General features: G+C 44.9%; 2 protein-coding genes and 1 long non-coding RNA gene across 6 annotated transcripts in view; 1 reads left to right on the forward strand and 2 right to left on the reverse strand.

Annotated features, from left to right (window-relative positions):
• Positions 1-516, reverse strand: part of nkx3.3 (NK3 homeobox 3) — a 2,565-nt gene extending 2,049 nt beyond the window's left edge. Inside the window, exon 1 of the mRNA XM_041209323.1 lies at positions 126-516. Coding sequence (XP_041065257.1) covers positions 126-516 — 391 coding nt within the window. The remainder of the gene's footprint in view (positions 1-125) is intronic.
• A 40,717-nt stretch (positions 517-41,233) lies between these two features.
• nkx2.3 (NK2 homeobox 3) lies at positions 41,234-55,283 on the reverse strand. 3 transcript variants are annotated; one of them, XM_041210319.1, is made up of 5 exons: positions 54,970-55,283; positions 48,610-48,668; positions 46,995-47,405; positions 44,992-45,622; positions 41,234-41,395 (listed from the first exon to the last, which is right to left on the reverse strand). In XM_041210319.1, exons 3-5 carry the CDS (start codon positions 47,317-47,319, stop codon positions 41,392-41,394), a joined length of 960 nt encoding a protein of 319 aa, XP_041066253.1. In that variant the 5' UTR covers positions 47,320-47,405; positions 48,610-48,668; positions 54,970-55,283; the 3' UTR covers positions 41,234-41,391. The 3 variants fall into 3 exon arrangements, with proteins under 3 accessions (XP_041066253.1, XP_041066255.1, XP_041066254.1); XM_041210321.1 differs by lacking the exon at positions 48,610-48,668 and having other exon boundaries at positions 55,094-55,283; XM_041210320.1 differs by lacking the exon at positions 48,610-48,668.
• Positions 55,284-55,439: 156 nt separating this feature from the next.
• On the forward strand, positions 55,440-88,775 carry LOC121290106. Of its 2 annotated transcripts, XR_005945705.1 has the most exons (6): positions 55,440-55,519; positions 67,586-67,700; positions 85,224-85,397; positions 85,593-85,666; positions 87,229-87,281; positions 88,602-88,775. It is a non-coding gene; the product is annotated as an uncharacterized LOC121290106 (long non-coding RNA). The 2 variants fall into 2 exon arrangements; XR_005945706.1 differs by lacking the exon at positions 85,224-85,397.
• Positions 88,776-137,265: the final 48,490 nt, after the last annotated feature.

A 137,265-nucleotide genomic window follows, 5' to 3' on the forward strand; every position in this document is an offset into this window, starting at 1 on the left:
TGATACAATCAACCCTTAGTCATTTGTAGGGCAAAAAATGATTCGTTTTCGGATTTTTTTTAAGCCATAGGTTTTTCCATTGTTTAAATAGATCCCCCCCCCCCTCTTCAAGAGATGTGGCTTACCTTTATCGAATTTTTCTGCGCTATTCTCCCAGCTGTTCGCCTCTCTCGACTCCTCATTGAGAGACTCCACATCCAGCCGCCCCCTTTCATTATTCTCGGCCTGCCGGTCACCGTTCAAAACTTCAGGCGCTGGCTGCCGGCTCTCGTCTCGCCCCGGGCCGCTGTTTAGTGCCTCCCCTTGGTCCTCCTGGTCGATCCGGATGACGATCAGCGGAGTCCGTCTCTCCCCCGCCAGAGCAGCCCCTGCCCTCGAATCGCAGTGCGGGTCGGAGCCAGGGGGCTGGAGTTTCACCCGCTCCTGGTGCGAATTCCGAGTCAGCCGAGCGTCATCGCCCCGGGTGAGAATATCTTGGATGGTAAATGGCGTCAGGGAGCCGCCTTGAACTGCCATCTTTTTATTAATGTGTGTGTGTGTGTGTGTGTGTGTGTGAGAGAGAGAGAGTGAGAGAGAGTGTGAGTGAGTGAAGGAGAATCAAACCCTTCTTTGCCCTCAGTCAGAGCCAGTTCCAAGATGCTCCTGCCTGGATTCCCCACAACAGCACCGAGAGCGAGTCTCCGCACATCCGCCTGGCTTTTTTTCCGTTTGGAGCAGAGTCTCTCCTGCCACAGATTTAGCTCCGGGCATTCAGTCAGGGAGGAGGGAAAAGCTCAGCAAGAAATCCGCGGAATCCTCGGCTGGAGGCGGCCGAGGGATCACGTTTTCTGCCACTTTATTTACATTGTTTATTGACAGATGGCGCCGGGTGACCCTGATTGGACCTTGTGGGGGGGGGGGGGGGGGGGTACACGTCGCCCCGCCCACCTCCCACGCGATTGGGCGATTGGCCTTTGGGAGGCGAACGATTGACAGCGGAGGGAGGCGGGGCCTTGGTCGAATCCTTCAGTTTCACAGCCCCCACCCCCCCCCCCCCCCCCCCCAACCCCCACCTAGCCCTGGTCCTCTTCATCCAGACCATTCTTGCACCCAAGGCCTGGCAAAGATTTTAATCCCTCTTTACCGACCCCTTCAAACCCCCCATGCTTTTGTCCATTTAAAAAGCGCCAATTCAGCAGCATCGATATTGCTTGTCCATTGGTAAACTTGCGTTATTATTTATTATTACTGCAGGTTTGCAAATTCCAACTATATTTATGTTCCAATATTCGTATTCTGTGTTTATACTTATTTCGAAGTCGTGGGTTGTATCACATACAATTGCTGCAAAATTGCTTTGAAAGGACATTATTCATAGCAGTTTCGATCACCAGCACTCCGTTCTGTAAGTGGTGGACTTAATATCCAAGTTGGCTGTGTTTTCACGAGTTGGTAGAATACTGAAAATCGGGGATGATTGAAATATTCCCTCGAGTTTAGCCCCCCGGTCACCTCGGCCTCAAACACCCTCTCCCATCCACAGATGACGAGTTTCGCCGAATCTTAAACAATGAACGAAAAATACTTTCATTTATATGGCGCCTTAGCAACATTTCTCAACTCGCTTCGCGTCGCTGAGCGAAGTCGCTCTCGCTAATGTCAAGCAAAAAAATAAAAATAATCGCTCTTCACCCAACTGGGTTCTTAAAATCAAGATGTTACCGAATCACAAAATAGAGAAATACACACGCCCGTCGGGCGCTTGCACATGTGACTTGGTCTCTGAATATAAGTTCCTGCCCACTGTCAATTAGCAAAGTGAACATTCAGGGCGTTGCAGAATAAGCAGAGGGTTTGTGGTATGCAACACGCAGCACGCATATCGATGAATGCTATCTCTCTCTCTGTCAGCTTTCGCCGAAGCGTGCCGCAGATAGAAGCGGGGAAGGGAAAATAAATCTCTTTACAGGGACGAATTTCGTTTAATGATGTAGTGAATGAAATCTGATTTCGATAGGTCCTGCTTTGGAGTGACGTCTTTGGGGCCCAGCCGTAACTCACTCACACCAAGAGAGATTGGAGTGTTTCACAAAAGGTCTCGAGAGGTTTACCGGAGAGTGCACTCCATCCAGTCCTGGCGGTCAAAGTGGGGCTTTGGTGCATTCTGCCTGATCTTGTCCTTTACCTGCCTCAATAAAAGTAGGTGAACTTTTGGGAAAGCATTGCCCTCGAAAACCTCAGCGAGGCCAGTTTCCTTTTAAGCTTGTAAGTTTCAACTACCCTCAGTTAAAACAATTAGAACTCCCTTAATAATTGATTTTTTTTTTTAAAAAGTGAAACGTTTTATACCGTGACCTGAGTAGGTTAATCCATAAATTCTACCCTAACCTGTAAATGCGACAGATGTGGCATTTTGAGACGTTCCTCATTGTCTCAGGGCTACTTTCTTCAATTGATCCAGAGGACACATGTAGTGCTGGGAAGAGATAACCTAGTCTCCTAGCACAACAGAATGGGGGTTGTCCTGCTGAGGGCGTTTAGTGGATTATGACTTTTGAACAAACGGCATAGTTAACCAAAAGCCAGCATTTTGTGTATCCCCGAGCTTCTTCCTGATCGTTTTCAACCTCTGTGAACTTCATTCGCCCTCACCTACAGTTCCCAATAATGAACAAGGAACGGAGCAGAGAGAGGCTTTTCCAATTCATTACCCATCAGACGCTCACCAATCACACGAAAGGAAATATTGATAACTAAAAACGATTGTCTGTAACATTTGCCTTTTGAGTATTTATTGTGTTGGCATGATTTGGCTTTGTCTCCTATCTTAACAAAGGTAAAATGCCCTTAAAATGTCATCTTCACTCGGTCCCCTCACCTCTAAGTCCCACTGCAGCGCCTTGAGCACTTACTTTAAGATAAGACTTCAGTACAGCGTTGAGGGAGTGTAGTGCTGTCAGAAATGTCATCTTTCAGTTGAGATGTTAAAACAAGACCTGTTCAGATGAACATGAAAGATCCCACGGCACTACTCAAACAAGAGCCAGGGGAGTTCTTCGGGTGAATTGGCCAATATATATCCCCAAAGCAACACCAGCAAACAGACTATCGGGACTTTTATCTCGTTACTATTAATGGGGGTAGGCTGTGAAGAAGTTGGCTGCTGTGTTTGCCTCTACAACAACAGTGACTACACATCAAAAGTAATTAATTAACTCTGAAGTGCCTTGGCACATTCTCGGAATGTGAAAATCACTGTATCAATCTCTAAAATAAATGAGTTAACACTGTTAAATAATAGATGAAGCGATACTATGCAAATATGTTAAACATTTTCTATGCTAGTATTTCTAGGCCAACCTTTGCATCTGTACTAGATTTGATCTCAAGCCCCATAAAAGGATAGGAAACACTACTAATCCTCTCAGTCTCCCAGCATGTTTAGGTTTATTAACAAGTTTTTCAACAATAACACGGCATTTCTATTTTTCTTTAATTCTCTAATTTTCTTCCTGACAGTTCCTCATGTGGCTGTTTGATGCGGTTTTTTAAATATGTCTCGTTTGGTGGAGAGTATCTGCAAACATTTGATTAAAATACCTGACAGAAACCGTACAACACGTGCTGATGCATGCTATCTTGGCTCTTCCAGTATGCAGCGCTGGTAACAAAAAAAACAAAGATAAAAGCAAAAAACTGCGGATGCTGGAAATCCAAAACAAAAATAATTTTTATTTACCTGGAAAAACTCAGCAGGTCTGACAGCATCTGCAGAGAGGAACACAGTTAACGTTTCGAGTCCTCATGACTCTTCAACAGAACTAAGTAAAAATAGAAAAGAGGTGAAATATAAGCTGGTTTAAGGAGGGGAGGGGGGGATAGAGCTGGATAGAGGGCCAGTGATGGGTGGAGATAGCCAAAAGATGTCACAGACAAAAGGACAAAGAGTTGTCGAAGGTGGTGATATTATAATCAGGGCCCTAGAATCGTGTCCGGCCCATCTCCCGCGCATCCGCCCTCACACCTTCCTCTTCCTCCCAGAAACATGATAGGGTCCCCCTTGTCCTCACTTATCACCCCACCAACATTCAAAGGATCATCCTCCGCCATTTCTGCCAACTCCAGCATGATGCCACCAACAAACACATGTTCCCTTCTCCCCCACTGGTGGCATTCCGCAGGGATCGTTCCCTCCGGGACACCCTGCTCCACTCCTCCATCACCCCCTACACCTCAACCCCCTCCTATGACGCCACCCCATGCAACCGCAGAAGGTGCAACACCTGCCCCTTCACTTCCCTTCTCCTCACCGTCCAAGGGTCCAAACAATCCTTTCAAGTGAAGCAGCATTTCACTTGCACTTCCCTCAATTTATTCTACTGCATTCGCTGCTCCCAATGCAGTTTCCTCTACATTGGAGAGACCAAACGCAGACTGGGTGACCGCTTTGTGGAACACCTTCGGTCTGTCCGCAAGCATGACCCAGACCTCCCTGTCACTTGCCATTTTAACACTCCACCCTGCTCTCATGCCCACATGTCTGTCCTTGGCTTGCTGCAATGTTCCAGTGAAGCTCAACGCAAACTGGAGGAACAGCACCTCATCTTCCAACTAGGCACTTTACAGCCTTACAGACTGAATATTGAGTTCAGCAACTTCAGATCATGAACTCTCTCCTCCATCCCCACCCCCTTTCCAATCCCCCTTTTTTCCAATAATTTATATATTTTTTTCTTTTCCCATCTATTTCCATTATTTTTAAATGTATTTCCATCCATTGTTTTATTTCTACCTTTTAGCCTATTTTGATCCCTTCCCTTCACCCCACCCCTACAAGGGCTATCTGTCCCTTGCTTGTCCTGCTTTCTACCCTTAATGATCACATTCCTTAGATAATATCACCACCTTCAACACCTCTTTGTCCTTTTGTCTATGACATCTTTTGGCTATCTCCACCTATCACTGGCCCTCTATCCAGCTCTACTTGTCCCACCCCCCTTAAACCAGTTTATATTTCACCTCTTTTCTATTTTTACTTAGTTCTATTGAAGAGTCATACGGTCTCGAAACATTAACTGTGTTCCTCTCCGCAGATGCTGCCAGACCAGCTGAGTTTTTCCAGGTATTTTTATTTTTGTTTTTAACAAAAAATACATGCTTGACAAGAATTTGCAATCAACAAACATTTCAATGAGGTGAAATGAATGCCAGCTTGTGCTTTTGAAATTTACATTAGAAATTAAAGGGTGCCTCTTTCTTGCACTACAACTGTAATGAATCGTGTATCAAACTGATTCATGTTACCTGGGCTTCTTCACAAAAAGCATTGAATTTTCTCTAGTTGATTACCTCAATGCTATACTATTTAAAAAGAAGCAAATTGAATGTTTGGCACAGATACAATTCGGCTCAGTGTTACAAGTTGGTTCATACTAAAGACCTTTGCATCAATCTGAGATTGATTTGATTGATCTCAAGCCCCATAAAAGGATAGGAAACATGATTAATCCTCCCAGTTTCCTAGCATGTTTAGGTTTATTAACAAGTTTTGCAACAATAATGCGGCACTTCTAATTTTTTTTAATTCTCAAGTTTTCTTCCTGACAGTTCTTCATGGTCTGTTTGTTGTGGGTTTTAAATATGTCTCATGTGGTGGTTTTACCTTTGCATCAAGAACACTGGTGAATGTGGCTAGGCTGTGAAATAGCCGGAGTCAGACTTTGTTCATGTGGTGTCACTTCAAGGAGGATTCACACCTCGTTGCACTACGTGGTTAGAATTGTGCTGCTGTCTTTAAAAGATAGGTGGAAATGATAATGTGCTTCAGCTAATTTGATGCCATTGTCAAACGTAGCCACAGTTATACTTGTGGAGTAATCTCTGCGCCTGTGCTGTAGCCAGCAATATCAGATCATTAAACTCACATTGTAACTGCAAACCATGTGATTTCGTTCTTCATTCTTCATCTTTTGAGGATCCCCAGAGAACTTGTCATCCCAACAAACATCATTAGCGTTACAAATTTATTTGGCATTCAGGGTTTGTTAAGCATGGCTCTGTGCCTGTGTACACATCATACAAATATATGAACGCGATAAAACCCCCTGATACATTCAGCCTCTTACACGTATACAGTGAGACCCATATTCTGTGAATTAGGAGGAACTTTTTGGCAGCAGCACATTTGTACTCTGCTGGCACTTTGTCAGTCTAAGCTAGCAGTGGTGTCAAATCAATGACTGTTTTATAACAGCATCATTAATCTATTCAGGCTGCCAAAGAACTATCACAGATAGAGAAAGAAATTGCATTTCTGTTGTACCTGGTACAATCCCAAGATGTCTCAAAGCTCTTTACAGCCAATTAAGTGCTTTTATAATATAGTCACTGTTGTAATGTAGGGAATGTAGCAGCTAATTTTGTGTATAATATAATCCCATAGGCAACAAATAAATAAATGACCAGATCAATACATCTTCTGGTGTTGATTGAGGCATAAATAATGGAAAAGATACCTTATCTTCAAAGAGCACTTTGGGATTCCTTACATCCACCCATGAAGGTAGATGGTTTAACAGTTTGTCAGAAGGATGGAGTCTCCTACAATGCAGCACACACTCAGTGCAGCACTGAAATGCCAGACTAGATTATATGCTCAAGTCCCTGGAGAGGGCTTGAAAACACAGCCTTCTTGATTCAGAGTGGACAGAATATCTTGTATCCAATTAGATGATTCTTGACTGTCAGTCAACCAGTCCTTTTGCCCCACTTCCCTTATTTTATGCCCCATGAATATTCTCCATGTCTACTCACCTAGAGATTCCAAGACAATCCAGCAGGTTTCACAACCCTATAATAATGTGGCTTCTGAGACTCTTTGATCTGAACTTTTACTGTCCATCAAGAAATATAGCCAGACACAGGGAAATGTATGCAAGCCAAGCATGAACTCAGCCAGAAGTTAACAAAAGTCTTGGGAAACTAATATTAACTGTGATTATAGAATCAGAGATTAAAGTGCATCCATCGAACCAGCAATCAAAACAGAAATGCTAGGTTCACACAATAAACTGAAGAATTTGCATTTATATTATACCTTTCATAATTTCAGCAGCAAAGTGCTCACAGATAATGAAGCATTTTTATTTGAAGTGTATAATCACTGTTACAATGAAGGAAGTGCCCAAGTCAATCTGTTTTCACCCAGGTCCCAGAAACAACAATGAGATAAACAGCCAGGTAGCTTTCACCATTGATGCTGGCTGAGGGACAAATGTTGGCTGGCTCAGTGTTCTTTAATAGTGCCATGTATTCTTTTATATCCAACCAGAGAGAGTGGACAGGACCTCAGTTTAACACCTCATCTGAAAGACAGCACCCCTGACAGTGGAGCACTCCTTCAGTACTGCACTGAAGTGCTATCCTGGATTATGCATTCATGCCTCTGGGACCTGAATTCAAAAAATTCCAACTCAGAGGCAGAAATGCTACCCATCAACCCATGGCTGACAGCAGGTCCAGTCAGTACCTAAAAAGTGAGGAGTCAAGGTGATGTTTCTTTTAGAGATGCATTAATCACAATATTGCTCATCAATAGCATCTCTCTCTCTCTTTCTCTTATAGATGGACCTACTATGTAGTCCTAGCAATTTTATGCTTTTTATTTCAACCTTCCAGCACTTTTCGCTTTTCTAATCATCTCAACAACAGTTTAGAGTTATATAGCACCTTTGATGTGATGAAATGTCCCAAGGTGCTTCACATGAGCATTATAAAGTGTGACACCGTGCCAAATAAGGATATATTAGCTCAGGTGACCAAAAGCTTGGAAAAAGAGATAGGTTTTAAGGAGCATCATAAAGGAGGAAAGCAAACTAGAGAAGTGGGGAGATGTGGGGAGGGAATTCCAGAGCTTGGGGCCTAGACCACTGAAGGCATTGTCACCAATGGGGGAGCGATTAACATTGGGGATGCACAAGAGGCCAGAATCAAAGGATGCAGGTATCTCAGAAGGTTGTGAGGCTGGAGGAGATTGCAGAGAGAGGGAGGGGCGGGGCACTGGAGAGACTTTAAAACAAGGATGAACATTTTAAAATTAAGACACTGCTTGATTAGCAGCTAATATAATTCAGCAGGCGCAGGGGTGATAGGGGAATGCACTTGCTGCGAATTAAGACACAGGCAGCAGAGTTTTGGATTACCTTAGGTTTATGGAGAGTAGAATGTGGGAGGTCAGCCTGGAATGGACTGAAATAGTTGAGACTAGACATAACCAAGGCATGAATGAGGGTTTCGGCAACAGATGAGCTGAGAGAAGGGCAAGGGTGAGTAATGTTACCGAGATGGGAATATGTGGTCTTGGTGATCTCCAATGAATGTCGGTTCACATTTTCAGATAAAGAAACCCACCTTTAAGTAAAAATGATCATAATTAAACTGGGGAGCTCTCAGGAGCTGACTCAGTGTTGAATGAGCCCTTGGAGAACACCACCATCCATCCCTGACAGCTGCTGTGAAAGTAGGGGTTTGAGCCGCAGAACAATGCACCGCCTATAACCACATTCCCTCATGACTCACAGTCAGCTCTCCTGCTTCAGAGACTCGAGCGCAAAATCACGCTGACATTCCAGTGGGGAGCGCAGAGGGCGGGCTGCATTGTCGGAGGTACCAGGGCATTAAAACGTGACTTTGTTTGCCCTCCCAAGGTCCCACGGCATTATTTTGAAGAAGATCGAGGGGGTGGGGTTGGCGGTGAAGGTTGGGTGGGGGGTGCAGAGTTCCGCAGAGCCCTGACCAATATTTATCTCTCAGCCCAGATCACTAAAGCAGATTATCTGGTCATTATCACAGTGCTGTAAGTGGAACCTTGCTGTGCTGTGTGTCTTAACATTTCAGCAGTGACCACTCAAGAAGCAACTTCATTGCAAAACATTGTCAAGGGCTTTGGGACGGTGTGAGGCGCGAATCTTATTTCTTTATTCCCCAGTGTGTGTTTAAGGATCAGACCAGCAGGATCCGAAGCGGACAATGCAGTTACATGTACGTGAACAGAAATTTCAGACACTTCTTAGAACAACTGTCTTAGGAACGTCTCTAAGGTGTTCACAATTATTTCGAAGAGTCCAGTGGAATCGATAACCCTCCCTCAACCCATTAAACTTGAATATCAAGTTCAACGCAGTCTACAGAATCTTCACTCAAATCCTGTCCGCATCCGCCCTTTCCATTTAAAAGAACGATGGTTATTTGTGGCAGAAATTCCGATTTATTTCCATTAAAAAGAAACGCGACTCTCGCATCTGGTTAACTAAGCCGCTGCTGAGCCTTGTATAGAGAGCCGAGACACAGGCCGAAGGGAGGGGTGTATTTTGAAACCAGCCCAGCTCCATTCTAGAATTTATTTTTTGGATTTCCCCAGAGCTACCTCTTGGGAACTGGGTGGTCTACTGTGCGCTTCGCGACTTTCCGCTGACATACCTCTCACCTCCTGCAAACAATTTATTGCCCGCCCGTCTAGACCCAGCACCCACCCCCACCCCAGCAGAACGTAATTTATGGCAAGTTTATTTTTTTGCAGCTCGGCTTGCCAGTTTAACGGGCTAATCACCCCTGTGACAAATTCGAAAATCTACCGTGCTGAACGTTTTATGAAGAGGCTTTTTTTTAATAAATATGTTTAGTTACAGGGCCAAAGAAACAGTCAGTCAATGCATGAAAATGCTTACACACTCCCCAGCTGAAATATAACCTCTGTCTGTCCACAGGCATCCACTCGCATTGTAAAGCGGCTTGTTACAGCGATAGGTTAGGACCAGCTAAAACTTGGCATTTAAAAGTAATTAGAAAGGCGAAGTTGCGCCTGGTACACGAATTATCCGTTGCATGGTTTATGTAGAAGGGGAACAGTTTTTAAAGAAGGTTTTGTGTAGGATTTTTCAGACTAGCAGGGAGATGACAAAATCATTTTCTCGCCTTCTCCTGTGCAACGAATATTATTCCGCCTAGGATTATTTTTTTTAATGAATCTTTTTTCCCCAGATAATTGCATTAATGACCAGGAAGTCCTATAAGAGGTTTGCCAGTGCAGGAACTCAGTTGCTATACTTGTCTTATCATAAGGTCACAGGATAGATACCGATGGTAAAATTCATTCAGCGCATCTTAGGCCGTCTCAAAAATGCATGTAACCGCTCTATGAAAAGGAAAGATTATAATATTTATAGCACATATGTCGTATATATACATTTGTGTATCTGTGGCTGAAAATATACACAAACGAGATGCGTGTGTTTATAAATGATGCCTTCATGATGTGGATCTTTATCATGACTGTGAGCATATTCATGTTTGAGTTTTACATACTAAATATATGTACCTCTGTGACTGTGCATATGAATGTCGTTATAGGGGATTCTTTATTACGATGACAATGAGTTTGTTCGCAGGGGTAAATTCGGTACATTTCAATAATAGGTGCAAAGCGATATTTTTTCTCTGTTAACAACAGTGGCGTTTCAGTGATTAAATAGGAGATACATCTTCGTCAAAACGGACACTTGAAGTTAGTGCGAACGGTCAGAATGTGCACAAGATTTATTGAAACAAAGATGTTAAAATGTGAATTAAAAAGATTGGGGGTGATTTATTCCCACACATGCATTGCACACTGTTTAACTGGAAGCGAAAGGAAACTGCAAGTCGAAATCTCTCATGTACATATAAACGGGAACTGAAGGAAAGGTCTCAAATGCAATTCAAAATAAAACCTTCGTCCTGAGTTCAATCGGTAGTCTAGCCACTGAAAGTTATAATCATATCTCAGTTGAGTAAGAAACCGCATATACCTACAAATCTGTCTGCGTGTCACCCTCTCGCCCCCAAGCTTTCTACCTGACTACATACACAGGGAGGGAGAGAGAGACAGCCTTTCTGAAGGGAAAACATAATTAGTAAAAGAAAGTTCAATCATTTCGAAGTACCTCTTAAGATTCGTTTTAGAGAGTTCGATGATACTAGGGCGAATTTTACATTCCTTCATCAAACGGCATAAGGCCTGTTTAGTGAGTCTTTTCTCATATAAGCGAACAGCCCCTAAATACACTGCAGGAGATACAAATCTCAATATTTGACATAGTCACTTCACGGAAATGCTCAGGGACGGCATGTGATTCGGATGTTTCATTGTCCCTTTGCACTTGGCAGTGAAATTAGTATTGATTTCTTTTCACATTAGACGAATAACATGCAAACAAACTGCACAAACAGAACGGTTGATATATGGGAACTGCTTTCTCTGCTAACGCAAGATATTAACAACGAAATGTGGGTAACAGCGCCCCGAGGTGTTCAAAACCGGTATAGCGGCTAAACCGAAATTGGGCGTTTAAGCACAGCCACAATACAACTACGTAGCGTTGCAGTGTTATCTACCTTCTCTTGCTATTATTTCGAAACATGCGATCCTAGCAGACAAGTCTTCAGACCCCCGCCACCACGCACCCCCCAGTTAGCATCTTACTGTTCGTGAACTTACTGGGCGGACAGGGCGCCATACCTGGAGGGAAGTTAAGTCAGTGCAACATATCTTGGTCAAATTGCCAAAGCTGACTCAAGCTTCAAACAATTTAACTCATTCTCTACTTTTCTGATTATTTGTTTCTGAGACAGTAAACGACGAATTCATGTTTGAATATCATTGTCAATGGCTTCAAAATATTAATTGGGTTCAACAAAAAATTTTAAGGTGTTTTGTTAGAGTAAATTTGGGAAGGCAAACTGCTTCCTCACAGAACATTTCACACGGAACTGCACAGAATCTATAATACACAAACGGGCACTCGGCCTGGTTTAAAATTTCACCAATTTCCGAATAATATGGACAGTGTATATATATTTTTTTCAAATTGTTAATGCTGTCAGGTTTATTTATTTATTTTTTAATTGCACCAGCTCTGCTACCTGGATCAAACTGTTGGAGTGCCCCAAGTGAACGCAACATCTGGCGATGCTGAAATTCGAGCAGCAGAAGGAAGACGTTAAGCCCTATCTAATTGATAGCTAATTGCTTTGATGGCCTCGAATTTTTTATGTCTTGTCCCCATGGCTCTCTAGCCTGCTTTGTTCAGCCTCTTCTCACTGGGCATCTGCGGTTCTTTTACTGTAAACAGCTGCACAGTGTTGGTTACCTCCAGTGTTTGGGGTGCGGAGGGGGAGGGGGTGGGGGTAGGATCTTGTTCTTGACCTCTTGCAGTGCAAGGCTTATACTACCAGACTCCTCATTTACAAGCTTTCTCTCTGACTCAAATGGCCTGGAGAGTTTTTTTTTTAAATCACTAAACCCTTTTCCACACCACATTAACAATCGGAATGTGACCTGAGCTCTGTCAAATTCTGCAGGCAGTTTCCATTTGAAGATACACATGTGTTTTAAAATAAGAGGTCAGTGAAGATCCTCCGATTGGACAAATACCATCCATAATTCTGTGCTGCTGGGCAGGCTTGGCTGCCTGTGAATGCACCTCAGTGGCTTTTTTTTTTATTCATTCATGGGATGGTGGGTGTCAGTATTTATTGCCCATCCCTAATCAGAGGCCATTTTAAGAACCAGCCACATTGCTGTGGGCCTAGAGTCGCATGTAGGCCAGACCAGATCAGGACATTCACTAAAGGGCATTAGGGAACCAGATGAGCTTTTATTACAATCAGTGATGGTTTCATGACCATCGTCAGACTTTTCATTCCAGATTTTTATTGAATTCAAATTTCATCATCTGCTGTGCTGGGACTCAAACCCAGGGCATTACCCCGAGTCTCTGGAATACTAGCCCAGTGACATACTACTCTGCCACCACCTACCCACAGTTACATCGTAGAAACTTATTTACAACCTGACTTCAAGATACCCCCCAAATCTTTTGGAAATGCTTATCCTATTTCCACTCTCTTTGCATACTGTGGAGGGACTCACTCCCATGCTGTGGATTGATCTACTGTTTTGTCTAATACCAGTCATGTTACCATTGTTACTAATGAACAACATCTTTTGTTTGCATCTTTATAAACATTTCCAAGAGTGCAAGTTCTCCCACTGGCACATTAAACCCGAAGAGGCCTACTAAAAAGTAATGTATTTGTGTACGTTAGCAGATCCACTTTACCATAATAAACAGCAGGCCGAAAGACTGAATCTTGAACTTGGTTGTGAAAGTGACTTTGCATCAATTACATTTTCTTCTGTGCACTCCTTAAGGTGAAGGACATCAGTGCTGAAGAACACTTACGAAGGGTATAGTAGTGTAGTGGCTACATTACTGGGCTGATAAGACAGAGGTCTGAGCTAATAACCTTGTTGACTGTGAGTTCTTAGGATCATGGACTAGTACAGCGTACATGGAATACAATCACCCATCCAGTCTGTGCTGAATCTTTCAAAGAACCATTCAGTTAATGACATTCTCCTGCTCTTTTCCTCATACACCTGCAATTTCACCTTCAATTATTTATCCAGTTCCCTGGTGAAAGTTATTAATGACTCTGTGCCCAACACTCTACCAGACAGTGCATTCAAAACCCTAATCACTCATTGCATTAAAAACATTTTTCCTTAGGTCCACTCCGTGTCTTATACTCACCTTAAATCATTCCCTCTTGTTATTGACCCTTCAGTCACTGGAAACAGTTTATCTTTATTTACTTTTTTTAAACCCGTCATGATGTTAAACACCTGTTTCAAATCCCCCTTTATCCTTCTCTGCTCTAAGGAGAACAAGCCCAGATCTCTCTCGTATTATCTATGTAAGTGTAATCCCTCATCCCCGAAATCATTCTGATAAATTTCTCCTGTACCCTCTGCAAATTCCTTACATCCTTTCTTTCAATGTTGTGCCAAAAATTGGATACAATACACCAGCTGGAGCCGTATTGGATGTTTTCTGTAGGATTAGCATCATTTCCTGGCTTTTCTACTCTGCTCCTCTATTTATAAAGCCCAGGATGCCGTGTGCCTTATTAACTGCTTTGTTAACCTGTCCTGCCACCTTCAATGATTGGCGCACTAACACTGCCAATTCTCTGTCTTCTTAAAAGTGCACAATTTAGCAATATCGCTCTCATCCTTTTTCCTACCAAAATCCCGTCTTTCTGCTTTGAATTTCATCTGCTGTGGGTCCACCAATCCCACCATCCTGTTTATGTCCTCTTGAAATCTATGACTATTTTTCAGTGTTTACTACACTCCCAAAACCACCATGACAGTTTGGAAATTTAAGAAGAGTTTGAAACATCTGGAAATAAAGATCTGATGTCAGTAAAAATGACCAAAAACATGAATAAAGAACGTTGTAAAAATTCAACCAGTTCACTAATGTCTCTAAGGAAGTGAAAGCTGCTGTTCTTAGCCAGTCTGGCCTATATGTTCAGTGTAGTGATACATTTCCGCTTCCACATCAGCTCTTTCTGTGCTCTCTCTTGAAAAGAAAGGACTAACAGTTAAATAACACCTTCCGTGACTCAAGGGCCAATGGCCTACTCCTGCTCCTATGTAATTTCAAACAATGCTCGGCAGTTGACAGTCAGTCATCATCACTGGTGCATCCTCCACGGCAACACATCTACCAAACAGAGTCTACTTGCCAACCAATCAGCGCTCTCTTCACATACAGTATTAATTGTTGTTTTCCCCTTATATTGGTATTCTTGCAGAAGTGTCCTGATGAGTGCAAGACAAAAAGCATCACCATATCTCTTCTTTCAGCAGTTCTTGACTTCAATGTTCTTATGTCCCTATGACCTCAGATGTCCCAATATAGTTTACAGCCAATGTAGTACTTTAGAAGCGCATTAGTTACAGTTGTGATATATGAATGGGGCAAGCAACTATTTCATAACAAGCTTCTACAAACAAAAATGAGACATCTGATCAGATAATCTGTTTTTTAAGTGATGTTGGTTGAGTGATACACACTGGAGAACTCAAATAGACACTTCCTCCTACCTTTCTCTGGACCGTGACCCCACTACTGAACATCAAGCCATTGTTTCCAGGACTGTTAATGACCTCATCTCCTCTGTAGATCTTCCTTCCACAGTTTCCAACCTGATAGTTGCCCAACCTCGGACGGCCCGCTTCTGCCTCCTACCCAAAATCCACAAACAAGACTGTCCAACAGACTGATCGTGTCAATCTATTCCTGCCCCACGGAACTCATTTCTCGCTATCTTGACTCCATTCTCTCTCCCCTTGTCCAGCCCCTTCCCACCTACATCCGTGATTCCTCTCACACCCTACATCATATCAACAATTTCCAGTTCCCTGGCCCCAACCGCCTCCTCTTCACCATGGACGTCCAATCCCCCTACACCTCCATCCCCCACCAGGATGGTCTGAGGGCTCTCCGCTTCTTCCTCGAACAGAGGCCCAAACAATCCCCATCCACCACTACTCTCCTTCATCTGGCTCAACTTGTTCTCACACTGAACAATTTCGCCTTAAACTCCTCTCACTTCCTCCAAATAAAAGGTGTGGCTATGGGTACCCACATGGGCCCCAGCTATGCCTGTCTCTTTATGGGGTAGGTGGAACATTCCTTGTTCCAGTCCTACTCCAGCTCCCTCCCACAACTCTTTCTCCGGTACATCGATTACTTTGGTGCTGCTTCATGCTCTCGTCTGGATCTGGAAAATTTTATTAATTTTGCTTCTAATTTCCACCCCTCCATAATTTTCAAATGGTTTATCTCTGACACTTCCCTTCCCTTCCTTGACCTCTCTGTCTCAATTTCTGGTGATAGACTGTCCACCAATATCTATTACAAGCCTACCGACTCCCACAGCTACCTGGACTATAGCTCCTCACACCCCGCTTCCTGTAAGGACTCCATCCCATTCTCTCAGTTCCTTCGCCTCCGTCGCATGTGTTCTGATGATGCCACTTTCCAAAACAGTTCATCTGACATGTCCTCGTTCTTCCTTAACCGAGGTTTTCCACCCACGGTCGTTGACAGGGCCCTCAACCGTGTCCGGCCCATCTCCCGCGCATCCGCCCTCTCACCTTCTCCTCCCTCCCAGAAGCATGATAGGGACCCCCTTGTCCTCACTTATCACCCCACCAGCCTCCACATTCAAAGGATCATTCTCCGCCATTTCCACCAACTCCAGCATGATGCCACCACCAAACACATCTTCCCTTCACCCCCCGGTGGCATTCCATAAGGATTGTTCCCTCTGTGACACCCTGCTCCACTCCTCCATCACCCCCTCCACCTCAACCCCCTCCACGGCACCTTCCCATGCAACTGCAGAAGATGCAACACCTGCCCCTTCACTTCCTCTCTCCTCACCGTCCAAGGGCCCAAACATTCGTTTCAAGTGAAGCAGCATTTCACCTATACTTCCCTCAATTCAATCTACTCCATTCGTTGCTCCCAATGCGGTCTCCTCTACATTGGAGAGACCAAACGCAGACTGGGTGACCGCTTTGCAGAACATGTTCATTCTGTCCACAAGCATTACCCAGACCTCCCTGTCGCTTGCCATTTCAACACTCCACCCTGCTCTCATGCCCACATGTCTGTCCTTGGCTTGCTGCATTGTTCCAGTGAAGCTCAATGCAAACTGGAGGAACAGCACCTCATCTTCCGACTAGGCACTTTACAGCCTTCCGGACTGAATATTGAGTTCAACAATTTTAGATCATGAACTCTCTCCTCCATCCCCACCCCCTTTCTGATTTTTCTCCCTCCTTTTTGTTTTTTCCAATAATTTATATAGATTTTTCTTTTCCCACCTATTTCCATTATTTTAAATGTATTTCCATCCATTGTTTTATCTCTACCTTTTAGCCTTTTTCGATTCCTTCACCCCACCCCACCCCACTAGGGCTATCTGTACCTTGCTTGTCTTGCTTTCTACCCTTAATTAGCATATTCCTTTCGAAAATATCACCACCTTCAACACCTCTTTGTCCTTTTGTCTGTGATGTCTTTTGGTTATCTTCACCTATCACTGGCCCTCTATCCAGCTCATCTTGTCCCACCCCCCTCCTTAAACCAGCTTATATTTCACCCCTTTTCTATTTTTCCTTAGTTCTGTTGAAGAGTCATGTGGATTCGAAATGTTAACTGTGCTCCCTTCCACAGATGCTGCCAGACCTGCTGAGTTTTTCCAGGTATTCTTGTTTTTGAACTCAGATAAGACATTGGGATCTTTCATGTTCACCTGGGAGGGTAGTCAAGGCCTTTGTTTAATGTCTCATCTGAAAAGTGGCAGTTCCGACAGCACTCCCACAGTACTGGACTGAACTGCTAAGCCTGGATGATGTGCTCAGGTCTCTAGACAGCATGAATAGGATACTGCCTGACTGGACGTCAGTACACAAAAAGCATCATTGCAGTATCAGTCTTCGTTCTATTTTTCAAATGATGTCTTCTCAGGATGATAAGGTCACATCTGAGGTCACAAATTGAGAACCAGGCTCAATATAGAAGTTTCTGAGGGGAGGTGAAAAGACAAAGAAGAGAAGCAAAGATGGAACCAACATAAAAGGGAATCACAAAGTCTTCTATAGGTATATAAATAACAAAAGGATGGTAAACGAAGGAGTAAGGTCAATTAGGGAGAAAAAAGGGGATTTACACCTGGAGGCAGGGGGTAAAGCTGAGGTATTAACTGAATATTTTGCATCTGTTTTTACCAAGGAAGAAGGTGCTACCGAGGTCATGGTAAAAGGAGGTAATCCAGACACTAGAAAGGTTTAAATTTGAAAAGGAGGAGGTATTGGATAGGCTGTCTGTACTTAAAGTGGACAAGGTACTAGGACCAGATGAGATGCACCCAAGGATCATGAGGGAAGTGAGAGTGAAAATATGGAGCCACTGGCCATAATTCCTCAGTTGTCCTTAGTCGTAAGGACAGGGCCAGAGGACTGGAGAGTTCTAAATGTTACACCCTTGTTCAAGAAGTGATGTAAAGAAATGTCCAGTACTACAGGCCAGTCAATTTAATTTCAGTGGTGGGGAAACTTGTGGAAACAATCATTTGGGAAAAATGAATAGTCACATGGACAAATGTGGGTTATTAAGGAAAGACAGCATGGATTTCTTCAGGGAAAATCGTGTTTAGCTGGAGTTTTTGATGAGGTAACAGAGATGGCTGATGAGGGCAATGCTGTTGATGTGGTGTATATGGACTTTCAAAAGGCATTCGATATAGTGCCACAATACAGAGTTGTGAGCAAAGTTATAGCTCAAGGAATAAAAGGAACAGCAGCAACATGGGTATGAAATTGGCTGAGCGACAGGAAACAGACAGCAGTGGTTAATGAATGTTTTTCAGGCTTGAGGAAGGTTTGTATTGGAGTTCCCCAGGAGTCAGTATTGGGAGCCTTGATTTTCCTGATATATATATTAATGACCTGGACAGGAACAAGGCACAATTTCAAAGTTTGCAGACAATATGCAAATTGGAAACATTGTGAACTGTGAGGAGGATAGAGTAGAACTTCAAAAGGACAGAGACAAGTGGAATGGGCAGGCAGGTAGCAGATGAAAACCAATGTGGAGAAGCGTTAATTGATTCATTTCGGTAGGAAGAACATGGAGAGACAGTATAAAATAAAGGATACAATTCTAAAGGGTGCCCATAAGCCATTGAAGGTGGCAGGACAGGTTGAGAGGGTGTTTAAAAAAAAAACATAGAGTATCCTAGGCTTTATTAACAGGGGCATAGAGTACAAGAGCAAGGTGGTTATATTGAGCTTGTCCAAGATGCCAGTTCAGCCTCAGCTGGAGTATTACGCTCAGTTCTGGGTGCCACACTTTAGGAAGGATGTGAAGACGTTGGGAGAGAGGGTAGAAAAAAATCCTGAGAAAAGTTCCAAGTATAAGGAACTACAGTTATGAAGATAGATTAGAGAAGTTAGTAATAAAAACAGAAAATTCTGGAAAAACTCAGGTCTGGCTGCATCTGTGCAGTGAGAAACAGAGTTAATGTTTCAAGCCTATATGACACTTCTTCAGAGCTCTGGATGGGCACAACTTGCAGAGGAACCAGAGATAATGATATCGGTACAATATTGCTGCTTTTATCCCTTGCTCTGGTAGACATAATAGGAGAGAGCTATGCTGTCAAAGGAACCTTCATGGGTGCTGATGTTTGTTTCATGGCAAGAAACCTCATTAGAACCTTGGTTTGAACATGGACAGCAGAGCTGAACTCAGAGGTCAGGTGAGAGTGACTGCCCTTGACATCAAGGCTGCAATTGACTGAGTGTGGCATCAAGGAGTCCTAGCAAAACTGAAGTCAATGGGAATCAGGGGCAAAACTCTCCACTGGTTGGAGTCATACCCAGCACAAAGGAAGATGGTTGTGGTTGTTGGAGGTCAGTCATCTCAGCTCCAGGACGTCACTGCAGGAGTTCCTCAGGATAGTGTCCTAGGCCCAACCATCTTCAGCTGCTTCATCAATTACCTTCCTTCCATCATAAGGTCAGAAGTGGGGATGTTCGCTGATGATTGCACAATGTTCATTTGTGATTCCTCAGATACTGAAGCAGTTCATGTCCAAATGCATCAAGACCTGGACAATATCCAGGCTTGGGCTGACAAGTGGCAAGTAACATTCATGCCACACAGGTGCCAGACAATGACCATCTCCAACAAGAGAGAATCTAATCTTTGCCCCTTGACATTCAATGACATTACCATTGCTGAATCCCCCACTATCAACATCCTGGGGGCTGCCATTGACCAGAAATTGAACTGGACTAGCCATATAAATGCTGTAGCTACAAGATCAGGTCAAAGGCTAGGAATCCTGCAATGAGTAACTCACCTCCTGACTCCCCAAAGCCTGTCCACCATCTACAAGGCACAAGTCAGGAGTGTGACAGAATACTCCCCACTTGCCTGGGTGAGTGCAGCTCCAACAACACAGCACAAAAGAAGCTTGGCACCATCCAGGACAAAACAGCTGCTTGATTGGCACCACATCCACAAACATTCACTCCATCCACCACTGACGCACAGTAACAGCAGTGTGTACCATCTACAAGATGCAGTACAGGAACTCACCAAGGTTCCTTATGCAGCACCTTCCAAACCCATGACCACTACTGTCTAGAAGGGCACAGGCAGCAGAGCACCACCACCTGTAAGGTCCCCTCCAAGTCACCATCCTGACCTGGAAATAGATTATCATTCCTTGGCTGTTGCTGGGTCAAAATCCTGGAAATCCCTCCTTAATAGCACTGTGGATGTACCTACATCACATGGACTGCAGAGTTTCAAGAAGACAGCTCATCACCACCTTCTCAAGGGCAATTAGGGATGGGCAATAAATGTTGGCCCAGCCAGTGACACCCATATCCCATGAATGAATTAAAAAAAAGAACTTGTTAACACTAATCACTTGAGTGTTGCCCACAGCACCGTATATACTGCAGCTATCTGTTTAGTTCAGTGTGTTAGAACAATGTCCTTCATTTTATGTAACAGTTAGAATTAAAGATTTGTTATAACGTTTGCTGCAAAGATCTTCAGTGGAGGGAACGTTTACAATACAAACCTATTTAACACACGCACAAGACAGCAGTATGAACTGGCCATGAGTTAGTATGCTGAAAGAGTTGTGACACTCTGGTGCTGTAGTAATTCGAAGATCATGAGGTAAGTTGTTGAAAGTTCGGCAAAGACATGGAAGCAGTAACATTGGCATGAAGCAATGGCCCACGTTTCTCTTTCAGACACAGAGGGCTGAATCTTCGGCCTGCTCACCGAGGCATAAAATGACGTGGGGTGATGTCAGGCGTGCATCCTGACACCACCCTGCATCATTTAGATTTTCAGTTCGGCAGGCGCACAGCCGAGTGAAACTGTCAAAGACTTGTTAAGGCCATTAATGAACTAATTAAGCTTATTGAGAAAGCAGCCCGTCTGACCTTAAGGTTGGTGGGGTGGCCGGCGAAGAGCATTTTTCATGGAACCTCATCCATGGAACCTCATCCACAGGCAGGATGAGGTTTCATGAAGGCTTTATAAATCAAATAATTTTTTTAAAATTAAAGTTCATTGACATGTCCCAGCTCATGTGACACTGTCACATGAGGGGACATGTCTTAAATTTTTTTTCTTTATTAAAATTTTTGGAACTTAAACACTTTCACACGCAGAATGATTTATGATTCTACTCAGAATGATTTATATTGTCTTTTTAACCCAGTTACTACCAACTTTTCCTTTTGAGTCATTGTGTGTGTGTGTGTGTGTGTGTGTGTGTGTGTGCGTGCGTGTGTGTGTGTGTGCGTGTGCGTGTGTATGTGTGCGCTCCTGTGTGTGTGTGTGTGCATGTGTATGTGTGCGCTCCTGTGTGTGTGTTTGTGTGTGTGTGTGTGTGAGCATTTGGGTGTGTGCATGTAAGTGTATGACTGTTTGTGTGTCTGAGTGTAAATGTGTGTATGTGTAAGTCTGTGTTTATGTGTGTGTAAGTGTGAGTTTGTGTGTATGTGAGTGTGTGTGCGAGCATTTGTGTGAGAGTGTGTGTGTGTACATGTGTGAGTGCATTTGTGCATGCATATGAATGGGTCTGTGCCTGTGTGGCTGAGTGTGTATGTGTTTGCATGAGTATGTGTGTCTGTGTGTGTGAGTGGGTGTGAGTGTAAGTTTGAGTGTGTGAGTGTATCTGTGAGTGTGTGTGTAAGAGAGAGTGTGTGTGTGTGAGAGTGTGTGTATCAGTGTATATGTGTGTGTGAGTGCATGTGTGAGCGTGTTGTGTTGAGTGTGTGTGAATGTGTGTGCATATGTGACTGAGTGTGTGCATGTGTGTGTATGTGAGTGTGTTTGTGTGTGCATGTGTGCATGCATGTGAGTGTAGAGTCATAGACGTTTACAGCGCAGAAGGAGGCTATTCGGCCCATCATATCCATGCCAGTCAACAAAGATCTGACTACACTAATCCCATTTTTCAACACTTGGCCCTGGAGGCTATGGCAACACTACTGAATATCTAAATACTTCTTCAATGTTACAAGGGTTTCTGACTCAACCACCCTTTCAGGCAGTGAGTTCCAGACTCCCACCATCCTCTGGGTGAAAACATTTCTCCTCAACTCCCCCCTTAGCCTTCTACCTCTTGCCTTAAATCCATGCCTCTTGGTTATTGAACCCTCTACTAATGGACAAAATACCTTCCTATCCACCCTATCTATGCCCCTCATAATCTTATACACCTCTATCAGGTCCCCTCTGAACCTTCGCTGCTCCAAGGAAAACAACCCCAGCCTATCCAATCTTTCCTCACAGCTCAGACCCTCCGGCCCATGCAGCATCCAGGTAAATCTCCTCTGCACCTTCTCCAGTACAATCACATCCTTCCTATACGGTGGTGACCAGAATTGCAAGCAGTACTCCAGTTGTGGCCTAACCATCATTTTATACAGTTGCAGTATAACCTCCCTGCTCTTGTATTCTATGCCTTGGCTAATAAAGGCAAGTATCCCATATACCTTCTTAACCACCTTATCTACCTGCCCTGCTACCACTTGCAGTTACCTGTAAAAAAAAACACAAAATATCCATTCTGCTTGGAGAAAAATGGGTTAGTCCGTCCAAACATATCTGACAATTGAGGAACTTTAAATTTTGTAATGCCCAATATAAATAAATTTTAAAAAGAGCAACCTGTTTCTTTGTTTCGAATTCTCATTTCTCTGCCACATTTCCTCAGATCTCATAATGTTCTCCTCAGACAGCATTTTAAATCACCCTTCCAACTGTTTAAAAATTTCAAGCTCCCGTTCTTCCCCCCTACTTTTAGCAGTCTGAGCTCAAGTTCCAATCGGTATTATCCAATCTCAAAATGTTCCTTCTTTCTAGGGACAAGATTCCCAAATCCTTAAATGTTGTAACAAAATTCTCAACCAAGGCCAATCCAATTTAGCCAGTCCAATCCAATCCAATTTAGGATTGATCATAATCACTTCAAAAATGTGTGTGTGTGTGTGTGTGTGTGTGTTTAAGTGTCTTGTGTTGGTGTGAGTATGCGTCTGTGTGTGTGTGAGTGTGTGTGAGTTTGAGTGTGAGTGTGTGTGAGTTTCTCTCAGCTTCAGTTCCTTGTAGGTAGCAGCTTGAGGCTTTTCACACTTGTTAGATCTTAGAATGCCTTCCCTTACACACAGCTTTCTCTCCTTTATACATATTTTCCCCTTTGAATGCAAATTCCCATTGTTTCACTATGTCCATGGACTTTTACCTCTCTAATAATAAAAACCCATCAAAATACCAATTTTACCATTGATCTTTGGGAAAAATAAACACACTGTTTCTCAACTTCTCCTGGCTAGGTATGACATTTCACCCCCTCCTTTGAATTCAAACTAGTCCTGTTTATTTAAAAATGCAAATTTTCCCTTTACACCTCACATTCTAAAACTTCCCCCATGTTTACCTGCTTAACATTTCAAACCTAGCTTATCTTCTGATACATCAAAGCCTTCAGACCAGCTGCCTTTAATTCAATTAAGTCCGACACATGCACAGACCCATAGACACAGACACCATTAATACTCTACAATAAATTCCAATTACATTGTGAAAAATATTATATCTTTCTGACAATGAGCATGTGTGTGTATGAGATAAAGAGAGACTGTATGTGTGTAAGTGTGTGTATCTGTGTATGTTTGAGTGTGTGTGTGTGTATGAGTGTGTGTGTGTGCTGAGTTTGCATGAATGTGTGTGCATGTGTGCCTGTGTGTGTGTGTGTGTGTGTGTGTGAGAGAGAGAGAGAGAGTGTGTGTGTGTGCATGAGTGTGTGTGTGAGTATGATTGTGCATGAGTGAGTGTGTGTAGGTATGTGTGAGACTGTGTGTATGTGTTAGATAGTGTGTGTACAAGTGTGTTTGTGTAATGTGCCTGTGTATGAGAGTGTGTGTGTGTCTGTACATGTGTCTGTGTGTGAGTCTGTGTGTGAGTGTTTGTGTGTGTGTATTTGTGTACGTGTGAGAGTGTCTGTGTGAGTGTAAGTGTGTCTGTGTGTGTGTGCACGTGTGTACATGTGCAAGTGTGTGTGTATATGTGAGTGTGTGTGTGCATATGTCTGTGCAAGTGAGTGTGTGTGAGCATACGTGTGTGATTGTGAGTGTGCATGTGTGAATGAGTGTGTATGTCTGTGTGTCTGAATGCTTCTATGAGTGTGAGTGTGTGTTTGTGCTTGAGTCTGTGTGTGTACATGAGTGAGTTTGTGTGTGCGTGTGTTAGTGTGTGAGAGGGTGTGTGAGCATGTTTGTGTGTGTGAGTATGTGTACTTGCATGTGTCTGTGTGTGTGATTGTGTGTGTGCCTATGTTGTATGTATGTGTGTGCATGTGAGTGTGTGTATATGTGTTTGTGAGTGTGGGTCTGTGCGTTAGTGTGTGAGTGTGAATGTGTATATATATATGTGTGTTTGTGTGTGAGTCTGTGTGTGTCTGAGTGTGTTAGTGTGTGTGTGAGTGTTAGTTTGTGTGTGTGTGAGAGAGAGTGTGCATGCATGAGTGTGTGCGTGTGTGAGAGAAAGAGAATGTTTGTGTGTGAGAGACAGTGTGTATGTGTGTGTGTGAATGTAATTGTGTGTGCCTGTGTGTGTGAATCTGTGGGTGTGTGTGTGGGTATGAATATGTGAGTGTGCATGTGTCTGTGTGTGAGTCTGTGTGTGCATGAGTATGAGTATGTGAGTGTAAGTGTGTATGTGCATGTGTGTGTGTATGTATTTGTGTGTGTGCATGACAGTGTGTGCATATGTGTGTATGTGCAAGTGCATGAGTGTGTGTGTGTCTATTAGTGTGGGTGTGTGTGAGCCTGTATGTGCATATGTGTGTGAGTGTGAGTGTGCACGTGTATGTGTGTGTGTGTGTGTAAGTCTGTGTGCCTGAGTGTGCAATTGTGCTTGTGTGTGTGGGTCTGTGTGTCAGTGTGTGTATGTGAGTGAGTGTGTTAGTGTGTGTGTGTGTCAGTATATTTATGTGAGTGCGTGTGTATGTGTGTGAATGTAAGTGTATGCATGTGTATGTGTGTGTGTGTCTGTATGTGTATGTGTGTGAGTGAGTGCATGAGTGTGTTAGTGTGTGTGCGTATTTGTGTGTATGAGTGTTAATGTGTGCGTGAGTGTTAGTGTGTGTGAGTGCATGTGTATGTCTGTGTGCCTGAGTGTGAGTATGTATTTATGCTTGTGTGTTTGGGTCTGTGTCTGTGTGTGTATGTGAGTGAGTGAGTGAATGAGTTTGTGTGTGTGTCTGTGTGTGTAAGTGTGTGTATGAGTGTCAGTGTGTTTGTGTGAGTGTGTGTGTATGTGTGTGTGTGTATGTAACTATATGCGTATGTATGTGAGTGTGTGTGTCTGCCTGTATCTGTGTGTGTATGTGAGTGAGTACATGTGTGTATTAGTGTGTTTGTCAGTGTGTGTGTGTATTTGTGTGTAAGTGTGTGTGTTAGTGTGCGCATGGTGTTAGTGTGTGTGAGTGCATGTGTATGTATGTGTGAGTGTGTGTGTCTGTGCATGTGTCTGTGTGTGCGTGAGTATGAGTGTATGAGTGTAAATGTGTATGTGTATGTGTGTGTATTTGTGTGTGCGCATGACAGTGTGTACGTACGTGCATGTGCATGAGTATGTGTGTGATTGTGTGTGTATTAGTTTGAGTGTGTGTGCATATGTGTGTGTGTGTATGTATGTGTATTTGTGTGTATGTGAGTGTGTGTGTGTGAACCTGTGTGTGCATATGTGTGTGAGTGTGAGTGTGAGTGTGCATGTGTGTGTGTATATGTCTATGTGCCTGAGTGAGATTATGCATTTGTGCTTGTGTGTGTGGGTTTGTGTGTCTGTGTCTGTGTGTGTATGTGAGTGTGTGAATGAGTGCGTGTGTGTGTGTATTAGTGTGTGTATGTGTGTGTGTGTGAGCGTGTTAGTGTGTGTGTCAGTGCATGCATGTGTATGTGAGTGTGAGTCTGTGTGCGCATATGTGTGTGCGTCTGTGTGTGTATGTGTGAGTGAGTGCCTGTGTGTGCTAGTGTGTGTGTTAGTTTGTGCGTGAGTGTTAGTATGTGTGTGTGTATGTATGTCTGTGCATGTGTCTATGTGTGAGTCTGTGTGTATGAATGTGCAAGTGTGTGTTTGTGTATGTGTAGTGTGCGTGAGTGTAAGTGTGTACCTGTGTATGTGCATGTGTGTGAGTGTGTGTGTGTGTGTGTGTGTGTGTCTGTGTGCCTGAGTGTGAGTGTATGTATGTGAGTGAGTGTGTGAGTGCATGTGTTAGTGTATGCGAATATGTGTATGTGCGTGTGTCTGCGTGTGTGACTGTATGCGCATTTGTGTGTGTGTGTATGTGTCTATGTTGTATGTCTGTGTGTGCATGTGAGTGTGTGTGGATCTGTGTGTGTGTGTGTGTGGTTATGAATATGTGAGAGTGTGTATCTGTGTTTGTATCTGTGTGTGAGCCTATGTGTGTGTATGAGTGTGCGAGTGTATGAATGTGTGAGTGTGTGTGTACTTGTATGTGAGTTCAAGTGTGTATGTGAGTGTGTGTGTGTGTGTGTGTATTTGTGTGTTAATGTGTGTGTGTATGTGAGTCTGTGTGTGAGTCTGTGTGTGCATATGTGTGTTTGTGGATGTGCGTGTGTGTGAATGGGTAGGTCTGTGTGCCTGAGTGTGAGTGTGTGTGAGTGTGTATTTGTGCTTGCGTATGTGGGTCTGTGTGCCTGTGTGTGTATGTGAGTGAATATGCGAGTGAGTGTATGTGAGTGTGTGTGTGAGCATGTTTGCATGTGCAAGTGTGTGTATGTACGTGTTTCTGTGTGTGCGACTGTATGTGAGTTTATGTGTGTGTCTATGTTGAATGTGTGTGCGTGTGTCTGTGAGTGTGTTTGTTAGAGTGTTAGTGACAGTGTGTATATATATGTGTGTATGTCAGTGTGTGAGTGTGCATGTGTGTGTGTGCATATGTGTGTGTGAGTATGAGTATGAGTGTGCATGTGTGTGTGTATATGTCTGTGTGTCTGAGTGAGATTATGCATTTGTGCTTGTGTGAGTATGCATATGTGTGTGTGTCTGTGTCTGTGTGTGTATGTGAGTGCGTGAATGAGTGCGTGTGTGTGTGTATTAGTGTGTGTATGTGTGTGTGTGTGTGTGTGAGCGCGTTAGTGTGTGTGTCAGTGCACGCATGTGTATGTGAGTGTGAGTCTGTGTGTGCATATGTGTATGCGTCTGTGTGTGTATGTGTGAGTGAGTGCCTGTGTGTATTAGTGTGTGTGTGTTAGTTTGTGCGTGAGTGTTAGTATGTGTGTGTATGTATGTCTGTGCATGTGTCTATGAGTGAGTCTGTGTGTATGAATGTGCAAGTGTAAGTGTGTTTGAGTGTGTGTGTTTACGTGAGGATGTGTATTACTGTGTGAGTGTGTGTGTGACAGTTTGTGTGTAAGTGTGTTTGTGTATGTGTAGTGTGCGTGAGTGTAAGTGTGTACCTGTGTATATGCATGTGTGTGAGTGTGTGTGTGTGTGTGTGTGTGTGTGTGTCTGTGTGCCTGAGTGTGAGTGTATGTATGTGAGTGAGTGTGTGAGTGCATGGGTTAGTGTATGCGAGTATGTGTATGTGCGTGTGTCTGCGTGTGTGACTGTATGTGCATTTGTGTGAGTGTGTGTATGTGTCTATGTTGTATGAATGTGTGTGTATGTGAGTGTGTGTGAATCTGTGTGTGTGTGTATGAATGTGTGAGTGTGTGTATCTGTGTTTGTATCTGTGTGTGAGCTTATGTGTGTGTGTATGAGTGTGCGAGTGTATGAATGTGTGTGTGTGTACCTGTATGTGAGTTCAAGTGTGTATGTGTGTGTGTAACTGTGTGTATGTGAGTGTGTGTGAGGGTGTGTGTGTATTTGTGTGTTAATGTGTGTGTGTATGTGAGTCTGTGTGTGAGTCTGTGTGTGCATATGTGTGTGTGTGTGGGTGTGCATGTGTGTGAGTGGGTATGTCTGTGTGCCTGAGTGTGAGTGTGTGTGAGTGTGTATTTGTGCTTGTGTATGTGGGTCTGTGTGCCTGTGTGTGTATGTGAGTGAATATGCGAGTGAGTGTATGTGAGTGTGTGTGTGAGCATATTTGCATGTGCAAGTGTGTGTATGTACGTGTTTCTGTGTGTGCGACTGTATGTGAGTTTATGTGTGTGTCTATGTTGTATGTGTGTGTATACATATGAGTGTGTGAATGTGTGTGCGTGTGTTTGTGAGTGTGTTTGTTAGAGTGTTAGTGACAGTGTGTGTGTATATATGTGTGTATGTCAGTGTGTGAGTGTGCATGTGTGTGTGAGTGTGCATGTGTGTGTGTGAGTATGAGTGTGAGTATGAGTGTGTGTGTCTGTTGTTTGAGTGCTTGTGTGAGCGTGAGTGCATGTGTGTGAGTGTGTAACTGTGCTTGTGTGAGTATGCATATGTGTGTGTGTATGTTTGTGTTGTTGTTTGTGTGTGTTTCTGTTTGTATGTGTATATGTGTGTGTATGTGAGTGTGTGTACGCATGAGGGAGAGAGAGTGTGAATGAGTGTGTTTGTGTGTATGTTTATTTAATTATGTATGTCAGTTGTTTATATTTTTGTGTGTGTGTGAATGAGTGCATGTGTCAAAACATGTTTTTGTATGTGTGTTTTTGTGTGTGTTTGAGTTGTGCATGTGTTTTTGTGAGTTGTGGTGTGTTGAATGTGTTGTGTGTGCGTGAATTTGTCTATGTGAGGGAATCGTATGTGTCTGTGTATGCTTGTATGCGGGTTTGTGTGTGTTTTGTGTGTGTGGTGGGAGGATGGGAAGGTTACCTCACTGATAATTATCAAAGTATGGAGAAATTGTAAGTAGAGTCCTTTTTATTTTTATCTTCAGGGACTGCAGCGGTTCAAGAAGGCAGCTCACCACCACCCTCTCAAGGGCAAATATGGATGGGCAATAAATGCTGGCCCAGCCAGTGACACCCACATCCCATGGAAACAATAAAGAGGGATGTAAGAAATAGAGAATGTTCCACCTGATATTGAAAATTGAGAGAGGGAGCAGTGAATAACAGAGATTGCTGCAGTTCCAGTGTAAACCCCGTCCTCCGCTCAGCAACCACACCCGGGGCGATTCCAACTGACACATAACCAAGGTCGGAACAAGCTAGAGTATTGACATTTTTCTGTGCAGGAAATCAAATCCGCGCTGTTCTCCTGAGAGAGGTGCCCAGGGAGTGTGGCTGGAAGCAAACCTGCTCCTACCCGCCGCACCTGGATCCCTGTCCTACTTTACTCTGTCCCAGGGAGTTGCTCCCGACCCCTAAATGTGTTTCTAAAGTTGCGGGGGCGGGTCGTTCCTCCTCTGATCCAGGGGGTTGGATGGATTTTATCCCCCCGTAACGCTGCGTTGAGACTGAAGTTGAAGTTGACCTGCTTTGGGATGAAATGAGACGGCCAAATGTCCTCTGCTCCTGGCAATTCAGCCATTTATGGAGCGATTCGACCCAAATAAATGCTTCAGAAAGTATCAGGCTGCGTAGCTGTGGATGGATATTGACACAAAATCAAATATCGGTCTGTGCGGGTTGTAAGTGTGGCGGTTCATATCATCCATCTATCTATCTATCTGTCTATGAATCTATCGATCTATCTACTTATGATCAATCGATCGATCGACCTACCTACCTATCTCCCCATGATCTCTATCTTTCCACAGAAACTTGATCGCTTTCATTCTGCCACCACGTCAATGTTGTCAGTGAACAGATTGTATGTGCTTGGTCCTTTAGGGCGGGGGGGGGGGGGGGGAGTTAGACTTGTGAACCAGAGTGTGATTCTATTCTATACGGTGAAAAATGAACGGTCCAATGGGACTGTGCTAGGGAATCTCACACTTGGACCTGGGTTATGTCTGAATTGATTCAAGGTCCTCAATGAAGTTGATTTTACGTATTTTAAAGTAAGCGGCGATGACATATCCCGTTTTAGAAGGGGCTTCGCACTGACTTTTTAAATCATTTCAACATTATTGGTCCGCAGCAAGTATTGCAGTCCCTCCTCGTCAGCATGGCTGTGACAATATGTCAATGGATCCACCAAACTGGAGGATTAAGCGCCGCTCTACAGCTTCCATCCTCAATAATAAAGTCATATTGCCCTTTGTGAAAAAGCTAATTCCAAAAAAAAAGCTTCTGTACTTTTATCACATTCGAATCTCCGTTTAACCAGCTCCTCCCATCTTCCCTCTGGTGCTGGGTTTAAATGAATCCTATTCCGTTTTCCTGCTCTCCCAACTCCTGGTGTCCTCCATTAACCTTTGAAACCTCTAGGGATTCAAAACTGTCCAAGTTATTTCTCCCATGGATTCCAACCACCCGCCCCCAATTTTGGTGTCACCTTTATTGATATTCAATTCACCCCCATCGGTTCTCGGGCTGTTTTCAAGTTTTGAGCCGAGTTTGATCAATACTTTTCCTAAAAAAAAAGACACTGTCCTTCAAGAAATGTTAGAGAGAGGCCAGGACTTCAGGTTCAATAGGAGCTCCGCAGAGGTTGGGACACATCATCTAGACTAGGGAGTGCTGCAATGCTGCACTCCCCAGGGAGGCGTTAAACTGGGGCCCAATCTGCCCACACAAGTGGAGGTAGTCCTAGTTCGAAGATGAGTAGGGAGGTTCTCCACTCCACTCCCCCCAGCCCCTTCCACCATCCCCCACCCCCAGCCCCCTCCCTTCCCCCCCAGCCCCCTCCACCAACCCCCCAGTCCCCTCCACCACCTCCCCAGCCCCCTCCCCTTCCCCCCCACCAACCCCAGGCCCCTCCCCTTCCCCCAGCCCCCTCCCCTTCCCCCCCACCAACCCCAGGCCCCTCCCCTTCCCCCCCACCACACCCCCCCCAGCCCCCTCCACCAACCCCCCAGTCCCCTCCACCACCTCCCCAGCCCCCTCCCCTTCGCCCCCACCACCTCCCCAGCCCCCTCCCCTTCCCCCCACCACCTCCCCAGCCCCCTCCCCTTCCCCCCACCAACCCCAGGCCCCTCCCCTTCCCCCAGCCCCCTCCCCTTCCCCCCCACCACACCCCCCCAGCCCCCTCTCCTCCCCCCCAGCCCCCTCCACCAACCCCCCCAGTCCACTCCACCACCTCCAGCCCCCTCCCCTTCCCCCAGCCCCCTCCCCTTCCCCCAACCCCCTCCCCTTCCCCCCACCAACCCCAGGCCCCTCCCCTTCCCCCTTCCCCCTCCCCTTCCCCCAGCCCCCTCCCCTTCCCCCCACCAATCCCAGCCCCCTCCCCTTCCCCCAACCCCCTCCCCTTCCTCCCACCAATCCCAGCCCCCTCCCCTTCCCCCAGCCCCCTCCCCTTCCCCCAACCCCCTCCCCTTCCCCCCACCAACCCCAGGCCCCTCCCCTTCCCCCTTCCCCCTCCCCTTCCCCCAGACCCCTCCCCTCCCCCCCCCTCGCCCCGAACCCAAGCCCTCTCACCCAGCCTCCTCCCCCAGCGCCATCACCCACTCCTGATCATCCCAACATCACTCAGACAGATTACCTGGTCATTATCACGCTGCTGTGTGTGGGATCTTGCTGTGCGTAGGCTGGCCGGCGCGCTTCCCGCATCACAACGGGGCGGCTGGGCTTCAGGAAGCGCTTCGGGGCGGTCCCTGTGAGAGGCGCAAAATAAATCCCAGGCTTCGGTTTAACCGGCCCGCCCAACCGCAAAGCTGGGGGCGAGATTTGGAAGGTGGGGTTTCTCGCTGTTGTTGGGGGGGTTCTGAGCCTTTTGGCTGGACACGGTTGTCACCGGGGACAGGAATCCCCTGAAGCCGGATTCACTGTAGCTGATTCAGGTCAAGCAGAGAACAGCGAAGAGGCGAGCGCTGTGTAGTATCAGTTGGGAGCTGATTGGAAGCCTGGATTAATTCAGGCTGAGCCAAGCTTGCAGTGCTGACGTTCACCTCTTGTGTGGGATGTTTGAACCAACAAATATATATTTTTCCCCCTCAAATTAGCCCCGGCTGAACAAAATGAAGACTAGGCGCAAGATACTGGCAGGATGTATGAAGAAATGTCCAGTAAGAGTGTTTAAGAGACTTGAATTAGGGAAGTGTACTTTAAGAGACTGTTATTGTGTTTTACAAAAGATCATTTTACAAGTTAAGCGCCCACAATTGCGGAACAGTAGGAGGTTAATAACGTCTGAAAGGACATTTTTTGACAAATTGAGGAAAGGACTAGTGTTTACTTAGCAAGCTGCGCAGCCAATTAATTACTCTTTTGAAGAGCAGTTGAGATGCAGGAAAACATGTTGCCCATGTACAGAGCAGTAGATCCCATAAACCCCCAAATCCTAACCTTGTAGACGGCAGCCTTTCGGCCCATCGTGTCTGCTCCGGCTCTTCGAATGAGCAACTCACCCGCCTTCTCCCCGTAACCCTGTGCATCAGTCTCTCCCGGGATACATGGACACACAACTTCCCGATTCACGACATCAATGCAAATTACCTTTACGCTCTGGGGACTTTTTAAAAAAAATTTATTCATGGGAAGAGGGCGTCGCTGGCTGGGGCCAGCATTTATTGCCCATCCCTAATTGCCCTTGTTTAGAGGGCATTTTAAGAGCCAGCCACATTATTATGGGTCTGGAGTCACATGTGGGCCAGACCAGGTAAGGACGGCAGATTTCCTTCCCTAAAGGATGTAAGTGAACCAGATTTTACAACAATCGACAATGGTTTCATGGACATCATTAGACTTTTAATTCCAGATGTTTATTGAATTAAAATTCCACCCTCTGCTGCGACAGGATTCGAACCCAGAGCATTACCTGCGCCTTTGGATTACTAGTCCAGCGACAATACCACTAGGACATCACCTCCCCATACACATGGACTCAAGTCCCACCGGGGCGGCTGGTGGAATTTAAATTCAATTAATAAATCTGGAATATAAAGCTAGCCTCAGTAACGGTGACCATGGCAACCATCATCAATTGTTGTAAAAAAAAAACATCTGGTTCGCTAATTTCCTTTAGGAGAAGGAAATCTGCCGTCCTTACCTGGTCTGGCCTACATGTGACTCCAGACCCACAGCAATGTGGTCGACTCTTAGCTGCCCTCCATAAATGGCCGAGCAAGCCATTCAGTTCAAGAGCAATTAGGGATGGGCAACAAACGCTGGCCTTGCCAGTGATGCCCACATCCCGGGGGGAATAAATAAAGGAATAAAATCGTGCACGTTCTTCCTTTGAGATAACGGACTAATTCCTTTTAGAATGCTTCGATTGAACCTGCTTCCACCACACTCTCGGGCTGAGCTGACCAGACAAGCAGTTTGGAGTGAAATAGAAACAGAGCTGACACAAGGTCATTGACCTGAAACATGAACTCTATTTCTCTCTCCACAGATTTTTTTTTTGTTTTAGACATTATCTGCTTGTATTTCAGATTTCCAGCATTCGTTGTGTTCCGCTTTCGGATTACTACTTTTGGTGGCGTTTGCTTGTAGAGGCATAAAGGTTGGTCGGGCTACCTACCGTCTGGTGAAGTCACTGCGGGATCCTTTCAGGGCCACCTGAGTGGACAGCGTCCCAAGTTTATTCTCCGCTCTCTGAAAGACAGCAGCTCCCGCAGTGCAGCACAAACATGTCAAACTCTATTATGCTCCCAAGTCCCCGGAGTGGGAGTCAAACCCACAATGTATTGGCTCAGAAGTGAGATTGCTACACTGAAGCCTTATGCAAGGACAAAATATGTGAAGGTGCATTCGTGGTATGTGTGTTTTAACTTGGAATCCTCTATTAAGATCGAGCATTTTAATTCAAAACACAGGCAGCAAACACTTGGATTTCTCGTTTAGCCTCATACATTAGGAAAGCGCGCCATCTCGTGGTCTTAGGAAGAACAGTAGTTGAATGGAACTGCAGTATGATGAATTGTCTGCATTTTCAAAAATAGGTTTACTAACCTGTTTCCAGATTTTTTTTTAAATACCCTTTAGGCCCAAATAAAACAATCGCAACTTAAAATTTGCATCTTTGCATGACCGGCGGTCGCTCATTTATATTAAAAAAAAATGGATTTGAATGTTTGAAAGCGTTGGAGCTGCTGTTTGGCTTAAAACTCCGGGACGTTGAACTTGTGGTTGAGCAAGTTTAATGCGAGTTATTCCTCGCCGCCTTACACGTGAGTTCACCCCCTTGCCTCTTTGATGTGCGCGTTAACCGAACGTCAAGCCTTCTATTCTAAGATATTGTTGGCCAGAGAGTTCATAGAAAGCTTACAAGATGACGAATTTACAACCAAGTCCTTGACATCAGTGAAGTTACTTGTTGGGGAGGCTCATCACATAGAATTACGTTTATAAAATGTGGATTAAGTTTTGACAGCAGCTGGATTAAGTGTACTTACAGTCGCCCAAACCTTCAGCCCGGGCTTGTATAGATTCGAGAGTATAATTAGTGTCGCGGAACCAAACAACAGCTAAAAATAAATCCCGTGAGGTGACGTATTACATACAACTCTGGAAGACCAGAGTCATACGGACTCGAAACGTTAACTCTGATGCTCCCTCCACAGCCGCTGCCGGACCCGCTGAGATTTCCCAGCATTTTTCTGTTTTTATTCCGTATTGCGTACAGTTAAGCCTAAGAAGGGTGGGGGCGGCGCATCGTTGTAAATATTTTATTTGTTCTTATACATTCAACATGAAATCAAACCTTCAAAATTCAGAATGTGAAGGGAGCTTAGACACAGAGATTTGGGAACTTGGATTTAGGGAGTAATAAAAGGGGGAAAGAGCTACAGGGGCGGACAGGCGTGTCAGAGTGCAGAGAGAAATGGGGAAAAAAAGACAAGTACGATCCACGGAAACGATGCAAGTAGCAAGGCAAAGGGTCAGATATTAATGACAAGAGGCGTTGGGGGAGAGACCGACTCGGGGGCAAAGACTGATAAATGAAGGGGGAGAACCGTATAAAATACCAGCATTTGGGAAGAGAGGCGGACAGAGGAGGAAAGAGCAAGAGACTAGCGGAGAGAGACAAGTAGAGACAAAAACAGGCAGAGACACACACACACACACACACATATGCACATACAGAGAGGGACAGACAAGTAGAGAGAGAGAGAGAGGGGGGGAACAGCGGTGAGATGGAAAGGGAGGTGCAGAGGCGTGCGAACACAGACGAGAGAGAGAAATTATTAAGAGAGTGGAGGAGATTTCTGACGGTTCCTTACCCGTCACTGCGCCTCTCCAGGCCCGGGTGAGTTGAGGTCAGTGCAGTGTTTTCGTGTCAAGAGCGGCGGAATTATGTAATCGCAGAGCCGCCCCCTTCCTCAGAACTCCAGGAGCGGCAAAAGCCGCGGTCCTAACAAAAGGGGGGTCAGCCGGCCGCTCACTTGGAGCAGGGATGAGAGCTGCATGTGCCGTAACCGATCAAACAGCCGCCGCTAACCCCGCACTCTGGCCGGAAGCAGGGCGCGAACGAGCAGCTTCACCGGCCGCCTAAGTGACCTGAAAGGGGTGGGAAGGGTCGGATTCCAAACGCACCGAGAAAGTGGACAGGCCGCCAAGCGACTGTCGGAGGACGGGTCCGCTCGATCCGGAATTACGCAGATTCATGTCTCCGCGATTCTTGTTGCTGTTTCTGAGAACCGTTTAGACAATATGTTTTACATCTGGGGTTTTTTTCTTTTTGGTTGTTGTGTGGGTGAGTGTTATGTGAGATCAATTTTATTACCATGGCAACTGACATTTTCCATCCTCTGTAACACTGGAAAATTCCCATCTTGCATTCTCGCCGACACCGACCCGCTTCCCATCCCATAATTGTTTGTAGCCAGACTATGCAACATAATTACTGATTACAGTTTAATCCATCCCGGCAACAATGAAGTGATTAGAAATACTTTGATAATTCACAGTCAGGGGAATGAAAGCTGCAATTTTATGGTGTGTTTTTTATTTTGTGCAGCTGTGTTGATGTAGCAGGGGATAACCCGGGGGCTGGGGAGTGGGAGAGAATGTGCAGTGTATCTTCTTTAGTAGGTCACTGGGGAGAGGGAACAATTATATTCTTAAATGTAAATCAGAATATAAGTTTTGCCATGAGCTGCGTTTACACGGTGAATATGAGAGGTTGGCACTGGGTAAAATACCAAACCCTAACCCTCACTCTCAATACATACACGGCACATACACACATGCAGATACATACAAACACATACATACACGCACATTACCACATATACATACAGATCCTATCAGATACTAATACACATAAATCCACCTAACACTTACAGATGTAGGATATGTCCTCCTCTTGCACTGGCCACCACCGCCCCCCAACCACCTCCCCCCCAACAACAACCACCCCCCCCCCCCCCACCACACCCCCGCCCACTACCACCACCCCTCCACACCCGCTGTTGAATCGATTCAGTTGCTGGTCTAGTTAATCTTCGTATATACTCTTAGCTGGGCTGGTGCTGATGAACTTTTCAAAGGAGATATAACGCGTGTGCCTGTGTATGAGTGTGTTTCTGTGTGAGGGTGGATATATGTGTGCATTTTTGTGTATGTGTGTGTGTGAGCGAGAGAGGGGGGAGGGACAGAGAGAGAGGCAAAACAGGGAAAGCCTTGGTACCTCAAAAGAGTCATTCATTGAATTGTTCAAGCATTTGAGTCCTGATGATAGCTCTTAAATGTCGTTTCTTCTTCACTGGACCAGGTGAAGAGAGATTTGGGTGTTGTATAACTTAGATGTAGGGAAAGGATAAGGTTGGGCCAGGGAGTATTTTTAATTGTTCCTCAAGTGTTATCAATAGGCATCTGCTCATATCTGAAACATGTTGTCATAAATGTGTTTAGGCTTGTATACAGATACATCGCTGTTCCTTGGGCCAGTGTGTTGAAATGTTCTCGTTGCATGTTAATTATCATTGTATTTCTGTTGTTCTGGCCTAATTCAATTTCTATTCTTATTGCGGCAGCTGCGTGAACAGGAGAAGCCCAAAGTATAACACCAAGGTTGAAAAATGTGGAATAAAGGAGAAATCAAGAAGCAATGACCGAGTGAACACCGTGAATGATATTGGCCTTTGTCAGCTTTCTGGGGCTATCATTTCTCCCGGGTGTTTGTTGGCGACTGAAGTTGATTCGACTTTGCAAAGAAATTCTGAACAAAACTACAGACAGCGGGGTCGGGCGGTAAGGATGCCTTAGCACACACCCATACACGTGCTATGTGGGAGTATTTATATTTCAGCTTTCCTTAACTACTGGTATTTTAAAAGATATGGATAGACACTGAACCCGAATGTAGCTGAATTAGTTTTTAGGGAAGCACTTTATTTTACTTTGTGTCAGCTAGTTTTCAGTTGTAATCCAACATAAATCTATCTTTTCGCTCTTGATTATACAATATTGTTGTCCCTACATTTGGAACTGACGCCATGAACCTAGTTTGATTAAATGCGCCTCCCTTTAATATTTTCATCTTATTTCTGTCATCCGATTACCTTCTACAATGCACTTTCAAAGTGCTGTGCATTCCCAACATAAACCGTTAACATTATATATATGCATATATATATATAAAACAGCGCATTGTGCCTTGCCATCTCGATGCAGGGTCACTGTGTGATTATTGTAGATACTTAAATATTACATTAAGCCCTCTCCTTGCTGGCCTCTACACTTTCCTCTTTCCCTCTCTTTGTATTTAAGCATACCTAATCATAGAATCGCACAGTACAGAGGGAGGCCATTCAGCCCATCGTGTCTGTTTGATACAGCAAGCCAATTAGCTCCATTTCCCTGCTCTTTGCCCACAGCCCCTGAAATGATTGCATTCTGAGCGTTCCGCCAATTCCCTTTCGAAACTTAATGTTGAATCGAGATCCTCTACTCACTCAGAGACTGCACCCCAGATAACAGCGAGTCCTCATTTCCTCCTCCTCTCAATTGTTTAGCTCAATTATCCTAAACCTGTGGTCTGGTTACCGACCAAGCTGCTAGGGGGAATCAGCTCCTCGTTAGTGACTTCATAGAAACCCCTTTATAATTTAGCACCCCTCAAAATCAGACTACTTCCGCTCCTTAACCCTTTCATCAAAATGGTTTATGGGCCTGTCTCAGAATTGGCGAAAACCTTTTCTTTAATGAGAACAGTTTCGCTATGAACTGTTGCATTATTTAAAGTTGTTGTGCTTTTTTTCTCTCTTTCTCTCTTCATCGGCGCCCAAGGCAATGTCCAACGTCCCGTAAAACGGGCCTGCACCGATCCCTGGTTGATATCGGATACAGGGGCAAAGACTTGGGATTGCCCAATGGTTGCTGGAAAGACAATGAGTCGTGGTGATGCCTTGAAGCAGTCGGAGTGCGCTAGTTCACATTGCCTGAAGTTAAGTACCCCTTACAGTAGGTGCCGTCAGATGGGGGAGGTGGTGGCACAGTGCTATTGTTATTGGGCTAGTATTCCAGAGACCCAGGGTAATGGGGAATCTCCTGGGTTTGAATCCCACCGCAGTGGCTGGTGAAATATGATGGTGATGTGAGCTGCTATAGTACATTGAAGGAAATCTGCTGCCTTTACCTGGTCTGGCCTACATGTGACTCTTAAATGCCCTCTGAACAGCGCAAAGCAACCACATTCCATAAACGAATAAAAAGAAGGAATATTATATTTGGTAGATATTCCGCCATAGGAATACATTAACCCTCACACTTAATAATGTAGGAACATGGGGAATAGCAGCAGGAATATTCGCGTCTACACCGCTATTCATGGCTGATCTTTTACCTCAGAACTCCCCCCACCCCCCCCCCCCCCCCCCCACTCCCCTTATCCCTTGATATCTTTAATATCTAGAAATCTACCGACCTCTGTTTTGAACATAATGGCTGAGACGCTGGGTAATTTGCTATATCGGCCGTTCCTTCACTGTCGCTGGGTCAAAATCCTGGAACTCCCTCCCTAACAGCACTGTGGGTGTACCTACACCACATGGACTGCAGCGGTTCAAGAAGGCAGCTCACCACCCACCACCTTCTCAAGGGGCAATTAGGGATGGGCAGTAAATGCTGGCCCAGCCAGTGACACTCACATCCCGTGAATGAATAAAAATAAACATAGAATATAATAATTTTAATGAGTAGACTTCCATTTCCGATCCCTTCCCACCCCTGTTGTGAAAGGGGCGGCCTCGCTGGTGTTGACATCTTGCTGTCCCTGGCTATTCAATTTGCCCACATCTGTTGTTTTGCGGCGAGAAGCAGGTAAAACGGTTGTACTAGGAGGTTTTTAGTTCAACTTTAGCTGATACCAATCTGCAACTCTTCCATTACAAACACTCACCAGCTCTTGGCTAAAGTGGTCCGGGGGCATCGCCGCCCTGTCGCCTCTTCTATTTGCTTTGATTCATTGCAGGGTCTCCTATCCGTGCACTTATCCTGATCATACAGGTATGTTTCACCGGTAGAGATGCAGCCAGGAAAGCGGGTCCGTCCGCTGGACAGACACCATTTAAAACCCCTCCTTTTGTTTGCTGCTAATTATCTGTCCATTAGGCTGGCTGGCACACAATCACAGCAATAGACCTGTCTTATCTCTGAAGGATTATCGGTACAAGTGTTCCCTGTAAACAAGCCGTGTCTAAACACATTAACAGGCCCATGACAGTAATATATGGCGGCCTTTTAAAATGGGCCGCAAGACCAGATTTAACTCCCACCGTCCTGGTATCATGTTCATTTTCAACGTGTTTGGGAGTTGCTGAATAACCTCCTGTCTGTCTGAGGGGGTAAAAATGCTCTAGTCGTGGTCTGCAACGCCGAGACATTAATACAGATTTAAGGTAAATCTTAAAGGATAAATCGTCAGAGCTTGTACCCCCTCCCCACCCCGGATTCCAGTGGGGGTGGTGTGGTGTGGGTTCGGTTAACATTTCGTTAGGAACAATGAACCTCAGCCCCATTGCGTTCACTCCACGGCTTTGAACAGCCACTGGAGAATGTGATGTTGACCCTAACTTCGGGCTACTCCCGACTACAGAAAATAAAACGAGGCAAAAATTCGTGTCATGTTTATGTATAATAAAACCAACAGCCGAACAAGCTTTCGGGGGGGGGGGGGGGAAGGATGCGGCAGCCAAAAGATTTTCATTCCTGATTACAGAACAGGGGACCAGTGAATAAACCCATTTTGCTTCAAAGATCCGCCGCAAGAGGAAACTAGGGGCAAGAAGTTTGCTGGGGGGCTGGAGGGGGGCTGGGGAGGGGTGGTGGGGGAATAACTTTTATTTTGCAACCTCTGGAACACGTTACAACTCATAAAACTCTGGACCACAGATTAAAATATGCAGAAAGGCATTGGCGGTTTCTGATCTTTGTTTCTCAACAGTAACTGTAACAGTTTATTTTATAACCTAGGTTACAGCGAAATCGAGTTGGGCTGTTTGAGCATTAACTGCTGGAGTTTTCTGGAACCGTTCCCTGAGCAAACATCCGAAACATAGCCCGTTGTATTGATCAGAGATGTTGAAAGCTAATCGTAAACTCTCGCACATGACCAGAGGTGGACACAACTGATTATTACCGATTGTGGGATTAAAAAATACTTCCGGCCTGACTTCAACTGACTCCCCTATTCCCCCCAACTGAGAAACGCAATGTGTTAGAGACCAATGTGTTTAAACTCAAACCTTGCTCCAAAATTAATACTAGTTACTGCGTCTAAGCGGAGTCACTGTGCAGGCGTGGCGAGAGTGTGTATGTGTGTGTGTTTGTCTCAGCGAGTGTGTTGAGACACTTATTTCGGTCTGTATTTGCCTATGAATCCATTGTATTCCTGGGTGTATGAATGATGTTATCTGTGGATTTCTGTTTGCCTGCGATTGAACATACATTTGATTTATGCGCGTATACGAGTGCCTGTGCTTATAATCATCATGTATACACGATTGTGTGCACCTTAAGATACCCATCCTCATACGAGTGCGTGTCAGAAATAGAGATAATTGCTGTACTTAGGTTATCTGTGTATTTCGGTGTGCGCAGCACTGGTGGAATGTGAGTGTGAGATGGATGTGTGTGTGTGTGTGTGTGTTTGCATTTCACTGACTCTGGGTCTCTCCGAAAAAGAGAGGCTAAGGGTAATTTACATTTTATACATTCTGTCTAATTCATATACTCCCACAGGAAAGTACCGCCCCCTCCCGCCCCCACCCCCCCCCCCGCCCACACACACACACACACACACACACACACTTTATCCATTTTAAACCTACCAGTTTTATTCTGAAGATATTTTTAAAATGCAATACATAGAACCGACGATTATGTTTTCACCCAGAGGGTGGCTGGAGTCTGGAACAATTGCTGAATTGGGTGGTGGAGGCAGGTTCGATCGAGGTTTTCAAATGGGAGTTCGATTACTACCTGAAAAGAGAGAGAATGTGCAAGGTTACGGAAATAAGGCAGGGGAGTGGGACCAGATGGAATGCTCCTTCAGAGAGCCAGTGCGGACTCGCTGGGCCGAATGGCCTTCTTCTACACTGCAAGGATACTGTGATACCGAGGCGAGCGCCCCCACCACCCCCCCCCCCCCCCGCCCCCCGATATAATGTTGCAAGTGCAAACTTAGATGTCAAAGGGAATGTTTTACCTTGATGAGAGAGGTGAGTTATCAGCAGCTCCGCTGTGCGGGGGTGGGGTGGGGGGAGCTGCGGGTAATTGTGACCTGAGAGCTCTGTTTGTGAGGTTTGGCAGGCAGTTCACGAGAGGGACATAACATTCCCTGTTTTCTCACTCTCGCCCTTCAATTTTACTTGATTTAATTGCACTCGATGGAGTCTAAGACATCTGGAACTCTCTTCCCTCACTCGAAGAGTTTGTATTCAATAAAGCAGGGCCCCGTTAGCCCAATTGTTTCAATAAAAAGAGTCATAAAAACGCTAATGATGTCTCTGCGCTGTATTTATACATCAGTGTCAATTTACCATGCCTAATACAAACTAAGCACATATTATTTCGCCTCCGATCCTGTCGTTTATTTGACTCTCTCTAATGTAACGCCGGAACAAATGGAAAATAGACTTGCAACCGTCTGAAATGTCCCAGCACAAGTTGCCAGACTTAGTGACAATAATAAGCCTGCTTCGGTCAGCCTGCCTCCTGCTGAATCCTATGTTCGCTCGGCCTTCAGACGACGAGCTGCTGCAAGACTCCCCCCCACCACCCCCCCCCCACCTCCCTTATCAAGCGCCTTTCACCGCGGACAAATAAAAAAGGTTAAGATGGGGAGGAGGGATTGGGACGGGAAAAAAAGCAAACAGATTTCGGGCATCGTTCTATTAATCAGCCCATTTAATGGGGGGGGGGGGTGCATATTTACAAATGTCAATCTCGGGTCTTTAGGGTTTTGTTTCTACGCGAAACCTCCGTCCTTCCGACACCCACCTTTTGTTCCCCAAACTAATAAAAGCCATTGTCGATGCCTCGGAGCCGAACTCGGAAATTCTTTCATTGTACTTAAGGCTTCTAATCACACCACTCAAAAGGTTTTTTTTTCTATATAATAACTTTCTCTTTCACGGCGCTTGGCACATGAACAATTCATGTCAAGTGTGGCAGGAGATGGTCTTTCCACCTCTCTGTGCGAGGTAGTCTAGCAAAAGGACACGATCACACAAAAGCAGCTTTTTGGGCGGTTTAACACAAGCGTTTGAATAAACATTTCATTGCTGTAGTTTTTTTTTAAATATATTGAACTAAGTTTCATGGGGGATTTCTTACGTTTTGGGGAGGAAAAAAAAGGACTTCTTTAGTAGGAGTGTTTTTCACTCAAACATACTTGAATTTAAAAGAAAAATGACGCTTTCGTTGCTATCAGCTGTTACTTTTATGAGTATCCTCAGAAATTGAAGGCAGCGCTTTTCGGCCCAGTTAAACTTAATTTTACTTCCAACCTGACATCTCATTTCCACGAGTCGTTCGTCCAGACGACCAAAACTGGAAAAATGCGAGCAGCCTGGCCTCTAATAACCTGCAAATCCATGCATTGTGATGCAGAATTACTTGCCGGGCCTTTTCTATTGGCACTTTTTAAAAAATAATATGCCGACACAAATGTTTAAGATAGAGATATGCTCTGACTAGTGGTCCAGACGGATGCTAAACTAGTCCCAGCTGGACGTACAAGGAAGCATTTTTTTTTAAAAAAGGCATGTTACAACTAAGATTTTTTTTTTAAAAAAAGTACACACAGAGAGACAGTATTTTTGCTAATGTTCACAATTCTACCGAAAAGTTATATTCACGCTAATAGAGGTGCCCATCGAAAATAATGAATCCAAAAGCAAGTACCACAAGGGACTCAGTAATGAACATATTGCACCTCAAATATTTATTTTTTCTTAGCTCCCACTTAGTGTATTCCAGCAATTTTGAATAGCAGAGTATTATACAAGCTAGCGGGGGTGTGGAAATCCTTCACAAACAATAGGCTTTGCTATATACATAACTTTATACATTGTCGGTCACATTTAAACACACTTCTCGGGTATAATTTCGAGTGGTGTTTCAGAATTAGGATTTTTTGGCCAAAATTCTCCATGTATATATTTTTCTCTCTCTCTCTCTACCCCACCTTAAAGGAGTTCCTGTTCGCAGCTATTGATATATATATTTTTTCGCGTTGTTTTGCTTTAATAGTGTTTTCGAATATTTAAATCCTGCACGGCCGCTTCCCTTTAACCAGCGCGGGCACCGAAAACGCTACAATGACTTCAGAAAGACTTTTTCGAATTAGGCAAATCCCTGATTTTCAATTGTGACACCAAGGACGGAGTTGCTCAGCGGGAGGGTCGGGTAAAACTAATACAGCCTCCATATTTGACCAGGGGTAAGTGCACTGGGTCACCTCATTCATAACCCACCGCTGCCGTTTGAGAATTTGAATTCAGGTTACAAAAATCTAGAAATAAATTAAAACAAAGGCTGGTGTGAATAAAAGTGACCCGTTAAAAAAAAAATCCCAAATTGTTTACTCGTTTTTTTTTTAACCTGCCTGTCTGGCCTGTACGTGACTCCATTCCCACACCAGAGTGGTTGATTCTTAACTGCCACCCACCGCCCCCACCCCTCCCCCCTCCCCCCACCCCGAAGTGGTCTAGGTCAGGCAAACTACTTCAGTTCAAGAAGGTGACCCACTACCCTTCTCAGGACAACGCGGTACGGGCAATAATTGCTGGACTTATCAACATAACCCACATCTCCGATTTTGAATTAACAGAACATTCCTAGGAAGCAATAAAAAAAATGCTGAAAATATGAAATATTTAAAAAAAAACCCAGAAAACGCTGGAAATACTCAGCCGTCCCTCTCTCTCTCTCTCTCTCTCTCTCCAGATGCTGCCTGACCTGCTGAGTATTTCCAGATGGGTTTTTTTTAAAATTTATATTAATTTTTCGCTTTTTATTTGATGCTAATTATTCGCAGGGTCCTTCCTCCAGCCAGTAATGCCGTCTTTGTCTCCGTTCTTGGAGATGTGAGGAACACTAAAGCCTGTAAAACACTGTTTAAAAAAATAATAAATCCCACACACACAACTGTCGTCGAAGTGTGTTGGTAATCTCGCATTTCCCCTATCTCCGCTGTTCAGTTCTCTTCATGTAACCCTTTTGAGTTCACTGGTGGATGACACAATTCTGGAAGGCAGGATATGGAAGACGATTTGTCCTCGTTTCCTCGTCCAACTCTTAACATACAAACGAGCCATATAGGATTGGAAATTACATGGGTTAGAAAAGAATATACAATATAAAGGGAGAGAACGAGGATAATATTTGGAAGATAGCATCCCACCGATCTGCAATCAATAGGGATTTTCCAAGCGGGGTTCTTGAAACGTAATCGTAACTTTTTTTAAAAATCTCCTTTTCCTTTTTCAAATGAACTACATTTTTTTTTAAAAAAAAGAAAGTTCAGAGCGATTGAACACATCCAAAAGCTCCCGCCTCTCAAGTCAGCTTACCAAGCCCTGATGCCCTGTAGGGTCCCTTGGCATGCAGGCATCCCGGCTCCTTGGTGAGACTGCGACTGCATTGAGCTGTTCACATTACTGAGGTCCACGTTCATGAAGGCATTGGGCGCGGACGAAGGCTGCAGGGACGGGATGCTGGTGTAGGTGCAGCTATAGTTTGTGTTATAGGCCGGGCCCCCGCCGTAACTGCCGTACGAGGCGGGGTAGCCGTTGTAAGCGTAAGCATTGGCCCCGACGCTGTAAGGGCTGCTGTAACTCTGGGATCCTGCTATGCACGGCTTGCCGTCTCGGACCAGCACGGGGACCGCCACCCGCCTAGGCGGAGGCGGGTGATGGTGGCCTGCGATCTCCAGGGATTTGTCCTGCCGCTGCCTCTTGCACTTGTAGCGCCGGTTCTGAAACCAGATCTTGACTTGGGTGGAGGTCAGTTTGAGGGTGTTGGCTAGGTGCTCCCTCTCGGGGGCAGACAGGTACCTCTGCTGCTTAAACCTTCTCTCCAGTTCAAACACCTGAGCCTGTGAGAAAAGTACGCGAGGTTTCCTCCTCTGCCTTTGCTTCGGTCGTTCTCCATCTTCTCCCTTGTTTTCCTCGCTTTCTGGAGATTTTTTCAACGTGCAGGTCTCTGCAGAAACATGACCGAGCCATTAATCGCACGCTTGACTTACACCCTGCAATAGGGAGCGTAAATTCCTGCCATAACTGATAATCCTGCGCTTTAAAGAAAAAAAAACCTAATGAAATGAATCATAGTATTTCGGCTCCCAGGAGTATACTTGTGAGCTATTAATGAATCCGAGGTCATTGGCGAGAGGGACTTTTAATCAACATTAAACCAGGGAGCTTTGAAGGGGCGATTGTAACTATATTCGGGATTCAGAAAATTCATCCTAATTCCACCAAAGTGGTATCTCAGGCAGTTCAATTGTTTCACAGTCTTAAATTCAAATTAAAGGCTGAACTATCACATCGCCCTTTCTAAGCTGTATTTTGATTCCTTAATAAGATCAGGGGCGCTCACTTAATTTGTTTAAAATGAAATAAAACCACTATCTGCATTAACTCTCTGACTGGTGCAAATTTTGAAAAATAATGTATCTGTTGCCCGGATCTGTCTTTTAAAATGTGGTTGTAGACGTAAAAAAAATCGCATTAAAATTCCACATTCTTCCAAGTCTCTGAAGAGTCTCACCAGAGCTTTTAACACGGCCTGTTTGAGGTGTACGACCATACAAACACACACCATTGTACAATAAGCGTTTCTTTAACTGTCCGAAATAGTAACTTTTTTCTGCAATTGTTGTCAGTGTTCAACTTATACATAGGCCTAAAATGGGATACATGCTTCTAGAGCTTGTCTGAATAGTTTACATGCTAGCACGAACACGCTGTCGAGTGCAAAACAACCTATACATGGACATTACAGTAAAGGAAGCGAGAACGTTTTACAGTCCTAATAACTGGTTCAAGGATCCGGGTTGCAACTGCTGGAAATATCTAGGGGCTGTGTTTATATTGTGTGGCTAAATTACTGTCTCTGAATTGAAATGTGGGCCTCCTGTGTTTTCTGTATAAGAACCGATCATTAGGAAGTATTTTTTTAAAAAATACACCCTTTCGGATTAATGAAATCTTACGCAAGTCTTAAGAATGCATTTTATCTCCAAATATCCCCGAAAATAATTTTTTTTAAGTGGTTTGGAACGCTGTGTGATTTTCCTTTCATTTTCAAACAATTACTGGGGATTGGGGATTGGGGAGGAGGTGGGAGGTGGGTGAATGGTAACTGGCTGATCATATCCACCGGCGAAATCAAAATTAAAAGACTTTAGATTCGAGTTGAAAAGCAAAACAACGCCGCCTTTGCAAAAAAAAAACCCGTTTAAAAAACAATTGCATTTCAGTTCTGCAGGTTTGAAGTTTAACGCATTCGGGTTAACAGCATTTGGTGCTGCAGCTAATTTCTTGCACAAAATCTACGCGAATCAGCCACTTACTCTTGCCCTCATCCCGTAGGATCTCCTCCTCTAATTTGGTTTCGCACGGGCTCCTCAACGCTGCGTGGACGTAGAGCTCGGGGGAAAGGCTCACGTCCCCCCGGCTGTCTTGCACCGACAGAGAGTTCAGAAAGGGTATTTTCTCCTCCCCATCCGAGAAGCTGGACGCTTCCCCCGCAGCGTGCATGCAGGAAGGCGGCGGCTGAAACTGGGACGGTAAATTCTGCTGCAAATGATGGGCCACTTGCTGGTGCGTTTGCTGTTCCAGGTTCAGAATGTCTTTGACCGAGAATGGCGTCGATGTGACCGGACTTGGCAGCATCATCGGGCAAGATGCGAGGAAATCAATTATAAATCCGCCAGTTTAATCTCCCTCTCGCGAAATAAAATCCAGCACGCTTTTTTTTCCACCTAAATTGCAACCGAAAACAAAAGATCTCAAACTCCCCTTAATTGCACAATTTTTTTTTCCCTCCCTTGTAAAACTGACATGTAAGGACAGTGGATTAGGTGGGATTTTTTTTGCCGCAGCCAATGGGTTGCAAACTGGGCAGAATTTGCAGAGTCCAGTTTTGTTGCTGTTCGGCCACCCCAAGAAGCGGGTGACGTCACAATAGGGGAGAGGGCGGAGCCTGCAGACGTCATTGGCTCACCAGCACCGAAGATGCAAATGAGGGCAGGGAGGGGGGCGGGGAGGAGGAAAGCGCGCCGAGTTGTTACCCGGCCGCCGATTGGCTAACCGCTCCCCCCCCCCCACTCCCCAACCCCCACCACCACAACTACCCTACCCCTCCCCCACCCCCCCCCCGCCCCACCGCGTGTCACGTGATTCTCCGGGCGATCCCTGGGCAGAAGAAGCGCGCGCGCTCCCGCCAGCAGGCGGAAATTGGGCATGGTTTATTCCGGGTGAACTAATGCAGAAAGCAATTCGAAATTAATTTTTTTTAGTCTTTGCTTTGATATTACCGATGTTGCACAGTTTGGGCTGCATTTATATAAAAAAACGATATAATTAAACCAAACAGTACATTTTAGTAAATCCAAAGTTTCCTTAAAATTGTGCTAATAAACTAGGTGATAAATCCTTTAAACTATCCTAATTTCTGCTATTAGCTAAGTAGTGTAAATTGCATACAAAACATAATCTCTAAAAGGCAGTATTTGAATAAAATATCAAAAATAACTATTGAGCGTGAATAGTGAACATTCCTGTGATTAATGCTTATAGAGGGGGAAAAAAGTCGGAGATGTAAAGCACCAAACCATGTGGCTTTCTAACATTTATTCTGTCAAGGTGTAATTTAACAGTGGAGGAACGTCCTTTTATTCTACCTTCAATGTTAGTTCATACGAACCCGGAGATTAATGTAATCCTGAGTGGACATATTATTCTATCCCCCCCCCCCCCCATTTAATTGATTATTGTTACTTCAATCGCAATGCAAGTTCAGAATCAGTGGTATAATAACATATCTTGCAGACATCACAATGAAGCATAATAATAAACCCTTGTAGCTGCTGCTAACAAAGCAGAATATGTGAAATACTCCGAAACTACACACATCAACACTGGGCCATATCAGAGATCATTGGGAATGAACAGAGGCGGCGTTACCTTTTTTTCATTGTCGGTCACTGAATATCTTTTTGTGCATTTTAAATCCTTCTTCAAATCTAGAAATAAGCAGCAATAAGGAATGTGTCACTTATGCAAACTTATTTCCGCCCCTGTGGGTTGGCCTTTGATCATTAGGCCTCATGCGAGTTAAACAGTTCATAACTTCAGGGCAGGACAGTGATACAAGGGACGTTTATATAAGATTTTAGCTCAGTTAAGTCGTCCAACACTTTGGAGAATTTAGCACAAACGCCTCAAACAGTGGAACTGTGACATGCACACATGTAATCAGAAAAGAACGTGCCTCGAGACCTTCGGAAAAATAGTCCCCTCCGACTTTACTTTTCCGTTTATCGGTGTTTCCTCCCGATAACCTTACCACAGAGAAGGAAGCCGCTCGACTGTTTAATTTACGGAAATGGCCGATGCACCAACGGGTTGGTGGAGTGCAATTGTACAGGACACCAACACCGCCCCCCCCCAAAAAAAATCTAGATTTAAAACATGCTGCGCCGAGGTGGATTTCGTGAGACATGTTCAGGTGTCTCAAAATAATTGTGGAATTAACTCCGAGAAATAATTGTATTCTGTGCAGGTTGAAAGATACAGCTTTGCTATTGGATTGCATTCAAGCCTATTGGGGTCACGGGTGGGGCTGGTAAAAATGGTGGCGGTGTGGGGGCTCGCGGCCATATTACGTAATTACGGCAATCCTCAGTTTTTGCGGCTTATACGCTTTTTTTCTTCAATACTTTACTTGGGGATTTTAACAAAGGTTCTCTCGTATCAAAAGCTTCGTTGAGGTCAGTAGAGATTTACAAAACTGATCCGTGGAAGTGTAAATGCTTGAATACAGCTAGAATCAACGGTGTGCTATCATAGTTCAATAAAAGTTCCGTTTTCAAATAAGACTAAGGCGGTGTCGTGTAAAACACCCACTATATAAACCATTCGGTCCACAACATTCATAACCACAGCCACCATCCTAGTTCACAGACTTGTTTTCATTCCGCCTGTCTTTTCAACTACAGAAAGTGTTATCTAACCCAACAAACTGCTCAATTCGCCTCGTTCCTTTGAACCATGGCGGTGTCGTAAAGATATGAAATATTAATTGCAGATAGCATTGCTACTACCTGGTTTACCATTGATGCTTTTTCTCCTCTCCACTTGTATTTAATGTCCATTTATAAATAGGTAAGGAACGACATGCATATCTAAACTAAAATAGCATTGAAACAGAGCCCGGATATTTTGTGACAAAACACGCTGGCCTGTGCAGCACTGCAATAACCGCCTATTTTTACTTTTGTTGAAGTGTTGATGTTTCTTATCCTCCCCGCCTCAGTGAAATTCCAAAACAAATCTCCGAAACACATCTGTATTTTCTCCGGCTTTCGCTTTGCAGTCGAAACTCACCCCTCTCCTCTGAGTCTAGAGTGAGCCGAAATTAGATGCAGATTGCTGCAGTTATCGGCGGTCTGGCGATTGGAAGAGCTGTTTCGCGGCGCGTGGCTTTGGGTTTTTATGAAACAGAAGTTAAGTGCGAATTTATTGAGCGAAGGTCTTTATCCCATCGCTGCAGTTAGTTTGCATGGAACCTGATCGAAGCGTTTTCTTTTAATTCTCAAACCGACGCGCTCTCCGCTCACGTCCAAAGTAGACGATTTGGTTAAACGCTGTTTAAGTTAAGGATCAGTTCAGTTATTTTGTCAATGAGTTTCTCTCAAGAGCAGCTAACGCAACATAACTAATTACTTCAAACCCACGAACTGCATCTAGAAGGAAGATGTGTCAGTGAATGCATTGATTTGTTAACGTTTATAGCGATTCCTTTAAGCGCTGGGAATCAAAGATCAATTTGATTCTGCGGCTCATGATAATAAAGAGAAAAAGTGGAATTATGGAAATGGACAATTTAAGGAGCACGTAATTTGGAGACTAGATTAATAATACGATTTGATTAATATTAGAATCGTTAATTTCTATTTTCCCCAATAATTAAAAATAGTTCCGTTCTTTTAAGCTCGGCGTTGTCAGTGCTTCATTCGTTTTTGTTGTTTTGGCCTGTGATTTCCTTATTTGTGATTTCCTTACATAATTTCCTTATATAATAGTGATGTTAACTATGGGCCTGTCCTGCGCCAAACCGCAAACTGTACAGGTATCGGGAGTGACGAATTGACTACTTTGCTCTCATACTCTGCCTCTCTCTACCCACCCCCCCACCCCCACTCCTCCCATTTCTTTTACAGAGCTGGGAGTTATAACCTCAAATTTCGGACCGGCTCCCAGCGAAGCCAGAGTCGCCTCACCCCGCGATGCATTTTAATTGAATTCGCGTTTAATTGAATGTACATAATATAATGTTCGTTTTTTGAGGCAGTAACACTTCCTAAAGCGTTGCTGTGTTCGAAGAATACTGAACGAAGCTCCCTTTAACTGAGACGCTTGCAATGGGAGGGGAGGAGGGGGGGTGGGGGGGGGATATTTGATGGGTTTTCATGGCTGCATTTTTGGTCATATCATTTAAAGAAGTGATGAAAAACTATTTCACCCGCCGTGCAATTGTGCATCGTCCACTATTAAAACGTGACAAAGTACATGGTAGGACATCTGAGCAGGATTCATGTTATTACAACGGCCTTTCTATCGTTCGCTTTATAAATGAATGAGTGGAAAGCAATGATTTGATTGCGCTTTAACTTAGTTAAATGCTCCTATCTTACTATGAAATACAATTTAATCATGACTGTTTGAAGAGAGCAATCCGGCTGGATGCACATCTATCTTGTTAATTCCAGCAGCTGAATTGGAAGTGGTGCAAAAAAAAATTACATTGCCCCCCTCCCCCCCCACCCTTATCTCTTTCTCAGATCTCACTTTAAATGAACCTGTAATGCAATCAATTTGATTGTTGCCGCTTTCGTTTCAGTCTTCAAGTTATAAACATATTTAAAAGTTACTTTGGTAACCTAGTGCATGACTCATTTCCCGACGCCCGTCGAACATCCGCCGACTCCGCGTGTTGGGATTACCCGGGAATTCTGGTTCTGTACTGGCCCGTTCGAAACCGTACCCGAATTTTTAGTTCTACGGCACCACACACAGAAAAAAAACCCTTTGGACAGGGATTTAAACAAGAGACAAGAATAGAGAGTGCCACCACTTGGAGCGTAAAAAGTCAGCGACCATTCAGCCCATCGCTGTTTCAAAGATCCGTGTTTATAAATGGACGTTTCCTATTGCAACATCAAACTGTATTTTAACAACCCCAGAATTGTCTGCCTCCCCTGGAAAATTATACCGATTTATAAAGCATCCTAAATACAAATGGCGGGATACTTCCAACATTTATTTGGAATTAATAGGGGCTTTTTTTTTTGCTGCCACATTGTTCTTAGATGACTGTAACTAAGTTCCACCTACGTAAAGTTGGTTTAAAATATTCGATATCCTGCTATTCATTAATTCGTACTGATGCAAAAAAAATTATCCGATATAAGTAATAGTCCTTCACGAGTAGAGATTTTCACAGCCAACAACTTATATTGCTCTGCCACTATCTGTTCCTCAAGCCTCCTTTTAAATTAACATTTAGTAAGGTCATGGGTTCGATAGCTGACAGTATCATTGTCAAATTATAACCCGTAGAAGCTATTAAATAAATGCTACTTTAGCAATCTAACAACTGAGTACAATTGTGGAGTCGGTTCCAAGATTAAGTTTACTGCCGGTGACTTTGATAAATATTAAATAGAGTTTTTTTTAAAAAAGATAAATGGTTGCACAGGTTTATGTTTCTTCAATCATTATCACAGCAAATGAGAGGTGTATCGCTTTTATACAATCTCTATCGTTTGTACTTGTCTTTTAAAGTCGATAACCTCTGGTTTATTAATACCTTATCAAGTGAAAGGCACCCATCTATTTCAATTAAAATTCCGAGAGCAAACAGAGCCGGCAGTGTCGGCCGATAGAATCTGACACTATCGGGGCTGACTTTCCGTTCGGCAGCAACTGTCGAAATGGTCGCAGATTGCGGAGACCCTCCACAGGCGCTGGGAAGGGAAGGGGTTTGAAGCGAGAGCAGTTTAAGCGACCTATAAACGCTCCCCTTTCAAAAACAGAAAATAAGATTGCGTGGCTGCAGATAACACAATCGACAATTGCGGCCAGGCAGCCTGCTAAATTTATACCTGCTTTGAAAGAAAGCTAGTGGCGAAACAGGCGTCAGAGGACAGGAAACTTCGTGTGTTTACTGTAGCCATTGTAATGGGCTTTTAGAGGCCTACTTTAATTCTAATAGAGCACTGCACTTTTCCCAAACAGTTGAGCTTCTAGCAGGCTGTAATAACAACTCGCCCACTGTTTCTGGCACATTTAAATGCTACTGTGAAACGCATTTCTCAACCTAAAGAGTCAGAGGATAGATAGGCAGATGAGCTGATGGTCTCAGTGTGAAACTTTCCCATTTCAACCTGGGAATTGTGTAGAAATATATTTGTACAGTGTCTATAAATTGCATTTTAAGTCTGCCATGTTTGTTAGAACCAAATGATTAGCCCAGACCTTTCAGGAGTGTAATTAGGAAAAACTTCTACATGCAAAGGGTGATAGAGATTTGGAACTCTCTTCGGCAATCCATTGTTAATTTTAAAACTGTGATTGATAAATGTTGTTAAGCAAAGGTACTAAGGGTCCTGAGGCAAAGGCGGGTTTATGGAGTTAGGTCACAGATCAGCCATGGTGTCACTGAATAGAGGGATAGACTCGAGGGACTAAAAGGCCTCCTCCTGTTGCTGTGTCCCTAATACTAGGCTCCCAGTATGATGCCAAGTACGAAAGGATGCAGTGAATATAATCATTTATAAAGTAAATCAGGGTTCTGTGTCTACTAAAATATGCAGGACGAGTAGATAATCATCACTGTAATTTGCAAGAATCATGGTAAAAGCACCGGCTCCAATGTGACATAAATCTTGAATGTGATCAAAGGGGAAAATGTGCTTATTTCACCGCAGGACATTAAATACCAGGCAGACTGTTAAAGGGTCTTTTCGAAAGCCCATAGAAGACCATTCTTTAAATAAACTTGCCATTCCCCTTCCCCTTAAACTCATCAGTCCAAACAACATGACTGAAGATGTTTAAAATACTGATTGTTTATTCTACGGATACTTGAGCATCCGGGGCCTTTAATAGATTTTCCTTCTCTACCCCACCCCCGCTCCCCGCACCCCTTCTCTCCCAGCGGTAGAAACAAGCATCCGCCTTGCCTCGCAACAAGCAGCGAGGTAATAAATCACAGGGCGGGTTTCGCAGGGAAAATGACTGCGTTTTTTCTTTGTCACGCGAATATGGCTGGCTGTCAAAGTTCAAACCGTGAGCAAATACCTCTCATTCCCATTTCACAAACTTCCAGATTCTGCCGGTGCACATTTTGTTTCCGAATTCATGTAAATCTGGATCTGTAGCAACTCAAGGCACTTAACTTCGGTTTGTCCCTAGCCCCCTACCCCCCCACCTCCCCGGCCATATGCAAAAACCCTGTTTTCTGATTTCCCCTTAATTTATTAAATATTCATTCCCGTGAATTCATAAATAGCGCGCTCACCAACAGATCCTCGCTATGGCATTATGACTATGGACTGGCCTCCACGCACCCATCTTAATGCCCTCACACAAAGAAAGAACCTCGTTTACGAACGATATAGGTATATAAATCTATTTTTATATGTCTATGTGTGTGCCTGTTATGTGCTGTCCGCAGGTATGCATGTGCCCCAGGCTCCCACTTGCGGCCTTTGCAGTACTAAAACCAATAATAATTGCACCTTGTGATAATCTTACACAAGTAAACATCACCTTCGAATCTGAAACATTTTCGGAGAGAAATGACGAGAAGAAATACAATTGTAAGCCCTTTACAATTTCAAATTGTTTCTCTACAGTTTACTCATGTAGTGATTAACCTGCATCCGGAATTTAGTAAGCAATAAAATACATAATTAGAAGGCCTCTCGAAATAACCTGTCTGAATATCAGCTTAGTGGCCCAAACATGATTGAAGTGCGCATTTAATCTACCTGCCCTATGGCCCATCCAGTAACAGAGCTAGTCACACAATAACATTTTAACTTTGACAAGCATGCCCAGATGATTTCAGTTCTGTTTGAACCGTATTCTAGGCATGCGCACCTTTTAAATAAAATCTTCAATCCTTTTGCTAGTGGCTGTCATTTCCTAACATTGCATGGCATCGTATTTGAGCTCAATGTGTTGTACACTGTCAAGTAACTAAACAATAGGCACCCTATTTTAAAAATGCAAATAAAACACAATTGCACATGATACCGTTAATTCTGCTTGATTTCTGTTCCACCGCTGGGAGTTGTGGCACATCATCTCTTGACTGAACAACGCAGATTCCTCATATTGTTAGGGATCCCTACGGCATTTGCATGTATGCATGCTTTACCTGGCTCAAAGAGGTGAAGAGGAAAACAAAGAGAAACGCTACACCTGTCACATAACACGGCGCCACTGCCAAATGCTTGGATGCTACTGAGACTCCGGCAGAAGACAGTTTGATAATCCCCATCCGCTCGCCATCAACAATATCTTGTTTAGATTAAAGCCTCCACTCTCTTCACAGCACTCCTACTCCAGACTGTTAGTGCAGACACCCAGCTTTTGTCTTTAAATGGAGAAATCGAGACACAAGCTATTTTTTCCATGATGCAATACCTCGTCGGCGGACCACAACCTAATACATCCTAAAATAAACAAGGAAGGGAAACAAAAGAAATGCACCCCCTCCCCCTATAAGAAAATGTTTCGATCAAGAATGTTGCTGAACAGAGCTGAGTTTTATGGAATGACTTACACACAAATACTTTAGCAGGTAAGGGTATATTTTAAACAACTATCTGGTACAGAAAATATATGGATAATGTTTTAGTCATTAAGAGGTGGGGGGGGGGGGGGTGTTGGGATTGTAGGGTCTCCACCGTGATGTCAGGCTCTTGTTTACACAATTCACCCGATTTTCTACCTCTGTACACACACACAGACTTTTTAGTAAGCCAAGTTACATTGACGCAAAGAGGGAAATGATTGACTGCAGTCTATCTTCAGTTGCCCGGTATCCATTCCGAATATAAACAGTATTGCTTTTCACTCCACAACATGGCTTTTGCAGTTACTGTGTATGTTTTTTTCAACAAAAAAAAAGAATCATATTCATTTTGAAAGCATTTAAACAAGAAGCCTGTCAAAATTCAAATGGGTATATAACTACAGCAATGGCTTGTATTTATACAGAGTAGACTACTGACTAGAGCGCAAGCAAAATACACGCTGTAATTCTGTCGCGCTATTTATGAATGAATTGTTGTGCTTAATAGAACAACTGCATTGTTTTGTACTTACCTGGATTGCAAAAATCGCATTTAATAGTCAAAATAGTTTTAAAAAACGGCCAGGAAAACACAAGACCAGATGTTGATGCATTCATTGGTGCACGTCGGCTCCAATCTGTGCTTTTGGAAATATGTGCAAAAAAACTCTATTGTACTGAACCTACATGATCGCCATAAATCACACCGAAGGGATGGTCTGGAGACGCACTATCTGTTCATGGGAAGCTTGTTATGAATGAACTCGCGTCCATTAATCTTTTCATTTATTCGCTTTAGCCCATTGTAAGAACCATAAAACCTGTGGGACATTAAGTTACAAACGAACTCGACGTGTAACCATTAGAAGGAGCAGTAGCTACAGCAAGAAACGTTGCAAACAGGTTGCACTATTGGGTGCAGGACAATTAGGGTACAGCAGATCCAGACGGGCAGCCGTCGATCAACAAAGGGAAAAAAATGTTTTTTTTTAAATACGTTAAGCGTAGAAAATTTTAATTGGTCCAGTTTCACTGGCTGAAATGCGTTCTAATATGATGTCCTAACGAATCTCCTCACCGGCCACACCTCACAGTAATTCAGAGCAGAGGCAGCTTATTTGAGCACTGGATGTTTCCTTAACTGTGCACGCTTTCTTCACCCAGTTCACATCACAGCTTCAAGAGAACCAACACGTTTTAAAATTAGAAATCAATGAAAATCTATTTTAAAAACCCAAACAGGATCCAAGTCAAGCTCCAGAATTGCCATTATCTACTCACAGATGCGCATTTAGGGAGGTGGCAAAACGGCCGGCTTTGCCGTTGGAGGGAGGAGGCTCAGTGATACGTTACTGATAAAAAAAATAACAAAGCACGATTGATTTTTTTTTTACAAAAATTGTAAATCTTTTCACAATTGTTCATTTAACCTAGTGTTGTGTGGCAGATTATGCAGTAACAGGATCACGCAGCGCTTTGCTGAGCCGTGAACAAGGTTAACGTAAACATGTCGTTTGGACGAATAAGCGTATTATCTTGATAAGTGACTGTAACTGTTCGTGGGGTTGAAAAGAATGATAGGAGTTTGACTGGGAAATCCATAATGGGGGGTTAATTTCCTTGGTCGATACTGTCGCCGGAAGAAATTGAGCAAATCTCAGTCTAATGTGTACGCTGTTGTCTCTATATTTGATTTCTTAATTTTTAAATTACAGATATTCTGCTTTTTGTTGCTTCCTTTTTTCCTCTGTGTTCCGGTTCTTCGTGTTATTGCTTTAGAGGATATCTCTGGGTCTTTAAGCGTTTGGTCAGACGCTTTTAAAAGCTAGAGAGGGAGATTTGAATTTCCCGAAGTCAGCAGTTAAAATCTCTTCACGGGAGACAAAACACAAAAGTGCAACTTCGAAACCTTAACAGGCAGGAGGCTTCTAACTGCTTGCGGCTTGATAGCTGCTAGTTCAGGGGATCATAACTGCGGTTTTTTTTATTCAGCCCCCTCGTCATAATGCGCCTTTTCACAGCCCCGCTAGTCTTCAAATCAAACCCTTGGAACCACCCCGCTTTTTTTAAAAAAAAATCTTTTCTATCTTGTTTAAAGTGATCCAGTCCGGACTTGAATAAACTGCAAAAAAATTACCAAAGACGCGTAGTTGATTTGAAATAAAGCGAGAAAGCAAATCCGTGGGCCGATTCAATGCAGTCCTGGTTTCTTAATAATGCCAAGGAAAAAAAAAGTAAAGGTAGAGGAATGTATTCTGAAGAGTGAAATCTCAATGAAATGTCACAAATGATCAACTGGGAATTTAACAAGCTTGTACCTCGTTTCTAATGTCTTGCCGTGCGCTCTGTTTGAGTTTAAAAGCGGAATAACGATAATTGTACGGGCCGGGAGGAAACTGACTTGAAGTCGTTTCTGCACCTTGTGAATGAAGAGGAAGAATCCAAGTCTCCGGTGGTTTAACTCCGCTCTGTCAAAGTTAGCTCATCGTAACTGATGCCATCAACATTCATTGCATAATACCCAGAGCAACTGATAAGCAGAAATGTGTACATGGATGCACATTTTACAGAAAAAAAACACAGATTTTTGACTATTCGAAATATTTGGCTACTTTTCGCGGTCTATTTTGAAGTTCATCTGTCGCCCCAGCATTTTTAAAGCGCCGTTTCGTAGTAACTGTTTTAAAACATCATAAAATGGACGACTATTCATATTGGGCTCTATAATGTGGACGGATGTCCAGTCTACTGTACCTGGAAGATATAACTAATGACCACGGCAACTCAACCTAAGGAAAGTAGGCGCCAGAAGGAAGGCCCTTATCTCTGGCAGCACTGGGCAGACGATGATTTGCCAACCCACAAAATAATAAAAAAACAGTTTTTAAAAAAATAATAAATTTTGTAGAGAGGGAATTGCGCAAACGCCTAGAAAGGTACCCGCATCCTGTAGGGGCAATCTTGTTCCATTGCATTCGAAATCAACATTTCCTTACCGAATTGCTGTGGTCGTTCGCTGTGAGTAGAGACACCGCAAATGTGCCCGTAAACGCTTCCATTTTTTGATTGATACTGTTAGCGAAATCTTAAAAGACACCCCCCCCCCCACCCACCCCCGCCCCCCCACCTCCCAAAGAGAACCAAATGGTTAGCAAAGCCGAGCAGAATAATTCGTCTTGTGCGTAAGAGATGGGCTCGTGCTATTTAGGGGCCAGAGCAATGAGGTTTCCCCCAAGGACAAAATCATTTTGCCTACTTTCACAGTTCTGACGGTAGAAGGGTCGCCGACCAGAAAGGGTTAAAACACTGTTTCTCTACGGATGCTGTCAGGCTGCTGAGCATTTCTTGCGTATTAAGCTTTTATTCCACATTCCTGGTGTGGGCTTAGAATTTGCTGTGATTTTAAGCTAACTTGGTGAGGTTACACAAAGGGCACCCTTTGCACACAAAGTGACACCTAAAGCAGGGTAAATAATCCTGGGTAACAAATGCGTTTAATTTCCAGGGTCGAATGCAAAGGCTAAAGAATTGGTTTAGTATGTGCTCCTTTTAACAGATTTTTTTTTACAGGCAGCAACACTCAGTGAATGGCAGTTTTTACAGGCAGAAACAATCAGTGAATGGCAGTTTTTACAGTCAGAAGCAATCAGTGAATGGCAGTTTTTACAGGCAGAAACACTCAGTGAATGGCAGTTTTTACAGGCAGCAACACTCAGTGAATGGCAGTTTTTACAGTCAGAAACAATCAGTGAATGGCAGTTTTTACAGTCAGAAACAATCAGTGAATGGCAGTTTTTACAGGCAGAAACACTCAGTGCATGGCAGTTTTTACAGGCAGAAACACTCAGTGAATGGCAGTTTTTACAGGCAGAAACACACAGTGAATGGCAGTTTTTACAGGCAGAAACAATCAGTGAATGGCAGTTTTTACAGGCAGAAACACTCAAATGAATGGCAGTTTGCCGCAAGTTCACTGGAAATGTGCAAGTTGCTCAAAACTAGCCGGCCAGAGCCTGTTAAATCTTACATTTTTTTTGTTAAAAAAATCTTTAAACATACTTTATTCAGGACATCACAAGACATCCCACAACTAAATATATGATGACAGCACATTTCACATTATAAATTATTTTGGAGTGCAGTTACCATACTAATTCATTGTGTGAAAGGCTTTGTGGATTTTCACTATGATAAGTCGCTGTGTAAGTGCGTTCATTATTTATACAAAGCGCGTTATGGGCTAATACCTGCATGCTTTGCATGTAACCGATTGACTTGTTATGAAACAACACCGACTTTTATTTATACAGCGCCCTTAATGAAGTAAAACGTTTCAAGATGCTTTACATGAGCGTCATTCAGACAAAATTTGACACCACTACATAGAGGTATTAGGACAGATGGCCAAAGGCTTGAACAAAGAGGTAGGTTCCCAGGAGTGCCTTAAAGGAGGAACGCGAGGTAGAGAGGTGGAGGGGTTTGGGGAGGGAAATTCGGAGCTCAGGCCCTTGGTAGTTAAAAGCATCCGCCAACAATGCAGTGATTAAATCTGGTATAGAGGCCAGGATTGGAGGTGAGCAGGATCTCGCAGGCTCGTCGCGCTGGGGGAGTTTACAGAAATAGAGAGCAGAGGAGCCACGGAAGGACTTGGAAACAAGGATGGGAATTGTAAAATTGAGGCGTTGCTTAACCATGAGCCAATGTAGGTCAGTGGGCATTGGAACGATACGTGAAGGAGACTCGATGTTATTTAGGACATGGGCAGCAGAGTTTCAGGCGATCTTTCTTCTGGTCGGGGAATCTAAAACCCAGGGGCACATTCTCAGGACAAGGGGACCATCATTTGGAACTGAGGTACCGAGAAATTCCTTCACTCAAAGGGATGCGAATCTTTGGAATTCTCTGTCCCAGAGGATTGCGAATGCTCCATGGTTGAATGCATTTGAGTTGAAATTGAGGGATGCGGGGAGCAGGTGGGAAAATGGAGTTGAAGCCCAAGATCAGGCCTGGTCGTACTGAATAGCGGAGCAGGCTCGATGGGCCGAATGGACTACTCCTGCTCCTATTTCTAGTGATCTTGTGTTCTCGAGTTGATGGAAAATTAGAACTTGGAAGGCTTGTCAAAAATGAATTGAAACAGTCAAACAATGACACGGATGAGGGCTTCAGCAGCTGAAGAGCTGAGGCAGGATCAGAGTCTGGTTATGCTGCAGAGGCTCAGCTAGGGGCAAATGTGACGCCAAGGCTGTGAACACTGGGCTGTATTTTTCCACTGGGCATGTTTCCAGTGGGTGGGGACCTGTAAAAATATGATGAATGACTAGCCCACCATCTTCCTGCCCACCCCCAGACCAGGCCTCATAATAACGGAGCCAAAATGGACAGCTCGCCCAGCATTTTGGAAAAAAAAATCATTAATGGGCAGATGAGCTTGTTAACATGCCAATTAACCTGAAGATTACACTGAGCACGCCATACTGCAGTTGGTGAGGGCATGTGGGAAAGAATGGTGAGTGGAAAGGAAGACGGATGCACCTCCCCCCTCCCTCCCCCCCACCCCCCCAGCTGGCCTCCAAAACTAGTCCCCCCCACTGAGCACCCCCCCCCCCCACCATCCTTCCCCCCCCAAAAAAAAACCCTAAGGATGCCCAATCCCCTCCTAAGGTATAAAACTGGGATTTACCTCAGCCCGGGACCTGCTTACAGTCTCAGCAAACGCACACTAATGAGTTCTGGCACTGCAGGTCAGCAGCCCTGGAGGGTGCGACCACCCACCACCCTCCACCCCCCACCCCGCCCCCCCACCACCACCACCACTGAGGGGCAGAAGTCCCTAAACAAAAACAGAATTAACTGGAAAAACTCAGCAGGTCTGGCAGCATCGGCGAAGAAAAGAGTTGACGTTTCGAGTCCTCATGACCCTTCGACAGAACTTGAGTTCGAGTCCAAGAAAGAGTTGAAATATAAGCTGGTTTAAGGTGTGGGGGGGTGGGGGGGGGGGGGCGGGGACGAGAGAGAGAGAGAGGTTTTCTCTGCCGGAGTGGAAGCGGGCAAATGCAGTCCCACTTAGCTGGACCACAGGCGGGAGGGCGGGAAGGGGGTGGGGTAGGTGGTTAACCATGCCAAAGGTTCCAGACAGTTTGAGAAGAATGAGGAGGGACTGTTTACCTTTGTCACAGTCACATAAAATGTCATTTGCAACTTTGAAAAGAGCTAAAAACAAAAAAACTGCGGATGCTGGAAATCCGAAACAAAAACAGAATTACCTGGAAAAACTCAGCAGGTCTGGCAGCATCGGCGGAGAAGAAGAGTTGGCGTTTCGAGTGAAGGGTCATGAGGACTCGAAACGTCAACTCTTTTCTTCTCCGCCGATGCTGCCAGACCTGCTGAGTTTTTCCAGGTAATTCTGTTTTTGTTTTGAAAAGAACTGTTTTGGTACTGTAGCAAAGGCTGGAGGGATTCAAACCTAGAGTTCCAGGAATGTTGTACGCGGATTTGGAAGGAATTACAATAAATTTTAAAATGTGCGACATACATTTGTTTAGTCCTGGAAATCAGAAATCAAGGGGGGAGATAATGATGAGTAGCCCTTAGACCCATGTAAAACCCACACATTTATAACCTTTTATCTTAAATCAGAGAGAGCAGGAATTATTTTACGACAAAATCTGTATGTGTGTTGGCTGAGAACCGTTTGATGGATTGGACATATAAAAGGTTAGAAACATTGAGCAGGTCAGGTAGCATCTTTGGAGAGACAGGCTGATAACCTTTCATCAGAACCGGCGATTGGCAGGGTAGTGTGTGAATAAGTATTACTATTCAGTCCTAATTTCTGCATTCACGCTTTGAGTGCTGCTGGTTGGACATTTCTGGAGCGGACTTGAGGGGGGGTGGGGGGTGGGGGGATTAAAGATCGATACGGCATAGATATGAGAGGATGAACCAGTGAAAAATTAAAGAACTGAAGCGTGTAAAGGCGCATCGAGGCAACAAGCGAAATAAAAGCTCAAATTCAAGAAGAACAAACTAAAATTTAATCCGATTTAGATCTAACAGGGTGAATTCGTTTACGTCCATTTTCCTTCCTAAGTAACGTTAGAGTAAGGTTGGCCGAGACAAGGGTCTTATAACCCATAGCCAAAATCATGGATAATTATACTTAAGGTATTAAATTTAGTGGAATTCATGCACCGCGGGCTTCAAACTAACACGGCAACTGTGCAGCCCAGAGTGCAGACAAGGCAATGACTGGAGCCCTGTGAAACCCACAGACAAACATTAAAGGGACTGGAATCTTGGCAAAAAGCAGTAACTGGGAAGACGAGACACATAGCTGATTTATCAGCCAAGTTTAAAGAGATTAGTTCCTGTCCGGTCCATTTTAAAACGGCCAGCAAACAATAGAGGGGGAGAAAGAATATTTCACCAAGGGAAACCAGTTTTAGTCTTGTTCTGCGAGTCACCGACGAGACGATCGATATACATTTAAAATCATCACCGAAAGAGGGGAGAGACTGATTTGGGAGAATATTCTCTCCACAGGAGGTTGTAAGGTCATGGGATGTCTTACTCGAAATGTGGTTCTGTGAAAATGCTCTTGCAACAGCTGCTTTCGATCCAGGTGGCGGGCATGGTGGTATTTTCACTGTACCGGTAATCCAGCGGCCCAGGGTATTTCTCTGGGGGACCCGGGTTCTAATCCCACTGCAGCATTTGAATTTAATAACAGTTTGAATTCAGTAACAATCTGGAGTTAGAAGCCTGTTGGTGACCATGAGAGGATTGTCGTAAAAAACACATCTGGTTCACTAATGCCCTTTGGGGAGGGAAATTTGCCATCCTTACCTGGTCAGGCCTACCTATGACTCCAGATCCACAGCAATGTGGTTGACTCTGAAATGCCCCCTGAACAAGGTCTGACATTCACAGCCCATGAACGAATTTAAAAAGAAAATTCTATCTGAAAAGCTTCGGAAACACCTTAGAAAGCTGCCATCGTAATGCGATTTGCATCATACCGTTTTAGGACTGATCAATATTTTATATCCTTTCTCATTCTGCTTATTTGTAAACCCACACGCACAGCCCTGATAGAAGTGGCTTCTTAGCATATTTTCTTTTGACATTTAATTTGTTAATGTCCTTTGTTTCTTCCTGTTCCTTTTCTTGGGGCCTGCACCTTCGCCCATCGACTGAACAGATCGGAGGCGGCCTGCTCACTTGCAGATCATGCCTGAGCTCAAACCGCTGCCAGGGTGTGGTTAGTTTGGCGAATTGAAGATTGCCTGATGATTCTACTGATAGCCCCCGCTTCTGATAGACAGTCTATTACAGTATATGCAAGGAAAAGTTCAGAACTAATCAGGTGAGGGAGCAGGACGATGGAACTCTATTCTTTTCAATGCGCTCCAAGTTTTATGACACCTCAGATTAAGTATCAAATGTATGGGGAAGATAAAAAAAGAAACAGACTCCTTGCTGATTTCTTCTGACCCGAAGCCAGGGATCAACAAGCAGCCGCCAAACTGCAAACTTCCCTCGCCGATTGCGTTTAACCTCCAACTGACTTTAGATTTGCAACCTTCAGGGGAAAGGCTCTCTTAAACAAAATAATGCTTTGCATGTTAAAAAGTGGGATGCTCCTGTCATTATCTATCGCAGTCTGTTTCGTGAAATGACATGCTATTGTGTGCATCAGTCTAGTCTACATGGTGACTTTGTAAACAAAATCTCAGCATGTGGCGCAGCTGGGACATGCTGTCAGTTTGCTTATACTGTACAACTAAAGAAATCATGTTGTCGTCAGTAATGATTAATTACTGTCTCCTTGAAGTAACAGTGTTCCGTTGAATGGAAGTCTTGATGTTCTAAATGAAAATGGATAGTTCCAGTTAAGCGAAAGTTAATTAGAAACAAATTTTTAACATGGTTATACTCACTCATTTTTTTAAAAAAAACACACATTTTCAAGTTTGTAGTCAGAGTAATTTCAGAATTTGAGTCACAGAATATATATATATATATATATATCCGATCATACAGCGCAAAGTAATATGTATTCCGCAGGTTATGTATCTGTGTTTAAATGATGGTCGTGTTGGGATTTAAAAATTCACTCTTTGGACTTTCCTTTAATCCGAATTGAAATTTTGCTAATGATTTCACGAGGTGAGGACTGAGCACTTGCGCAAATAGATGACAAAGAAGAGTGTATATTATAGAATACTTACTGAACTCTCAGTGCTGCTTACAACTTGCAATTATGCAGCGCCTACCACGCAGTAGATGTTTCAAGGTGACCAGGATCGCGCTTTCTGAGAGATTGGTGGAAGGGACTTTCAAAAGGAACTGGATAGATCCTTGAAAAAGAAACACTTGCAGGATTTCGAGAAAAGAACTGGAAAGTGAGACTGATGAGATAACTATTCCATAGAGCCTGTACAGACTCGATGGGCTGAATGGCCTCGTTTGGTGCTGTATGATTCTATCCGTTTTACAGTGGGAGGGAAAAAGACAAAAGAAAAATGATTAAAGGGAGGGGCAATTATTTCTGGTGGGGTTTATAAGAAGTAGCTGAATGTATAGTTGAAAAGATGGGTTTTGATTTTTAAACAAAATAGACAGCTAAGAGGGTGAGTTTAAGAAGGCACCAATGATGGGGTGAAGAGAAAGAGAGAGAAAGAGATTTAATAGAGGCCAAATTCGGAAGGCCAATGGATGATGCTGCAGAGGTAGGGTGGGGTGAGTTATAGAAATCGGTAGAGCATTTTGAGAGATGCGTTGAGATGCAGTGAAGTAAATGGATGATTGAGAGTCTGATCAGTACATCGTAAAATTTGGGTCTTATCAATACAAATAAATATGAGAAAAAGTGAACTTCATGGGATGTGGGCGTCACTGGCTAGGCCAGCATTTATTGCCCATCCCTAATTGCCCTTGTACTGAGGGCATTTAAGAGTCAACCACGGCTGTGGATTTGGAGTCACTTGTAGGCCAGACCAGCTAAGAACAGATTTCCTCCCTTAAATTAAAGGCCATTTAGTGAACCAAGTGGGTTTTTTAAAAATAAAAAATCGACAATAGTAGACTTTTTTCATTCTAGATATTTTTTTATCGAATTCAGTTCCCACCACGGATAGGATGTGAAACCATGCACCCCCCCCCCCACCCCCCTACCCCCGAGCTTTACCCAGGGTCTGTGGCATACTAGTCCAGTGATAACACCACCTTGCCACTCCTTTCACGACTCCTAGCCCCATCAACACCGGGCGGTTATCTATGAGAGACAGAAGCAGCTGATTGACATCGAACCAGCTCCACCAGAGCATTGAGGTAGTCTTATATTATTGATCGGCAAGAAGCTTTCCAATCAGTGAGTAAAAACTACTAGCATTCAACAAAAGGAGTGACAATGCGAGCCTTTAGAAAAGTTGCATGTGTACGTGACCCTGTTATTGTATAAACTCTGCTGGAGAAAAGCATGGGTCAGTCCCAAAATGGCTGGAAGCTGAATTTTGCTAGATTCTTTAGAGCGGTTCTCTGTAGATACCGTTTGGAAGCTTTGAAGTTGCAGAAATGCTGCCGGTGGCTAACATGTGGTGGTTGGAAATATGAATGATCTCATCGACCTTTCCCCACAAGGAGCTGAGACACAATTAAAAAAAAAATCTTGTCCAAATCTGCCTTTGGAATATTGTCCTCCCGAGGCGCTGAGCATGCTCGAAGTCCACAGCTATGTCTGCAGTAGCATGGAATACAAATCATGTTGATACAGGAGGCCGATTCATTATTAAAACCAATTCCCCACTCCCTTGCCCCATTCCCATTTCATCGTCGCTCAATGTAGACTGAACTTCTGACAGGCCCGAACAGGGGTGGCAGCTGAGTGACAATATAAACGTGGCAAATCTGCCACACAGCTACTCAAATCAAAACCAGTCTGAAAAAGAAATGTTTGCATTTATATAAGCGATCTTCACAACTTCAGGAAAACCCAAAGGGCTTTACAGTCAATGAGGTACTTTTGAAGTGTTACAACGTAGGAAACGAGTCAACCAATTCGCGCACAGCAAGATCCCAGAAGAGGCCCAGCAGCCTCTGTTTTTTTTTTAACCACCCGAAAGCGATTGCTGGGCTGTGAGTGTCGCCGGCAAGGTCGGCATTCGTTACCTGGTGACGGCGGTGGTGGAGATGCTTCTTGATCTGCGAGGGAGTTGTGCAAGCGGGCCGCTTCCGAGGGGAGGACTGAAGACTCATCATACCAGCAAGGACAATGGATCTCCTTCCCTAAAGGATATCAGCGAACCAGTTGTATTTTGGCCGCAACCTAACAGCTTCATGGTCACTTCTACAGACATCACATTTATTTGTCGCTTTGAAACTGATTAAAACTGTCATTGTGGCTCTGAATTCAGAAATTTCCAGGTTACTAGTCGAGCAACATAACCACTGCACCACCTTACACAAGTACCTAGTTTTCTCTGTGCAGAATTGCCTTCTGATTTGCAGTCAACCGGTTGGTCCCTTTGATATAATGAGAAGCCGCGATTAAAACTCTTGGGCCATGCTTTGGATCAGAACCCTTTGAGCCTCCCGCATGCCCCCGTCAAACGCATCAGGGCGTTTCGTTATATTAAGCTTGCTCCGAGAAATGGGCCCTGGCGTTAGTGGGCATTAGATTGCCAACTGTGAGGCATTTACAATGACTGTTCATCCTTCACAGAAACTGAGCTGAATCGAATGTTGTCCCTTCCAGGTAAATAGGATGTTTGATATTAAGGCGTGTAGTCGACGGAGGTACAACGGGGTTCCTACAATTGACAGAATCTTTTCAAAGAGCCAGTGATTATTGTCCGAGTGCATGGCTTTGAGTTGTGTTAGTTCGGTTGTAAGGCAAGAAGAAACTTCGGTCATCTCGGATTACTAAGTGTAGCCACAAGCCATTGAGGCCGTCTAGGTTTCTTCATTGTGTGATAATGGCAGTTCGTGTATCTGTGTCCGTGTGTGAATATCTTTTTGTGTACCTGTTTCTGTGTGTGAACATATGTGTACGCTTCTTTATCCTTTAAGGAAGGAAATCCATTGTCCTTGCTGGCGTGGTAAGTCTTCAGTCCTCCCTCGGAAGCGGCCCGCTAGCACAACTCCCTCGCAGATCAAGAAGCATCTCCACCACCGCCGTCACCAGGTAACAAATGCCGACCTTGCCGGCGACACTCACAGCCCAGCAATCGCTTTCGGGTGGTTAAAAAAAAAAGAGGCTGCTGGGCCTCTTCGTGGGATCTTGCTGTGCGCGAATTGGTTGACTCGTTTCCTACGTTGTAACACCTCAAAAGTACCTCATTGGCTGTAAAGCCCTTTGGATTTTCCTGAAGTTGTGAAGATCGCTTATATAAATGCAAACCTTTCTTTTTCAGACTGGTTTTGATTTGAGTAGCTGTGTGGCAGATTTGCCACGTTTATATTGTTTTCTATTGTATACATATGTATACGGCCAGCTTCTATCTCCTACCCAAAATCCACAAACAGAACTGCCCCGGTAGACTGATCGTCTCAGCTTGCTCCTGCCCCACGGAACTCATTTCTCGTTATCTTGACTCCCTTCTCTCTCCCCTTGTCCAGTCCCTTCCCACCTACATCCGTGATTCCTCTGACACCTTACGTCACATCAACAATTTCCAGTTCCCTGGCCCCAACCGCTTCCTCTTCACCATGGACGTCCAATCCCTCTACACCTCCATCCCCCACCAGGATGGTCTGAGGGCCCTTAGCTTCTTCCTCGAACAGAGGCCCGAACAATCCCCATCCACCACTACTCTCCTCCGTCTGGCTGAACTTGTTCTCACCCTGAACAATTTCTCCTTCAACTCCTCTCACTTCCTCCATATAAAAGGCGTGGCTATGGGTACCCGCATGGGCCCCAGCTATGCCTGTCTCTTTATGGGGTATGTGGAACATTCCTTGTTCCAGTCCTACTCCGGCCCCCTTCCACAACTCTTTCTCCGGTACATCGATGATTACTTCGGTGCCGCTTCATGCTCTCGTCGGGACTTGGAAAAATTTATTAATTTTGCTTCCAATCTCCACCCCTCCATCATTTTCACGTGGTCCATCTCTGACACTTCCCTTCCCTTCCTTGACCTCTCTGTCTCAATCTCTGGTGATAGACTGTCCACCAATATCCATTACAAACCCACCGACTCCCACAGCTATCTCGACTACAGCTCCTCACACCCCGCTTCCTGTAAGGACTCCATCCCATTCTCTCAGTTCCTTCGCCTCCGTCGCATCTGTTCCGATGATGCTACCTTCAAAAACAGTTCCTCTGACATGTCCTCCTTCTTCCTTAACCGAGGTTTTCCACCCACGGTCGTTGACAGGGCCCTCAAACGTGTCCAGCCCATCTCCCGCGCATCCACCCTCATGCCTTCTCCTCCCTCCCAGAAACATGATAGGGTCCCCCTTGTCCTCACTTATCACCCCACCAGCCTCCGCATTCAAAGGATCATCCTCTGCCATTTCCGCCAACTCCAGCATGATGCCACCACCAAACACATCTTCCCTTCACCCCCCCCCCTATCGGCATTCCGTAGGGATCGCTCCCTCCGGGACACCCTGGTCCACTCCTCCATCACCCCCTACTCCTCAACCCCGTCCTATGGCACCACCCCATGCCCACGCAAAAGATGCAATACCTGCCCCTTCACTTCCTCTCTCCTCACCGTCCAAGGACCCAAACACTCCTTTCAAGTGAAGCAGCATTTCACTTGCATTTCCCCCAACTTAGTCTACTGCATTCGTTGCTCCCAATGTGGTCTCCTCTACATTGGAGAGACCAAACGTAAACTGGGCGACCGCTTTGCAGAACACCTGCGGTCTGTCCGCAAGAATGACCCAAACCTCCCTGTCGCTTGCCATTTTAACACTCCACCCTGCTCTCTTGCCCACATGTCTGTCCTTGGCTTGCTGCATTGTTCCAGTGAAGCCCAACGCAAACTGGAGGAACAACACCTCATCTTCCGACTAGGCACTTTACAGCCATCCGGACTGAATATTGAATTCAACAACTTTAGGTCATGAGCTCCCTCCCCCATCCCCACCCCTTTCTGTTTCCCCCTTCCTTTTCTCTTTTTTTCCCCAATAAATTATATAGATTTTCCTTTTCCCACCTATTTCCATTATAAAAAGAGAAAAAAAATATTTATTTTATTTTTTTTACATCTTTTATGCTCTCCCCACCCCCACTAGAGCTATACCTTGAGTGCCCTAACATCCATTCTTAATTAGCACATTCGTTTAGATAATATCACCAACTTTAACTTTAACACCTATGTGTTCTTTTGTATTATTGTTGTTGACATCTTTTCATGATCTGCTTCTATCACTGCTTGTTTGTCCCTACAACCACACCCCCACTCCACCTCCCACTCTCTCTCTCTCTCTCTCCGCCCCCCCACACACCTTAAACCAGCTTATATTTCAACTCTTTCTTGGACTCGAACTCAAGTTCTGTCGAAGGGCCATGAGGACTCGAAACGTCAACTCTTTTCTTCTCCGCCGATGCTGCCAGACCTGCTGAGTTTTTCCAGGTAATCCTGTTTTTGTTTTTGTTTTGGATTTCCAGCATCCGCAGTTTTTTTGTTTTTATATATGTGTATCTGTGCCCGCGTGTGTGAATGAATAGCTGTGTAAATGTGCCTCTGATGTATGGATGTGTGTGTGTATCTATGTCTTGCATGTGAATCTCCGTTTGTGTAGATGTGTGTGAGAAAGTAAGTGTATCTGTGTGGCTGAATCTGAGTCCTTGTTGGTGAATATAAGTGCGTATGTGTGCTGAAGGAAACGTCATATCGGACTCGAAAAGTTAACTCTCTTTCTCTCTCCACAGACGCTGCCAAGACCGCTGAGTTTTTCCAGCATTTTCTGTTTCAGATTTCCAGCAGCCTCAGTATTTTGTTTTTATTTCAGTGATGTTAGCTTGTACAGGTTGGGATAAAGAAGACATTTCATCCTATTTTATATCCACCCCATAGTCTTAATTCAGACTTGAAAGGCAGAGCAAACTTCACAGCGTGTGAGCCGAGTGGGACTCGATCTCAGACTTTTGGCACTCAGTTGCTAACCCAACTGGAGGAGCTGAGAGTTGCCACTCAAGTCAGTGCTTGCTCTGCTGCATGATAAATTCACAATGGGGAAATAAATTGGACAAGTAGCCCTTGCCTCTGCATGTCATCCCTTATACCGTGTCCAACCGCCCATGGGAATCTAGTTTGATTACTGATGTTTAGAGGTATTTTTAAAAATAACGTTCTGTGCCTGGGGTTTGTTTGACAGAGCCCTTAAACTTTGGTTTATTCCCTGCTCGACTGGTTGCGCATATAGAGTAAACATTGATAAATGCTGTATTTGGAAGCTCCTGCGGTGCTCTCCAAAAAGAGTCCAGAAGCAAGCTAAACGCGACAGCGGGGGTTGACTTAGGCAACGTCTTCAGCTGATTGGATGGCCAGCTGATCTTCCACACTGGGACCTGAGTTCAAAACGAAGAAATTGGTCATGGAATGCGGGTGGGGCATGTCACAAGCGAGAATTTGGCAGAGGGGGGATTTATCGGTGTGAGCACTGCTTCCTCCACATTTAGGAATACGTTAATGGGGGAAGCCATTGAGTGTGGATGCTTTTTAAAAATAGGTTCAAATGTCATTTAAAGAATGCTTCTGGGAGAAATGACCTTGGAGGCAGATAAGATGGGATTGAGCAGGAGAATTCGCCCTAATGTCCTACCCATTTTATCTCTCAACCAACATCACTAAAATAGACGATATAATAATTTACCTCATTGCTATTTGAGGCACCTTGGCTTACACCAAATTAGCTGCCGAATTCCCCTACACTACAACCATGACTCAAAGCAGCTCATGGCTTGCAAAATGATTTGGGATGTCCTGAAACTGTGAGAGGTGCTTTCGGAATGTTAGTCATTTCTTATTCTTTTGAGATCTTTCGTTTTGAAGATAATGGCTTCATCCTCATATTAATTCTGTTCCAACAGTGCATCTTGTAGATGGTACACACTACTGCCACTTTGCATTGGTGATGGAGGGAGTGGACGCTTGTGGATGTGGTATCAATCAATACTGATCAAATAACCTGTGGTTTTCCGCCTTCTTGCATTATTAAAATTAGACCTCATTTATTTTCTGACTCTGCTATGAGGCTCCTCATCTCCATCCTCTATCCCTCTATATCATTTAAAAAAAACATACATGGGATGTGAGTTTCGCTGGCTAGGCCAGCAGTTATTGCCCATCCCTAAATGCCCTTGAGAAGGTGGTGGTGAGCTGCCTTCTTGAACCGCTGTAGTTCATGTGATGGAGATGCACCCACATTGCTTTTAGGAAGGGAGTTCCAGGATTTTGACCCAGTGACAGTGAAGGAACGGTGATATATTTCCAAGTCAGGATGCTGTGTGGCTGGAAGGCTCATCTCCTGGTAGTGATGTTCCCATGTGTCTACTGCCTTGCCCTTCTACTTGGTAGAGGTCATGGGTTTGGAAGGTGATGTCTAAGAAGCCTTGGTGAGTTCCAACAGTGCATCTTATAGATGGTAACACCACTGCCACTGTGCATCAGTGGTGGAGGGAATGGATGTTTGTGGATGTGGTATCAATCAAGCGGGTTACTTTGTCCTGGAAGATGTCAAGCTTCTTGAGTGTTGTTGCAGCTACATTCACCCAGGCAAGTGGAGAATATTCCATCACACTCCTGATTTGTGTCTTGTAGATGGTGGACAGGCTTCAGGGAGTCAGGAGGTGAGTTACTCACTGCTGGATTCCAAGCTTCTGACCTGCTCTTATAGCCACAGTATTACCTGGCTAGTCCAGTTCAGCTTCCGGCTGCTGGTAACCCCCAGGATGTTGATAGTGGGGGATTCAGTGATGGCAATGCCATTGAACATCAATGGGCAATGGTTAGATTCTCTCTTGTTGGAGATGGTCATTGCCTGGCACTTGTGTGGTGCAAATGTTACTTGCCACTTTTCAGCCCAAGCCTGGATATTGTCCAGGTCTTGCTGCATTTGGACATGGACTTCTTCAGTGCCTGAGGAGTCATGGATGGTGCTGAACATTGTGCAATTTCAGTTAACATCCCCACATCTGACCTTATGATGGAGGGAAGGTCATTGATGAAGCAGCTGAAGATGGTTGGGCCGAGGACACTACCCTGAGGAACTCATGCAGTGAAGTCCTGGAGCTGAGATGATTGATCTCCAACAACCACAACCATCTTCCTTTGTGCTAGGTATGACTCCAACCAGTGGACAGTTTTCCCCTTGATTCCCATTGACCCCAATTTTGCTCAGGCTTCTTAATGCCACACTCAGTCAAATGCTGCCTTGATGTCAAAGGCAGTCACTCTCACTTCACCTCTTGAGTTCATCTCTTTTGTCCATGTATGAACCCAGGCTGTAATGAGGTCAGGAGCTGAGTGACCTTGGCAGAACCCAAACTGAGCATCAGTGAACAGGCTATTTCTGAGCAAGATAGCACTGTTGATGACCCCTTCCATAACTTTACTGATGATCAAGAGTAGACTGATGGGGCAGTAATTGGCTGGGTTGGATTTGCCCTGCTTTTTATGTATAGGACATACCTGGGCAATTGTCCACATTGCTGGATATTTGCCAATGTTGTAGCTGTACTGGAACAGCTTGGTTAGGGGCACAGCAAGTTCTGGAGCACAAGTCTTCAGTACTATTGGTAAAATATTGTCAGGGCCCACGGCCTTTGCAGTGTCCAGTGCCTTCAGCCGTTTCTTGATATCACGTGGAGTGAATTGAATTGGCTGAAGACTGACATCTGTGATGCTGGGGACTGAGATGGATCATCCACTCGATACTTCTGGATGAAGATTGTTAGAATGCTTCAGCCTTGTTTTTTTACACTGATGTGCTGGGTTCCTCCATCATTGAGGATGGGGATATTTGTGGAATCACCTCCTCCAGTGTGTCGTTTAATTGTTCACCACTATTCATGACTGAATGTGGCAGGACTGCAGAAGATCTGACCCATTGGTTATGGAATTGCTTAACTCTGTCTATCACTTGCTGCTTATGCTGTTTGGAATGCAAGTAGTCCTGTGTTGTAGCTTCACTAGTTTGACACCTCATTTTTAGGTATGCCTGATGCTGCTCCTGGTATGCCCTCCTGCACTCATCATTGAACCAGGGTTGATCCCCTGACTTGGTGGTAATGGTAGAGTGGGGGATATGCCAGGTCATGAGGTTACAGATTGTGGTTGAGTGCAATTCTGCTGCTGCTGATGGTCCACAACACCTCATGGATGCCCAGTCTTGAGTTGTGAGATCTTTTCAAAATCTATCTCATTTAGCGTGGTGGTGGTGCCACACAACATGATGGAGAGTATCCTCAATGTGAAGATTGAGGATCTCCACAAGGATTGTGCAATGGTCACTCCTACCAATACTGTCATGGACAAATGATCTGCAACAGGAAGGTTAGGATGAGGTCAGGTAGGGTTTTTCCCTCTTGTTGGTTCCCTCACCCCCTTCCCCAGACCCAGCCTTTATAATATCCTTTAGGACTCAATAGTCAGTAATTGGTCAGTAATAGTGCTATCAAGCCACTTCTGGTGATGGACATTGAAGTCCCCACCCGGAGTACATTTTGTGCCCTTGCCCTCCCTCAGTGCTTCCCCCAAGTGGGTTTCAACATGGAGGAGCACTGATTTATCAGCTGGTTGGGGCTGGGTGATGCATGGTAATCAACAGGAGGTTCCCTTTCCCGTGTTTGATCTGATGCCACAAGACTTCCAGAGTCAATGCTGAGTGTTCCCAGGGTAATGTCCTCTATGCTGCCACCTCTGCTGGTTCAGGACATATGTGGTGAAGGTGGTGTCTGGGACATGATCCCGTGAGGATGACAATGTTGGGCCATTGCTTGGCTAGTCTGTGAGACAGGTCTCCCAATTTTGGCAGAAACCCCAGATGCTGGTAAGGAGGACTTTGCAGGGTCGACAGGGCTGAGCTCACCATTGTCATTTCCTGTGCCCAGGTCAATGCCAGGAATGTTCATTCTTTCTAGCAGTTTGATACATCTGACTGGCTTGCTAGGCTGCTTCAGAGGGCAGTTCAGAGTCAACCACGCTGTTGTGAGCCTGGCCAGATCAGGCCAGGTGAGGACCTTTGATGGTTTCATGATCATCATTAGGCTTCTAATTGAAAGATGGAATCCCCGTGGTGTGATTCGAACCTGGATCCCCACAGCATTACTTGGGTATCTGGATTACTTACTCAATACCCACTACACACCACCGCCTGCACCTTTAAAACAAAACCCAAGTCCAGTGTTACCCAGATCATTGCTTCTCCATTTATCTCTTATTTTTTCTCTTCCAACCTTTTCAGGACTCTTGCGCTATGAAGCTTGACATTTCATCCAGATTTTTTTTTAAATCATGAAACAGTCCAGCGAGTTTTATACAAATCCTAAAACAACTGTTAGTTGGAAAAGTTCCCAGTAATTTTAGCAGAATGGTTCATTTGCATAATGGAATGCACTGCCTGGAAGTGTGGTGGAGGCAGGTTCAATCGAGGCATTCAAGAGAACATTAGATGATTATTTGAATAGTAACAATGCGGTTACAAGGTAACGGGGAAAAGGCAGGGTAATGGCACTAGGTCATAATGCTCCATTGGAGAGCTGGTGCAGATACGATGGGCCAATTGGCCTCCTTCTGCGCCGTTAAAATCTCTGTGATTTTGTGAACTGTGAATTACAGGTGCCTAACCTTCCCTCTTAAACCCCCCTCCCCCTCTCCCCCTATCCTTCATAAACACACATGTCAGTGCCACAGAAAAAACAAATAATTCGCTCCTTAGACAACTATTCTACAGTGAAGCTCAATTAGATGGTCAGCTGCCCAATAACATGGGCATTTTCACTCTTGGCCGTTTGATTAATCAGTTTCATTTCTGAGAATGTTTACAGAAACTAACCGCAAGCGGGAGAAAGTCACGTCCTGGGATACAGAAATCCGACTTGGAGTTTGCAGAATAATAAATATTTCAGTTTCTATCTCTCCCTTCGCATCCTTCTCGATTTTAAAACAGGTATGTTGTGATGTAAAGGAATCTGCTTGTCTTCTATTCGTAGCCTGTTCAGAGTGAAGGGATTGCTATTTTGGTCGGCAAGTTATGCGTTTCAATTTCACGCCACACCAAACAGTGGTCTCTGCAACTGACGCGTTATAATTGCAGGGAAAACAAACAAACAGATTAACCATCTGATATACCACTCTGCATTATCTCCAGGCCTTTCTGCTGTTTTAAGGGAACAGTACCCCAAATGTCTGGATTTTGTCAAGACCCTTCAAGGCTGTGAGACTTTTATTCTCGCGATTACTTGGCGGGGCCGAGGGTTGGGGCGAGTATATGTTACAATTTGATATAAAATGATATATAAGGAAAAAAAATTAGGAAAATATATATATTTAAAACACCTGTCTCTAAATTGTCAGACTGTCCCACAGGCAGTGCTGGATGAGCAGATATTTCCTCAAATGAAATTTTGGGAAGACTGAAGCCATTGCCTTTGCTTTTTGCCTCAAGCTCTGTTCCCTGGTTATCACCCCTTCATCCCCCTGGCAACTGTCTTCAGGCTGAACCAGGTGCCCGCCACCTACCCACCTACCCCCCCCGCCCCACCACCCCCTTAACCCCCCCCACCAACTCATCTGCCGCTGAAACCCTCCTTATGCCATTCTTACTTCGAGTCTGGACTACGCCATTGCATTTCTAACCAGATTCCCACATTCTAGTTTCCGTAAACTTGCGATCATCCAAAACTCTGCTGCTGGTGCCCTGACTTGCACCAAGTCCAGTTTTGGTATGGTCTTGTGACTGTGAAGGTACCACTCCAAAGCTCAACCCCAAAGTAAACATCTTCCATTCTTATCTACTTATGGGATCTTTGAACCAAAAAATTTAGAAATTAGGCAAAAGTTGCACATGGGGAGATGGGAACACTTACACAACAGATCACCAATGTGAAAGCAACTATAGACAATGGGTAAAGTAGGGCAATGGTTCTGCTACTGGACGAGTAACCTTTTGGATGACAGGGTTCCCCTTCCTGCCATCTGAAGAGTTGACCCGCTGACTCTGCCTGTCCTATAGCCATTTCACACTTGAATGAGTGTCAATTGGCTGCAGGTGGGATTTCCACCCCTCACTCAGGAGGATGTCCCACCTTAGAGACAGGAACTGCAGTGGACAGAAGAGGAAGTTCAGCAAGGTCCCTGAGCTTAAGCCCTGGGATTGGATGGCAAGGTAAGTTTTCAGGGCCCCAGGGTGGTGGTGGGTGGGGGGGGAGGGGGGTGGTGGGGGGGTGCGGGGAGCGGGGGAAGGGGGAGGGTGGGGATGGGGGTGGCACGGCTAGGGAAGGCCTGGCTGGAGTTGTGTGGAAAGTGAGCAATTGGGGTGTTGGGGGACAGGCCGGGGTGGGGGGTGGGGGGGGGGCAGTGAGGTGTGAGGGAGGTCCAGTGGCCTCCAGACTTTAAGGCAGGTGGGGGAGGTCACCCTCAGTTGGAAGGGGGCTTCTGATGGAGGCACCCCCAACATCCCACCCAGGGCCCATTCATTCGTGGGCTTCCCCATGCCAGGAAAATCCTCCCGCCAACCTAAAAATTGAGCCTGGGTGGGAAACGGCCCTTAAGCGGCCAGTTAAGGGCCTCAATTGAGGCAATGGCGAGCAGTCTGTCCGAGGCCTTGCCTGCCCCAGCATAAAATTGCTGCAAGGTTAGAGTGGGTGGGAACTCGGAGGGATGCCCATCCCTTCTATTTCACCCTCACCCCACCTAAAAACCGGTCAGCTGCGGAGCGTGAAATTCAGACCAAGGTGTCACTTTTTTGTGGCATTGTCCCAAAAACAGAGCTTCATGGTCACTTTTATTGCTCCAGTGTCTTTTCCAAACAGATTCAAGTTTTCTAACTGCCAAGCTAGAATTTGAACTCAGTTTCTCTAGATTATTAATCCAGGCATCTCGACTACTAGTCTGGCCCTTACCCTGCCTGGTCTATATGTGACAGCAGTTCAGCAGGTAAAATACACTGCTTGCTGTGCATGGTGTAGAGCTGGAAACTGGTATATCTAGTCTAAAATACGGGAAAGCAATTGGTCTTGACAACATAGCAACGGAGCAGATAAAGCATTTTGGACAGCAAGCAAAGAAATGGCTCCTACAATTATTCAACCACTGCCTGGCAACACACAAGCTACCTAATATTTGGCAGAAGGCACATGTAATAGCACCATTAAAGCCCGGAAAAGATCCCTCAGATCCTAAGAGTTTTTGGCCAATTTCTCTGCTTTGCCACACCAATAAGATGTTTGAATGCCTGGTACTCAATAGGATAGCACCAACTGTAGATGAGAAGATCACTCCAGAGCAAGCAGGTTTCCGCCCCGGCAAATCAACAACAAGCCAACTGCTCAACCTCACACAACGTATCGAAGATGGTTTTGAGTAAGGGATGGTAACAGGTGCTGTTTTTGTAGGCCTGTCAGCAGCATCCGATACAGCGAATCTTAGACGTCTCCTCTGCAAGATGCTAGAGATGACAAAAGATATTCACTTAACAGAGCTGTTAGAAAGCATGCTTCAGAATCGTCGGTTCTATGTTGAACTAGGTGGAAAGCGCAGCAGGTGGCGTATTCAGAAGAACGGTCTTCCTCAGGGAAGCATGCTTGCACCACTGCTGTACAACATCTACACAAATGACCAACCTATAGACGGTGTCACATGCCGTTTTATATATGCTGATGACTTATATGTCACTGCCCAAAGCACTGATTTTAACACCATGGAGAAAACCTCTCTGAGGCCTTGGAGGGACTAACATCCTACTATGAAAACCATCTTCACGCAAACCCATCAAAGATGCAAGTTTGTGCATTCCACCTCAGAAACCGTGAAGCCAAACACCAGCTTAAAGTAACCTGGTGTGGAGCAACACTGACACATTGCGAGCATCCTATCTACTTAGGATTCACCCTTGACAGATGCCTCACCTTCAAGAACCACATCGGAAAGACAAAGGCAAAAATGAGCGCACAAAACAACATCCTGAATAAGCTCATTAACACAAAGTGGGGAGAAAGCTTGAAAACTTTGTGAACCAGTGCACTTTCTCTTTGCTATTCCACTGCCGAATACATCTGCCCTGCATGGGAAAGATCTACTCATGCTAAGAAGATGGATGCCATTCTGAATGCAAGCTGCCGACTTATCACAGGTTGTTTAAAACCAACAAACACCAACAGCCTGTATATCCTGGCGGGTATCACTCCCCCTGATATAAGAAGAACGGTAGCCAGCAAGAAAGACTGACTCCGTCTAACATCAGATGAGAGGCACCCTCTACATGGTCATACACCTACACCCAGCCACCTAAAGTCAAGGAAGAACTTCATAAACAGTGTTGTTCCATTACAATCAACCCCATCTGAAGCCCGTATCGCCTTGTTGAAAGACCGGCGCACCAGTCTCGAACAACCCCCAGCGATGGAAATTCTACTGGATGAAAGCCTTCCCCCAGGAGCTAAATGCAACTGGGCAACTTGGAAGTGCCTTAACAGACTTAGGACTAGTGTAGGTCGTTCAAAGGTGTTACTAAGCAAATGGGGATATACAACCTGCCTGACAACTTGTGAGTGTGGAACTGAGCAACAGACTATGCAACATCTCCTGCAATGCCTATCGCTAGAGGAACCCTGCACTGTTGCAGATCTTGCCGAATTCAACAACAAGGTGCAAAAATGTGTCCTGTTCTGGCTGGGCCATGTATAGCCTGTCCATGGACACGATAAGAAGAAGCAGATAAAACAAAATCTGACTTACCCACCTTAATGTGCCTTTATGATTTTAGAATTACTATGGAACACCCCAAGGCAGTGAAAATTATAGATACAAATCATTTTTCTAAAACCACTGGTAAATCATTGAAACAAACAAAAAACAGATTGCATTGAAAACACTTAGCCAGTCAGGCAGCATTTATGAGAAAAGACATGTTAATATTTTGGGTTGCATTTGAGTTAGAATCGTTGAATGGTTACAGCACAGAAGAAGACTTTTGGCCCTCCACGATCATGCCTGTTGTCTGCAAGAGCAACTCAGCTAATTCCTTTCTCCATAGCCCTGTATTTTCTTCCCTTCAGATGCTTATCCAACCTCCTTTTTAAAGCCTCGATTGTATTTGCCCACCGCTCCTTTCCCCAAACTCTCAGGCAGTGCATGCCAGATCCTAACCACTCACTGCATAAAAAAAGTTTTCCTAATATCATTGTTACTTCTTTTGTCAACCACCTTAAATTTGTGTCGTCTGGTTCTCAACCCCTCTGCCAATGGGAGCAATTGCTCTCTATCTATTTTACCTAATCTCCTCATGATTTTGGGCACTTCTATCAAATTCCCTCTTAACCTTCTCTTTAAGGACCTTCTGTATATTATGTTACTAGAACCATTTTTGTAAATCTTTTCTGTACACTCTCTAAAGCCTTCGTATTCTTCCTAAAGTGTGCTGCTTAGAATTAGACATAGTACTCCAAATGATGCTGAACCAAAGTGTTATAAAGGTTGTCAAATTTTGTTTGATATAAGGCTCCTGTGAAGTGCCATGGGACATTTTACTATGTTAAAGGTGCGCTCGAACAGCAAATTGTTATTTTTTAATTTTAAAGACTTTTGTTATATGTTATGTATATGAATAGTGGCATCACTGACTGTAATAGATATTGCATTGTTATTGCCATCACAACTCCTCTCTCTCTCTCTCTCTATGTAGTGCCCTCCTTGTCAAAGGGTTGCTAATCATTATAGCATGAGGCAAGACAGGGAGGCAGGCTCCAAGAACAACCACAGCCAGCACAAGGACTGAACCTATTCTGTTTGCATTAGTCTGCATTATACTCTGGCCAACCAAGCTAACTGACCAATGCAATTCTTTGCCTCCAACATACCTGTAGGTACAGTCAGAAACAATGCTTCATCCATTTGCTAGTGAAGTGCATCAGGCTTAATCATTCATTCATAAAAACAAAAAACTGCGGATGCTGGAAATCCAAAACAAAAACAGAATTACCTGGAAAAACTCAGCAGGTCTGGCAGCATCGGCGGAGAAGAAAAGAGTTGACGTTTCGAGTCCTCATGACCCTTCGACAGAACTGGTCGAAGGGTCATGAGGACTCGAAACGACAACTCTTTTCTTCTCTGCCAATGCTGCCAGACCTGCTGAGTTTTTCCAGGTAATTCTGTTTTTGTTTTTAATCATTCATTCATTCATTCATGCGTACACTGTCCAAAGGCAGGTCCTTGGCTCATTGTCTGCTGATGCTTCTTATTGAGCTGAACAGACATATACTGGCTTGTTTGGTGACAATTGAAATTTTGACCAAGTGGTTCAGTTTCAACTTCCTATGCACATTTTCTTAAATAATCTCATCTTACCTTAGGGCCTGGACCTTTCTATCTCATCTAGCAAAAATTAAATCTCACATATCATCAAATCTACCTGAAACCCAACTTCATGGAAAGGCATGCCACACCAGATGAGTAAAATGCTCCATGTGAAATGTCTTAATGAAGTGTTGGAAGATAAGGAAAGCAAGTGGCTGTCACACTCAACCCTCCTTTTTAAAGGGACAGCAAAGTAACTATGTCCAAGACATGTGAATAGGCATAAGTTGTTTATTTTAAGTAATGCTTTTCACTAATGATTCTGTCTTCTAGGGAGGATAAGCTACTGAATTGGGTGCAACATACATACTATTCAACTTAGAATTACTCTGTTGTGTACATGCATTTATGATATTTTCCTCTGTTTGCTAAATGGAGAGTAAGCAAGTCTTGGGTTTATAGAGTGCCTTTCACAAACTCAGAACTTTCCAATTGGCTTTACAACCAATTAACTACTTTTGAAGTGTTATCATTGCTGTAATGTAGGCATAAGTCAATATGTTCACGGCAATGTCCCAAAAACAGCAATGAGGTGATGGCCGTATAATCTTTTCAGGTGATGTTGGTTGATAGATAAATATTGTCGAGAGAATTTGACTGCTCTTCTTTGAATAGAGCCAAGGGATCTTTTATACCGACCTGAAAAGGCAGACAGGTCCTCAATTTATTGTCTCATCCAAAGGACACCACCACTGACAGTATTGCAGTCCCTCAATACTGCACTGAAGTGTCAGACTAGATTTTGTGCTCAAATTCCTGCAGCAAAACTCAAATCTTCTGACTCAGACACACGAGTGTTAGCCACTTCTAGGACTGCCGGAGTAATTCTGACAACTGTAGTTTTATCCAGTTTAATGAATAAGCTGCTTGTCAGTGTCAATTTGCTTCAATTTGAAGCATTTTTGTCTCTGAGTCAGTGTGTTGCTTAAACCTATAGACCCCAACTTGAGTCTAAGATTTTAATCTAAAATGACATTGGAGCACAGTGCTGAGAGAGTGCTGGGAGGCTGCTTTGTGCACATTTCTGGTCTTTGGGGTAAAACATTCGTTGGATGTTTTTTCTTCATAATTTGTTACTTTAAAGTTTCTTAAAAGTGCAATTATAATAAGATTGGACCAATCTGCCTATTAGTATTAATTTACTTCAATTTGGCCATGTTTTTAAAATGTAATTAATGAACATTTGTTTCTGAAAATTTAATTCTATGGAGATTTTGTGGAGAAGTACCTGCAGAGAAGACAGGTACTAATCAGTATTCACTTAGCACTGACTATGATACATTATAGTTCAACAAGACAATGTTTTTGCACATTATTAAACCTAGTAACTACCTCTCTGTGACAGAAATCAGGATTCCTGACTCTTGGGACTTTGACATCTTGTCCTGTTCCATCCCTTATTCCTGTAAAACAATAATTTTCAATTCTTTTCTGCTTTGGGGACCCTCTGCAAATACTGATACTCTCTTGGGGATCCCTTGTAAATATTGACACACTCCCAGAGACTTCCTTTAAATATTAACATACTCTTGGGGACCCACTGTAACTATTGACACACCCTCAAAGACTCCACTTAAATATTGATACATTCTTAGAGACTCTCTGTAAAGATTGACACACTCTTGGGGACCCCCTGTGAATATTGACACACACTTGGCGACCCCTTGTGAATATTGACACACCCTTGGGGACCCCTACAGATATTGACACACTCCTGGAGACGCCTGCAACTAATGATACACGCTCTGGGGATGCCTGTCAACATAAGCACACTGGCAGGACCCTCCTGCAAATATTGACCCCCTTGGACCTCTCTAAATATTTGTCATGCTCTGAGTACCCTCTGTGGATTTTTGGCACAGTCCCAGGAACTCTCCTAACTTCCAAAAGGCAGTGTCAGCTACCCAAAGGAAAACTTTTGTTCATTAGCACTTCACAATATTAATATTAAGCTTGTAAATTAAAAAATATATATAGAAACCAAATGATAGAAAGAAGTCCAATCACCTAAGTAATGTTTGAGAAGAGATTTCTGACCCTCCCTCTCCCATACCCAACCCTAAGGTCCACTGGCTGTTGTATAAAAATCTCCATTATGAAAGTGACTTGTTCATCATTTAATCTCCAGTTCTAAAGAAGAGTATACACTCTACATAGGGGGATGTGGTGGCATAGTGGTATTGTCATTGGACTGGTAATCCAGAGATCCAGGGTAATGCCCTGGGGACCTGGCAGATGGTGGAATTTGAATCCAGTACAAATCTGGAATTAAAAGCCTAATGAGAACCATGAAACAACCATTGTTGATTTTTTAAAAACCCATCTGGTCCACTTAGGAAATCTGCCATCCTTACCTGGTCTGGCCTACATGTGACTCCAGATCTGCAGTAATGTGGTTGACTCTGAAATGGCCTAGCAAGCCACTGAGTTGTATCAAACCATTAACATGAACATGTATTTTCTCTTTACAGAAAACCTGCTGTGTACTTCTAGCATTTTCTGGTCAGATTTCCAGCATTTATAGGTCCCTTTTTCTCCATTTGGTTCCATATTGATACCCAGGCTATTAATCTCAGTCTTTCCCATTTGTATGAAGAATTGCCATTTTATGAGACAAAAAAGTCCAAATTGAGTGAAAAATAATCATAATCAAAAATAAAAGTTTTAAACTATTCTGAAGGAGGTAATCAATCTTTCATTGTTTCATCTAATGCTTAATGTCCAAAAAGGGTAGAACAGATTGCATATGAAGCAACTTTATACAAAATGGGGTTGTAAAATTAAGTGAGAGTCATAATGTCAAACCAGTTCGCCTCAGCTGACGGCTCTAGAAACTGTTGTTATGAATGGCGGTGGATAAAGTAGAAAAAATCTTTTAATATAATTCTGGTTACTTATCTTAGCAAGTAGATTTATAAATGTAGGTTGTGTAGTGCTTTGAGAAAGAGGCACAAGGCCTGCTTGACTTATAATGTATATCCTCTCCTGGTTGCAGACGCTCTTATAGATGCCACAGAGTGGATCGTCATTAAAACAAATGATGCTAATATAAACACCATTATTCTTCAATTGCAATCCTGCCATCCATTAACATTGTGACATTTCCCTTCCTTCAAAAATAGTAATATAAAAAGCCTGCAAAAAAAAATCACTTTACCCTCTGCCCTCACAATCAGAGATTTATTCTAATCATTTCTCCATTATCCTGTTTAATATTTTTAAGATTATAGCGCAAAAACCACTGTGTTGATAACCACAGATGAATTTCTCTGTCCATAGTCTTGATGGAGGTACAAATTCATTCTCCTCCTCCAAAAGGCTGTGGATGGTGAGGTTAATTGAGTCTTTCATGACTGAGACAATAGACTTTTGTTGAGTAAGGATATTAAGTGATATGCAGAAATGGTAGGAGAATGGGATTGAGATCAGCCATCATCTAATTGAATGGCAGAACAGTCTTGAGGGGTTGACTGGTCTACTCCTGCTCCTAGGTTCCCATTTAGAATAGGTTAACCAGTCCATTAAAATGGCAGACAGACCAATGTTATGAGCATCCATTAATTAAAATCACCGAAGGCAATTTCTAGGCTTTTTTTTTACTTAATAAAATCAGTAGTTGTTTACCTCACTTCCCTCAATGTTAAACCTATATTTCTGATGTAACTTTCATAACAGCCTAAATTATTCTGTTGTGAAAGCCAAGCTTTTATAACCATAAAATTTAAATTACGATTAGATGAGCACAAGGACAGATTTATTGGAGCTGAACTGCAGATCAGAACGCAGACTGCATTGTTAGCTTTCTATTACTTTTAAAGAATCAGCCAGAGGTTAGAGATTGTGACTCCTAAACCAATAGGTATTTTCAATAGCTGGCACTGTAGATGCCAAAATAGCTATAAAGCAGATATTACAGTATCAACCTCAAAATGTCCCTTTTGAGCAAGTTTTTGGCCACCCTCCCCGATACCCCCTTCCTTAAATTGATGTCAAATTTTGCCTGATCATGGTCCTGTGAAACACCTTGGAATATTTTGTGACAGCTTTGCAGTTTTTTAAATTCGTTCATTGGGCGTGGACGTTACTGGCTACGCCAGCATTTGTTGCTCCTGCCTCACTGGCCTTGAGGAGATGGTGGTGTATTGCCTTCTTGAACTACTGCAGTCCATGTGTTGTAGGAACACCCACAGTGCTGTGGGAGGAGAGTTCCAGAGTTTGACCCAAACACACCAATGTCCTGGACAACATAGGAGGGCTCATCGAGGAATTGAACCTAGGACCTTTTGCATACTCATTCAATGAAAATCCTTAAGCAAGAATCATACCCCTAGACCAAAAGCCCAGCTGCTGCTGTAAGTATCACTGTAATACTACTGGTGCTTTTAAGAGCGCAAAGTCTTATTCTTGTTATTAAGTAAGCACTCTTGTGAGTTCATGTGAAGAGAAATTAAGAACCTTGAGATATTCTGGCTTTGATTATTTCTGTTGCCAGAGATTTCTCTGTACAATCAAAATGGCTCAGTTGTTACATGTTTGTTTGTTAAAAGTGGGACACAAGACATTTCAGAAACAAGACTTGAAATTTGAAGGACAATGGATGTATCTTTCTGTTATATTATGGGTAGGTATGAGAAATATTTCACGGTTTACCATTGTAGAGGATTTGTCAATATTAGCATGCATTTGCAATTTTAACACAAATTCTAGCAAATGGTGGAACCCTTCACTCGATGCTACATCAGCAACATAAATTTGTTGCTGTAAATTTGATTCTCTGTGTTCATAACAGAGAAAGCAAATTATATTTAATGATTCAAGCTACGATAATTAAATAAATTTTTTTAACCAAATGATTTTCTTTCACGCAACATGTGAGCTGTTTTGTAGTAATTCCACTCTCATGCTATGTTATCCAAAGTGGAATCAGCCTGACAGCCCTGGTACAGTAAGAATTTATCAGCTTTTAATCACATAAACAAATGCTCCTTTCCTGCTGAATGGAGGGCACAATGTTCATTTTTTTCTCTCTTTTGCTTAGAGTTAAAGACCATTAATAACCTTTCTGTCGCCCCCAAGTCCCGGCAGCACTGACAGGAGAGGAAGGCAGTGAGAAATTTATTTTACACTCATGCATTCAGGCCTTTTACAATACCCAGCAATGCCTCCACACAGCCCGGACTGCATGAGAAATACACAGTGTACCCAGCCTAGATTTTGTGCGTAAGACTCTTCTCACAAACTTCAGGACCAACAGTACATTATCCTATTTTTGTTTTGGAGTTTATGGGCGACATGTTTAAGTACATGGCCCCTTACATTTTTTTGCATGGCCACACACATGTGGCAACTTAAAGGGGCTGATTTGAGCCTGGCATGCGTGGGAACTTTTGACTTTCTGCATAGCTGCCCAACATTGTGATTTATGGGTGAAGGAGCTATCACTGAGTTGTGGCTAACACTTAGTATATCTGGTACACTAGCATAATTGCAAATATGCCATCTTTTTAAATTTAAGGCTGTGAAATTTGTGCAGTGTAATGACATTCATAATAAATTCTTTTGTCTGCTGCAATTGTTTACTCTGTTTTAAATAAAGTTTCACTTTTTGGTATGATAATGTGTTGTCCAACCGAGGGTTTAAGAACATGTTTTTCGAGGCTTCACTGACAGGACACAGCCTTGATTAACCAGAGCGCCGATTGGAGAACTGGTCACTGAGGTTGGTGTGGCACGATTTTCAGACCCACCTCCCTCCCCCCCACCACAATTCCCCCTCTGGTTCTGTACATGTTTCTTTGATGTGTGCTCCAGCCAATCGAGTCTACTTGCTGCTGGGAGCAGCATCTTGCAAATCTTCCCCTGTAAAGTAAACGAAAAGTTTGTAAAATTGCATAGTGCACAGGATGATCACACATTTATCAATGGGCAGCCATTCAGGCAACAAAATTAAAAGTCAGCGGTGATGAACAACAAAGAATACATAAAGCAACAATATAGTGATATTGCAGTTTCAAATCTTGCCTACAATATTAATAATGAACACATTAATGCTATTGTATGAGGGTCTCCCATCTACTATTTTAACAAAACTATTAAGCTGTTTTCAAATAAATGAGTTTAAAAGTAAAATAGCCGACAGCTGAATTTCATAGAAGCATGTTAATGCATTGCATTTTATTATAGGCAATTTCAGCTCTTCCAGTGGGCCAAGCAGAAAATATCAAGGAAATCAACAGGTAGGTTTTACAAATTCAACTTCCCATTGTAAAACTCCATGAATTAGTTATTTGATTAATGTCTCCTTGGGCTAATGATAGGCTCGTTTCTTTTCAGGTAGATTTTTATTTATTCCTTCACAGGATGTGAGTACCGCTGGCTAGGCCAGCACTTATTGCACATCCCTAGTTGCCCCTGAGAAGGTGGTGGGTGAGCTGCCTTCTTGAACCGCTGCAGCCCCTGTGGTGTAGGTACACCCACAGTGCAGTTAGGAAGGGAGTTCCAGGATTTTGACCCAGCGACAGTGAAGGAACGGCGATATAGTTTCAAGTCAGCATGGCGTGTGGCTTAGAGAGGAACTTGCAGGTGGTGGTGTTCCATGTGTTTGCTGCCCTTGTTCTCCGAGGTGGCAGAGGTTGTGGGTTTGGAATGTGCTGTTGAAGGAGCCTTGGTGAGTTGCTGCAGTGCACCTTGTAACTGGTACACTCTGCTGCCATTTTGCACCAGTTGTGAATGTTGAAGGTGGTGTATGGGGCGCCAATCAAGTTGGCTGCTTTGTACTGGACGGTGTCAAGCTTCTTGAGTGTTATTAGAGCTGCACTCATCCAGGCAAGTGGAGAATATTCCATCACACTCCTCATTTGTGCCTTGTAGATGGTGGACAGGCTTTGGGGAGTCAAGAGTTGAGTTACTTGGCGCAGGATTCAGAGCCTCTGACCTGCTCTTGTTACAGACTCAATCTAGCAGCTATATCCTTTAGGACTTGGCCAGCTCAGTCAGGGTGGCAAGGGCACAGAATGTACTCTGGGCAGGGACTTAAATGTCCATCACCAAAAGTGGCTCGGTAGCATCAAAATGAGCAGGGAAGATGTCCGAGGCAACATTTACTCCTTAATTAACATCTCCAAATACAGGTAAACTGGGTATATTCTTGCTGAAGTAGGACGTTGCTGTGCAGAAATTGGCTGCAAAATTTTCCTTTTCACTTATATGTCCAATTCCCTTTTGAAACTATTCAAAACTATTTTTGAATAGTTTTGAACTTTTTTGATACTATTCAATGTGCTTCTACCATCCTGTCAGGTAGTCCTTTATAGATCACGACCTGCTATATAAAAAAAACCTTCTCAAATTCCCAGTTTCTTTTGCCAATTATCTTAAATCGCAGTCCTCTGGTTATCAACCCTCCTGCCAGTGGAAACAATTTCTCCCTTTTCGACTCCAACAAAACTCTTTGCAAATTATTCTGTGTAGCCCTCTTGCAACTGCTGCTGTTCTCCTGTTTCCAGTCCAAAGGTAGTCCAAAGAAATCAATGAATCAATGTTCTTCTTCTCTACAGAGGTGATTCTGAAGTGATTACCATCTTAGAGGACAATGAAGATGGAAGTGAAGTCATTAGACAAGGCATAACCAACGACAGAGCTTTTAATTATATTTTCCAGTTTATTTACAAAAAGTACATAAAGTTTTGTATATTAGTTCTGATCATTAAAGTAAAAAAACCTCTCATTTCTGTCTCGCATGTCTCCTTCTGCATCTCAGTTTATAAAATCTAAGTTTGTCTGTAGGTCTAAAGCTAGCTTAATTTTGGCTGTTTATTTCACTAGGTGCAGTTGTGGAACTTTTGGAAATGTTCCCTTTTCCTCTGTGGGTTCTGTTAACCTAAACAATCATTTTTTTTGTTATTTGGTCATGGGATGTGGGCATTGTTGGCCAGGCCAGCATTTATTACCCATCCCTAATTGCCCTAGCTCAGAGGGCATTTTAAGAGTCAACCACATTGCTGAGGGTCTGGAGTCACATGTAAGCCAGACCAGACCAGGTAAGGACAGCAGATTTCCTTCCCTAAAGGACATTAGCAAGCCAGATGGGCTTTTACAACAATTGACAATGGTTTTATGGTCATCATTAGACTTTTTAATTCCAGATTTTTTTTTTATTGGATGCAAATTCCACCATCTGCCATGGTGGGATTGGAACCAGGGTCTCTGGGTTACCAGAGACAATGCCACTAAGCCATCACCTCCCCTAGGAGGCGATATATATTCATATATTCATGTTGGCTTTCAATTACCTAGACTTTAAGCACTGGAATTCCCTCTCCAAAACTCTCTGCCCCTTTACTTCTCTTTCCTCTTTTCAGATGATCCTTAACATTTACCTCTCTAATGAAGCTTTTGGTCAGCTTTCTAATATCTCCTTGTGTGGTGCAGTGTCAAATTTTGTTGGATAATGCTCCTGTTCCCTGACTCTGTGGAGAGATTTGGATGTTTTACTGTGCTAAAGGCACTATGCAGATGAAAATTGTTGTTAAGGTGTTCATGTAGATACAGGGCTGAAATTCTATACTGTCCTTTTATAACTCCAGCAGAAGACTGGAGGGATCCCCAGGGAAATGTAAGAAATAACATTTTCCTGGGAGTTCTACTGGAGTTAATGACAAGAGGCCAGTGGAACCTTTGCAGATTTTCAGTCCCACAGATTTATTGTGTTAAATTGGTTAACAAGAGCAGATTATTACCATTGTATCTCAATCTGCTTCACGTCCATTGAATTTCCTTTTTTCAATTCTTCAAAGAAGCAGTTCTCTGTGTCTTTCAACTAACAAGCTGCTACCAACTCTTTGCTTTAATGGCCATGGTCCTTCCTCAGCTGTCGGCAATCTCCTCCCACATCTTTAACTGCCCTGTTTGTACCAATTTCTTTTCACTTTAGGAATTATTGAAGCTTTGTAAAGCCCAAGCCTGGCAAACACCTGATCATTGTTCCCATATCTGAGGTGGCCCTTCCAGCTCTCTAGAACCTGATCCAAACCGAAGCTTCATGTCTGATGGGTGAATCTTTTCACTCTCACCTCAAACTTTAAGTCGTGTTACCTGTCACAACCTTTCTTGCCCTCTATTTCATAAATGTAACTAATGTTACTAATGTTAATGCTCTATGAACTTTCCTTCCTACATTTTAGGAACACAGGAAACTAAATAGGCCTTTTAGCATTCAGTTAAAAAAAAATATCAATCTCAGACTGAAAATTAACAATTGACCTAATGTCAGTTGCCATTTGCAGAAGAGAGTTTCAAACTTCTAAAACCCTTTGTTTATAGATGTGTTTCCTAGTTTCACTCCTGAAAGGTCTGACTCGAATTTTTATGTCCCCAGTCCTAGACTCCCCAACCAGTAGATATGGTTTGCCTCTATCCATCCCATTTGTTCCCCTTGATATTTTGACAATTTCTAACCTCCAGCCTTCCTCCTACCTCCATCCTCACTGTGTTGAGATCAAGACTCATCACAGCATACTCTAATTCATTCCTGCCCCAGAACTTTCAGTGCCAGCACAAAGCCAGGTTTGTAGGCCGTACATCCCAGCGACTGACTGATTGAATCAAACAGCTTGTTCCTTCGATTGTTCATAATAGGCAGGGTACAGACTAGCCCATGCTTGCACAACCCAAAACAATATGCCTATTGTTATATTCCTTAATTAGCAGCATTTGCTGAACAGGATTGAGCACACTCATAGCTACACTAACAACTGATTTAAGATAATCAGTTCATTTTGTAACATGGCTCATTTATACCTGCTAGAAGCAACATACATTCATACACAGGGACCCGTTCCCTGCAAACAAAAGGAATATGTTCAAGACTTGCACCATTTTTGAATTACCCAGGAGCTTGGGGAGCCTGTAGTTCCCTGTTGCTTTCTCCATGGCAATGCCTCAGCCAATCAGAGTTGGCTCACCAACCAATCAGCACCCTTTTCTCCTGTGGTAGAAACTGTCATGGTCATTTGAAGTTTGACATTCTTTCATTTGTCCTGATGAGTGCAAGATGAAAAACTTTGGCAGCAAGTCTCTCTTTTCAGTAATATTCAATTTAGAATTGTGGAACTCTCAATCCCCTTCACTCTTCCCTAACTCCTATACACTTCTAGATTTTAAATCCAAGTCTGGCATCAACTAATCCCTATTTCCTGGCTTACCTCAGGTCTTTTATTCTTTATGAGTCTCTGCACTATAGGCCATGAAGTTCTATTTTGGTTCCACAATTAAAAAACAGGTACTTGTTCTGGGCTGTGACATTTTAGCTGCTCCAGTTCCTTATAAACAATATAGTTCATCAGTCTACTCATTGACCACACTCTTTGTTGAAAAACTGCCTATTCACATTTCCATCTGTTTAAGGGGGCACAATTATGTGTTGTTCTGGAAGGTGGCTTCATTATGTCTAGGCTTGTCAAATAGAGAATAGCCCAGAACCCAACTCAAGATTAAAGCCATGTTCACAGAATCACAGAATGGTTAGTACTCAGAAGATTATTCAGCCTAATGTGTCCACGCTGGGTCTCTGAATGAGCAATTTACCTTGTGCCCACTTTCTTGACATAGCCCTGCACAGCCTTCCTTTTCAGATAACAACCCAATTCCCTCTTGAATGCCTCGATTAAACCTGCCTCCACCACAATCTCAGGCAGTGCATTCCAGATGCCAACCGCTCACTGCTTGAAAATTTTTTTCCCTCCTGTTGCCATTGCTTCTTTTGCCAATTACCTTAAATCTGAGCCCTCTTGTTCACAATCCTTCCACCAAAGCAATTTAATTGTGAACATTCATTATACAGGAGTTATAGCCATGAGCCATAAGGCTGTTCTTGCATTTATTTTGAACTTTAGTTTTAATCATAGTCTTGCTGCCAATATTAATCATCAATTCATTCTGCTTTGTCCTTGAAATGACCTTTACAATCAGTGGAGTTTTCTTCCATTGTTTGCATGGCCCTCTGAAGTGAGTGTGGGTTATCTGCTCAGGAAATGCATGACTTCTGCTTTCTGTATGATTAAAGCTAATAAATAGAGATAAGTAAAAAAAATAAAAGCAGAAAATGTTAGACTTGCATAGAGGAGCGATAGTGGTAGAGTGGTAATGCCACTGGACTGGTAAGCCAGAGGTCCAGGCTAATACTTTGGGGCAGGGGTTTGAATTCTACCATGGTAGCTGGTGGAATTTAATTAATCAAAAATAAATAAATTTTTTAAATGAAAAAATCTGGAATACAAAGCTGATCTCAATCATGGTAACTTGAAGCTATCATTGATTGTTGTTAAAACCCCATCTGGTTCATTAATGTCCTTTAGGGAAGGAAATCTGCCATCCTTACCTGGTCTGGCCTACATGTGGCTCCAGACCCACAGCAATGTGGTTGACTCTTAACTGCCCCTCTGAAGCAAGCCACTCGGTTCAAGGGCAATTAGGGGTGGACAATAAATGCTGGCCTTGCCAGTGAAGCCCACATCCCATGAGAGAATAAATAGAAGCATCAGAGTAAACACAGAAAAGGCTGTTCTACCTAATTGGTCCATGTCTATGCTTGGCCTCAGTTACCTGTGGCTCAGTGAATGGCACTTATGCCTCTGAGTTAGATGGTTGTTGGTTTGAATCCTGCTGCAGAGACTTGAGCATTTAACCCAGGCTAGTACTCATAGTGTAAGTACAGTACCGAGAGACTGTTGTGCTGTTGGAGATTCTGCCTTTCAGATGAATCGCTAAACTGAGGCCCTGCCTGCCCTCTCAGGTGGGTGTATAACATCCAAAGGCTAATACCTTGAAGAAAGAATTTCCCCAGTGTCCTGATCAATATTTATCCCTCAGCCAAAATAACTAAAACAGTTTTTCTGGTCCTTATCATGTTGCTGTTTATGGGATCTTGCTGTGCACAAATTGGTTGCCATGTTTCCTATACTTACAACAGTAACTATACTTCAGAAAATACTCCATTGGCTGTAAAGCTTTGGAACATTCAGAGTTCAGGAAAGATGCTATATAAATGAAAGTCTTTTTTCTCCCTTTCTCCATAAGAGTAAATAGTCCGAATTATATTTGTTCACTCAGTTCCCAGGCTACCAGGAGACGTGGATCCAATTCATTTCTCCACCCAAGCACAATCACTCGAGTTCCAAACCTGTTCATCACCAGGTGAGAAAACTCAACACCCAACTGCAAAATAAAAATACAAATGAACAGGTTTTGGTCACAGGAAAATCGGGAAAGAAGCAAGAACTCAGCCAGTGTCTGAAACAGCTGAATTTACATCTCATTAGACAGGAAGAAAGTTTATAATCCAGCACAAATCAATAGATGGTTATCAGCAGCAGGAATCTCAGATCTTTATCATTTTCTTAAACCTTCATATTGGCAGAAATCAGCTACGCCCTATAGTCTGGGATTTGTAAACCTCTGATCTTCCTGCTCTCTTCCAAATTATGCAGAGCACTTAACAATGAGCTAACTGGGGTAGCCTCAACACTCATCTCTATCCGGTGATGGTTCTACTCCCTTATTGTTTCTCTAATGACTATCCCCGGCTGAGCGGTCCAATAGTGGAAAGACTGGAGAAAGTATATTACCCAAATCTTTCCACCACAGGGATGATTCTGAGATCCTGTGTTTCTGCCAAAGAACATGTGACAGGAAGTCTGGCACTTGCAAATTGTTACTTTCTGTCCACTCGTTTTAATGTTGGACAGCTGCTAAGAATGAGGGAATGTGGAATTGGTTCTGGCTTTTCAACTTCTTAAGAAGTCTTGTCACAAGACGTTAAATGTATCATCTGTTTGTTTGTAATGGCGGTTTGCATTATAGACTTGCCAGCCCTCCAGGATTGGCCTGGAGTTCCAGGAATTGAAGGTCAGTCTCCAGGGCTTGGCTGTGCGCAATCCAGGGGGTGGTGGGGGGGGGTCGGAATCATTGCAACATTAAATAAGATTTTTTTGTCATTTTCTTTGAATATTTCTTGTTACCGGATATAAAATTGTTGAAAATGGGGGAACAAGACTGTTTGGCTGACAGTCAAGCGTCTTTCAATTGAGCAATAAGTCTTTCTGCTTTCCAACTGGCCTGAATAGTAGTGTGTCACAAGGATGCCCGACTAATGGCTGGATCGTGGGGGCAAGTCATTCTCTGAACCCTCTAGGAATATATTTAATCATAGTTGGCAACTCTATTTGCATATCTGACTCTTGGAAGGCAGATTTCTGTGAGGAATTTTCTCCCACTTGTCCGACACACCTTTGGCTGAAGAACAGAAAAATCCCTGGACAAGTGGCATGTTTGGTGCCATCAGTGTTAGGTTGGAGAGCAGGAGGACCTTTGCTAAAATGACTCCACTGATTTTTATCTGTTGCTTCCCTCATATATTTTGCTCAGTCCAACAGGCCATCTTTCTTATTTTTAAATGGTTCTAGTGTGTGTCCCCCACCTGAAATATTAACCTACCTTTCTGTGATGCAGATGGAGCCTCTGTGCACTTCCACTGGACAATTGATTTTACTCCTACAGAAGTCATGCATTTCCTGAAAAGATGATCAACAGTAAGTATAAAAGACCAAGAAAATAGTGGAAGAAAGCTTGGGAAAATATTCACCAAAGGTAAAACAGAATGTATTATTGTATGTACTTTCAGCGATCGTATACAAATAAAATGTCATATTTTAAAATGAAAGTGAGTGATTGCCTATCCTTATTGAAAAATACAAGATTCTGAGGGGGCTTGACAGGGTAAATGTTGAGAAGATGTTTCCACGAGTGGGGGAATCTCGAACGAGGGGACGTAGTTACAGAATAAGGGGACACTCATTTAAAACTGAGATGCAAAAAGGAATTTCTTCTCTCAGAGGGTAGTGAATGTCTGGAATTCTCTACGCCAGAGAGTTGTAGAGGCTAGATCGCTGGAAGTTTTTAAAGCGGAGGTAGATGGATTTTTGAAATATCGGGGAGTTGAGGGCTATGAGGACCTGACACAAAAGAGGAGTTGAGGCTTGGGGTAGAACATCAATTATCTTTTTGAATGGCGGGGCAGGCTTGAGGGGCCGAATGGCCTACTCCCGCTCCTATTTCTTATGTTCTTATGTTCCTAATGATTGACATATTGTCTATTGCATCATTGAAAAAAACATTCACTGCCTCTTCGCAGTTGGTTGGGGCAATTGATTGCTCACTCACCCCCTCCCTAGTGATGTCATAGTTGTCATTAATTCATGGGATGTGGGCATCGCTGGCGAGGTCGGTATTTAATGACCACCCCTAATTGCCCTTGAAAAGGTGGTGGTGAGTCACTTTCCTAAATTGCTGCAGTCCATGTGGTATAGTTGCACCCACGGTGCTGTTAGGGAGGGAGTTCCAGGATTTTGACCCAGTGGTAGTGAAGGAACGGTGATATATCTGAGGAACTCCTCCAGTGATGTCCTGGAGCTGCGATGACTGACCTCCAACAACCAGAATCACTTTCCTTTGTGCTAGGTATGACTCCAACTAGTGGAGAGTTTCCCCCCTGTTTCCCATTGACTCCAGTTTTGCTAGGGTATTATGACACAGCTGATGGCATAAAGACTGAGTTGTTTAAATCCCAGAGGGAAACTTGAACAACTGTCATAACCTATATGGTATGTTTGAGATGCAGCTCTGAATTCAGGACTAAGACCACTGAGCCTCAAAGGTTTTTTTGTATAAAATTAAGTTAAACATTTATTAATTTAACAACAAATTACTACCACAATAACTTTTAAACCAAAATTACAAATTAATCACTCCCAGGTAAATCTTCACCAAGGCAACAATAACCTTTAAACAGACACCAGGCAAAGCACATTTGACCTGACAAACTCAAAATAAGGTACCTCGCAATTTAGTTCCTTTCAGGCACAGTTGTAGACTTATAGGCTCGTTAGATCTTAAATGCCTCTGGCTGACACAAACTAACTTCTTTCTGTTTACTCCTAGCTTCCCCTTTGAATGTAAAGCTTCCATTGTATTACTAGGTTTTTAAATTGTACCTCTCCTAAAAATAATCCTTTCGTTCCACCAGTTTTATTAGTAATATAAACACATTGGCCAGAATTTTCTGTTTGACGGGCGGGCGGACCTGACTGACTCGGTGATGGGCGGGCAGCCGATTGCCACTGCTGAAATGGGCCGCGCCACTATTTTCTGCGGGTGGGCCAATTAAGGCCCGCCCAGTGGGTTAGTGGGTAGAGAATGGGAAAATAGTCATGAGGGCGGGCGGCCTCAGACTGCCGGTTCCAACGGGGAACTAGCAGCCTGCGTAAAGAGTGGCCAGCAGCCTGCTTGAGGCAGTGCACCATGACCACTCAGGAAGCAAGGGAGGGAGCTGTGGTTCCAGAGGAGCATGAGCAGGAGGGAGGGGGGTGGGGGGGGGTGCAGGCTGCAGGAGAGGCCAGCAGAGGCGGGGGCAGGGGCGGGCGCCACTGTGTCCCTCGTTTCTCCGATGCCTGCCTTGCTGTCCTCCTCCAAGAGGTTTCCAGCCGTCAGGATGCATTGTATCCGGAGGATGGGAGGAGGAGGGCCCCCCCCCATGTCACCAGCCAGGGGCGTGGGAGGAGGTTGGTGATGCTGTGAGTGCCCATGGTGATGTGCGGCGCACAGGCTGCAAAAGATTCAATGATTTGTTGTGCTCTGGAAGGGTGAGTACCATGTCGGCCTTGGCCATTTGACCCAGAAGGCAGCCTTAGCCTTTGAGCACCCAGCCCCCCCAACCCCCACCCCCCGCCCAACCCACCCCCACCCCCCCCAAGTCCTGCTGTTGTTACTGCATTGAGCATTTGGTGCACGCTGGGTGGGCAAATGGGTACTGACCATGCTTACATCAGCCTTAGTGGTTGAAGAGAAGATGGGTTCTCCCTGCACCATATGTTGGTGTTTGTGGCATTTGAGTAATCTGGGGGCAACCTGCAGGTGAGGCAGCTAGACACATACTCAGAACTCCAACACATGTCTTATTGATGGTGATGAGATGGTGCAAGGTGTTGTGGCCAAGTGCCATCTGCTGGCATCAGCGCCGCACCTAGTTGCACCTCCTTGCCATGGGCACTAAGACCCGTGTGTTATTCAAAGTGATGGAGGCCAAATGTGTCCAAGGTGTCCGTTGGGGGAGGGGGTTGGGAGCAGCCGTACTATCTTCTGGGGACTGATCACCAGTAGTGTGGACAGGAGCCGCTGGAGGCCTCAGATGGGCCACTGTGAATGGAGTGCGGCGTGCGCATGCAGAGTACATGAGCGATCAGCCCCAATAAATCCTTTTCTCTGTTCTGCAGGCAAAAAGTCACCACAATCTGCGGGTGCGCCAGAGGACTGGAGGTGGGTGCACCCTCCTGCAGCGCCTCACAACCTTCGAGGAGCAGGCCATGGGGAGGAGGAAGGAGGCCAGGCGGCCGGGGGGCAGTGAGGCTGGGGTCCGGAGGGCAGGTATTTGAGGTCCACAGTCCCATCCACTATGTCTGCCCACCATCCAAACCACTGATGGTTGCTGCAGTAGTTAATGCTGCAACACTGCTCATTCACAGATTGAGACATTCTGACGTGTGAGTCATACACAAAGGTCCCTCGTCCCCTTGAGGATTTGCACCTTCCAAAGTCACCTTGTCCCATTTGTGACCCCTAACCCCATGGTCTAACATGCCATGGCATCGCTGCTGCACAGCCAAAGACTTATTGCATCTTAAGGGGTTTGGGACCTCCAGCACCCTTTCAGCCAGTGCGCCCCACATTACTTTGTCCACAAGGGCCTCAGCACTTCAGCTGTGAACATCATGGCTCAACTTAGATAAATGCCACCACATTATTCATCCCTGCGCCAAGGGGAAATGTTGCCTTCTGCCCACCCAGTCTATGTCCCTCCTTACGGAATGAAGGTCAATAATGTGACCTCTCAATCTCCTGTGATCCACGGCAAATGTCACAACTGTTTGTGATGTTTCCTCAGCTCCACAACTATCCAGGTCACTATGCATCCAGGTCAGGTACCTCTGCACTCTCCCCTCTCTTATGGTACATAACATACCGTGTAGCATTCCTGAGGCCATCTGACCAGCCTGTCTGCATGTGCGTTTAATGTTTGGGGCTCCTCTTGACTCTTTGTCAACTCACCAATGTTCGTCTCCTTAGGGTCTTGAAGGGTGAGCGACTTATGAGGCTGGAGGGGAAAGGGATGAAACGTTGAACTGACTGTACGCTAACTGATGCACTGTCCTTGTTGTTAATTTCAGCATCACCACCAGAGCGACCCACACCCATAGACACCGCAGTCCCCCCTCCACACCTGAGGCCCAACACATGCAACTTGCGGCACATCATTTCAGCCAGCCAGGCACCAGCGCAGACACAAACACCTCGGTGGGGACTTTACCATCGGCTAGTGTCCCGGGTCACAGTGGAGAGGGCACTTCACAATCGCTGGAGGAGATGGTAGGGGCAGAGAGTGCCGATGGCGCCAGCAGCTGGAGGGCTGCAGGGGATGAGGCATATGCTGAGTCCGGCACTGATGACGTGCCTCTGGATTTGTCCCCATTGCAGCAGCTACAGGACAGGCAGCAGGAATCGCATTTGCATCTGGCAGGGTTGCATGAGGGTGTGCTTCAGATGGTCTCTGCGATGGAGGAGTCCAGGCAGAGTGCAAGTGAAGGCATGAACCTCAGGACAGAGCTTCAGGCTTCCTCCACTGAGAGATTGGTGACTCTCATGGAGAGGGAGTTCAATCGAATGGAAAATTCGATTGGGTTACACTCTGAGCTGCAAGCCCTCACAGCGGTACTGGCTACGGGTGGTCATTTCCAATGTGGGAGATGTTGTGGGCACCAAGCATCGGCACTCGGTGCCTATGCATCTGCGGTGAGCAGGGAGGTAGATTTGGACCTCATGTCGGCGCAGACACTGCCTGTCATCGCTGCGAGCTCCTCTCTGGGCACTCCGGCTGAGGGCAGCAGCTCCTCTGCCCCTCTGCCAGTCAACATTGCTTCCCTTGATGCTGCGACAACTGGGGAGGTGCCAGTTGTGGAACTGGCCACTCCCTCCCAGGCGGGGCCAGCACAGGCTCCACGGGCCAGAGGTCACTCGCCAAGGTCATCGAGACCAACAGGACAGCAGAGTCAGCAGGCTGTCTCACAAGCCACTCCCAGCGATGGGGCAGCACCTAGACGTAGCACCCGCAAACATAAGCATAAGGCACGTTAGGCATTCCATGGGTATGTCACTGGTGATTTTCTGTTGGACTTAGAATAAGGAACAAAATTCTTCTTATTGCAATGGAGATGTCTGTAATTTTTTTTGGACATAATAAAGTCCAGTTTTCTGACCATGGCTGAGAGTGTTTCCTTTGTGCTGCATTTTTCTTTTTCACATATTTATCATGAGTGTTTGAGTGGACATTGATGTTTCTGTACTAAGCCCTTAGTTGCAGCTGATAAGATGGAAGATGTAGCACCTAAGTGCCACTTGTGGAAGCGCCAGGCAATGCTGCTCCTGCTGATCCATGTGTGTGGAGCGAGCTGAAGGTTCTTTGGATTAAAGTGTCCCGGGTGTCCCTGCCTCCTTGGTGTAGTAGCGGGTCGGCGTGCTGCCCCTCATCATCGCCCTGTGCTTCCTCATCCTCTGAGCCACTGCTGGATTCATCATGTGCAACCTCATCCAGGGCATCAAGGTCTTCATCGTCAACTGCATCCCCCCATTTCCAGCGCAAGATTGTGCAAGATACTACCACTATTGGAGAGACGCAATCTGGGGGGTACTGGAGTGCGCCCCCTGAGCGGTCCAGGCATCGGGAGTGCATCTTGAGAAGACCGATCGTTCTCTTCACCACAGTCCTTATGGAGCTGTGGCTCCTATTGTACCGCTGCTCAGCTTCTGTTCTTGGATGGCGGAGAGTCATCATGAGCCACCTTCTGAGGGGATAGCCCTTGTCACCCAGCAGCCATCCATCCAGCCGGGCTGGAGCACTTGAAGAGTCCCAGCACCTGGGAGTGTCTGAGTATGTAGGCGTCGTGGGAGCTGCCTGGGTACCTTGCACAGACTTGTAGAATCTGCATCCTGTGGTCACACATTATCTGCACATTCATGGAGTGGAAGTCCTTCCTGTTGACGAAGGCATCGGGCTCACCTGCTGGTGCCTTGATGGCCACATGTGTACAGTCTATAGCACCCTGGACACGGGGGAAGCCAGCAATGGCCGCAAAGCCTCTGGCTCACTGTGTCAGACTTGCCTGGTCGCAGTGGAAGTGGATGAAGGTCAATGCGCAGCTGAACAGAGCGTTTGTAACCTGCTTGACACAAGTGTGGACAGCGGACTGGGAGACACTGCAAAGATCACCCACCGACCCCTGGAAGGAGCCAAAGGCATAGAAGCTGAGGGCAGCTGTGAGCTTCAGAGCCACTGGCATGGGGTGTCCACCCACACAGTTAGGAGATATCTCAGGGCCAATCATCTGATAGATATAGTTGACTGTCTCCCTTGAGATTTGGAGCCTCCTTTGGCACTGCACCTCAGTCATATTGAGGTATCTGCTTCGCTGCCTGTATACCCTGGCAGGAGGATAGTGGCGTCTTCTGCAGCGCCTTGCACCTTGGACAACCTCTTGGCCCTGCGCCCCTTGTGCCTGCGCCTGGCCTCCCAAAGGTGGCTCCCCTGGAGGCTGATTGTCCAGTCCTGGCCTCCTCCTTATTCTATTCCTCCCTCGGCACTTTTGGCTGAAGATTGCAGCAAATTCTCCAGCTTTATCTTTTGCACTGATGTGCTGGCCTCTTCCATCATTGAGGATGGGGATATTTGTGGAGCCTCCTCCTCCCCCAGTAATTGTTTAATTGTCCACCACCATTCTCGATTGGATGTGGCAGGACTGCAGAGCTTAAATCTGATCCGTTGATTGTCGGATCCCTTATCTCTGTCTATCACTTGCTGCTTATGCTTTTTGGCACACAAGTAGTTCTGTGTTATCGCTTCATCAGGTTCATTTTTAGGTATGCCTGGTGCTTCTCCTGGCATGACCTCCTGCACTCTTCATAGAACCAGGGTTGATTCCTTGGCTTGATAGTAATGGTAGAGTGGGGATATGCCAGGCCATAAATACAATTCTGCTGTTACTGATGGCCCACAGTGCCTCATGGATGCTCAGTCTTGAGTTGCTAGATCTGTTCAAAATCTATCCCATTATTGCAGTGGTAGTGCCACACAACACGATGGAGGGTAGCCTCAATGTGAAGGCGTGACTCTGCAGTGGTTACTCCTATCCTGTCATGGGCAGATGCATCTATGGCAGACAGGTTGATGAGGATGAGGTCAGGTATGTTTTCCCTCATATTGGTTCCTTCACCACCTGCCACAGACCCAGTCTAGCAGTTATGTCCTTTAGGATTTGGCCAGTAGTGGTGGTACTGAGCCACTGGACATTGAAGTCCCCACCCAGAGTACATTCTGCACCCTTGCCACCCTCAGTGCTTCCTCCTAGTGGTGCTCAACATGGAGGAGCACTGATTCATGAGCTGAGGGAGGGCAGTACATGGTAATCAACAAGGGGTTTCTTTGTCCATCTTTGAGCTGGTGCCATGAGACGTCGTGGCATCCAGAGTCAATGCTGAGGACTCCCAGGGCAATTCTCGACTATTTACCACTGTGCCGCCAGGGGACAGCACATAACCAGAGATGGTGATGGTGTGATGTCTGGGACATTATCTTTAAGATTACCTGTATGATTCTGTTGCTTGACTATTCTGTGAGGCAGCTCTCCCAAATATTGGCAGTAGCCCCCCGGATGTTAGTAAGGAGGGCTTTGCAGGGTCAACAGGGCTGAGACTGCTGTTGTCGTTTCTGGTGCCTAGGTATATGCTGGGTGGTCCATTGGTTTCATTCCTATTTTGTGACTTTGTAACGGTTTGATACAACTGAGTGGCTTGCTAGGTCATTTCAGAGTCAATCAAGTGCACTAATGCCTTTTAGGGACAGGAAATCTGCTGGCCTTACCTGGTTTGGCCCACGTGTGACTTCATTCAGGGCCTTGGTGAGTCCACACCTGGAGTATTGTGTGCAGTTTTGGTCTCTTTACCTAAGAAAGGATATATTTGCCATAGAGGGAGTGCGGTGAAGCTTCACCAGACTGATTCCTGGGATGGCAGGATTGTCGGATGAGGAGAGATTAGGCCGACAAGGCCTGTATTCACTGGAGTTTAGAAGAGTGAGAGGGGATCTCATTGGAATGTATGAAATTCTGACAGGGCTGGACAAACTGGATGCAGGGATGAAGTTTCCTCTGGCTGGGGGTCTAGATGAAGGGGTCACAATCTCAGGATACAGGGTCGGCCATTTAGGTCTGAGATGAGGAGAAACGTCTTCACCTAGAGGATCCTGAACCCATGGAATTCTGTACCACAGAAAGCTGTGGAGGCCAAGTCACTAAATATATTTAAGAATGAAATAGATAGCTTTCTAGACTCTAAAGGCATCGAGGGATATGGGGAGAGAGCGGGAGTATGGCATTGAGATAGAGGATCACCCATGATCATATTGAATGGTGGAGCAGGCTCAAAGGGCTGAATGACCTACCTCTGCTTCTATTTTCTATGTTTTTATGTTTCTATGTCTCATGAGTTTTGTTAGAGCTGTACTCATCCAGGCAAGTGGAGAGTATTCCATCACACTTCTGACTTGTGCCTTGTAGATGTGGTAGGCTTTGAGGAGTCAGGAAATGAGATACTCACTGTGGGACAGCAGGCAGAAACATAGAGGGAAGCAAGAGTGTCCTTTATTATTCTCCCCAACCTAGGTGCAGGATATCAGCATTGTTCCTAAAAACTAGGAGAGAAGATGAGGTCAATGAAGAGACAATCATTAGGTGAAACCAAGCAAATCTATAGACTGTAACAGGCAGGAAAGACTGAGGGGGAGAGCAGTTCCACCATGTTAAGATGTTGATGAAGATTGGTCACAGCAGGAAACAGATGGATCTTGATTTCCAGATAGTGAGGATGCAGAGAGGAGGTATAGTGTGTAACAAAAGTGTAAAGTTCAGAGTGTGGATGGAGCTCCATAGGTGTAACATTTATTGTTCAATTCCTTTGTCAGAAAATATTTTAGGACCTGGCAAACAATCCCTGTCATGTTCAGAATGACCCTAACTTTTTTACCTTATCTTGAACTTTCATTGGATTTTTGAGCTTCACTGTAATACATGTAACACCACCACCTGCAAGACTCCCTCCAAGTTACTCACTAACCTGACTTGGAACTATATCACCGCTACGTCACTGTTGCTGGGTCAAAATACTGGAACTTCCTCCTGAACATCACTGTGGGCATGTGGACTGCAGTGGTTCAAGAAGATAGCTCATTATCACCTTCTTAATGCTAATTAAGGGTGGGCAATAATTGGGGAAGGGGGTTGGGGGTATTGGGGTAGTCGTAATGTCGCTGGACTAGTAATCCAGAGGCCCAGGGTAATGCTCTGGGGACCCAGGTTCGAATTCTGTCATGGCAGATGGTGAAATTTGAATTCATTGAAAAAGAATTTGGAAGTAAAAGTCTAATGATGACCATGAAACCATTGTCGATTGCTGTAAAAACCCATCTGGTTCGCTAATGCCCTTTAGGGAAGGAAATCTGCCGTCCATACCTGGCCTGGCCTACATGTGACTCCACACCCACTGGAATGTGGTTGGCTCTTAAATGCCCCCTGAAATGGCCTAGCAAGCTACTCAGTTGTATCAAACCGCTACAAAGCCTCAAAAAAGGAATGAAATCAGACGGACCGCACAACATTGACCTAGGCACCGGAATCGACAACTGCAATCTCAGCCCTGAAGACCCTGCAAAGTCATCCTTACTAACATCCGGGGGCTACTGCCAAAATTGGGAGAGCTGTCTCACAGTCAAGCAACAGCCTGACCTAGTCATACTCATGGAATCATACCTTACAGATAATGTCCCAGACACCACCATCGCCATCGCTGGATATGTCCCATCCCACTGGCAGGACAGAGCCAGCAGAGGTGGGGGCACAGTGGTATACTGTTGGGAGGGAGTTTCCCTGGGAGTCCTCAACATCGACTCCGGACCCCATGAGGTCTCATGGCATCAGGTGATATATGGACAAGGAACCTCCTGCTGATTACCATGTACTGCCTTCCCTCAGCTGATAAATCAGCTCCTCCATGTTGAACACCACTTGGAGGAAGCACTGAGGGTGGCAAGGGTGTAGAATGTATTCTGGGTGGGGGACTTTAATGTCCATCACCAAGAGTGGCTCAGTAGCACCACTCCTGACCAAGCTGGTTGAATCCTAAATGACATAGCTGCTAGATTGGGCTTGCGGCAGGTGGTGAGGGAACCAATTAGAGGGAAGAACATACTTGACCTAATCTTCACCAACCTGCCTGCCACAGATGCATCTGTCATGACAGTATCGATAGGAGTGACCACCTCACAGTCCTGGTGGAGACAAAGTCCCGTCTTCACATTGAGGATACCTTCCATCGTGTTGTGTGGCACCACCACCGCTCTCAATGGCATAGATTTCAAACAGATCTAGCAACTCAAGGCTGGGCATCCATGAGGCACGGTGGGCCATCAGCAACAGCAGAATTGTACTCGAGCACCATCTGTAACCTTATGGTCTGGCATATCCCCCACTCTACCATTATCATTAATCCAGGGGATCAACCCTGGTTCAATGAAGAGTGCAAGGAGGGCATACCAGGAGCAGCACCAGGCATACCTAAAAATGAGGTGTCAATCTGGTGAAGCTACAACACAGGACTAATTGCATGCCAAACAGCATAAGCAGAAAGTGATAGACAAGGCTAAGCAATCCCACAACGAACGAATCAGATTTAAGCTCTGCAGTCCTGCCACATCCAGTCGTGAATGATGGTGGACAATTAAATAACTCACTGGAGGAGGAGGCTCCACAAATGTCCCCATCCTCAATGATGGGGGAGCCCAGCACATCAGTGCAAAAGATAAGGCTGAAGCATTACTACAGCCTTCAGCCAGAAGTGCCGAGTGGATGATCCATCTCGGCCTCCTCTGGAGGTTCCCAGCATCACAGATGCCAGTCTTCAGCCAATTCAATTCACTCCGCATGATATCAAGAACTGGCTGAAAGCACTGCGTAGTGCAAAGGCTATGGGCCCTGACAATATTCCGGCAATAGTACTGAAGGCTTGAGCACCAGAACTTGCCACATCCCTAGCCAAGCTGTTCCAGTACAGATACAACACTGGCATCTACCTGGTTATGTGGAAAATCGCCCAGGTATGCCCTGTACACAAAAAGCAGGACAAATCCAACCAAACCAATTACCGCCCCATCAGTCTACTCTCAATCAGCAGTAAAGTATTGGAAGGGGTCATCAACAGTGCTATCAAGCAGCACTTGCTTAGCAATAACCTGCTCACTGATGCCCAGTTTGTGTTCCACCAGGACCACTCAGTTCCTGACCACATTACAGCCTTGGTTCAAACATGGACAAAAGAGCTGAACTCCCGAGGTCAGGTGAGAGTGACTGCCCTTAACATCAAGGCCGCATTTGACTGAGTGTGGCATCAAGGAGCCCTAGCAAAACCGGGGTCAATGGGAATCGGGAGAAAACTCTCCACTGGTTGGAATCATACCTAGCACAAAGGAAGATGGTTGTGGTTGTTGGAGGTCAGTCATCTCAGCTCCAGGACATTATGCAGGAGTTCCTCAAAGTAGTGTCCTAGGTCCAACCATCTTCAGCTGCTTCATCAATGACCTTCCTTCCATCATAAGGTCAGAAGTGGGGATGTTCACTGATGATTGCACAATGTTCAACACCATTCATGACTCTTCAGACACTGAAACAGTCCATGTCCAAATGCAGCAAGACCTGGATAATATCCAGGCTTGGGCTCACAACTGGCAAGTAATATTCATGCCACACTAGTACCAGGCAATGACCATCCCCAACAAGAGAGAATCTAACATTGCCCCTTGACAGTCAATTCCATTACCATACCTGAACCCCCCACTATCAACATTCGGGGGGTTACCATTGATCAGAAACTGAACTGGACTAGCCATATAAATACTGTGGTTACAAGAGCAGGTCAGGGGCTAGGAATCCCGCAGTGAGTGACTCACCTCCTGACTCCCCAAAGCCTGTCCACTATCTACAAGGCACATTTTAGGAGTGTGACGGAATACTCCCCTTTTGTCTGGATGTGTGCAGCTCCAACACTCAGGAAGCTTGACACTGTCCAGGACAATGCAGCCCGCTTGATTGGCACCACATCCACAAACATTAACTCTCTCCAGCACCAACACACAGTAACAGCAATGTGTATCATCTACAAGTCGCAATGCACTACAGGGTTCCTTCAACAGCACCTTCCGAACTCATTACCACTACCATCTAGAAGGACAAGGGCAGCAAATAAATGGGAACACCATCACCTGGAAGTTCCCCTCCCAGTCACTCACCAGCTTAAATTGGAAATATATCGCCATTCCTTCACTGTCGCTGGGTCAAAATCCTGGAACTCTGTTCCTAACAATCCTGTGGGTACCTACACCACATGGACTTCAGCGGTTCAAGAAGGCAGCTCATCTTCTCAAGGGCATCTAGGGATGGGCAATAAATGTTGGTCTAGCCAGCGAAGCCCACATCCTGTGAATGAATAAAAAAGAAATTACTGGCCGTGCTAGCGATGTTCAGATCCTTTGAATGATGAATACAAATAAAAAAAGGCCCTGAAACAGTTAAAAAGGCTTGGGCGGTTTGAATGGGACTCTGGAAGCAGCAACCAGCACTTTTAACAAAACAGACCAGGCCCAAGGCTGATGGTTTCCAGAAACCCAGGAAACCACTTTCGAGAAATGGATTAACCCTGTGGGAACTATTCTCAATTTGTGCACTCTCGGGGGAATTGTCCTGGTCTATAGACAATTAACCCCAATTTCCCCACTGTGCTCCTCAACTGTTTAATGATAATGCTTAATTGATATTGCAACAATCCACTGTTACTGGTGCCAATTACAGACACTTGCACGTTTAGCAGAAAAATGTCAAAGGATTGGGAGGGGGAACCTGTGTCCATTGTTCTGGGTTGAGAACACGCCTGTAAACCGCAGACTTAACTCACTCCTGTTCTGCCTCATAATTTAAGGTCAACCTGCAACAGGGCTGCAACATTTCCAACCCTCGTGAAGCTTAGTCTCAGCAACACGTTCCGAACTGCTTATTAAAAAAAGGGGGCGAGGGCATAGTTTGCACCCGAACGAAAGCGGTGGTGGTTTCATTTTTTTTTCTTTTCTCCCCGCCCTTCTCCCAGACTACAGCCCCGGCGGCGCGCGAGAAACAAGAAATCAAACTCCAGCCTTGCAGAGACATTGGTCGGGGAGGCAAGTGGAGTCAGCAGCTCCTTGTGTGTGTGTCTTTTTTTTAAAAAAGTAAACTTTGTTTTAAATTGGAAGAGCCATTTTATCTGAGGCTAAAATTTCAGTAAGCAAATCGAGGGAGCCGGCCAAAGGAATTAAAAGGACAAATATATATATATATATAATATTATATATTTTTTTTTTCAAGAGTCATCATTTTAACCAGATTGTGAGCTGACAGCTGACAGTTGTGTGCATTCTCCTATTGCCTGATGTTAATCAACCGACAGCCCTAGTTTTTGTGAGAGTGGCATTCGGGAACTCAAGTCAGAAAAACAGGCAGGTCTGGGCGATTTGTTTTTGGGCTTGACGTTGTCTCAGCCAAGGCTACGCTGTATAGATGTGAGGCAGGCAGGATAAAGTGTCAGGATTGATGAATAGATGATAAACTAGCCATAAACTAGTAGGCCCTGTTGGTCATTGACCGCTTGTGTTGTTTATAAGAAGGAAGAAGCTGTTTCCGGGCGCTAACGAAACCCAGGCATGCAAGCAAGGGATATAGATCATATTCGTGGGAGTCTGAATGCAGATCTACAGGTCAAGGTATCTCCACAAAGTCCATTTGTATTGTTTATTCGCGTGAGACTAGGAAGGTATCATGCTGTCACTCTAAACAGGAAAGTTTAAACATTGCCCGCATCCTTCTTCCAGCAGCTAATTCTATGGTGAAATCTGTAGTGACATTTGCTAATCACTTTTCTTGTCAATTAGTTAAACTGCGTTTCTGTGAAACGACCCAGAATGTGAACTGACAGCTTTCTTTTCTAATGCGAATGTGAAATTAGCATAATGCACTGGTAAACTCTTTCTCTGCTTTCATTATTTTAAAGTTTTGTCGGAGAAGCTTGCATTTCTGTAGCGCTTTTCGCAGCTTCAGGATGTCTCCAAAGTGCTTTACAGCCAATGAAGTGCTTTTTTTAAAAGTGTGGGCCATGTACTAACGTAGGAAATGTGGCAGCCAGTTGGCCCACAGCAAGCTCCCACAAACAGCTAATGGCCAGACATTCATTTTAGTGATGTTAGTTAAGGAATAAATATTGGCTAGAACACTGGGGAGTACTCCCCTGTTCTTCTTAACAATAGCGTCACAGATTCTTTTCTATTCATAGGAATGGACAATTGGGACTTTGATTTGATGTTTCATCTGTAAGACAGCACAGCACGTCCTTTGTACTATATGAATTTGTACGGAAGTCCCTCATGTGGGATTTGAACACACAACCTTTTACTGAAGCAGTTCACGTCCAAATGCAGCAAGACCTGGACAATATCCAGGCTTGGGCTGACAATTGGCAAGTAACATTTGCATCACTCAAGTGCCAGGCAATGACCATCTCCAACAAGAGAGAATCTAACCATCACCCCTTGACGTTCAATGGCATTACCATCACTGAAACCCCCACTATCAACATCCTGGAGGTTACCATTGACCAGAAACCGAATTGGACTAGCCATATAAATACTGTGGCCACAAGACCAGGTCAGAGGCTGGGAATCCTGCAGCGAGTAATTCACCGCCTGACTCCTCAAAGCCTGTCCACCATCTTCCACTGTCACCTAGAAGGACAAGAGCAGCAGACAGATGGGAAATTCCCCTCCAAGCCACTCACCATCCTGACTTGGAATGATATCGCTGTTCCTTCCCTGTGGCTGGGTCAAAATCCTGGAGCTCCCTCCCTAACAGCACTGTAGGTGTAACTACACCACATGGACTGCAGCGGTTCAAGAAGGCAGCTCACCACCATCTTCTCAAGGGCAACTAGGGATGGGCAATAAATGCAGGGCTACCCACTGATGCTCACATCCCATGAATGAATTAAAAAAAATCTACTGCCTTAGAGGCAAGAGTTTACCAACAATGTCATGGCTGGCATCCACATATCAGGGAGAGAAAAATTCAGGCAGGGACCTTGACTGTCGGCCAATGAGAAAACCAGTGCATGTGAGTATGTGCATGATTGGGTGTGGATGTCAGGTGTGAACAAGATGGAGATGGCTGTGATAACGTTCCTCCAGCCACATCCCCTCTCAGCACTCACTGTCACAGTGCATACATGAATAATGATCACTCGAGTGAGGTCCTTAAGGCCCCGTGTCCAAAAATCCATATCACCGGAGGAGAGGGGGAAGTTGGCAATTAACAAAATATTATACTTGCGCAGGAACCGCAGGCGCCACTGTCTAGGCAGTGTCACAGGGGGAAGTGTCTTTGCAGGAAACCACACATCAGTATTAGAAACCGCAAGAAGATACATGGAAACCCATCGACTGGAGAAGCTGGCCAGATAAACCCAACAACACCCTGCACTTCTCTAGTGTGTGTACGATCAGGACCATTCATAGGAAAGCACAGGATGGGAATAGATCATCCAGGTTCATTTGCCCAGCCTCCCAGTTTTCTATCTATATCCTTTCATTTATTCTCTCACCAAATGTCTACCTGCTCCTTCAAATTATTGATACTATCTGTGTCAATTGCCCCATGCCACAGGTAGTTTAATCCAATTATTAAAGCAGAAAGTGCTAGAAAACCTCAGCTTATCTGGCAGCATCTGTGGAGAGAGAGAAACATAGTTAACATTTCAAGTCCAATATGATTCTTCTTTGGTTCCAAAGAAGAGTCATATTGGACTCAATGTTGACACTGTTTCTCTCTCCACAGATGCTGTCAGATCTGCCGAGCTTTTCCAGCACTTACTGTTTTTATTTCAGATCTCCAGCATCTGTAGTATTTTGCTTTTATTTTAATCCAATCCATTTGTTTAGTATCCTCTGTGTGAAATAGGTCTTTGTGATAAATCCATTTTTCTTCCCTGTTCTAAGCATATCATGCCACCTAATTTTCATTTCTGGAGCCATGATAGCCAATTTATTCGGGTTCAACTTATTGATACTCTTATGGGTCCAGAATGTTCCCATACAATCCCCTCTCACCCTTCTCTTTTCCATTGTATGCATGACATCAGGGAATAAACCCATCATCTAAGATTCTATGTGGGATTGGGGATTATCAGGTTAATGCTAATTATTACATCGCAACAAAGAATAAGACATGGCCAATGGTGGGGTGATAATTACAACAGTGACTACACTTCCAAAATTCCTTCATTGGCTGTAAAACACTTTGGGATGCCCCACAGTGATGAAAGGTGCTATAGAAATGCAAGTCTTTTTCTTTTTTTAGCTACCCAATGTGAAATCACACCGTATAGAGCAGCAAACCTCCAGATTCAATCCCCAATCTGCGTTGACTGCAGATGTTGGGTGGACCAGGGGAATAGGCATAGCAGTGATAAAAAGAGAGAACTTGCATTTACATATTGCATTTTACAACCTCAGAATCACAGTGCAGAAGAGGCCATTCGGCCCATCGAATCTGCACCGACACGTGAGAAACATCTGACCAACTACCTAATCCCATTTACCAGCACTTGGTCCATAGCCTTGAATGGTATGATGTGCCAAGTGCTCATCCAGGTACTTCTTAAAGGATGTGAGGCAACCCGCCTCCACCACCCTCCCAGGCAGCGCATTCCAGACCGTCACCACCCTCTGGGTAAAAAAGTTTTTCCTCACATCCCCCAAACCTCCTGCCCCTCACCTTGAACTTATGCCCCCCTTGTGACTGACCCTTCAACTAAGGGGAATAGCTGCTTCTTATCCACCCTGTCCATGCCCCTCATAATCTTGTACACCGCGAGGTGTCTCAAAGCGCACTATAGCCAATGAAGTGCTTTTGAACTGTAGTCACTGTTGTAATGTAGGAAATGAGGCAGCCAATATGCACATAGCAAACTCACAAGTAGCAATGTGATATTGACCAGATAGTCTGTTTCAGTCTGTTTCAAGTATCATTAGTTGATGGATAAGCATTAGACAAGACACCACGGAGAACTCCCATCCTCTTCGAATAGTACTCTGGGACATTTTTTGCATCGACCTAGAGCCTTGGTTTAATGTCTCATACAAAAGCTGGCACCTCCAGCAGTGCAGCACTCCCTCAGTACTGTACAGGAGGGTCAACCTAGATTGTGGGCTCAGGTTTCTGAAGTGGGAGGCAAGACTGCAACCAACTGAGCAACAGCTAACACGTTTGCAGCTGACAATCAAATAGTTTGCTGATATTCATCAGCTAGACTTGTACATTTATGTAAGATGCAGGAGGTTGTCTTTTATGTGGAACTGGCACCCAGCCTGAAGCAGGACCTTCAGCAGGTGAATGGGGAAAGAAAAATAATATCCCAACTTGCAGTCCTATGTTAGGAATGTCCTGCACAATCTCAGTTTGATAAATGACCCAAGAGGACATGTTGGTGCTGTGTGAAGGGCTTCCTAAAGACACAAGGGGTCAGTGTGCTGGAATGGCACGTCCAGTTTCTAGATTTGCCATTGATAAAAGTGGATGTGACACTTCCTGAAGAACTGTGTGAAAGGCTGTGTGAATGGACGGAAGTCAACATTCCAACAACTCTCCCTCCCCTCCCCTACCCCCAGCCCAGTAACCACAGTAATCACGTCCCACGGCAACTGTGCTAGACTCTGTGGTTCATATTGTTACCAGGTTGACTCTGAGGACATGGCTGTTATCATGACAATAGGACAATGCAATGCCTGAATAGCTCAGGATGTAATTGAGGATATCTTGAATTGTATTTAAGCAAAATGGATGTCATCAGATAATTTCCATTTTAGATGAAAAATGCAAGAAATAACCAGGATGATGTAGGATTAGCTTATATGAGTTTTAAAGTACAGATGTACTTCATGAAAAATGGATGAGGTGACAGTGGAGGCTAAGAGGTAAAGGAAGAAAGATTTTCATTTATATAGCACCTTTCACAACCTCAAGATATCCCAAAGCACCTTACAGCCAATGAAAGGCTTTTGAAGTTTAGTCACTGTTCTAATGTAAGAAACATGGCAGCCAATTTGTGACACAGCAAGCTCCCACAAATGGCAATGTGATAATGACTAAATAATCTGCTTTTCTTTAAAATAGCACTAATGTGTCCGCTTGTAAGAGTAGCCAGGATCTTTTAATATCACACGTGAAAGATTACACCTCCAACAGTGCAGCACTCTCTGTAGTACTGTAGCTAGTGTCAGGTTTGGATCATGTACTCAGGTCACTAGCGTGGGACTTGAACCCATAATTCTTTGACTCGGAGGCAAGAGTGCTACCAACTAATTATTGACATCTGCATCACAAAGAGTCATGTGAATCAAACCATTGCCAATTTTAAAATGGATCCCTCTGAGAATGAGACCAGGAAGCTCTCAGGTATCCAAGCAACAGGTTAAACAAGACACAAGTAAACTTGGCCATCAGTAAGACTAATCTGTGATGTCATTTGTTTTTTAATAGCAATAAAATGGCCAATGCATCTGTGGACTCAGGGACATTTCAGTTAAAACCACTAAAATGCTTCAGTTCCGTCATTTAATCATTGTCCATGTCATATTTTGAGAAAACCTACAAAGTAAAGGCTAGAAGAATTGATAAAGAACTACTATTTGTCTGCACAGTATTTCACAACTGCAATCGGTCTATTTACAACGTCTGTAAGATGTGCGTTATTTTTGCTTCCCAACGATTATGTACAGATTAAACTATCCATGCTCAAAGGTCAACTTCCCTGCAACAAAGGCAGCTCAATTTTGTTTGTTCCAATTTTCTCCGGTTCTCTGCTGCAGCCAGTGACTCACCCATGGGTAAAACACAGGCCTCAGCAGCCCTACTGTACCTCAGCCAAGTAACTATTCATCATGTGTGAGTTTAGACAAGGAATCTTGGAAGAGTGTTCGACCAATTTGGAGAGAGGGGGAGATGGGGACAGATAATGGTTGTAGGGGAGGGGTGGGCACTGAGTGCTGCAACCATATCTGATTCTGCCCATCACTTCCAGAGAAACATGAGAGGGTCGTGTGTAGATCACTGGAGACAATGTGTACCAAAAATCCCATTCCCCTCTGGAATGGTGTCATTTTCAGTTACTTTGAGGCAACTTCTAAAGGTAGTTTAAATCTGTCACATTGAAGTAAGAATACAGATGTACTCAAGGTTTGAAGGATGGGTAATGATAAGTCAGTAGTCTCGATAAAAGTGTGTTGCCCATTGACCAACATACTATCTGGTCATTACAACATTGCTATTTGTGGGAGTTTGCTGTGTACAAATTGGCTGCCACGTTTCCAACATTACAACAGCCACTACACTTCAAAAGTATTTCCTTGGTTTTAAAGTGCTTGGGGTGTCCTGGGATGGTGAAAGGAGCTACATAAATTCATGTCTTTTGCTCCTTGCTGCATTTATATCAAGACAACTCATTGCCAAACCGACACAAACTCATTGGATATACAATCAGCAGAAAAGGTGCTGAAGAAGCTCTATTCTAATTGCTTTCCTTTTCTCCCCATCACAGGTTAGACAAGTCCGCCAGGAGACTGATATCCTGATCCTCTCAACATTGCCATCTGGTGGAGGCTAAAGGATGAAGGTCTTGGAACAAAGGGCAGGATTTTCGAGTTGTCGGGAGGAGCGCAGTGGGTGAGCCCGGGAGTGAAATGCCCCGGACCGCGATTTCACCCTGGCTGACCAGATAACGGCGTGAAAGGCGCACTGAAAAGCTTGGGGCTGTCGGGGTGGGGGATGGGAGGAGGGCAGGCGCTGATGTCAGCGCAGGCATGGAGAGCGTGCATTGAAAGCTCCCTGAAGGCAGAGAGCTGCCTCAGGGTGCTGAAGAATTTTAAATCCAAAAATAAAGAATCTGAAATTCTGGGGGAAAAAAATGTCTTCACTTAGGACTCACTCAGCTGAATATATAGATAATAAAAACTCTGCCCAAACGTGTTTTTTTTTAAATTAGTATCGGAAACCATTCCGCCCTTGGACACCTTCTGGAATCCATGGAGGCACACCGCGATGTCCTCTACCCCCGCTCTGGCTGCAAGAGGTCCATCAGTCTCACCACTCTGGCTTGGGAGGCGGTGGCAGAGGTGGTCAGTGACAATGCTGCACACAAAAGGTTGGTCATCCAGTGCAGAAAATGGATAAATGATCTCATCCGTGTCGCTGGGGTAAGGCAACCATCTTATCACTCTAAACTCACACACTCACAAGCCCACCACACATTCATGACATCTCACTCACGGCCCACTCTAGAGACATCACCACTCTCACACACACACACACACACCCTCATGTCTCCATCTGGCCTCATCTCCTCTGGAGACTGCCTCCTCAGCCCTCATCATCTTGAGGCCACTTGCACAGGTCAACATGTGCCCCCCCACACACACCCTGGGATACCCTCCTTCCCCAGTACAGCCCTCACCCTGCAGCCTCTTCCCTTGCCTGAGGCCACTTCTCCCCCTGCCCTAAGCAAGCCCCAGCCCTGCAGCCATTGAAAAGCCACGCCCCCTGCCTTACAACTGGTCTGGTAGGTAGAGACCTCCCTGTGACCCCAACCCCCTTAAAAATGATGTGGTGCAGCCTGTGAAGCCTGGCACTGATGACCATGAGTGCTGCCTGAAACAAGGTAGGCAAACAAACCTCTGAGTCCTGAGTGACTTGCAGTCGCTTATGTACAAATGTGAATCACATAGGCATGCAACCACGCCAACCGACATACCCAAATGATCCAGCGGGGGGTGGATGATTCCAGCGAGCAAGGAGTATAATGGGATGCTAAAGTATTGAAATTAAGTTCCCGACTTGCGGACTCTGGTTGGTGGAGGCATTGTCGTGGAGTCAGAGTCCTCTTGCCAACCAATCAATACCCTCTTCTAATGCAGTATAAATTGTTGTTCCCTTTAGATTTGGTATTCTTATGAATCTGTCCTGATGAGTGCAAGATGAAAAACTTTGACAGTGTGTCTGTTTCCTCAGCAATACTCAATATTTTTTATATTCTTTCACAGGATGTGGGCATTGCTGGCTAGGCTAGTATTTATTGCCTATTCCTAATTGCTCTTGAGAAGAGGGTGCTGAGCTGCCTTCTTGAGCCGCTGCAGTCCACATGGTGTAGGTACACCCACAGTGCTGTTAGGGAGGGAGATCCAGGATTTTGACCCAGCGATAGTAAAGGAACAACGATATATTTCTAATTCAGGATGGTGTGTGGCTTGGAGGGGAACTTCCAGGTGGTGGTATCCCCATCTATCTGCTGTCCTTGTCCTTCTAGATTGTAGCGGCCATGGGTTTGGAAGGTGCTGTCAAAGGAACCTTGGCGAGTTGCTGCAGTGCATCTTGTAGATGGTACACACTACTGACACTGTATTTTTTTTGGTTGTTGGTGAAGGGGGTGAATGTTTAATGTATATCATATCTGTCCTTTTGCAAAGTATCTTGCAACACTTTATTAGATAGATTTCTTTCAGGAAGTAACATCTTCGGATATGGTGTATAACTTGAACATGACATGGTGAGTGTGTCAATGCTTTGGACAGAAGGATGACTTATGATTCTCAAGGCTCTCCACACAGGGATAAGGTAGTGGATGGAAGTTACAGCAGCTGAGCCTGGAAACATTATAAGGCATCTAACTTTTTCTGCCTCTCTGCCCATAACTTTCAAAAGGGAGTTAGATATATATTCGAAAATGAAACATTTTCAGGGAACTGGAACTAAATGAGCTGCTCTTGCAAAGATCTGGCACAGGCACAATGGGCTGAATGATTTCATTCCATACTGTAAGATTCTGTGAATTTCCTGGAACATTTGGTATAACTATGGCATAAGAGTGGAGTTGTGAAATGTTTTTCCAAGGAATTTTGCAGGTAACTGATTTAAACCAGCTTTGAGCTGAAGACTTGTTCCAAGTGAAAGATCCTATAATTCAAGTGTTACATCTTCAGCCTTCTGTTTTGTTTCTCTTCCCTGAACCCTTTTGGCTCCATGCCCCTTATAAGCATAATAATGTAGGAATTTCCAGATGAAACTTGACTAAGGTCCATCAAATTTGACCTGTGAGTCAGAAGGTTCAAATCCCACTCCAAGGCTTGAGCACAAAGATTCAGACAGGCACTCCAGTGCAGTGCTGAGGGAGTGCTGCGACATCAGAGGTGCCATCTTTTGTAGGTGACGTTAAATCAAGGCCCCATTTGCCTGCTTTGGTGCATGTAAAACATCATGTGGCACTAATTGGAAGAAGAGCAGAGACGTTCTTCCCCATGTCCTGGTCAATACTTATCCTCAGTCGAAATCACAAAAACAGATTAACTGATCGTTATCACATTGCTCTTTGTGGGAACTTAACTGCTGCGCTTCCTACATCATGACAGTGACTACACTTCAAAAATACTTCATTGACTATGAAGCACTTTCAGGGGGTCGTGAAACGTGCCATATAAAAACAAGTCTTTCATTTTCTACCATCTTGGTTGTCATACGATACAATGATAATGGAGAACTTGACCAATGACAGCAATCGACCGCCATCAATTAGCCTAAGACAGACCTAAACATTAGGCAAGTAAAATCCCCCGTGGTGGAGAGTTTTGAGAATCATAGGTCGTCCTTCCCTCCAAAGCAGTGACGCACTCGCCACGCCATGTTTCAAGTTGCTCGTACACTACATCCCAAGGTGCCTTTTTCTGAAAGAAATCTATCTAATAAAGTGTTGCAAGATACTCTGAGAAAGGACATATGATACAGGTGCAAGTTGTTGTAGCATTGGTCACTTTGGCAAATCACAAAATTAACCGGTGACAGGACAAATGAAAAGCACCCTGTCACCAGGAACTTTCGGCGCTAAACCTTTACCCCCCATGGCGACAGCATCCTTTAATCAACGAATACGGAAAGCAACAAGGTGTTCGATACGAGTCCCACCCTATATCACATGCCTTAGACAGCAAAACGGTTTATTTAAAATTGGACAAGGTGTTGACTGGAACTGGAAGCTGGTGGGGGAGCATCTCTCAAAGTTGGTGCCTGTTTTTGTATTTGGAGATTTGAAATGTCAGAAGCCCTCCAATTGTGATGCTGTTATTGAAGGTTCTGTGCATTGTGTATAGTAGCACTGGAGTTTTTCAAATGAGATTAAGAACATAATCCTTCACTGAAAACCTAACACTGACCCTTGCATCAGGCACCCAATTCAATTAAAGGTGAGCGCTGAGGTCATCTCTGCGGAATTCACAGCTGTGCAGATTCCTCTGCACCATGCACCCCACCCACCCCCCCCCCCACCCCCACCCCCACCCCCACCCCCACCCCTCCACGGCCACCCCGAGGGTATGAGAATCTTTCAGTGGTCTGACACAGATCTAGACAGGATTAAGATTGAGAAATCAAACTCTCGTTCAAGTGTTGCCTTAACTTTCACCCTGTTGTAGATGAACCATGTTTGCAAAATGAGAAAGCACAAATGGAAGGGCTAAAAGGCAAAAGTCTGCTGCTTTCCACAAAAATTCATAAAATGCCACACAAAAGGAAGCTTTCCATTTCTACCATGCAACCCCACTTCTCTCAGAGCTGGCATAAAACGCTTTGACCTACATTGAATCACTTTGGCCTTCCATGCACTCTTTTCTCAGTTGGGTCCCATTCCAGTGCCTTCCAAGGGCACCAGCCTTCAATTATTTGCCATCTGCACCCTGTCAATCCCTCTACTGTAGAACACTCTTGTTACTGCACACTGGCCACTCCCAGATGTGTGTGTGTGTGTGTGTGTGTGTGTGTGTGTGTGTGTACATGTATGTGGTGTGAGTGCATGTGTGGTGTGTGTGTACATGGTTTGTGTGTGTGAGTATGTGCTTATTATGTGTGTGTGTGTGTGTGTGTGGACTGTGCATTGGTATGTGAGTGTTTGTGTGTGGCGTGTACGTGGTATGTGAGTATGTACGTGTGTATGTGTGCATGTGAGTGTGAATGTATGTGTGGTGTACGTGTGTGGTGTGTGCATATGTGGTGTGAATGTGTGGTGTATGTGTGTGTGAGTATAGTTGGGTGTGTGCATGGTGTGAGTGCGTGGTGTGTGTGTGTGGTGTATGCATGGTGTGTGTGTGTATGTGGTGTGTGTAGTGTGAGGCGTGGTGTGTGTGTATGGTGTGTGTGTGTGTGCGTGCCTGTGTGAACGTGGTGTGTGTGCGAGTGCGTGGTGTGTGAATGTGGTGTGTGTGCGAGTGCGTGGTGTGTGTGTGTGTGTGTGTGTGTGTGTTTGTGTGTGAATGCGCATTACTTCAGTGTTGTTCATTCTGTCCTTCCTGCTGACGTTGAACATGTGGCTTTGACAACATGAAGCAGCGGTCAAGAGTCATACCACATGTTGAAAATCTTCTCAAGGCTATTTTGGCTTTTTCACGACACACAATAAGTATTTACATCGATTCCACAGACAGTGTTTTATTTGAGTTGCTAAGTATATACAGAGCTAAATGCCTTTTTGTGTTGACATACAGTTTGTAGTATTTTAGTAGACCCAGATGTGAATGTGTTTAATAAAGAGGATGACTTTAGGACTGTGAGTATAAATTACCATATTAACATTTAATTGGTATATGAAATAGTTCTCATATATCTTTCAAATAAAAATGGCTTGTTTAAGTCTTTGTGCTCAATTTGTTTGCCTAGATGTATCAAAGAATGAGTTGCTTATATTTGTTGTGATTTTTGTGATGATTTATGCTATGTTTACATAACTGAAATGAGTGGTAGAGGCTCTTTAATATGCTGATGTGCCTAGTTCCAATTCCATCCTGTTCAGAATAAGGGCTGCATTCCATTGCCATTGTGTATGTCTGTGAGCATTGCTAAATTCATTCCCAGTTGCTGGACCATTTCTGATGATGAGGACTTGATGGTCCTGCTAATTGTATATTATATGTAGGTGGGGCCATTAACTGGGGTTTCACTTGAACAGATATAAGCTGTGGTGGGGTTTAGTCAGAAGGTGTATGCTTGTAATGTTTCATTCCGTAAACAAATGTTAGACTGAGTATAAATTGGCTCCAATTGGCTCCGATATGTTTCACCAACTGGCTTTCTTGGATCTAACAACATTGTTGGTCTATCCCTGCCTGGCATTTTTGTGCATGTTTGGAATATAATGGTTTTTCCACCATTGTGAAAACCTGTCCTCAGATCATTATTAGTATATCGTGTAGTTAACTGCCAGGAGGTAGCAGTCGCAGATTGAGACCAAGTCTTTGTCGGCACTCGCTGATATTTATTCTCTCCCAGCCTGGGAACGCCACAATTTTACATCTTTGTTTCTCATCTTTGTTTTTGAAATCCTTTTATGGCCTCGCCCCTCCCTAACTCTGTAACCTCTTCAGCCCCACAACCCACCAAGATCTCTGTGCTCCTCCAATTCTGGCCTCTGGGGCCTCTCCGATTATCATCGCTCCACCATTAGCAGCCATGCCCTCAGCCCCTGAGCCCCTAAACTTTGGAATTGAGGTTTTTCTCAGTGAAGCGTAGGTGGTTAAGCAGGTAGGAGTCAGATAGGGATTAAAATTTAAGAACGTTTTGGGGAAAGTAAACAATGAAAAATTGTTTTTGCTGGTTGGCAAATGAGTAACCAAGGGGCTTAGAGTCAGGCGAATGATGGGGGAGGTTAAAAGAATATTTTGTGCGTACAGAGGGCCGTTGAGACATTGCTGTACTACAAGTGACCATTGAAGAAAAAAACTATAATAGCACCTCAACAGCAATTGGATGAGTGCTTGCAAAGGAAGGACATGAACAAAGGTAGGAAAATGGAAATGGCAAAGCTATGATGGGCAGAACAGCCTCCTTCTGTATTTTAAATTCTAAGGCCAGAATCGTCCCAGATTTGTATGAAGTGTGGTAGTGGGCAGGATAAAGTATGATTTACTTTTTGAGCCATATTGTCCCATTCCTGATGCGTCCCGCCTCATTAATAATGCATTCTCAGGAAACGTGCCAGGTCACTGGCAGGGAAGCCTCTGCTCCGCCCTCCCCACCATCACCCTAGGCCATCAGTAATCCGGGAGTCATATTTACAGGGCGTCCCTGCACAAGGCCAGCTCTCTCTAAGGGAATGGAAGCTGCTGCAAAGTCATGGCTGCCAATGGGAGGAACTATGCTGCCCCCAAATTTAGTGACACCTCTCTCAGGTGCCTACTGGATGCAATGGAGACCCACCGTGAAGTCCTCTACCCCCCGCTCTGGGTGAAGACCAGCAAGCAAGGTCACCAATCCAGTATGGGAGGTGGTGGTAGTGGTGGTCAGCACCAACGCCCTGCAAAAGAGGGCAGCCACCCGGTGCCAGAAGAGGATGAATGATCTCCTCTGTTCTGCTAGGCTATGTCACTTTACTCATCACTCTCAACTCACACACTCACAAACACATCACACATCCATAGGGATCTCACTCACTGCCTGTTCAAGGGACATCACCATTCACTCTCTCGCATACACCTTCATCTGCCACGTGGATCGTAACCTCATCCTGTCCATGGCAGCACTCACCACCCACACATGCTCGGCACCTTCTCATCTGGCCTGACAGGCGTCCTGCTTACACTCTCTCCAGCTGTCTTCATGCAGGACAAGCTGGCACACAACAAGAGGGAGAAGCCACACACTGGTGGAAGAATGCCCAATGCCAAGGTCCTCACAGACTTTGAAAATCGAGCCATCCAGCTGGCTGGTGATGATCTGGATCATTCCTGTGCTGACGGTGAGGTTGGTGGTGCCCAGCCAAGTGAGGACCCAGCAGTGCAACATCCATCAGACAACCATGTTGTGAGTGAGTCCCCTGTTCCGCAGCCCCCTGCAACGCACAAATTATCTCTCCTTACTTTCACAGGCACATCTGGGAAGCAGCTGAGGGGGTCCACAAGCCAAGTCCTCAACTCAAACCTCAGAAGAAGAATCTGATGACACCCTCATTGAAGACCCATCACAGCGCTCACCCACACCCTCCACCAGCGCAGAGACACACACCTTGGTGGGGCCTAGTCCTCGAGTAGCCTTGGGGTCACAGTCTGGTGAGTACATCGCACTGTCTGATCCACAGCAGGCGGAGGCATGGACTTGTCAGGTTTCTGGCACTCGGAGCACTGCTGGAGGCCAGAAATCTGCTGAGTCTGAGTCTGAGGTGGAGCCTCTGGACTCGGTCACACCTCAGTTAATGGAGCTGCAAAGGCAAGCTCTGGAACATCTGGAAGGGATGTCCACTGCACTCCTTAGATTGCAAGGCACAACGGAGGAGTCCATCTGCTTTCAGGTTGAGGTGATAGCACTGGCATGCCAATACACCCAGGTCAATATTGGTAGGATGGTGGCTGCCATGGAGACATTGGTCCAGGATGTTGCTCCTGCACTGCTGCGCAGGCTGAACTCCATCACTGACGCCATAGTTGCCTCCAGCTGTGTCAACTTGAGAGGGATGTGGGGTAGTTCGATCTCACTCCAGCTTCCCCTTCCCCTCAAGGAGTCAACCAGTGACCCTCGGGCACCCAAAGGGAGGACGATCAGCAGGTTCACACCCCGAGACCATTCATCCAGGTGGCTCCGGGAGTGTCCGGCCCATCTGAATCCCCTCTTCCTGTGACCCCAGCAGCTCCAGCTCCACAGGCCAAGGCCACACAACTGGACCCTGAAAGCAGGCCAGGACCACCCAGGTCACAGCCCTCCAGAGGACGTCCGCCAAGGTCATCACAGACAGGGTGTAGCAGTCAGCAGGCTGCCTCCACCTCCGCTGTGGATGTCTGGGGAGCACCAAGACAGAGCGGCAGGGCTAGGAAAGTTAAGAAGATGTAGTTGCACAGCCTGGGCATGGGTGTTGGTCACTTATACATAATGTTCACTATTGTCAATAAACTCCCAAGAATGTCTCCTTGCCTGTGGCTCCTTGTTCTGACGAGCAGTGTTCCTGTTGCTCAGATGTGAAACTTTGGTTCCTGCACAAAGGAAAAGGCAGGTCTTTCAGTCCAGGGCCTCTTCCCCTTGCAGTGTGTAACCTTCAGATCAAAGTGATGGTCCAGCTTCACACTCCCTGGAAACATTACTGATGCCTGCACCTCGATGGTGCTGGTCATTGCTGCCAGAATGTAGTGGGCAGGTATCACAGAGTTCCATCATTCTCTGTCTGCTCTCAGTGCCTTTAAGGTGGGGCTGGCCCCCATCTCTACAGCATCTGTGACCAGTGATGCTGTATTCCTGAGGGGGTCAGATGCTGAAGGCAGACAAAGGATCAGGTGCTTTTAAAGTTTCATGGCTGCATCTCTATGAAATGACCCTGATCACAGAGCACAAGCGAGCTGCCCTCAGCCAGACAGGAGTCAGACATTCACAGAGGCAAAGTGAAAATCTATGAAGTGCCCTCACTGCAAGTCGTCATTATCCCCTAGAATCTAGTGACTATTAGGGCCTCCGCTGCGTCTCTATGACATGAGCCTGAGCACTGAGGGTATGTGCACTGCCATCAGCCACATAGGAGGCAAATGTTCACAGATGAGTGAGGATGTCAGGACTGTCCTCACTGCATCTCATCATCTTCCTCCACGAATATTGCGACTATGAGGGCCTCCTGAGCGCGCCTGCCTCGTCTGACCAGTGCGATGGCCTCATTGCCAGCACCCTCGCCTTCCAGGACCTCATCATCATCATCACCATCATCATCCCCTTCGATGTCCTCCTCATCAGAGGAGACGTGCAGCTCTTCCATCTCCTTCTCAGCCAGGTCATCCCTCCGTTGGGGAGTGCGCAGCAAGCGACAATGATACCCTCCCTCTGGGGACTGTATTACAGGGCTCCACTCGACCTGCCGAGGCACCGGAATCTCATTTTCAAAATGCCTATCATTTGCTCCACCAAAGTCTGGGTTGCGTCATGAGCCTTGTTACAACTTCGCTCTGCTGCAGCCTGAGGCAGCTACACGGGTGTCATCAGCCACAGCCTCTGTGGGTAGCCCTTATCACTGAGGAGCCATCCCTGCAGCTTCTGTGGGCCCTGGAAGACGTCAGGGATCTGAGACCTGCTAAGGGGATAGGAGTCATGGGTGCTCCCTGGGAATCATCCGCAGGCCCATAGGATGCATTTGTAGTGATCACATCGAGCGAGTGGAAGCCTTTGCGGTTGATGTGGTTGACTGCTTGTTGCCATGGAGATCTAAGCACCACATGAGTGCAGTTGATGGCACCCTGCGCCTGTGGGAAACCTGAGGTCTGCACAAATCCCACCGCCCTTGCTTTCTTGGCTTTCCAGGCGAAATGCACAAAGTTCTGTTCCTTCGTGAAGTTGGCATCCGTGACTTCCTGGATACACTTGGGCATGGAGGCGTGTGGGATCCCACACAGGTCGCATGTGGAGCCCTGGAAGGAGCTGCAGGCACTTTCATGGCCACTGGCAGTGGATGCCCTCCAATTCCCCGTGGCACCGAATCCTGCAGCAGGTGGCATTTATGACCGACCAGTTCCCTAGACATGCGCGGTCTTCGGCGACACTGGTTCTTGGTCATCTGCAGGATTGAAAGGTGCCGTCTATAGACCCTGGATCTAGCTAGGCACCTAAGAGCGACAGCAGACCCTGCCACTGCTTCATCTTGAGGGAGATGCTCCTCCCTTTGCTGAGCCAGGCACATCCAGCGCTCTTTCCTCTTCGTATTCCCTGGTCTCTATAAACCATGAAGCTCACCGCTAAATCACCAGGCTCCATGATCCTGATGTTCTCCTCCTGCAGAATCAAACATGTGGGTTAGCATGGATGTACTAAGAACCTCTCTTGGTTAAATCTGAAGGCCCCTTCATGCATACAGGAGAGTGCTGGCCACCACTTGGATGGCCAGTGTGTATTGCAATTATTGGCTGTCTGAAATTCTACCCACCTCTGCCCCACGCTACTTGACCGATTGGCGGCAGCTTCACCCACTGGACTGCATGCTGTGCTCTCCGCTCATTCTCCTAACCCGCACTGCAAGGCTGCATTGTTAACTTCAACCATATTGGATACTGGTCCAAACCTTAATAAAGACATTGCAAGGGGGTGTGAGCGCCTCCACCAGTGACTGCTCCATGACCACCTTTCACAAGGGGATTGTACAACTTACCCAGCCGGCCAATTGTCCTGCTGCCCCCTGAAACGCACACTAATTTGCGGTCTGTGTCCGAGGGGTGCAAACGTTCTGGAGCGTTTGGTGGCATTTTCATGCGTTTGCGTTGCTTGAATGGACAGAGAACCTTCAGAGGTTCCGACTCCAAGCAGGTCAATGGAGCTGCTGCTGAATGGTCTCATCTGCGGAAGAATGTTCACTTCTGACAAGCTTTGCCAAGTTTGTGGCTGCTTCCCTCAGCCACCACCGCCCCGACCCCACCCACCCACCCCTCCCCTCCCCCCAGCATGCGCTTGAGTATTTCCTTCAGTCTGTGCTGCCTTGCACCCACCCCCCCACCCCCAACCCACACCCCCTCACCCTCTGGCCTGACCCACACTGGAGCCCTTACCCCGGCGCCACACTGAAAAACCAGCCTGGAAAAAGCGACTTGTCTGTGCCCCCGTGACCACCTCCTTTGATGCCCCCATGGGCGATGCTTGTAAGTGCTGGGCAGGGCTCTGTGCCCACACCTCCGAGCTCCCCTTGAAGCCCAGCTTGCCAGGTGCGTGGCTTTTACAGGCAGGCGAGTGAATCACGTGGTTCTGAAGTCACGCCAATGTGGGCGGCAAATTTGACGTGGGAGGGGGTGATTCCAGTGAGCAGGGCTTATAATTAAACGCAAATGTCTTAAAATGGCGTCTCCCGATGTGTGGTTGGCGGGAATTGCGGCCCACCATTGACGGGGTGGGGCCTGGTGATCGCAATCTGGTTTCACGATGGCGTAAAACCGATTTTTGGCCTTCTCTCCGGATTGTCCACCCCTGCCCACCATGACACCCGACGCCAATGGGCCAGAAAATTCCAGCCTATGATTCAGTCAGTGATTCAGCGCCCTGTTGCGCATTTGTTAGTGCATGGCTATGAGAAATATGGTTATAAATGGGCATCAAGGTCCCTTGTCACTGAACAGGACCGATGACACACACACACACACACACACACACACACCACCCCCACCCCCCTTGCCCAGGAACAGAGAATAGTTGGATTATTAAGTGCGTCTGTCAGGAGATAAGAGACGCAAGGGTTGGATCTGGTTTTGTAATCCATCTTGGGACAGCACTATCAACTTTCCCTGGTCCTGACATTTTGCAGAGCATGTGCCCAGACTGGGTTCCTTTTTCTAGGGGCCTATCAGTTAAACAGTGATGACAATTTGAGCAACGCAAGAGGCAGGGAGGCCAATACTGGCATAGGTGACATGCCATTCACACAGCAAGTGATAGCCTCAAGGGGATGGCTGTAGCTTCTTTGACCCTATATATAGAATATTCTCACAGCTAGTGAATGCAGGGAATATCTAGAGGTCGTGTCAGTGCTGTTATTGTCTGGCCTCTGATCCAAAGCCATCTTTGACTTTTGAATGAAGGTAACTGGTAACTATAAAAGAGGTTGTCTGTAAAGTAGTGTTTTGTATGTATCTGCTGTATCCCATAGGACTGTCTCCCTGCTCTCATTCAGTTACTACAGCCACTTGGAAAGTGCGATTATTTTGGAAAGAAACAAAAGCTGTTTTCATTTCTCGTGTGAATCTCATGCTCATGATTTCTGTCACTTATTTTTCATTTTTTTTTAAATTCAGCATTGTGAGTCTTTGCAATTCACTCCCAGAGATCTATGGATGCTCAGACATTGAGTATATTCAAGACTGAGATCGATAAGAGTTTGGGGCACCAGGAAAATTAAGGGATATTGGGAAAGTGCGAGAAAGCGGAGTTGAGATAGAAGATCAACCATGATCCTATTGAATGGTGGAGCACCTTTGATAAGTCATCTGCCCTCTGCCTGCTCCCATATCTTAAGTTCTTAAAATTTGACACCAAGCCACATAAAAAGATAGTCGGACATGTCAGTGAAAGCTTAGTCAAAGAGGTAGGCATTATGTGCATCTTAAAGGAGGAGAGGTGGAGACATTTAGGGAGGGAGTTCCAGACCTTTGGGCCTTTGGGGACAGTGATCATTGTAACATAAGGCTTTGGATGAGGGTAGAAAATGACATTGGCCAATCCAGAGTAAGAGTAATCAACTGGCAGAGAGCAGACTTCAATGGGGCAAGAACGGAGCTGAGCCAGATAGACTGGAACCAAAGGTTGGCAGGAAAAACAGTAGCTGAACAATGGGCTACTCAAAGAGGAGATGGTTTGGGCACAGTCAAGGTAGGTTCCCTCAAAAGGGAAGGGTAAGATAAACAAACCCAGAGCTCCCTGGATGACAAAGGAGATAGAAATGAAGTTAAAGAAGAAAAAGTATGCTTACAACAGGTATTGGGTAGCAAATACAATTGGGAACCAAGCTGAATACAGAAGGTTCAGAAGGGATATGAAAAAGCAAATACAAGAAGCAAAGAGGGATTATGAGAAAAGACTGGCAGCTAACATAAAAGGAAATCCCAAAGTATTCTATAAGCACATCAATAGTAAAAGGCTGGTAAAATGAGGAGTAGGGCTGATTAGGGACCAAAAAGGGGATTTACACAGAGAGGGAAGAGGCATGGCGGAGGAGTTAAATGAATACTTTGCATCTGTCTTTACCTATGAGGTAATTGTTGCCCGGGCCATCGTGATAGAGGAGGGAACTCAGTCACTAGAAGGGTTTAAAATTGATAAGGAGGACGTATTGGATAAGCTGTCGGTATTTAAAATTGATAAGGCACCAGGACCGGATGAGATGCATCCAAGAATATTGAAGGAAGTGAGAGTGGAAATTGCAGAGGCACTGGCAATATTCTTTCAATTCGGCGGGGGGGGGGGGGGGGGGGGGGGGGGGCGGCGGGGGGTGCGGGGTTGCCAGAGGGCTGGAGAAATGCAAACATTACGCCCTTGTTCAAGGTTGTAAAGATCTGCCCTGCAATTACAGGCCAGTCAGTTTAACTTTGGTAGTGGGGAAATTTCCAGAAAAAATTATTCGGGATAGAATTAATAGTCACATGGAAAAACGTGGATTGGTTTGGAAGAGTCAGCATGGATTTGTTAAAGGAAAATTGTGTCTAAGTAACTTGCTGGAGTTGTTTGAAGAGGTAACAGAGATAGTTGATGAGGGCATAGACTTCCAAAAGGCATTCGATACAGTGCCACACAACAGACTTGTGAGGAAGGTTATAGGTCATGGACTAAAGGGGACAGTAGCAAATGGAGACAAAATTGGCTGAGGGGTAGGAAATGGAGAGTATTGGGTATTTTTCAGGCTGGAAGAAGATTTGTAGTGGACTTCCCCAGGGGTGTGCAGGGGACAATTTCAAAGTTTGTGGACGACACAAAACTTGGGAGAACTGTAACCCGTTAGGAGGACAGTGTAGAACTTCAAAAGGACATTGACACACTTTGGGTGTACCTAAACCACACGGACTGCAGCGGTTCAAGAAGGCAGCTCACCACCACCTTCTCCAGGGCAACTAGGGATGGGCAATAAATGCTGGCCCAGCCAGCGAAGCCCACATCCCATGAATGAGTTAAAAAATAAACAGCCTAGCAAGCCACCCATTTGCGCCAAACTGTAGCCTATCTGCTCTAGTGAGTGTACTTACACCATATGGACTGCAGGGGTTCAAGAATGTGACTCACCACCACCTTTTTGAGGGTAATTAAGGAGGGGCAATAAATGTTGGCCTCACCAGCGATGCCCACATCTGTTGAACAGAGGAAAAAAAAGACACCTTTAGAGTCCAAACTGTTGAGTACTTCCATCCCCGTCTGTTTTTATTCACCCTGAAAATATCCATTGCCTGAGGGCCACAGGTCAGTTTCTTGGTGACAAGGTCAACGGGCAAAGCTACCAGATAGCGACCAGTGCCCTTCAATCAGTACAGTAACAGCCGATCGACACCCTGAGCAAGGGAGAAAGTTTCATTTCATTGACATCTGCAACTGTTCTGCTGACGGTCTTCAATGTGTTCCTGGATTACATGAAGATTCTGACAGGAGCGGTGGAGGTGTAGGGAGCTATTTACATGAGACTCGTCTTGGCTGATGCACTGTTGGCAAACACAGCAAAGTTTTGTGTAAAACTGTGTCACATTCTGTATATAATACACTTTTACAAAGTGTGTGTGTTGTGGAAGTTTGCTGAGCACACATTGCTCCTTTCCATCTGTGATACTTCAGGATTTAACCCTTGACCCCAGTTCTTTGGGAAACTCATCGGCATTTTTGCCTCACATCCAAGAATATTGCAAGACCAGAATTTTCCATCTTTTTCTTCTCTTTTCCGGAATGTTCCGTTTATACAGAGACACTACAAGGGGAGTGGGCGGCATTGGAGTGTAGAATTATTAGTGTGTTGGAGGTGGGGACTGAGGCAGTTATAATGTGGCCAAGTTGGCTCCCCTCCCCCTCCTTATGAATTTTCTGGGAATTTTTGGGAGGTGGTACAAAGTTCAGGAAAGGACATTTTGACCATTTTTAGGGGCTTGATGGGAGACATGTGACCAAGTTTTCTCAGAAAGAGCTCCCTTTCCTCAGTAGCATTGCCCTTCTTCAATGCGTCGGCTTCTCAAACCCTCAGTCATGCCTTTATAGACTCAACTATTCCACTACTTTCCTTGTTGGCCACTCATCCTGTGTCCTCTGTAATCTTCAGTTCATCTGCTGGCCTACCCTATCTTTCACTAAATCTCCATTCACACATCAACACTACACTCCCAATCCGGCAATAGTCCAGGTTCAACATTCCCCATGGTCTCAACCCTCTCCACCCCAACAATCAACTCCCCCCTGTTCCCAGGACCCTTTATTCCACTGAACTGCTTGCGCATCCCATCATTGGCAGCTCTGGTTTCAGGCCCTGAGCTGTGTAATCCCCTTTCAAAAGCCTCTTCCATCTTTACGACACATCTTAAAACCCATGTCTTTGACCGAGCCTTTAATCATCGCTCCTCATGTCTCCTTCAGCTTGGAATCCATTTTTATCTAATTTTGCCTCTCTGAAACTCAGTGTCATTTTCTTTTCCACGTTAAATACAGTGCATAAGTACAAATTGTTCTTTAGCCGACTGCTCCTGTTGTGTTCTTCCTCAGTTCTTACACGCTCTTCCTGCTGCTCCTCACATCCTTCTGTATTAGAAACAAGACTTGTTATACTGTCCCCCGTTCTCTGACCCAGTGTGCCAAAATAGTGAGTCCCCCTTCCTAAAGCAAAATGAAAATACTGCAGGTGCTGGAAACCTGACATGAAAGCAGAAAATGTTGGAAATACTCGTGTCTTATGAACTTAATAGAATTATTTGAGGAAGTAACAAGGAGGATCGATGAGGGTAGTGCAGTGGATGTTGTCTACATGGATTTTAGTAAGGTATTTGACCCCACAAGGCAGACTGGGGCAGAAAAGTGAGATTCCATGGGATTTAGGGGAAGGTGGTGAGTTGGATCCAAAACTGGCTCAGCGACAGGAAACAAAGGGTAATGGTCGATGGATGTCTTTGCAAATGGAAAGCAGTTTCCAGTGATGTTCCACAGGACTCAGTGTTGGGTCCTTTGCTGTTTGTTGTATATATTAATGATTTGAATTTAAATGTGGGAGGCATAATTGCGAAATTTGCAGATGACACAAAAATTGGCCGTGTAGTCGATAGTGAAGAGGATAGCTGTCAACTCCAGAACTCCAGTCAGTGGTTTGGTTGAGTTGGAGGGGGGGAGAAGTGGCAAATGGAATCCAATCCATAAAAGTCTAAGGTAAGGCATCTGGAGAGGGCAAACAAAGCAAAGGAGTACTCAATAAACAGAAGGATATTGAGAGGGGCTGAGGAAGTGAGAGACCTTGGAGTGCATGTCCACAGGTCCCTGAAGGTGGCAGGGCAGGTGGATGAGTTGATAAAGAAAGCACATGGAATGCTTTCCTTTATTGGATGAGGTATTGAATACAAAAGCAGGGATGTAATGCTGGAACTGTATAAAACACTGGTTAGGCCACAGCTGGAATTTTGTGTACAGTTCTGGGCACCACATTACAGGAAGGACATAATTGCTCTGGAGAGAGAACAGAGAAGATTTACTGGAATATCAACAGCCTTGAAAATTGCAGCTATGAGGAGAGATTGGATAGGCTGGGGTTGTTTTCCTTAGAATAGAGGAGGCTGAGGGGTGACCTAATTGAGTTGTACAAAATTATGTGGGGCCTAGATAGGGTGACTTGTTTCCCCCTAGCTGAGGGGTCAGTTACCAGGGGGCAGAGATTTAAGGTGATTGGTAGAAGGATTAGAGGGGTCATGAGGAAAAACTTTATCACTCAGAGGCTGGTGGGTGTCTGGAATTCACTGCTTAAATTGGTGTTTGAGGCTGAAATGCTCAACTCATTTAATCTGTATCTGAAGTGCTGTAACCTGCAAGGCTATGGTCCAGGTGCTGGAAAGTGGGATTAAAACGAGCAGCTAGTTTCTTTTTGTCTCTTTTTATTTTGGCCAGCACAGACATGATGGGCTAAATGGCCTCTTTCTGTGCTGTAACTTTTCTATTGTTCTATGGTACTAAGCATGTCTGGCAGAATCTGCGTTAGGCTGATGGCCTTTTACCAAAATTAACCCCTCACTTTCACTTTTTTTCTATATACTGTGGAAGGAGGTGCCCGACCTTTGACCCAAGTCTCATTTCTGACCCACACAATTATTCCATTGCCAGATAAATCTGACCTCAAATCACCAAAGGTCTGTTACTAGCGATTTGCTTGATGTTAACTTAATCCTTATGTGTCGGTCCCAAGGCTTCCTGGTGCTCAATTAATTGGGCCACAAAAACAAAAATATTGAAAAATTCTGATTTCCCACTTCAAAGCCCAGTCTTAATCTCACCTACCCATCACTCCTTAATCTGTTTCATCATCTCTCTTGCTTTTTATAGTGTTTGCAGTGCCCTCGATTCCTTGCCTAGGTTTCCCAATAAATGAAAGTAAGACTTGCATTTATATAGCGCCCTTCACAACCGCAGGACATCCAAGAATGTTTCGCAGCCAATGAAACACCTTCAAAACATGGCATTCAATTTTCCCACGAGGTCCCACACACAGCAATGATATAAATGGCCAGGACACCTCTGTTAGGGAAGCTGGCTGAGGGATAAATATTGGGCCGGGGCACCAGGAATAATCTGCTGCTTTTCTTCAAAATAGCTGCTGTGGGATCTTTTAAATCCACCTGAAAGGGGTTTCTGTTCTCATCCAGACTCAGCACGCCTGACAGTACATCACACCCTCAGTCATTCGCCGGAGTGAATTTGAAACTTCTCTGCAGTGAATTCAATCCCAGAACATTTTGACCCAGAGTCAAGAATGCTACTAACTGAGCCACACTCGAGACGTGATTGCTGCAAGTGTTCCTCCCCAACTTGTTACAGAGTCACTGCTTCTACCTCTCACTGAAAAGGGTAAGGAAGGACACATTACTCACATGCTGTGGAGAATAGTGCCAGCGTCCGGCAGGACAGATTTTAACCACATATTTTTTCAGATTACAGTAGTGCAGTCGCTATCCCCGTTTTTTTTTTCCCAGAGGAGGCTTAAGACGAGATCTAATAAAGATTTTTTAAAGTCGTGAAGGGTTTTGATAGGTTTGAATAAAGATTATTTCCTCTCTTGGGGAGTCGGTGTAATGAGGGGTCTTCCATTTAAAATGGAGAGGTTTTGGAGGAACTTCCTTTGCAGTGCAAGGATTTGCATCTCACTTTAAAACTTTAAACTTCTGACTATCCAAATGGGCGTTGCACACTGCAGTGGACGGAGGCTCCTGTCCATTTGGTGGACTGCAGTGTCCCCTTGTGGTCATGTTGAATATTACTTCCAGGGGGACATAGTCATCCTGTTTAAAATGGCTTGCATGCCATTTATACCAGCTATGAATCCAAAAGGGCAAATTCACCTACGATGTGGTCCTGAAGTGGAGCCACAATAGGCAGGTACATTGGTCAGAGAGTCAAACCTATCATGCTGCTGCCCTATCAACTGGCATTCTGGAGCACAACGACCAGAGTTCCAGATTCCACTACCCTTCGTGTGAGGAAGCGCTTTCTGGCACCACCCCTGAACAGCCCAGCTTTGATTTAAAGGTCTTGCCTCCTTGTCCTGGACTCCACCCCCCCCACCCCCCGGCCGCCATAGGAAATAGTTTCTCTCGTTTTATTCTACTGAATCCTTTAATATTTTAAATACCTCAATCAAATCAACCCTCAGTCTTCAAGACCCAAGGGAATACAGGTCAAGGGTCAAGTTTATGCAGCCTGCTCTCATTACGTAACCCTGTAAGCCCCAGTATCATCTGGGGGAAACTGTGACTCCAAAGTGCTTAATTGTAGGCGAGGCAATTTAGGATGTTTCTTATAAAATGCAAATCTTTCCTTATTCCGACTTTCTCTCCCCACACAACCCAGTCAAGGTGACGCGTGCGGGACTTGCTTGTGCCTTGGCTGTTCTGAAGCCTGTCACTAGGGGGTGCAGTGCAGCATTCCACAGGGAACTTGACGTCCCTCCCTTCAGATACAAAGCTGGGCATCAGGTTCCTCACCCCACGTCTTGGGTTGACAGTTGACCACACAGAGGATCACAGCATGGCCTGGTCTCTTGCCCCGGCACACCGATGGTTTCAAGGCATCTCTCTGCACACTGTTATCAGGTTGGGACCAAACTCGGCCATTGTGAGTGTTGGCTTTTCCCCAGCTCCCCTGACCCACCTACAGTCCCCTTGACAATGTGGCCCAGGGAGGTTTCAGAAGCACAGAAGCCGGAATTTCAGCAATGGCTGCCAAAGAACAACAAGAAAGTGCATTTATATAGCATCGTTAACTAAGGCACTCCACAGTTGACACCAAGACACTTTTTAAAAATTCATTCACAGGATGTGGGCTTCGCTGGCTGGGCCCAGCATTTATTGCCCACCTCTAATTGCCCTTGAGAAGGCGGTGGTGAGCTGCCTTCTTGAACCCCTGAAGTCCCTGTGGTGTAGGTAAACCCACCGTGCTGTTAGGGAGGGAGTTCCAGGGTTTTGACCCACATTTAACATGAGATGTTAAAGCAGGTGACCAGAAGCATGGTCCAAAGCGGTGAGTTTTAAAGGAAGAGAGAGAAGCCATGAGCTGGAGAAGGTTAGAGAGGAAATTCCAGAGTTTTGGACCTAGGGAACTGAAGGCGCAGCCAACAGTGGTGGAGCAATTAAAGTTGGGGACACTCAATAGGCCAGAATTGGAAGAATGCAGAGGTCCTGAAGATTGGAGGAATTTACAGAGATAGGGAGGAGTAAGGATTTGAAAACAAGGAAGAGAATCTTAAATCTGAGGCATTAACATTGGCAGCTAATGTAGGTCAGTGAGCACAAGGGCAATGGGTGGAAGGGACTTCGTGAGAGCTAGGGTATGGACAGAAAAGTTTTGTGGAGGGTGGAAAATGGGAGACCAGCCAGAGGAGCATTTAAATAGCCAAATCTAGAGGGACAGTGGCGTGGATGAGAGATTCAGTAGCAAGTGAGTTGAGGCAGAAATGGAATCAGGTGATGTTACAGTGATGCAAATATGAAGCCTTGATAATGGAATGGATCTGTGTTTGACACCCAGGTTGTGAATGGCCTGGCTCTGCGTAAGACCCTTACCAGGGAGTGGTGAGGGGTTTGAGTTCAGTCGGGTTCCATTCAAATGGGAAGGTGTTCCATAAGGTATTCTCCAACCAGACAGTATTGTAAGTGAACCAGGCTATTTGGTATCTCCCAAAGCTGCTCCAAATATACCAGTGCAAAACTGTAATGGTGAAGCAGCAATCTGCACTGCACACAATTAGTGTAGGGATTTGTTACAGGGAGAAGCTCCTGCCAAACTTCCACACTGTCGCTGAGTCAAAGTCCTGGAACTCCCTTCCTAACCGCACTGTGGGTGTACCTACACCCCACGGACTGCAGCGGTTCAAGAAGGCAGCTCACCACCACCTTCTCAAGGGCAATTAGTAATAGGCAAAAAATGTTGGCCCAGCCAGCGAAGCCCACATCCCATGAACAAATATATAAAAAAAAATTAAAGGGAATAAGACATGAATTTCAATAGCGCCTTTAATGATGCAGGACAATGAAGTGAAGCAAAATTACTGTTGGAATGTGGGAAAATTGGTGAAGCTTTTTAATCACAGTTCCTCAAATGGTCAGTCCTAATCTTCATCAGAAGAGGTAGGTGCTGGGTTTTGGCTAAGTGTGAAAATAGATTATCTGGTCATTATCTGAACGTTGTTTGTGGGAGCTTACTGGTGCAAACTGGCTACTGTGTTTTCCTGCATTACAACAGTGACCGAGCTTCAATAAAAGTACTTAATTGGCTCTAAAGCAGCTTGGGAAGTCCTGAGGTTGTGAAAGGTTCTATCGTAATGCAAATCTTAATGTTGCTCATGTGCACCACCTAGTGGTAGATTATAGACCAGCATTAGTACAAGCTGCACACCGAGTTACATTCTCCCCTAAAAAAAAATAATGGAAAATTTGTGCCCATATAGGAGGCTGCACATAGCTTACAACTGGCTTTGCTATCTATGTAATTTAGATGTGATTGTAAGAGGTACTGATCCAAAGTATCTACAGTGGCTACACAATGCAATATCAGACAAATCTAGAGCAATCCCTGAACTGACTCACACTCTCCTGAAAGCTTTTAGCTGGTGACTGTCAATATTTTAAAGTTAGTACATATATCGCAATCTCTATCCCAGTGATAGGAAACAAATAATTTTAACTGTGTTAAAACTACAGCCATAGTTTGGCCTGCTCTACGCTGGTTGTGAGGTATGAAAATGCACCCTTATATGTTATAATGACAAATTTGAATAGTCCGGGGTTAAAATTAAGCTGTTGCCTATTTAACTGGGGTTGTGTTTCTCTTTGGATTGGATTCCATCCAAAGCAGTCTACTTGACTGGCTAATCAATTTATAGAGAAAGGCTTCCATTTACACAGTGCCTTAAATTACCTCAGGATCTCCCAAGCACTTTACAGCTAATTCAATACTTCTTTTTTGAAGTATAATCTCTGTTGTAATGTAGTAATATGGCAGTCACTATGTGCACAGCAAGATCCCACAAACAACAATGTGATAATGACCAGGTGATTTGTTTTTTCAGTGCTCTTGATTGAGTGATAAATATTGCCTGGGATGATTAAATCATCAATTTGAAACACTTAGCTACTTTAAACCATTAAATGCCCCCTTTACAAGGGGCACAAAGAATACATTCCAAATTATTATAACACCAAGATAAAACCTTATCAATGTGTACTTCTGCATTGTATCCACAATGCAGTTCAGTACCTACAGTGACCACCAGTGGACACTGCGCATACCCTTTCCAGTAACATCTAGCCGCAGACATAGACACAGGAGAGAAGCAGGCAGCCAGGCCAAACTGCCCCATCATCTGCACCCTGCCTGGCCCTGATAATGCTCTCCCCAATCCCGCCCCCACCACACACACACACCCCCACCCCAACCCCACTCCTGACCCTGGCCTATCCCAGAAGCAAAGCAGAGTTTAGTGTCATCCTGGGTTGTACGAAGCTAGGATTAGATTATTTAAGTGATTCCACTGGAATTAAAAAGGGGAAATTAGTTTAAATAATGATGCATACTTATGCATTATTTCACCATCCCAAAAATGTCTGGGATGTTAGAATGTGATCCTTCTATTTGTGGCTGCATGTTGGAACAATAAACTCTTGGTAAAGTTGCAGTAGAAAATGAATGTGGACCCGTTGGCTCTTTGTTTGTTAAATACGTTATGAAGATGCTGTGGTACAAGTTAGTTGTTTAGAAATTTACATCATCCAGGATGGGCTACTTAGTTCTTTGTAAATCATTGGTGAGGCCACATTTGAAGCATTGTGTACAATGTTGTTTAGACAGCCTTGAACAGGAGGTTAACAGATTAGGAAAGGTTGCGTGAAAGGTAAAGTTCATGCTGGGATTTTGCGATCAGTCATGAAGGTAGACTTGCAGGACAGTATTCATTGAGGAAAGCAGGTTTAAAGGAATGGGGTGGGTTGTCTTAGGAGGAAAGGTTGGACAGACTGGGCTTGTACCCACTGGAGTTTAGAAGAGTAAGAGGCAACTTGCTGGAAACATATAAGATCCTGAGGGGTCTTGACAGGGAGGATGTGGAGAGGGTGTTTCCTCTTGTGGGAGAATCTAGAACTTTGTGTAAAAATAAGGGGTTGCTCGTTTAAGGTAAGGAGAATTTTTTTTCCCTCAAAGAGTTGTGAGTCTTTGCAACTCTTGGTCAAAAAGGCGGTGGAAGCAGAGTCTTTGAATATTTTTAAGGCAGAGCTAGACAAGTTCTTGACAAGCAAGGGGGTGAAAGGTTATCGGGGGGTCAGTGGGAATGTGGGGTTGAGGTTAAAATCAGATCAGCCATGATCTTATTGAATGGCGGAGCAGGCTCGAGGGGCTGAGTGGCCTACTCCTGCTCCTAATTCTTATGTTCGTGTAACGTTTCTATAGTGGTACATTTTATAGTTTCGGGCTGCTTATGAAATAGAAGGAGGCCTTCTGTCTGCCCTTTGAGAAGTAGAAGAATAGTTAGCCATCTAACTTGTCCACAAAACCAGGTCATCCTGTCGGATTGAAGAATTAGATTGATCTCCTTGGAGCAGAGAAGGTTCAGGGGGGATTTGATGGAGGTGTTCAAAATCATGAAGGAATTTCCAATGGCAGAAGGAGGAACTCACCTGAGGACACAGATTTAAGATTATTGGCAGAAGAACTAGAG

The sequence above is a fragment of the Carcharodon carcharias genome, chromosome 17 (assembly GCF_017639515.1).
Source record: "Carcharodon carcharias isolate sCarCar2 chromosome 17, sCarCar2.pri, whole genome shotgun sequence".
Taxonomy (NCBI): Eukaryota; Metazoa; Chordata; class Chondrichthyes; order Lamniformes; family Lamnidae; genus Carcharodon; species Carcharodon carcharias.

Excerpts from the sequence above, each read along its gene's own strand:
- nkx2.3 (XM_041210321.1), bottom strand. The coding sequence starts at position 47,319 with ATGATGCTGCCAAGTCCGGTCACATCGACGCCATTCTCGGTCAAAGAC. Across the intron at positions 45,623-46,994 it reads CCTACGGGATGAGGGCAAGA|AGACCTGCACGTTGAAAAAA; the intron begins GTAAGTGGCTGA and ends ATGTTTCTGCAG.